Here is a 144,179-nt window from a genome sequence, read left to right as displayed (position 1 = left end):
GTGGTGATCATGGATGAAATTCAGATGTACATGCTTGGAGAGATTGGTGTGAGGACACAAGGGGTGCTTTCAAAATCACAAACACAGGTGAAATGTCTGTGAACGTTCGTTTTCTGTTTGACTTGAGTTTACCACGGGCAGTTTGAGGAGGTTGTTCTCCGTGAACATGCAGGGAGCTGGAAAGAAGAGTTATGTTTACACAAAATCGTTCAAATTTCTCTGTTCAAACAAAACACATTTTGTCGCTGTTCAACAAAAACGCACCTCGGGGCTTTCAAAAGATAACCACCTAGACATGATGCTATTTTTTTAAACTGTGGTTGAGGGAAGTGAATGTGTGTTTGTATCTGTGTGTGTGTGTGTTTGTGTGTGTCATCAGTGTGCATGTGTGAGGGTGCTTTTGTTAATATTCAACAGAGAGGGGACCATACGAGGTGTGTGACTCCTAGCATAGCTAACAGCACTGTGAGTGAGGCTCACGTGAAGTGGACAGTGGTGTGTCTATAATGAGAAGTGACATTTTGACTCTCTGATGCTCATCTTCCCACGTTTGACTCACGCTCTGGCTGCCAGTGAAAGTGGGTCACTTCCATGACAGTATTTGTCAAAATGCTCCTCATACCCTATGCCAGGAACCTCTCTGCCTTGTGACACATCTATACGATTCTATCTATGTTTCTCTATTTTTTCCCCCTGCAAGTTCTAAGTCTTGCTTCATTTCAATAGCTATACTGTACTGTGAAAGCACAGTGTCTCTCTGCCTCTCTATCTGGATGGAACACATTCAGTGTTTTCAGAAAGTTTTCAGTGTTCTGCTATGACTAATAATCAATGGTGCGTCAGTATGCCTAATCAGCTACTGTAGATGATCCACTGGGAGGTTTCACACATAGCCTACTGTAGGTGTTATTTTTATACTGTAACGTAGGCACACATGCAAACTGACGATTAGGACAGAAACAGCTCACTAATGCAAATACAATCTATTTGGGTTCTGTTGCACTGCAGGGGGTCTCAGGCATTATCCCAGATGTGTTTCTCTCTCTCTCTCTCTCTCTCTCTCTCTCTCTCTCTCTCTCTCTCTCACACACACACACACTCACACACACACACAAAAAACACATTGAAGAAATAACTCTCATTATTATTCTCTTGACATAAGAAAATATACGAATAATAGAGAGCACTCACAGCTGTCCCTGTGGGGTTAGGGGGCATAGGGCTCGCAGGTAATCCAGTTTTGAATTTCATAAGGATGGCTAGGGAGGTCTAAGCTATTACAGTAACATAAAAAAACGCACACTAATATCCCACATGAGAACTAAACCCCAATAAATGCCTGGACTGAGTTGAGCTGAGCTGTGTGTGTGTGTGTGTGCGTGCATGCGTGCGCGCGTGTGTGTGTGTGTGTGTGTGTGTGTGTGTGTGTCTGTGTGTGTGTCTGTGTACGTGTGTGTACATCCATTTCAAATACATATCTATGGTATAGATCACAGACCATCATTAGTGAATCTCAGGGGCTAAGTTGATATTCATGTATGGATGCACAGCGTACACGTTTCTCTTTAGCAAATAAGCCTAAAACAGAAAACACAGCAGTAAAAAAACTGTTATAACTTGAGACATACACAAGAAAGCTCATACATCTCTACCAGGAGGCAGAGATGGTACAGTTTGCCCTGTAATAAAACGTGGCATAGCGGTTAATTGATGCCAGCTGTGGTGCCACACCAATAATCACTAGTGATATTTCTGCAGGGGAGACGCTAAACAGTGATGCAGGAAAGGGAGTCTGTGATGGTAAAAAGGGACTGTTACAATTTCATGGCAGTCCCCGAAAAAGATGTACAATACACTACTAGAAGTACTATAGAAATCGTATAGCATTACTATAGTTCTTTTTCGTAAGGTGTAAACCTCCATGAGAACCAAGTGAGAGCAAATGAAGGCAAATCTTCTCTACAGATCAACTCTCCTTAATGACAGCCTGCCAAAAATAGCTCTACTGATTGAACCAAATAATGCATAAGGTTTACAGTGTAAATCAATGATCAAAAGCACCAAATGTTTCCAGAGAGAAAATGAGGACAAGCCTGAAAACAACAATCGTTGTGGACCCCTCATATTTTTCATACCTCAATGTCTCTGTCATGCTCAGTCTTAAGCTTGCTTTCTCTGTCGATGTTATTCAACATTTTGTTATTTTATTATTTACTCAAACACACAGACATACATTTAACACACAAACACACACACACACATGCATGCATGCACGCGCACACACACACACACACACACACTCACATGCAGTTCCTTTTGCTCTCTTATCTGCAAATGTGTACGTAGGGAACCTGAAGACTGGATCAGAGACTTGGCTCTATTAGTGATATCCGGCGGTCACATAAGTTATTTAAATGTAGCACGTTCAACAGTAACATGACTCTTGCATTTGTGGTCATGAGGCTCCCATAGTTTTTCACTTTTTTCAAGTGCACAACATGCTTCCATTTTTTAAACACAAGGTGACAAGGCCACTAACCAGAAGGTAAGAATGTGTTATACATATAAAGTCACTTAGCAGTGGTGCACAAGGCGCTCCTCTGTCCTGCATGGAGATATATCTGTGGCAAGTCAAACGAGAATGTAATCACTTAGAAGCATTCCACATCCCAAACAAACTAACACATGGACTATTTTCTTACTCTCTAAAATAGACACTGCTTTTTCAAAACATTGTTTTGGGCTTTAAGAAGATTTTCCATGGACTGGAATAGAGGTGTGTGTTTGCATGTATTTGGCACCTGTCAGGTGAAAGGAAACTCGTGCCATGGACCTCTACAGCTTTGCAGTTTGCCTTGCACCACTGGAATATAAATACAATAATTTCATGGGTATCTGTAAATCAAAATAATACACCATAGGGTCATGGAAATGTTCTATCAGCAAACATGAACCTTGCCCAACACTGACCATTTTAAAAACCTTTCAATCTCAGTTGGTATCCTACCTCACTGGAGTCTCTCTCTCTCTCTCTGTCTCTCTCTCTCTCTCTCTCTCTCTCTCTCTCTCTCTCTTTGAGTGACATACTCATCTAGAGCATTTATGCAGCGGAGAGGTGCGGGATCCCCTGGAGGAAGATCAGCCTCTCACGTCCTTCAGTCCCTCCACAAGGTCAGACCACTCTTCCTCTTTCTCTGTCAGGCTCCTCTAATATGCTCAGACATCAGCCACAGCCATTCCTACCTTTTTATGTGTTTTTATCTCAGTTTTCCCCTCTTTCATCTCTCTCTCCCTCTCTCTGCTGATGACAAGTCACGCAATGCTGACATGACAGGGAAAGTGTGGCCACTCAGCTGACCCAGGCTCTGAGACGTTGGCATAGATAAACAGCTGATAAATAGAACATGACAGTGTGACAGCAGGAAGTTCTTTCTGCACAGTGGCTGTTAACCAGTTAATTCAACGGATGAAGTCACCCAGGCAATTTAGGAAATACAGCTGTGGTTAAGACATCCACCCTATCTTCCACCACAGACATTAACTTCCCACAGCAGAGTCCCACAGCAACCCCCAAATCAATACATCTGTATGTCTTCTTGTAGTGATTAATAGGGGAGACCACTAGCCTGTCTTAGCCTGCCAATCCTCTAATGATTTCCTATAACTAGTATTTTGCACTTCAACACCAGAGAGCAATAGTCACTACACATTAGCCCAAAGACCTACAGTAGAGGGTCTCCAGCTGAACAAGCTCATCTCTTGGCAACAGAAGGGTGGCAGAGGTGAGGATGTTCTTAACAGGACATGGGTAGGAGCTGCATACGTCTTTGGATGTGTCACCACAGATTCTAACTCCATTTACAGATTCCATTTCCAATAACCCTTTTTTCAGTTTACTAGGTAGAGGCATTGGAAGAGAGGAGATTTGATCACAGGTACATTTACATCTACATGTTATCACACAAGCAGATAGTTGTCAGTGTCCAATGCAGTAAAAAGGTTTTGTATGAAAAAACAAAATGAGACATTGATGATTACTCAAAGCCTGTCAAGATATGTTGCCCATTGTCCCCTGAACTTCCATTTCAAAACACTCTGTGGAGTTTCTCTGGGAATACTGAAGGGAGGGGTGAGCTACCTCTCTGCTGTCTTTTATTTAATATAATGTGCGTTTTGGACATAAACAATTTAACATAAACATAAACAAACACAAGATCATGTTTACTGTAATCATATACAGTACCCTACCTTTAAAGGCACATCACAATTCTATAGCACACAAAGCATTGTGTCTCATGTGATTTATGAACATGAGTTGTTTAATAAAGCCTTTTAGTAAATATGTTATTACTGATAAAAAGTGTTTCCAACATTTTTCCTGAGTTGCCTTCTCCACCTCCAAAGCAGCCATGGGTAAACTTATTCTAACTCAGACCTAATCAAAAGATACATAGATAGATACTTTATTGATCCCCAAGTGGAAATTCAAGGTCTCAGTAGCATACAGACATGCACTTACAGCAGAAAAAGTAATATAAGTATATAAATATGTATATAACAAAAAAACTCCACTGAACAATAGAGACAGTAGAAGATAAAAAAAAAACTAAAATACTAAATAAACTAAATCAAAAATCCACGTAGTGTGCTTAAGGATGATCAAGCATGAGGCGCTTGCAGTGACAGGGCAGGGACTGAGCCTGTAATTCTGTATGCATGGTAAGGTGCTCTATGAGAGTGTCATGGTGATGGTGCAAATAAGTAAGTCCAACAGTGCAACAGTGTAGAGTCTAGAGACCAGCATAAAATAAATATGGACATATAAGAGAATAATGTAGACAAATGTAGACGTAGACTAATGTAGAAAAAACTATATCAGTGCAAGAATAGGTTGAAGTAATAGGATTACAGCCATTGGTCAAGTATTAAGTACGAAGTATTAAGTACAGCCACAATCCAGGCTGTGGGAGGGAGGGGTTATGCATATGTGCTAATATAGCATGTAAACAGTGTAGCAGTAAAACAGTATAGGCTAGTGGACAGGCAGTACACAAACATGGAAAAGGTGGAGAGGCTGACAGACTATGCAGAGAAGTCTATGTCTCCTCTTCCCTTTAGTGAAGCATTAACAGTTCAATGGCCCTGGGGACAAATGACTTCCTCAGTCTGTCAGTTGTGCATGACAGTGAGTGAAGTCTCCAGCTGATCAAGCTCTTCTGCTTTGTAATAGTGCTGTGGAGTGGATGACATTCATTGTCCAACAGTTTGTTTAGGGTTCTTTTATCTGTTTTTGAAGTGATGCACTCCAGTTCGGCTCCCACGACAGAGCCAGCTTTCCTTACCAGCCTATCTAGTCGCCCAGCATCCTTCTTCTTTGTGCTTTCTCCCCAGCATACCACAGCATAGAACAGGACGCTGGCAACAACAGACTGGTAAAACATTGCACCATTGCACAATGAATTTATCAGGGTCCTCTGTCTCTCAATGCACAGGATGGCTCTAAAACCGCTGCTGCCTGGGAGCATGGACTGGCTAAAGAACTCAAAGAGGATTTGAGAGATGGTTGGGAGAGAGCCATCAACAGAACACAGACTTCATCATGTGCTCCCCTCGGCCTTATTTAGTTTAGAACAGTGCAGAGATAGCATTTGTCAAAGCTATCATATATACCCTGAAGTTGAAGACACGTGTGTGAAGTGTGGAGACACACCCTGCCATCTGTCTCAAATGTGTGTACTGTGCCCCAAGCTTATGCTTTATTGAAACTCCACCTTCAATATCCTCTCAGATTTTCTGGAAGAAATTTGAAACCAAGCCCTCAGACAGCCATTACTGGTGTTTGGAGTGGTGATATTATACTGAATTGTTTTGGTCTAGCTGCCCTTATTTAGAGACTCATTAGTCTAAATGATATTCTTTGTCCTATACTTCTGTCTCCAAATATGCAGTCGAGTCCAAATGATATATAGTCCAAGCATATATGGCCTATCGACTGTGACAGAACAAAAACATCTGTGACATGTGTATTCACCTTTTGTGTTTACCCAAGTAATCAACTATAAGCCAGCTAGGCAACTTGGAATCAACTTGGTTGGCATCATAAGTTGTGCATGGAGAATACATTTGCCCCACCAGCACTGCAATGATATCATATCTAATTCTATTCATATGTAAAACCTGTGACCGCATATACACCCTGAGAGTCTGATTATGATAGAATTAGGAGGATGATGGTACTTATGGTATATCAGTTGGAAAACATCTCAGTCTGCTGGGAAGGGGATTAAACGGGATGGGATGCACCTTTGTTTTAGAACAGTTGTCCTTTAGTTACCGTATGGTTTCTCTGGAAAGTGCAGTGAATGGATATGGCATGGAAATGACCTTTCCTGCATACACAACTATGCAAAGTTTTACAATCCAACCAATAAATACAATTCAACTAATAAAAACCTCTGAACAGTTTTATTTTTACATAGTATTTAGACTAAATATTAAACCAGGGGAGTTGTGGGGTATTGGATGGCTCTGATATGGAATTGTAGGGAGCAAACTGACTGTATCTGTCCGGAAACTCAAGTGACACCAACACTGCGGTCCGTTCCAAACAGAGGGCATCCTTGCTGCCATGATAAAAAAGCTTATGGAAAGCTAACCATTACGGGGGTAGTTAGAAGGTTTCTTAGAAGGCATGAAAAAAGAGTTTTGTTGGTTTGGAAAAGTTGCCTCACTCCCCTGTTAGATATTTTAAAAAGCAGCAGTTTCTCCCATTTCAAACAGAGTCACAAGGAGAGACATTTACAACAGTGTGTGAACCTCACAAGCCTCACATCATGGAAGCAGGCAGTGCTACTCAAATGGTGAAAGGACGATCTGAAGAGGCTATCTGGTAGTTGGAATATCCTGACTAGCACTAAATGGCCTCACAGAGGAGGCACTCACTAGGCCAGACCGTTCTCTTTCCTCTTCTCCTCCCTGGTGTGTACAACATTGTACAACAAATAACATTGACTTGACTTGACTTGACATGTTTCACTTCTGCTGTTATTGTGAGCACTGTATGTAAGCAGATGTACTGTAACTGTACACTAAAACAGATCCATTACACTTGTAGAGGGAAGCCCCATAATTAGTTTATATATACTTTTCATACAGAATGTGTCATGTGTCCCCTTAGGCACTCGTTTTTAAGTGACTACTGCATAGCCATGATGCATGCTATGAAATAACACAAGTTCTTGGAAAAGTCAGTGTATGCTTTCAAAGCAAACTCTCTCTGACATATGCGTGTACACACACACACACACACAAAATAAAACAAAATAAAATCACTGCCTCAAAGTACACCAGGGACTTGCTGAGGGGGAAAATGGTGGCATGTTGCCTGCGAATGAGATGTGAAAGGCCCAGGAAAAGCAGAGCCTGCATTTTGCTTAAAGGTGTAAACAAACTAGACTGCAGCTGGCCTTTCAAACCGAGCTTTTAAGAACTCGGCAGAAAAGGAAAAACTTTAATGGCACACGACAGGGCATAAAACACAAAGCTCCACAGGCGTCTCTCAGTTCACTGTGCTGTGGCGGGCTCCAAACTTGGCCTGGCTTTGAGGAAATGTCTTTTCTTTTGTCCATATGTAGCTGTGTACTGTACAGTATCAGTCAAAAGTTTGGACACACCTACTCATTCATGAGTTTTTGATTCTTTTGATTACGTTCACATTGTAGAACAAAACAGAAGGTGAAAACGATGAAATAGTTGAAGAATCTAGTACATGAAACATACTTTGTTTTCTTGTGTCACAAAAACTAAATGTTTCATGTATTAGATTCTGCAAAGTAGTCATGGTTTAACTTCATGACTGCTTTACACACTATAAGGCATCATCATAACCAGCTTCATGAAATCGTCACCTGGACTTGGTTTTGATTAAGTGCTCAGTATGGGCCTCATTCAGGCCTGTTGGAAAACCATTCCTGGAGTATATAGTATGCTGGTTGAGAGAATGCCAAGAGAGCAAAAAGCTGTCATCACAGCAAAAGTTGGCTGCTTTGAAGAGCCTAACATAAAACAATTGGCTTTATTCACAGTTTTTCTTTTGTGTATCGCCTCTGTGTTATTTCATAGTTTTCAGTTTTCAGTATTCTACAATGTAAAATAAATAAATAAATAAATAAAAACAAACCCATAGATGAGTTAGTGTACAGTAGCTGTGTCTCCCTCTCCTAAAACCCCTAATCATCTCCAAGAAGTTGAGGGAGTGAGAACCACTTTATGAATCTTCTGTTTTCTGGCTCATGTGTTCTCCCTTGCTTTTCATATCAGGAATTGGATATTAAAAAATAATTAAAAAGTAACTTTATCTGCTCCCACCCTATTGAATCAATACATTAAAAATGCATTATGGCATGAATAATTAACATTTGAATTGCACTTGGACTGATTAGGTGCAGCTGGGAAGATTATAACAGAGTGCTGGGAGAGGGGAAAGAAGAGAATTACAGTTAAATTGGTTTCTCACTGCACCCTCGTGCCGGCTGGGGTGATTCACTGTGAGTGCATCTCAAACGATATTAGCACCACTCTGCCTTGGCGAGTCCATGGCTGTGGAGCTGGAGACGAATGCACGCACCTTCGGATCATGAACAAAGATTAGCATACATCGGAGCATGACAGATTTCAATCCATAACATCCCTCGCTTGGTAATTGCGGGTGGAAATGGCAATTGCCAAATTGATGACAGGGATGTGTGGATGGATGCCAGGCTTCGGAGCTCAGTGTCAATTTTGCACACCTCCTTCCTGCATAACATAAACCCCCTCCCCTCGTCCCCAGTCACTGGAATCGTGGTAGTCAAGCCAGATAAAGTAATTTTTGTCAATGGTGCTACTAAAAGGGAGTGTGAGCAACCGCTGAGCTAAGACCTGTGTGTCGGTGGCGGCGGGGTTTGTTTGTTTCAGATGAGAAGTCTCCTGCCTCCCTGCCTGCTGAGCCAGGGGTAGTACTGTTTGGTAATGATTAAAATGACACAAGTGCTTGTTTCTTACCCTGGGAGTTTTTACACTTTAATTGCCATACTTTAGTCATTGCATTCCTTTACTCGCCTCACTCATCACCCCCTCCCACACAGACACACACATAAAAGACACATGCACACACACACACACACACACACACACACACACACACACACACACACACACACACACACACACACACACACACACAGAACACATGTAACTGAACATTTTTTTAAATAAATACATGCTCCCTCCATCTAAGTCATTTATTTACTCCCAGCCTCCAGCTTGATTCATGATGGGAGCACCCCGATATGATATCACATTCGTTCTCAGGCCTGGCTTTTACTGACAATTATTCAGGCAGTGACTCACACTGACACCCTGGCATTCATCCCCATCATATAAGCCATCTCCTCTCCTCCCCTCTCCTCCCCTCCCTTCTCCTCCTTTCTACTCTCCTCTGCTCTCCTCCTCTCACGCGGCCCCCAGACCCCATCTCTCTCCACAGCCACCACGGCACCTTGCCAGCACCTTGGCTCCTCTCCTCCCCGCTTATTGACCCATCTGTTTAGTAGCCCCTGCCTCTCCAGCGAGGAAACACACACACACACACACATACACACACACACACACACACACACATACACACACACACACACACACACACATACTGTACACGCACATATGAAAACCGGCCGATTGGACAGTCACATAAAGACTTCCTCTCAGTGCTCCCAGAGACTGCGTGTGTGTGGGTGGATCGTGCGAGGCGAGGCTGGGTGTGTGTGGGTGGATCGTGCGAGGTGAGGCTGGGTGTGTGTGGGTGGATCGTGCGAGGTGAGGCTGGGTGTGTGTGGGTGGATCGTGCGAGGCGAGGCTGGGTGTGTGTGTGTGGGTGGATCGTGCGAGGTGAGGCTGGGTGTGTGTGGGTGGATCGTGCGAGGTGAGGCTGGGTGTGTGTGGGTGGATCGTGCGAGGCGAGGCTGGGTGTGTGGATGGCGACTGCGGGACCCCCCACTCTCCACGCGGCCACTTATCCGCCCACTAATCTCTCCAGCGTGCGCGGCAGAAGGGCTTATGCTGCCCTGACAGTGCAGTTTGAGCCTCCAGCAGGCGGCCCGGACTCAGAGGCCGCGTAAGCTAAGCGGATCGAGAGCAAAACACAAGAGAGGGGAGCAGAGCGGAGGCGTAGGCGGAGGCGGAGGCAGGGGAAGGGAGGACATCGGAAGGGAGCCCATCTTGGCATTGCTGCCTCTTATTTATGGATGCAGTCACAATGCTAAGCCAGCGGCATCCTTCCCCCCTGGCCTTGTGCCCGAGACAAGCCACACAGCAGGAGGTCACTAAGGCACGTGAGGTGTCTGTGGTCGAGGCAGATGATCTAAGGCCAAAGGAAACGAGAAGAGGCCCTTTAAAGGCGTTCATATTGTGAGATTACAGATTTAAGCCTTTTTTGAATGATGCTAGGTCATGTTTCCTGCAAAATTACTAATTTTTTGATATTTGAGGTTGAAAGAGTGTCCCTTTTAAAAAATATATATCTGTCACAACTCAGCTGAGGTCACAAGATGTTGACCCCCTTACAACTGAAATTCCAACATAAATGGAATCTTCGCAGAATTCGTGCAGCAAGAATATGCTGCCTTCCATTATAACCAATGGTATTGACTGCTCCAGACATCAGAGAAATATATTAAATGGCTGGGTTTGCCCAAAGCACCACGGACTTGCAATGGTGGATTCAGGAATCGATCCTGGGATTGCTGGGTGGGGACGCTACCACCATCATGCCCACGGGCAGAGAAGTGTGCTCTCCACTCTGCTTCAGCTGCGCTCTCAATGTATCCAGAACCTTAGACTATCAGGCTAATTCTTTAATACCAGCCCTACTTACGGCCTCTGGAGAATCCTCCTACAACACTACCTTGAATAGAATGATCATGAATATGAGCCCTTAACGAGACCCCTTGCACCTCCCTTGTGTTTACTGGATTTCTACGTGTCTGCTCTCCGTCCCTCTCCTCTTTTCTCTCCATCCTCTCCTCCTCGTTTCCATGTACTGTTCTCTCTCTTCTAGAGTCAGCCACAGGCTGCGGGCCCCGTGCAGAGGTGGATTCCACTCCTGGTCTTGCGCTCTGCAGAGGAGGGAAGGGTATAGGTGATGTCACGTACCTGGACCTCTTTATGACCTACAGGAATATGTAGGCATTAGCACACTGAGGGTGTCCTCACAAGAATATAGTGTGTAACAAGTGTAACACACACACGTATACATGCATACACACACCCATACACACACACACACTCACATCCATGCACACAGACACACACAGACACACACACACACACACACAGACACTCACATCCATACACACACAGGCACACGCACACAGACACACACACACACACACACACACAAACACATAAGAGGTGCTAAATGATGCACGCTATTTTAACTCTGCATTCATCTGCTCCCCCTGGGGTGAGTGATGCAACAGCACAGCATTGTTTGCCTGGCTCACTGTTCATTCAATGGGGCAAACACACACACACACACACACACACAGAGACACACAGACATACACACAGAGACACACAGACATACACAGACATACACACACTCTCACTTTTCCACAGAATTTGTGAAATATCCATGTAGCACTCTGCCTCTGTCTCCTGATTTCTATCTCTTTAAAGTGGAAAGCCCCTCTCTCTCCCAGGCTGAGGGGATAGATGTCCGCTCTGATCTCTAGATGTCAACAATTTCATCTGGACAGAGCTTTGACAGACAGGTATTTGCTTTCTTTGTCCCTTGATTTGCTAAAAGAGATCAGTGTCTCGTTGAAGTGGCGCTTTGACATGGGATATTGTAGGATGCCGCAAAATACCATTGGCATATCTTTGGCAATATTGGAATCAGGACAGAAACGTCATGTCTCTCCATGGTGTCACCACAGGATTCAGAGAAAGGCTTATCTCAAAACAATAAGATTGTGGAGCCTGCAATCGTACCAAATGCCCCAATCCACTGTCAACTGATTTACAGTGATTCAGTCCTGAGCCATAATCTTACAGTAACATCCCCTGTTGTCGTACATTTAAACATAATGCCTGCACGGCACATCATAACCACAGAGGGCCAAATGAACTCAGATGTCACTGTGTTGTCTTGTCAGCATGCCGTATCATCCAGCCAAGCATTTTGCAAAGGACACTGCATGATTCCACTGAAAGTTTAAGTGCTTCTAAAGAAACACATGCACATTAGTTCAGCCAGCTGTCCCATTTCATTGAGAGTCTGTGCATAAAAGACATAATCTGGGCCTCATTTCCCGAAACCAGATATGAGAATCCCGGCTTCAAAAGTAAGAGTCCTACCGTATATTGGTTCCACCTGTGCACCTAAAACTGTCAAAAAGTCAGTAAGTATCAGCTGGTTTAATGAATGGTTGGAACAAATATGTGGTAGGACTTTTACTTTCTGAAGCTGGGTTTACCATCCGGAAGCCTTCTTAAAGGTGTACTATGCAGTTTTACGTCGATTTTGTCAGTTTGTTCATTTTCGTTCTCTACCGTGCTAGCTGCTTCTTATATTATATTATTTTTACCTGTTGATGTGTGTGACATCGTGCCGTAAAGCAATTTGTGATTCTCGCGACATGGATTCGGGTCTACGACTCCGAAGTTTCATTGTTAGTTCTGCAAGCAGCAGGCCCCTCCTGCTTTGCTGGCAGCATAATTCGCTCTGCTATGAGTTTGTTTACCATCAAAATTACTTTGAAGCTGTTATATGAAGGTAAAGATCTTGCAAGATCGTACTGTATAACAGCTTCGAAGGAACGTAATTTGTAGTAAACCTTCTCATGTAGAGTCATGGGTGCAAATCCTTAACACCATTACTAATCCACATAAAGTGTGAAATTGTGTGCTTAAATCCTGTATATTCTAACTATTCAAAACAAACACACTGTTTTCCAAAGGTTTAGATAGTTTACTGTTACTACTGCTGTTTTCCAAAGGTTTATAGAGTTCACTATTTTCCTGCTGTTTTCGATAAAGTCAACACGACGCAAAATTGTTGTGAGCATGTGAAGCGAATGTTGCCATGGTGCCACGGACACGAGGAGGGACTGAGAGACGCCTAAATTCGAGTGATGCTGTAGCTTTTTAACCTGAACTCATGTTGGCAATGCTATTTATAGACAAATGCCCCCGTGGCATCCTCCCTGTCTGAGTGGGTTTCGACATTCTCCCGCCAAAGGCTACAGTAAGTCCTGACCAGCCGGAAAATGGTCAGATGAGATAAACCGAGACCTTCGCTATCTTCCGTTCTGCTGTTCATGCTAAACGTAGTTGAAAATTGGCCGTGCTGATGACACTGCCAGGTTTATGACCCGTGTAGAATGTTCCAGACTTGGTAGATTAAGATGACATTTTCCAAAGGCTCTATTTCACCTCCTCCTCCTCTCCTCTGTGGTTGGCTTGCTCTAAGATTTTTTTTCTTAATAATTTGCATATTGTAACATTTGCACTCTGGCTTATTGACACACTTTAAAACATATTTAATTAGGAATTCATATTATGATACTGCTTGCCATTCTTGACTTTCTTAGCTACATTTGTACACATGATTTTAGCCATTGCCTCATAATGAGTGTATTATACATGCATATGGCATATGGACATGGAAAAACGAATGGATGGCAATATGACAACAAAACACACTCCCATGATCCCAGACCCATGATTTTCATTAAAATAGATTAGATGCTTTTGCATTTTTTGCCTCTTGCTATGTTCATGTCCTGAAGAAACCTGCACTGTTTTGCCATCACAGTGCATTGGTAGGGATGCAGGTAGGGATATGCCAAAAGATCTATATAGCATAAATGCATGTTATGTGTGAAGTACAGGGAATACAGAATTTTGCTGTTTTGGCATCCAAATGATTTCAAATATGGCACAGTATATGATATTAATGATAGTAATCACAAATCCCTCTAGTAGGAAAGCTGGTTTGAGTCTGATCTCTCCTCTGGGTGTTCGGGGCCCCTCTCATTACACTCATTTTGCACATTTAGTTCAGGCACACTCTGCCTTCAGAGTGTGAGGTGCATGTTAATGACTACAAACACTCTATGCTCAAAACAAGCTATGTTAATGAGCAAAAAGTTGAGAACACTATGAAGTAAACTCTGGTCAGGTATCTGATGATGACACCATTATTTTCTGAGACTTCAGAATAGTCAACAATGAACTCTGAACTTCAGTGGCTTACATCCACATCCACTTAAATTGAAGCCTCAAAAAATCATTTTTAATTCATTTGTAGGGCCATCCCGGTAACGCCACATGCATCAATACCTTTGCTTCCGGAATGTGTCATGATGAAGATGTTGTTTTCATGCCATAAGTTACATCATTCACTTGCATGGCTGCCTTCCTGAGCCAGGAAAATAAAGCACATGCATCTATTAAGCTTGCGCCCCTCCTTTCCCGAGTCACCCTCTCTCCCCTTGGGATGAAACTGGAAATGTCAGCTCAGCATCCAGCTCCTCTTCTCTCCACTCCTCTCCTCTCCGTTCCTCTCCTCTCTTCTCATCTCCTCTTCTTTCCTCTCCTCTCTCCACTCCTCCTCTCCTCTCCACTCTTCTCTACTTTTCTCTTCTCCTCTCCTTTCTTCTTTCCAATCCTCTCCTCCTCTCCTCTCTTCTACACTTCTCCTCTCTTCTCCACTCCTCCACAAAATCTCTCTCTCTCACTCTCTCTCTCTCTCTCACACACACACACACACACACACACACACACACACACACACACACACACACACACATAGAAACAATGGCTCAGAGAGCCAAACAATCATTCTCCAAACCAAATATGCATAATAAGTTAAGAACATGCATTTCTAATGCACATGCCATACACACGCACATAAACAAATAGAGATTACGCCATGGCGACCACCAAAGTAAACATTGGTTCACCTAAAAGAATAGAGGGATACGAAACAGTGCACAGCAGGCCGCTCACATGCCCAGGCACATTCATAACAAGCACACTGTAATCCGCAGATGCACACGCAAATCCCAACACAAACAGGGACCTGTGCAGGAACATATTAATATTTATATGAACCGCACTATCCAAAAGAAGTGCTGGGCTGCGTTGGACTTTTGTGTCGTGTTGATTCTTCTCTCTACTTCCCTTCACCGCCCTCTTGCTCTCTCTCTCTCTCTCACTGTGGTCACGAATGTTGAAGGTGGCATGAGATATGTAAATCTGTCCCTACAGAGAAATAAGGTTGAATTATGTCAGGACTATTACAATATCATTTAAATACTTCCTGTCATTCACATGAGCAGAAGTAATGTCAATGGCATCCCCCTCCCACACACAAACACACACACTTTTTCCTACATCTCAATTGGATGTGATTACTCCAAGCTTGGCCCTAACATTTTACCAACTTAACCCCAGCATAATGTGCATTCGTTAACATTTACGGATCTTCTTGTCACCCTGTGGTGGGACAATGTCCTCGTAAATTGTGGAGAACATTTCATGGCTGTTTGCATAAACAGCGTCCCTCCGGCACTCCACACTTGTACACAGTGGAGTCAGTTTAAACGGACGGTCATCGCCCGGTCCATCAGCGCCACAACACTGTCAGACTACATGTGTCTCATTAACAGCTGAAGCCTGCTCTGTTTGTGTCAGGACGTCCACTCCAGTCCGCGTGAAACACACCCTGTCTGTGCTCCTTCTGTCACGCTACATCTTTATAACCTCATGGAAAAGACTTATAATTCTGGCCCTCATTGTAAAGAGTGTACGACGTTATGAACGAAATACAGTCGAAATGCAGTTACTTATTTCTGGAGCCGTTAGACACCTTGTAAACAGTCAATGACACTTAAGATGTACACACAGTATTTACAGTGTTGCAGATGGCCGACCGTTTTCTAACGGTAAATAAGAAACAATCCATATGGCTAATTAAACTTTCCCCAGGAGTCTTTTATATGGGCAGCTGTTTCACACAAATGAACAATGAAGAAGCTAATCTATGTTACAACTCACGCCTCTGTGATCATGGCCTCATTTATTTTGTTACATACATGAACACATGTAGACATCTAGACATAGTATGTCCATGAAAGCATAACAGGAAGTAGAGTGTGTCATCTGGCGCTTCATCCTTATAGTTGCCTGCAGCATGCACTGCTTTGTTCTATTTTTCAGCTGTGGACCATGCTAAAAAAAAAACATGACTACTGTATTGTAAAATGTAAATGTAAATCAGGTTTCTTGGCCAAGTTGCATATACAAGGAATTTGGTTTCTGCATTTATCCCATCCGTGAATTAGTGAACACAAAGAGCACACAGTGAACACACGTGAGAAGGAGCACACACTAACCTGGAGCAGTGAGCTGCCTTGCTACAGCGGCGGTCGGGGAGCAGTGAGGTGTTTAGGTGCCTTTCTCAAGGGCACTTCAGTCATTTCTACTGCTTTGGGGTCGAACCGACAGCGGCAACCCTCCGGTTACAAGCCCAAAGCCCTAACCAGTAGGCCACGACTGCCCCACAGACTTTGACATTTAGGGCCTTATTTTAAATGGCAGGCAGATAGGGTTGCCACATTTGATTTGTGAAAATCTGGGACCCCCCCCCCCAAAAAAAATAAATAAATAAATAAATAATAAATTTGATGTACGATAAACACAATCAAGAACAAAACCATTTGAAACTAGCAGAAATTATAATCGGATTTTAATTTTCACCAAAAACCGGGACAATTCGTGTCCCGGGAAATATTGTTTATTATCCAGGACAGTCACTCAAAAAAGAGAACAATCCCGGGAAATCCAATGCATTAGTGAGGGGAATCGTGTAATTTTAGGAACGGTTCATATAGATTTTTGCAACTACTGATTTTTTACTTGTTAGGACCCCATTGAATACAAAACAACCTGTTTCCAATTTTTTTCTTCATTTTCAGTGCCAAAATTCAAGATGGCGGACAATATATGCAGAAAAATGAAGCAGTCAAATAAAACAGATGTCTATAGCACTAGTTAAATATTTAAATATACCTTAAATACAAATAAAGTCAGAAATATGACTTCTGCCTGAAATATGACATCTGCCTGGGGTCAGTTACAGGACAGTAAGGTCTATATACAGAGAATAGAACATGGTATTTAGAGCCACCTGAGGTATATGTTACAAAGTGGTTGGATGGTTACATAACCAGTATGATAATGCATGAATCCTATTTAGTGTTAAGTTTAAATAGTCCAGTGTAGGGGATGAATTGTCCATAGGGATTAGGAGTTGTCATCGGGCAAGTAGTGGGTTGCTAGGCTGCGGGGGCAGGAATCCGAGCATGGGGACAGCAATAGGCGATGGTAGGTTCCCAAGTTTTTCCACTCCCTGGTTGAGTTTAAGTCTTTGATTGGTGTAGAATCTTGTATTTTGTATCCCTTATCATGTGCTTTTCCAATTGTATGGTCTTTCATGGAGTTTGTGATGGTATAGTTAAATAATATGTATATGTATAATGTATAAGTATATTGAGGCAGCCGTGGCCTACTGGTTAGCGCTTCGGACTTGGAACCGTAGGGTTGCTGGTTCGAACCCCGACCAGTAGGAACGGCTGAACGGCTCCCCGAGCGCCGCTATTGTAGCAGGCAGCTCACTGCGTGCTCACTGTGTGCTTAGTGTGTGCTTCACCTCACTGTGTGCTCACTGTGTGCTGAGTGTGTTTCACAGATTGGGATAAATGCAGAGACCAAATTTCCCTCGTGGGATCAAAAGAGTACATATACTTATGTCATTGTAGCCTCGTGCCTTACAGTACATTCAACATTTTCAAAGAAGCATTCTGACAGATCTTGGCAACAGTTTATGTCACTTTTCCTGACAACCATCGGTAACACTTTATAATAACTACACACAATTCATCATTTATTAAGCCTTTGTTACTTATTAGTTAATGGTTTGTTCATCATCAGTAATTTCTAATTTATCATCAGTAAAGCATTTGTTCACACAGTTATGAATAGTTTGTTCATAGTAAATAAGTCTATATCTTAAATATGTTTATACATTATTGTTAATACTTAATAAATGATGCAATAATATGTTTTTGATTAAGTAATATTTCCATTATTTAACAGTTGTTACATACACATGCACTAATGACTAGTTAGGGTGAGGATACATATTTTATAAACCACTTCCTAATACTATAATTAATAATTATCTCAGGAGATACAAATGGTTAGTTAATGATGAATTTACATAAATGAACACATTTACAAATGAGTTATAAAGTTTACACTTGCATTTATTCATTTAGCCGACACTTTCACCCAAAGCGACTTACACATGTCAGTGAAATTAAAGTGCAAGGCCACATTGGTGGACACTGGGGTTTGAACCCCCAACTTTATGGGTAACTGCATGTTAACCCGGCTCCACTACACTACCTCTGCCCAGTCAATTAAAAAATATAATATAGATATGCGTGTTTACTATGAACAAACCATTTTTAACTGTGTGTAAACATGATTTAGAGATGAGAATTAATGTAGGAATAATGCTTTATAATAATAGTTTACAGATGTTTAATAACAGTGTTTAGTAAAAGAAAACAGAAACTATCTGGGGCAAGGTAGTGTAGTGGATAAGGAGCTAGATTAGCATGCAGTAGCCTGAAAAGTTGGGGGTTCGATTCCCGCCTTTCACAGTTATGTCAATGGCCTTCAATTTAATTGACATGTGTACGTCGCTTGTCTGCTAAATGAATGAATGTGAATGTAATCTTTACAACTCATTTGAAAATGTGTTGCAAGGCATAGAAAGTCCTCACTTTAGATAAGCTCACAAAATCTCCTTAACTAACCACTTGTAACCCCTGAGTTAATCATGAATTATAGTATTAGGAAGTGGTTTATAAAATGTATCCTCACCCTAACTAATCATTAGTGCATGTTTATAGTGCATAATTTATTAAGTATTAATAATAATTCATACACATATTTTAGATATAGGCTTATTTACTATGAACAAACCATTTATAACTGTGTGTACAAATACTTTATTTATGAGAATTAACATAGGAACAATGATTTACAAATGATGAACAAAGCATTTTGTAATAGTTTGCAACTGGTTTATAATAATAAAACGATTTCATTATAAGTGGTTGTTTCGTTACTTATTAAGTATAAATCATGTACTTACAAACATATTTTTTGGATAGGCTTATTTACTATGAACAAACCATTTATAATTGTGTGAACAAATGCTTAACTGATGATAAACTAGATGTACCGCATAGCGGTACAAAATATGACCGCCGCTCAGTCCTGTACATTCGTTCCGCGAAAATAAATCACACTTCAATTTGTCTCCATATTTTACTCCATCCCCCACTCTTGAAACTTTTGTGTATGCTTGTTTGGCATGCCTGAGTGTGTGTGTGCTGCTGCACAGAAAGTACCCTACTGGTGCTGAAAAGGTGAATAGATTGTAGAATAGCCAAAGAAGATGTAGAATTGTTATAAAACCTTTAAAATCTCTAAACAATCACAAGTAGGGCAGTTCATCACAGTTCATCCATTGCAACTGGATTGATGAAAGGTCACTTACACCTGTGGGCTACATTGTATTTGGGAAAAGCAAAAGGTATCAGCATAATGTTATTTATTTATTTATTTTTTATGTATTTTTAAACAAAAACATCTCTGTCAGTTCCATGCCGTTTTCAACAGCTATCAAAAACAAAGGTCATTTTTGGATGGATGGATTTTTTGTGAATGTTTCTTCTTCTTACATAAGATTTTAGTCATCTTTAGTTCATGTAATACTTTATTGTCAATGCACAAATTAAGTAACAGTAGTCTGAAACGTTATTGTTAATGCACAAATTAAGTAACAGTAGCCTAGTCTGAAACGAAATGCTGTTTTACATCTAACCAGTGGTGCAAATAACTGACATGTCCAAATGGGCCTTGATGAAATGGGTCGCTAGACTGTTCATACACATTTTAACGGGCCAAAGTTGAAGAGCTTTTGTCCGTTATTGTTAGTGCAAATATAGGCTGATTCATGTTCCCTTGCATTGTTTAACTGAGGTCCATAGCTAGTCTGGCTTTCATCAGACCAAGCTCAATCTTTTAAGAAATCAAAAAATAAATAGCGGGCAGATCAGGCTGGGTTCACCCAGCCTAGTCCATAGGCACCCGATATTGTTTAATTTTCCGATTGAGATATACACGCTCTGGCTATTCTAAATGCAAAAATGCATCAGGGAGTTATGACAAAACGGTAACTAACAAACTAGATCCTAATAGAAAGCTGTTAGCTTCCCTAAGCTACAGGTAGGATTATAAGGTAGGCCTATTTACAACATAAATTGTCAATAGGCTATGCTGGCGACACAAATAAAATCTCCTTTGGAAACCAATGGCTTACGCCTTACAGTATCAAGCGGACTTAAACTGTCATATCGTGGCGAAAAGTTGTAATAACATTCACGCAGCTCCATGAGTCAAGGAAAGCGCGAATGAAGTAGCCACTTCTAAATGGGACCCACTACACAGTAGCTTAAGGTGTTTTGCTAAAGCAGCCATAATGAAATGAAGGTGTCATTGTTTGGATACTTCACACACACGTGCTTTTTAATTTCACAGACTACAACTACCAAGCTGTAATCAAAGCACATCGATTCCCCTCTCACACCCTGCACGCACTTAAAACAAAATAAACAGGTGTCTCAGTCTCACGCATGTATAGGCAAAACTGTATCAGACCAGTGTAACCTTGGTAAATCTTCCATTGCACAGAATGATTTTGTAGCACGTGCAATAAATGACAGTCGAAAGATACAAACAGTGCTGCTATACATTTGCTTGGTATAACCGCATTTATAGTTTTCTACAAATGCAATAAATCAAATGCCTCCATCACTCAACCAACGCTAACGGTAACATTACCTAGGTCCTTATTGATATTACAAGATTAAGGTACCTGCAGTAAAAACCAAGCATGTCCGATAAACATCCTCAGATTTATTTCGGCTTCAAGAAGAAATGGGAATTACACTTCATGTGAACATCGTCCTATCCTTATTAGATGTTCGCTGCGGTAAATTACAGTCCTTGTATGAAGCGTCCATTGTTTTTTCCAACCCACTTTTAACTTCCAACAAAATTACGTCTCACTGCAACGATGCGCCATCTAGTGGACAAACGACTACTTCTCGCCAATACTGAAAATGCAGCCATGATGATGAGGATGAATATTTATTTTTGCTTTCTTTTAATCCTACTGATTTTCATTTTTTACCGGGGGGGCAAATCACAAATGAGTGATTATGAGCCAGGTTGATGTGGGCCCTTGAGACCAACATACCATAAAAGATTCACAGAGAACTGTGTCTGCCCTACCCTCCTTTCGGGAGGTCCAGTCCAGCGGGGGGGCTGCAGATGAAAACGAAAAATGACGGTTCCATGCTATCCATGTGGGGGTACATGCCCACCAAGTTTTGTGTACCCCGGTCTTTCAGTGTCCCGGGAATCCTTGTTGGTGTACGTCACTAAATGTACACATAAATTATTTTATTGTAAGGCCCCCCATGAACGAAAGTACACAAAACTTGGCATGCATTCAGAGGGTGTCATAATGATCCTACACTTTTAATTTTGTGCAGTTTTGACCTTGTCAGCCAGAGATATTGAGATGAAAACACCTAATTTTTTGCTTTTTAATTTTTAACTAGGTGGCGCTATACATGAAATAAGTGGTAATGGGATGGGTTGACATGCCCCCTTAAGACCAACATACAAAAAAAAGGTGGACCTCCTAGGCCCTACGGTTCTCGAGATATTCACAGAAAACTGTCTCCGGCCACCTACAGGCCAGTTGGTGTATAGTAACATAAATTAATTTATTGTGTGGCCCCCCATGAACGGAATTCCACAAAACTTGGCGTGCATACAGAGGGTGTCATAATGATCCTACACTTCCAATTTCGTGCAGTTTTGCCTATGTTAGGTCACAGATACCTTCAATTACACCACCTCATTTTTACTTTTTTGTGTTTAACTAGGTGGCGCTATACATGAAATGAGTGGTTATGGAATGGGTTGACATGGCCCCTTGAGATCAACTAACAAAAAAAAATGGTCCTCCTAAACCCTACGGTTTTCGAGATATTCACAGAAAACTGTGTCTGCCCTACCCTCCTTTCGGGGGGTCCAATTCAGCGGGGGGGCTACAGATCAAAACGAAAAATGATGGTATCCATGCTATCCATGTGGGGTTACATGTCCACCAAGTTTCGTGTACCCCGGTCTTTCAGTGTCCCGGGAATCATTGACGGAAATTTGGGCATGCGAAAAAGAAAAAAAAAAAAAAAAAAAAAAAGAATCTGACTAAACCTATATGAAGCGGCGGTCATAATTATGTATGAACAAGAAATTACTAATGATGAACAAACCATTAACTAATAAGTAACAAAGGCTTAATAAATGATGAATTGTGTGTAGTTATTATAAAGTGTTACCCAACCATCTCCTCCACAACAGCCATGCACCAAATTTCCCTTACGGAATCAAAACAGTATATATACTTATACTTATACTTACTTATGCCATCTATTAAGATGCTATCCAATGTGTGTGTTAATAGCACTGAACTACTTTCTGTAGATTGTTCAGAGGATGCTGTTTCTGAAACCAGTCACAATTCATGGATGAAGGCAGACTTACAGTAGCTGTAGAGGGTAGCATTAGGCTTGCATATAATCAACAAATGCATATGTTCCCACAATTCCCTGCAAGTCCTGTTAACAGAATTATTGAAGAATAAAGAGCTCATTGTGGACTTCAGGAAGTCTAAAGCTAGCAGACACACACTCATTCTCATCAATGGGAATGAAGTGGAGTGTATCACCAGCTTCAGATTTCTGGGTTTCCACATCTCTGAGGACCTCTCTTGGACCCTCAACACCTCTACCCTGATCAAGAAGGCTTACCAGCGTCTCTTCTATCTGAGGAGGCTAAAGAAGGTCTTTCGGCCTCCTCAGATCCTGGTAAACTTCTACCCCTGCACCATCAAGCGTATCCTTACCAACTGTGTCACAGTTTGGTATGGCAACTGCTCTGCTCACGACCGAAAAGCACTGCAGAGGGTGGTGAAAACTGCCCAACGCATCACAGGTTCCTCACTCCCCTCCATTGAGGCCATCCAGGGCAAGCAATGCTTGCTTAAGGCGCACAGCAGGTTCAGAGGAAGCCTCTTTCCTGCAGCTGAACTCTATCTCTGCATCCCGGTGACAACGGTCCTGTCATACGATTCAATATGGTGAACAAATCTAAAAGCAGTTAGTCTTGCCATAAAACAAACGTAGTCCTCTTTTGTATTTTCCACCACACTCCATAGACCTACAGTATACATATACAAACATATCCACACAGTAAAGTCAGTAAGCGTTGCAAGTAGAGGTGTGTGGTAAATGGCATGGCCACAGAGAGATAGGAGGCTGTGTTGTTCTGAGTCAGTAACTGGTGCTTCATATTAATAGAACTGCTCCAGCAAACCAGTTTGGTTTTCCCAGGCCAGAACCTGAAACTTTATGATACATTAGTATATCTAATCCATTTGCATACAAGATTGCACAAGCACATTCATTGTGTTATAAGAGCTAATTGGAGTGAGGGGATATTACCCAATATGTCACCAAAGTGTCCTGAGGAAGCCTTTGGAGATGTACAGTATGTAATAACTGGTCTGGTGGTACATTTTATTTGAATTTCCTCACATTGCTCTAAGGGGACTGTTTCATTTTGAATCATCAGTCCAGGAATGTACCTACTTACCAACCATTTACCTTCAGCTTTCCACCTGTTCTTGCTTTAGTCTGTATGCGCATCAAGTTGTGAGATAGTGAGAAAGAGTTTCCTGGAGGGCTACTGATGCTGATTTTCTTTTTTGCTTGTTTGTTTATTTATTATGTTTTGTTTTCAGGCCAGGGACAGAGCTGGCTCCTTAGTAGCGAGAACAACATCCAACAAATGCATACAAGTAAACTCTACATTGTCGCTTCTATAGAAATGGCCCATCTGTGAGAAAAAGTGGGCTACGTAGAGAACATTAGCAGCTGGCCTGTTCCCTCTGCCTGTGCATCAGCCCTGATGGACGTGCCTATGCCAGATCAGGTCCACGGTGGGGCCAGTCCTTCTCTGTGGCAGCTGCTCTCTGGTCTGCTCTCTGAGTCTAATCCCACTTGATGTGAGGCTTCCCAGGGCTGCTGATTGTTATGCCGAGGTGTGTGTACGGGGATTCTGTCAGCTTGTATAATTTTCAAACACATTTGCCTGAATCCTCTATTAGCATCTCTGTCACCTATGCAGAGCTGCTTACCGGGTTAGCAACTCTGTCATGTACAGCTTCCTCTACCTCTCTCTGTCTTTCACTCTCAATCACTCTTTCCCTGTATCTGCTCAAACTCAACTATCTAAATGTAGGGGGTAAATTGTGTCTGTTGTGTAATTCATAATCATAAAGCACCTTTATATTCCATATTTAGTGAGGGAGGGTGAGGTTGTGCTGTCTGAATGGTAGTAGGGTGGCATGATGGCGTGCATGAGGAGAGCCTGTCATGAATCATATAAACAGGGGGTCATCTCGCAATGATCTGATTCAAGGTCATTCTGACCCCATGCTGCCATCTTAAGGGGAAAGTCCGTAGGAGTCGATTGCCAAGTGTGCTCTGGAAATTCACAATTTCGAAGACGTTTAAAAAAAAAAAAAAAACATAGTCCAGTCCATACGACTTCATTTCAATTTTAACAGAAATAATGATGAAATTCATTCTGGACTCTCTATCCGACCACATAAAGACCTCGGGATACTTCGGTTTGGCTTTAGGGACCCTCTACTCACTACCACGTAAGTGCAATGTTGTTTGGAACTGTAGAAGAGGTATAAAAATAGCGTTTTGTAGCGTCGAAATAATATGCCCTTCTCACTTCCACACTAACGAGCTTTGACTAAAAACGGTAACATCGAACTTTCTCAAAACACATCCGAATGACATGATTTGGATGTCAACTCAACGTATGTACTCCCAATCATCCGTAAATCGATCTAAAGTGCATTTTACTCCAGATAATTCCTTTAAGAGAGTCACTTAAGAGAATGATTAGTAGCATGAACCCAGGATTGTGGTTAACTGCATATTAACAGACAATGGTGACCCACAAGGACTCACAATTATTACTTTATGTTAGCATACACATTTCTGCAAAAGTTTAGTGAGTTTGTACGGCATGCCTCCCTCGCAATACTTTTGATTTTTTGCGAGAGAACGCAAATGCTATTGCGAGGGAATGCAAAACTATTGCGTTGCAAACGCAAAAGGGCCTCTGAAAATAAATTCCCTGATCTAAAAAGATAATTCTCACCATGTTCCTTCGGGGGCTCTGTAAATATGTGTACTTGCAGTAAGATTTTTATATTCTTCAGTATGTTTGTTTCTTGGGCCCCCACTGTATGTATTTGTGCTTCACAAACAGCCAAGACAGGTTTCTTGTATGTGAAAACATGCTTGGCAATAAAACCTTTTCTGACCCTGATGCTGACACACAACAGGATTGGAAATCCAGTTGTTTCCTATCGTGCCTACAGTCGCTTTTTAAAATGACAGTTCTACCTGAAGCAGAAGGCATCCATGCCCATAACATTTGTCATGTGTGTGTGTGTGTGTGTGTGTGTGTGCATGAGTGAGAGAGTGTATGTGTGCATTTGTGGGAATGGGATAGCCGGAGGTGAATTCCCATAATTAGACAGCACAGCCTTAATTTAACTTTGGGGGCGGGGTGTGTGTGTGTGTGTGTTTTTGGAGGTGGGGGCGTTGAATACAGACCCAAAAAAACGCCTGTCACATGAGTTCTCCTCTATGCTCTTCCTTATCTCATCTTCTCTCTGCCCATTTGCTCTCTCTGCTCCTGTCTTCCTCTCATCCTCCTCATCTCTCTCCTTCCTTCCCTCCCCTCCTCTCCCTTCCCTCTTCTCTGGCCCATGGTGGAGGCCGCTACCTGCCGAGCAGCCATGTTCCCTCCTGTCGGAACACATTCCACTGACCTCCCGGCATATGGATACTTTTTTGTGCCACATTGGGCCCTAGGAGGGAGAGTCCTCTTGTCTGTGTCACTACAAATTTGCAAGCAAACTTCAGACACTTATTAGGTAAGACTGTCACTGAGCACCAGCGTAAGTTAATAACTGGGCCTAAGAGACAGCTCTGAACAGGGCCTATGACCTGCTACAGAAGTGTAAACTGTGAAAATAACTAGATAAAGTATGACCGCCGCTCAGTCCTATACATCCTCTCTGAGAAAATAAATCACGCTTGTCTCCATCTCCTACTCCATCCCCTACTCTTACAACTTGTATGTGCGTGTCTGTTTGTGTGTGTGTGGGTACGTGTGTGCCTGTGTATGCGTTCATGCGTGTGAGTGTGTGTGTGTGAGTGTGTCCGTGCTTGTGTGTTAGTGTGTGTGCGTCTGTGTGTGTCTGTGCGTGTGTACAGTATGTGTATGTGTGTGTGTGCACGCGTGTGTGGATGTAAGTGTGTGTTCATGCGTGTGTGGGTAGTGTATGTCAGTTTGTCTACATCTCCTAGAGCCTGACCGATATGGGATTTTGAAGGATGATCCCGATTTCGATATTTGAGTTTTTCAAAAACTGATAACCGATATATCGGCCTATAGTCATTTTTAACAAACACAATGTAAAAATGTTCCAACAAACAATTCCGTCATCCTCGATGCCATGGTTCAGCTATTTATTTAAAAACAGTGGGGGGGAGGTGGGGCTACATACCAAGTTCATGTGCCCCGGTGTTATTATGTTAAAAGTATAATTATATTTATTGTCAAACCCTAATTTCTAAAAAAAAAAAAAATGCATGCCTAGCTTTGTGTGATGGTGGGAGATTTATAAGCAAATTTACTGTAAATTGTAAATGCAATAATATGTATTGCGTTGTATTTCCACTATGTGCTCTATATCAGTTTACCTGGTCAAAATGTAACCAATATTTCTCTAGAATTATTACCCCCTACATAATTACTCTAACATATGTTGTGGCTAAATAGGCAAGAGCCTGGTTTCCCTCAGCAGAACGAGGCTAATTTCCTCAGAGCAGGGAATTTATTGGGCTTACAGCCCCAGTGCCAGATGAAAGGGCACACATAGCCAGCCATACAGTCTAAATGTCATGTTTGGTAAGTGACTAATCAAAGAGAGTGTGATGAAAAATATGCTCTCTAAACTCCAGAGACCTCTGCAAAGACTTCTCTTCCTTTCAGTTTCTCTTCTCTTTTTCTTCCTCTCTTTCCCACTCTATCACTATGCTCTCTGTCTTATCATTAACTCTCTCTCTCTCTCTCTCTCTCTCTCTCTCTCTCTCTCTCTCTCTCTCTCTCTCTCTCTCTCTCTCTCTTGTGTGTGTGTGTGTGTATGTGTGTGTGATGTATTTTCAGTAGGATATTTTCCCCGGTCCTGTTGGTGCATGACAGAAGCTATCAGATACATCCTGAGCACTCTTCCCTAATTAAACACACTGCAGCTCATGCAGAATGCCCAAGCAACACAAGCCGACCTGCACGGTAACACGCTCTCCACTAGGATGCAGAACGCTAACATGATGTATAAATAACCATCCCTCCTGCATAACACCCTGGCTTAATCCTGAGACAGCTTTAGAGACGGCCGCTGGCTTTGAAGTAGTAGTCAGATTCTGAGAGCGAGAGAGAGCGGGAGAAGCGAGATGGGGGCAAATAAGAAGAGATATAACATGTTTGCCTGTATATGAGATGAAATCACAGTGGACATTTAAAAAGACACAAATTAGTAGTAAGGCCAAGAACAAACATCCAAGAGAAAGTCAATGTCAGTTGTGGCTTCAGGTGGGGGCTGTTTTACTGTTTATGCTCTCACCAGCTCTGCCTGATTGCTAAGTGGTGCACACACACACACACACACACACACACACACACACAAAAGGATGTTTCCCTCCAAAAGACAATTATCTTTCAAAATGAAAAACTGGATTCATATTTTGTGATGTTTTATGCATGACAAACCTAAGGCCACTAGAGCAAAAATGTATTATAGAGAGCTTGAATTGTACTTTCTGCCTGACAGCAATATTGTTTATCATAGATACATATTTATGAAGGCATAAACAGTTGGTAAGTATTGATGGACATTGCTTTTTTTATGGGGAATGTTCCAAATATGGACCAACTATGAGAATAAGAACACATAAGAATGGATGAACATAATCATTGCTTAAAATGGTTTCCTTTGCAGCGAGAAGTTGGAATGTACACAAAAATCATGCTAAAAAGTTGAATCTCACAATTTTTTTCTCAGGATCTAGACCTCCGGGCTTAAAAGTTATATATAATGAAGATTTCTGGAGTCCTTAATGAAGTCATGAGCTTTTCTACATTTCAGCAGCAGTTTAAATAATTGCACATTTTCCAGCAGTTCTCAGATAGTGGCCTGTTCTGGGACCACATCCTTGGAGAGAGAAGACACAAGTCCAAATTAAAGGGAGGGAGGTATGAATGATGTAGCCCCATGGGTCCTCTCCCAACACCAGCACCTCATCGTGGGCTGAAAAGAAAAGCTGTCATGTAGGACCCCTTTCCACTTCTAACGCCCAATGAGCAATGCCAACTGGGCTACCAGCCAGCCCTCAAGACTGTACTCGGTCATCAATTGATACCAACCCCCCCCCAAGTGAGCAGGCTATTCAGATGCACCTCATGGATTTCCCAATGAATTCCATTTCCTAAGGCTACCTGCCACCAGGGTCCTAATTACCCACTGCATATTTCATGAGAAAACAACAGCTCAGATAATTACACGTTGACAATTAACTATACTGATTAAAGGTCAAGTTGTTATATGGACTCTACTGCTATTATTGGCATGATTTGATGTCCAATGCAACAGCACAAGTAGAATCAGGACATGGTAGGACTTTTCCTTTTTGAAACCAGGTTTCCCATCTCTGCATGAATATTCTTCTCTGTGTAAATGGGAAAAGGCATGAGTCCAGTAAACAGTTAGAATGACTTCACTTGAGGTGACCAAAGGAGACAGTTATATTACTTCCTGTACAAACAGTTGAGATATACAGTCTTTTTACATTTACTGAGTGAAACAGGAATTGGTGTATATCCATAAGGACCCTGTCCATGTTGCCTAACACTTGTAGTAACAGGCTTCTATTACAGGGACTAAGTACCCAGGTAAAGAGGACCGAAACGCCCCACTATTCGGCCCTTTCAGCTGTTGTGTCTCTTGTATGTTTAAGACCTATAGAGCCTTTTCAGTGGCCCAAAAATGGTCTACAACTTTGATGTTAGCATCTGCCCTATTATGATAGCATTGTAGCCACCTAGCCATTCTCGCCACTAGTATGACATCTTCCTGCACCAATTGTCCCCCTACTCAAAGACATCTAACAACAGGGGCCAGGTTGTTGAGAGACAAAGCACACACCAGGGCCTTAATTAATCCTCCTCTTTTGCTCCTGCTGACGGAAAAGCAATGTTATCTTGATTTGGACTAAGGGTGTGTTGAGGACCCTGAAAAGCGGATCGAAGACAATTAAAACAACAACATAAAAAATACATTCTGCTTCTCTATTCAGCATTGATTAACTAGAAACCCCCAGGAGTCCATATTCACTCACCAGGAATTTAAAGAAGATGAGCCCCAGTCTCTAATATCCGTCTAAAGAACCTTGTATTCCACAAGCATATCAAAGCCTTGGTGATATCTTCATTTTGCTTTATCCAATACATTTGAATGTTACATGTTTTTATAATTTAAGGAAATCGATAAGGCTGAGGAGGATTTACAGAAAATAATAAAATAAAATACTATTAGGATTCATTCATGTCTCCTTAGTGGGACTTGGTGTGAATGTGTGGCTAGTTATTGGCCGAAGATTTGCATATATCAGACCACTGGCTTGGCACTTGTGGTGGGCTTTTTTGGTCTGCTGTTGGACCGCCATTGCCTTTAAGTGTTTGAACCACAAGTGGCAAAATGGTGTAGCATTTGTCAACAACGCGAAAGTGGACCTCCGGAAAACTGATGAGCAAAAGCCCAAGGGGCCAATAATGGTCCACCAACCTCTCTCTCCCTGGGTTTAATGGTGATAGTCATAATAATGATGACAATTCCTCTAGTGTTTTCCCTTTCCTTTTACTGCTCAGCCTTACACACACACACACATACAAACATATACACACACACACACAGAAACACACACACACACATGCACACACACGCACACACACACACGTACACAAACACACAGAAACACATACACATATATTCCCAATGAACATACTCTGGCCTTGTCCTGTAAATTCTCAGAACACCATAGCCTTCTCGCATCCACTTGAAGCTGATGGCCTATGCAATGTGTGCTTGGATGTTGCAGAGCTGAACAGTGAGCTGTTACACAGAGAACAATCCGCCCAAACGCTTCTATGCTAATGACATCAGCTCTTCATTCACACTGCAGCAATGAGATCCACACAAGTAGTCAGGCTGAAGCACTAGCAAATCATTCATTTGTCATGCACTGGCCTTTTGTTTAATTCATGACCAGGCCAGTCAGATAACAGAATGATAAAACCATTTTAGAGAAATGTTGCATGGAAATCGGCATGGCTAGAGCACAAGTTAATTTCTTTGGGGATCAAGTTTAGTTTGGGGGCAAATTATACAGTTGTACATGTCTGTGTGTGTGTGTGTGTGTGTGTGTGTGTGTGTATGCACGCATGAACACTTCCCATTCAGCAGGGAATCTGATGCTAAAGCAGTTGAGTGCTGATTAATTCTTTAGTTTCCCAGAAAGTGTGGAGCGGGGACCTGTGTCTCTTACTCACCTACATGTATGTGCTTGCTGTGATGGAAGGAATCCCATAACAATTCAATAATATTAAATGTGTGTGTGAGCATATGTGCAAATGTGTGCTAGTTTGGATCTGCCAGGGGCCTGGACTCACAGAATGCATAGTACTCTCTCTCTTTCTCTCTCTCTCTGTATTTCTCTTTCACTCAAGGTCATGTTTTGCTCAGCTTGACACTCAGTGTAACCCCTCTGGCTTTCCGTACCCAAACACATTTGCTGCCTGCTGGCTACGGTCTCTTGTGTTTCCTCCTCCGCCCTGACGGCCTGGCGGAGGCTAAATGGACACAGCAGGACTGGTGGAGGAGGTGAGGAGGGCTCCAGGGCCTATAGGAAGGCCACTGGTAGTCCACTGTTTTACTTTTCAAACATGCATTTTTCAACGCCCCTGTGGTGCATTTCTGTATCTATCATTCTCTAGCCATCATAATATTTTCTATGATGCCAATATTTGTTTTTGCTTTATTGTACCCTCTTTGTGTGAGTCGAGTCACCGAGCAGTCACAGTGGTGTTGCTGCTCTCATCTTTCTTGGCTGGAAACCTGGTTACAAATACAGCCTTTATGTCATGTTTCACTTTCACTGTCTCAGCCTCCATGTCCTGATCCCAAATGAGCTGCTGTGATGTGAAATGGCTTCGGATTGATTGTCGCCGTAGCGACAATGAGGCTCTTCATATCCCTGGCTGCCTTACATTGAGATACATTGTGCGCACATGAAAGTTTACCGTGAGCACATGAAAGTTTTGTGTGCGCACGCAAAACCTTTTCACATGAAACTTTCATGTGCGCACATGAAACTTTCACGTGAGCACATGAAACTAAACTTTAGATTTTTTTTTTGCTCAAGTCCCCTTAGGGGCTCCGTAGTTATGGAACCGCGGACCTAAAGAAAAAGAAACTAAATGTTTCCCTGATCAATACATAGGTACTTCTTAAATCATACAATATAGATGTCTATATTATAGGCTGTCAGTGCTCATTCAATGTGTAGGCATAGCGATTGGATAGCCTAATAAATCGTGATTATTAGCGATTGGATAGCCTAATAACTTGCGACTTGTTGTAGGCCTAACAGTAGCTTATATCGTAGCAAATAGCCTATGGCGATGACATATTTAAAATACATTTTTAAATACATTTCACTCGTCTCGCTGCTACAACACCGAGTCACGCCACATGCAGAAGTTTTCTGATGATACTGCAATTGTGGGGTGTATCAGGAACGAGCAGGAGGAGGAGTACAGGAGCCTGGTGGAGGACTTCTGGTGGATCACCTTCAACTCAACACTTCAAAGACCAAGGAGATGGTGGTGGATTTCCGCAGGTCTAAGCCCACTCTGCTACCAGTCTCCATTGATGGGGTAAATGTGGAGGTGGTAAGCACCTACAAGTATCTGGGTCTCCACCTATACAATAAACTGGACTGGTCAGCCAACACTGACGCACTCTACAAGAAAGGGCAGAGCAGGCTGTACTTCCTGAGGAGGCTGCCTTCAATGTGTGCAGCAAGCTCCTCAGGATGTTCTACCAGTATGTTGTTGCCAGCGTCCTCTTCTATGCAGTAGTATGCTGGGGAGGAAGCACAAAAAAGAAGAATGCGGGGCGACTTGACAGACTGGTAAGGAAAGCTGGCTCTGTAGTGGGAGCTGAACTGGAGTGCATCACTTCAATATCTGACAAAAGGACCCTGAACAAACTGATCAACATCTTGGACAATGAGTGTCATCCACTCCACAGCACTATTGTAAAGCAGAAGAGCCTGATCAGCTGGAGACTTCGCTCACTGCCTTGCACAAGAGAGGACATGTTTGTGCATGCCCATAGGCAGCCACTCTGAAGCAGTAAAGACGATTCAAAATGAGTCAGAAAAGTTGAGACAGGACCAATCGTCAAAATTTCGGTGTCCACCACACCACTAGTTCATCCAAAACAAACCTGAAAAGGGACTCAAAGTGCTAAATACCATAATTATCCTTTAACGCTTGGCAATGGAAAGTGGCCAGACTCTCTGTACAAATGAAAAGTACATACGAGAGTCTGGATATTTCCAGGCTAGTATTTAACAGCCAGAATTTCGAAATTTTCCCGTGGTAGACACCCCTGAACCCCCGGTAATATGATCAGCAGCACCACCTCTCATAAAATACTATTAACGTCCCTGCTACCGGTCCGCCAGAAATATGACAACTGTTGTCCGGTCCATGTAATGAAAAAGGTTGGGAACCCCACAGAACGATACTAAAGATCACCTCGTTGATAGACATACAGTAGACTAGGCTAAATCAGGGCCTACTTTTTTTATCAAGCTGGGGCCAGAGATGATGGCCTTTGGCAAACAGTTTAGGCCTACTCAGAATGAGTAAAACCAAATTTGGCAAAATCTCACACTTTTTTCCCTTTCCACTTTGCGCAGTAATTTCATTCATTCCAATTGGACAAAAGAAAGACACATGCAGTTTTCTTGTTTAATTAGTTCTTGTGTAATTCTTTAGTTTCCCAGAAAGTGTGGAGCGGGGACCTGTGTCACTTACTTACATGTACTGTATATGCTCGCTGTGATGAAAGGAATTGTGCAGAGTCTTATGGAGTCAATGCGTATTATGGTCTAATTAGTAGTTAGCTGATGAAACTATCTCTCTCTCCCTCTATGTCTATCTCTCTCTCTCTCTCTCTCTCTTTCTCTCTCTCTGTGTGGGTGTGTGTGTGACATCAGATGAGAAAAAAGCTGTCAAAAAAAGACAAGTATGCTAAAAAAATATATATATATATTTTCCAAACCCGTCCATGTCTATGCAAAATAGTGGTGGACTAATAAAATGCAGTGCACACATGAAAAAAGTATGCTTCTGAAAGCAATTTAAAGGTGCTCTAAGCAATGCTGGGCAACGTTACTTCTGTTGACTTTCAAACAAAACAGAGAGCTAGCTCGCTACTTCCTCCCCCTCCCTCCCGTGCTGCTCCCGTGCAATTGAAACTCTCCTAAACGCGCATCTCGTCTGTGATTTGCTGGAACAGTTTGTTATGTTTTATGGGCTAGGTTTGCCGCGAACGCAGTTATGTGTATATTTGTCAAACTAGGCTTTCAGCTCAGATTTTGTGCGCGTTCTTGGTGTTCTGATGATGTTGGCCAATCGTGAAACGTGGAGACGCACAAGACCGCCTATAATAAAAACGATTACTTCCGCATTAAAACCACATCATTTTCAGTGTCCCGCCGGCGGGGCGGTTACCCCCCTCCCCCACCAACATTCTAAATCAATTGTATGCACCATATTGCTATGTAGCATAGTAATGTTATACACCATTTCAAAGCTTTAAATCTTGGGAATCCAAAAATGTTTCATGTACAATCTGTATAGTGCTTTACATTCTCAGATTAATCTTATTATATCTCAATTAAATTTGATCCAAAATGCCCCCCCCCCCCCCTCCCCCTCCGCTTTTGGTGCTACCCTGACCTCTGGCTGCAGTGTAGCTGCAGCACAATAAGTAAATGCAACATATTGGGTACTGAAATATTCACAAGAATCCATAGAAATTGAATCTTCATGTTGTGTTATCCAATATTAGTTGTACAGATGTATAGTCTATCTTATACACACTCATTGAACCAACAAAGTAAATGCAAAAATAGAGACTTTTTTGTAATCATTCCATATTTAGTGTAGTCATTCCATATCAGAACCCCTAAGTATAATCCAAATACAAGCATGAAACTTCAATGTGTTACCTTTCATTTGAGACCAGGATTATGCTTCCACACAAAGCAAAGGGGTTCATGTGCAGTAAGCATTTGATTGTCAGTATGCATTTTGGATAACAAAAAGTCCTATGGGAAGTTTCCATAGGCATTTTACAAAACGCATGAGCATACCTTGGCAAATAATAGTCTAAAGCACTCATATTTGGTAACACTTTATTTTAATGTGTCGCTGTTACAGTGTACCTACCTAATTAGGTACAGTGGTACAACCTGTGTAACAACATGTACTATCAGGTACTATCATTGTACTTGCATTATGTATTTGTGGGTACCTACATATAGTTGTTACACTGTAATACTGAGTGCTTTTACAAAACTTTGCCAATTTGCCTACATTTTCATCAGAGGCAAAGAGCTGACCTGAGACCTGCTGGATGGGGTAAATCTGGTCATGATAGATTTGATATACAAAGCATTCTTAGCTCCAGTCAAGGCCTCATTGTCTTCAGTACATGTAACAGCTGTGCTGCTACAACCTTGTTACTCTTTGATACAGTGGAATAAACCTATTAAGTGTACCAGTTAATTACTTACATGTACATATGACATGTATGTTATGTCTTCGATGTCTTGGAACAGGTCTACTAATTCACTACATAGTACATATATTAACTGTGTTGGTACACACTTATTGCTCTTTGATACAGTGGCATAAACCCATTAAAATGAAGTGTACCAGTTAAGTACTTACAATTACATATTACATGTATGTTGTGTCATTGGTGTCTTGGAACATGTCTGCCATTACCCTACATACTGTAGTACATGTATCAACTGTGTTGGTACACATTTATTACTCTTTTGATACAGTGGAATAAACCCATTAAAATAAAGTGTACCAGTTAAGTACTTACATCTACATATATACATCCTGTAATTGATGTGTTAAAACGTGTCTGCTGTTACACCACACAGTACATGTGAATTAGTAGACCTGTTCCAAGACAAGACCTGTTCCAGTTTATTCCACTGTACATGTACACTGAAGACAATGAGGCCTTGACTGGAGCTAAGCATGCTTTGTATATCAAATCTATCATGACCCGATTTACCCCATCCAGCAGGTCTAAGGTCAGCTCTTTGCCTCTGATGAAAATTTAGGCAAATTGGCAAAGTTTTGTAAAAGCATTCAGTATTACAATGTAACAACTATATGTAGGTACTCACAAATACATTATGCAAGTACAATGATAGTACCTGATAGTACATGTTGTTACACAGGTTGTACCACTGTACCTAATTAGGTAAGTACACTGTAACAGCGACACATTAAAATAAAGTGTTACCAAGAAAAAACTATATTCTAGCCTCTGTAACTCTTTGTGAGTACATCACACATTTATTTTGACTGTTTCCTACGAAAACTAGAGGTTCTCAGCTTTCTATAGAGGTCCAACAAACAACAATGCTCTTGTAAATAAGCACAGTGCAATTTCAGGCAAAAACTTGAAATTATTTTTGAGATTTAAAGAGTTTTAAAGGATGACGGCGTAATCTAGGGTGTTCATTGTTAGTGACTAGCTTTCAACACCAAATAAATCGGTGGTAATGACATGTTTTATGGTGTGAACGCATTAATGGAATATTTGCACGTGCAAGGAAAAGTTTGGGAACCCCTGGGTTAACTTATCATGGCACACTGATCTGAAAGACGTGTTTATGCAGGCTCATTTTGCTCCCCAGCCCACTGTCACTGTCACCGTCACTTCCCTGCTTGTGTATGTGTTTGCCAATTTGATGAGATGGAATGGTAATAAATCAAGAGCATGTAATAATTGATTAATGACCCGTTTGACATTTCATACTTCTTCAATGTCATTTCATAATGTCAAATCGGAGCTTCTCTTTGGAACAATAAACAAGCCATGTCTATTGAAGTCAAAATAGTATCGAACTAATTGAATATTGTAGGCCTATACAATGAATAGTAATACGATTTGGTTTGGGTATGCTGCCTTCAGCTCAAGCTTTCATTGGTTCCTCTAGTGGTGTCATACCCACTTTTATTTTCCTTTTGGCTTGAAAGGCTGTGAAAAAATTTCACACCTGTCAAAACAACCAAGTCTCAACAGGTACGATCTAAATTGACACCTGCTATCAGGCGAGGTGTGAAATAACAACCTTAACTTCGCACTTTCAGTGAGGAATCTGCTGAGAAATAGTGAGCCAGTATCACATTACAGCTGTGCCTTTTTTTTGCTTTTGATTAACTGTATTCATCTGTATTGACGTCTGTACCAGTAGACCACATAAAAGGACACATTTAAGTGTTTTTAATGACTTACAAAATGGCTTACAAGAGTGCGGTCTTATTCTATACAATGGCTTGTGGTTAAAACACAGCTGTCTGGAACCCCCACAACCACCAGAGTTCTACACTGACTGTGTGAGCAGAAAGGGTTAAAGCGGAGCTAGCAATCAAGGATCTTTGGTGTGAGGTCCACAAATCAGCAACTGGAAGATAGTGGTATGGACTAGACTCAAGTGCTGATGGCCAAAAGACGTCTACATGTACTGTATAGTCAGATTTAGATATGACCGTGGAGGCTGTGGGACACATTAAACAGTGTGAGAATGTGAATTGTATCTTCCACAGCCAAGAAGTTTGCTGTATTTCTCCTTGAAATATGTCTCCTTGGGTTATGAAAAGAGCTAGGAGATGAATCTGTTAATAATCTCTACAAGCATACCTTCCCATTCAAAGACATCTCCTGTTCCAGACGTGCAGTGGAGGTAATTACAGGAACAGTTCACAGGTCATCCAGTTCAGGACCACACATGCTCCTACTGCTTCTAATTTATTTCCTCCCTTCCCTTAGGTTAGGCGAGTGCACCCTTCTGTTGAGACATCTGAGAACACTGGAGATTGCACCTCATTCTAATTCATAGCTGACTGCTCATAAGCCATTCACTGTGTGAAGGCAGTCATCCTTCCCCCCAACCAGTCAATCACGAGAGACAGCCATAATTCATGGGACTAAAGGGGACATACAATTATTTCCTGGCTCTTTGTCTGAAACATGAAAAGGGTCATAAATCGACAAGACACTAGTGTTTCTCTTTGTTGAATTTCATTTAATTCTTGTCGTTAATAATGGCAATGATAAATCTTAGTTCTATTGAGTCCCGATAGAATCAATTGCTAATCTAAGGTGGCCAATAGTGAAGGAGAGAAATGAGGGTGTTGGTTTTTTGGTGGCTTGCTAGTGCCTCTCTGTGGCTCCCAGAGGAACTGCAACTTACAAACTAGCACCATGCACTGAACACACTACACTGCAAGGCCAACAGCTATTAAGAATGTGGCAGTTTGGCTAAATGGACTGTCTCTGTGAGTTAGAAAGGGTTTTGATATTCCATCAGGTGTTTGCTTTAGATATATGTTTTTTTTTATTCTGATGTGTATAGCCTTTTGTTTTTGCATTTTCTGAAATATACTGTACGTACTGTACACTATATTTGGCCTTCACTTTCGGTTGGTATCTTTGGTGTTTCACGTGGACATTTTCATGACATCAACTCAGAGACCATAGCAAAGTTGCACAGCCATCGTTTCTTCACACAAACTTTTTAATCGCAGACATCAATCACAGTTCCACATCAGATCACTTCTTCTCCCACTGGTGCTCTGGAATCTACCTCCCCCCCCCTTGTTTTCCCCCTAGCAGGTCCTGCTACCTGCTGCTACCTGTTAATGTTGGCCAGGAGCGCAGTCAATCAGTGCTGTCTACTGGGCCCAGCTGGTATCCTCAGGCTTCATCTGTCCATGCTCACACATCAGTCCAGCTGTCAGGATGGCCTGTGTCCAGCATAGCACACACACACACACACACAAAGCCATTCCACTCAAGATGACACACCTCTGCTTCATGCCAACTGTGGGCCCTGAGAAGTTTGAGTGAACCAGCAAGTAAGATTATAAGATTTTTCCAGTGAACCATCAGAAAGATTAATTCGATTATTTAATCCAAATCTCAATATCAATATCTCAAATCAAAATATTGCAATATTTACTTTCACAATATCTGTCAGAAAAAAACACAATGGTTTTCCCAAATCATTCATCATTTCCAGTGAACCATCAAGACAGTGTAAGAAAGCCTGAATGAGTTCTTTCTGTCCAACAGCAGATAAATTGGCCCATAATGTTTTAATAAATGTTTTGGGGTTTTTCGCATTTCACTCCTACTGCAGGCATGATAGGGCTTGGAAATACCATGGCAGGGGCGGAGCTTGAGGGGGTGCGGGGGGTGCGGCACGCCCCCGGCCCAGGACCCGCAGGGGCCCGGTGCGAGGGCGCCCCTCCCCCACCTCCGGGTAAGGTGGGACGGGCCTCTCCCACGGCACAAGGACGGAGGAGCTAAGATCATGCAAACGGTTTCTTTTCAATCATTTTCATCAGAGTGGGACGTATAAGGCTTATAGGTTGCCCCAGTCAGGACGAGTTATGACTCACGGTTGCTGAAAAGTTTTGAAATTTACTTTGATGATTTAGTAGGTGTAAAATATTGAATAAAATGTTCTGCTGTATGACTGGCTTTATCTTAAATCTTTTGCAAATTTACAAAATTGGATCAACAATATTGTCTCCTACAGGCGTCAATGAGAGAACACTTACACTTACATGATTTTGGTTTTGATTTTCTAATTGGAGTAGCCTGAAGTCTTTGTGACAACACGTCATGATACATTTGATAATGTTTGATCGTTGTTTTGGTATGAAGCATCTTTTACGTAGCCTAATGAATGCGCTCTAGAAAGTGAAAGTAGCCTAACCTAGGCCTATATGCGCTCTGTGTCTGAGCTGTCTGTGAATGTCCGCAATTGATTACGTTACTCAAATGGAGAACACATAAATCCCATGGTATTTTTTGCCCTAAAATGCATGAAACATGCAAGTTCAAAATCCCGCCGGTAGCCACTTTACATCTCCGTTTCATATTTGCCTAGGCTACTAGCCTACAATAAATGAATTCAACGAACTCAACTGACAACAGGCCTAGGCTATATCTACTGATTCGGTCATTGAGATTACAGAATACAGACTACAGAATACAGTACAACAAACTTTCTGAAGTTTATTTTTGTATTCTGGGGTACAGTAGCCTAATTGCCTAATGTCTTGACAATAGTTTTTCTTACCGGCTTGCTGTTTAAACTGACTGCGCCGCTCTGAACTTTCCTGCCAGGTTTATGACGTAAACCGCTACATCTCGGCTCTGGCATTGCCTAAACTCATCGTGTGGGAAATCAGATTATCTGTCAGTATTGGGCTTTGAAAGTAAGGGATATTTGCTCAGCAATAGTAGGCTACATTTCGTAACATTTATAGAGAAACCGAGGGGAAGTTAAATTAGCAATTAGAATCGTTGGAAATTGAAAACACATAAACAAATTTGGGGCTTTTGAAAAGAGATTCGGGGCTTGAGCCCCCGAAGCCACCCCCTCGCTCCGCCAATGCAACCCAGCAGTAACTTCTGCATTCAGTGAGATTTGCACCGCCCTAATTTTATTTTTGACTCTTCCCGTCACCGTTGCAACCTCTGAGCGCTCATTCTCCAAGTTAAAGATCATTAAAAACCACTTGAGGAGCACAGTGGGACAGGAGAGACTGAGTGGGCTTGCCATGTTAGTCCATAGAGAATGAGAGAGCAAAGAAAATGGACATAGGCCTACACAGAGCATCGTGGACGAATTTGCGGAGCGCAAGGCTCGTCGTAGGCCTATGCCCTTCAAATAGTGCTGCGTAATATTATTGTTTTATGATTAGATGTCATGTAGCCTATGTTTTTGTTGTTGTTCTCTTGGTTACACTTCATGTACGTTCGATGGACTTCACAATTACATAGTTGCTCTCCGTGGCGTATGTTGTGAAATTATGTTATGATTAGTTTAATAAAGGGCCCGTTCATGTGCCCCGCCCCCGGCCCGGATCTGACTTGTTCCGCCACTGTACCATGGCATTTGAATGTGAGATCTTATCAGTTTCCTCTTCTTGTATTAAGGTTGTGCTACTATGTTGTTTCAGCAGAGTGAAATTGAGGCCTACGACAGCACACGGTGTATTGTGTGGGTTATGCAGACAAGAGACATTAAATTGTTGGAACTGAAGGTCACCAGAGTCAGCATTTAGAAATCAGCTTCAGTAACCTATCAAACACAAACACATCTAGACTAGTCCATGTTACATCTTGAATACCAGGAATCTTTAGGTCAACGACATGTGCCTGGGCTTGCAATACTCCCCTACCTGTTGTCCATCTTTGTATGGCTAAACTTATTTAGCCGAACTAACCTCCTCCACCTAATCCAGAACATGTTCACTGATTTTAATCAAATAGTGCTTCTAGCAGATGGAAGGTTTACAACACAGAGGGATCCAAGGAGCAGAACAGGGGCACCCTTGAATTAGGAGGAACTAGGGACCCAGGATCCCTTAATGGCTATTTTAATCAAAACACAAATATTCTAATTCAATACATGCATTGTGAAATTCATTGAATTGTCTCTCTGCCGTAGCCTGATGAGCTAGACCCACATTAAAATGTAGGGTCTGGGCACTCACCGTTCGCAGTGCTCAGTCCGAAGGGGGGGGGATAATCGGTTGTCTTTCAAATTCTCTCTGCACGCAATAGGACAGCGCTATGAGTCCCATGCGTTTCCCACCAGCAGAGCTAGTTGGCTAGTTCAAACTTTTGCCAACTTAATAAAAGCTTAACTCGTGTCACACTGTTCGCCAACAGCAACATTATCTTATTTGTTTTCAAGTAGCAGAGAATTCAAGCCAAACCGTTGCAACTCTGCCATCAATCATTATGTTAAGCCCGCCTAACGACTTTATACACGATTTGATTGGCCTGATAGAAGTTTAATTTTTCGAGCTCACAAGCCAACAGAGCCCTGGCAGCAAATGTAACTTGCTGCCGCTAGGGTGCGTCTAGATTTCTAGGCTATCTCTGCCGTTCAAACACTGATTCTGCAAATAGGAAACACACAAAGTGTCTTGGACTGGCTGGGCTATATACATTTAGCCAATCAACACATTGCTTTGAGAGCACATGAGAAGACAGTGTCATTTTAATGTGTTGAGCTCAAATATCAATAAGCTTTTGCTAGAATTGTGAACACAGTCATTATCTGTAGGCAGCAAAGCATTACTGCAAGAAATCCCATTGTCCATATCTCAGAGTAGCCAAATGTCATATTAGATTAACCAGAACTGTGTCATTGCTTGACAGTCAAATTGATCAGGATTAACAGAATGAGACAGACACCAAATTAATTATTAACAAGTACACAAGTGTATTTATTTACGCAAGCAATTTTTGTTCCTACTGTTCAAAAAAAGCCACTGTCAAGCTGTTGGCACACTTATGTACAAAACAGAGTCATTTTACAGCCTGCTACAAAGCATTCTTAGTGATAGTACAAAAGACTAATACGAGGAGGAAGCTGAAAGCATTGTCTGGTTATCAATACTGAATGCGCAACGTCATAACAAGTATCAGTTTAAGACATGGTTTGAAAATCATTACAACCTATAGAAGGACACAAATCAAACACTACAACCTAATATATTTAGCTTTTAATACTGTTATCGAAGGAGCCATTATACTGCACATATAAGAAAACAGTTGACCCAGCAAGACAGTCAAAGTGTAGAAATTAAAACCGAAAGAAAGAAGGAAAGTACGTTTGAATAAAACTATTACCATTATATGCATAACCATGCCACAATTAACAACTAGATACAGTCTTTCACCTAATACATTTTTCAGGTTGTAAACCAAATGTTGCATACCTACTGTAGGACTAGTGTTTAGTTTTGAATTCAAATGCACTTACACCAAGAAAGAGCTCACAATGGTCAATTAGTGCACAAGAAACTAGCTTTTTTTCTTGTCTTTTTTTCATTTATTATGTCACTGACAAAAATATCATGAGATGCTGCCCTACAAACCTAGAGCAGTAAACTGGGAAAGGCAAGACTGAGCCAAAACATTATGTTTAGTCCTCTATGGTCCATGAATAATACCTACTGTTTTCTTTTCTCCTTTCTTCTTAGTTGTACTTTTACTTGTTTTATTTGTTCACATTTAATTACATATCCTCAATAATTTAACCAATGTTAGACTTAGTGTTCAGTGATATTCAGATGTTTTCCCAAAAGCACCAGAGGGACCAGATGGTACTGTAGATTTGTCGGCTTGCCACTAGGTTTAGTTTCTTTTTGTTAGCTTATAACTCTGAAATGGACATACTCACAAGATTACCACTCAACTTTGACCACTGGGATGTGTGTGTATGTGTTAAGCTCCTATGAAATGACCTGAAGTGTTTTGACATACAGTATATGTATATATTTATATAGATATGTATATACAGTGCAGAGCAGTGACTAGTTTATGTCTGGTTATTTTTAATGTTAAAAAAGTTCAGCTAAAACGTAGAAATAAAAATACCATAATAAAAATGTTATTTGCATGTGAGTATGGCTTGCAATGGATGAGAAAACGATTATCTACAGAGTCTATCCAAGGCAAATCCTAGAAGGCCAATCTATCAGACTTTCCAGTACATCATAGTTCCCCCATTTTTTTCATCTGACCTCTTCAGCATCGCCAACACGCTCACCTTCCTGATGACTTACCAGTAAAGCGATCATCAACTTCACAGTCTATCAAACACTGTTATTGACAAAGCATCAATAAAAGCACCACAGCTCCAGTTAACACTTAACAGCTAGCGTATAGTTCTGACAGTTAGGCCAAGCTACAGTAGAGCAGTATGAAAAAAGTCACTTTACGGTACTTTTTTAAAATCCCTGGCACTCCCAACCAATAAAGAATTTGCTGGAAAAGAATCTGTACATTGTTTATACTGTTGGTGCTTACCTTTCGGAAGCGTATGCAATTCTACCTGTAAATCATACAAGTTTGGTCACATTTTGGTCTAGTAAGTCACAAAGAAACGAAAAAGAGGGGAAACTGTGTGAATGTAGGAGTGGAGCCCTGTTTGAAATGTGTTTGAGGACCCTCAAAAATCAGTCCCAAAAAAAAAGTCCAAAAAAGTGGTGTCACATTAACTTCTCAGCTTTAACCAAGGTTGAAATAAAGTGAAAACTGTATGGACTTCAGATTGGCGTGAAATTAAGCCATGACCTAATGAAAGTGACCAACTCACATTGTGTGCTTTCAGGAAAAATGTGCCGTCTCTGGTATGGAGAGAACAAAAAATGAATGGGAGGTAGAGAAAAAGAGAAAATCTGAAGGAAAGACTTGGTGTAAGACATAGAAGAAATAGGAAACAAAAAGCAAATCTCAAATCCCCGATATAAGTGAAGGGCAGTCAGACAGGTAGCCATGGAGGAAGTACTTGGACGACCTCCGAGACCAGACAGACAGGTGGCCACGGAGGAAGCACTGGACGACCTCCGAGACCAACATTCTCTGTCACACCCGTAAGCACAAAAGTAAGTGAAAGACATTCACCCGACCCACCCACACCACCCCTATTCACCCAGGCAAACAATAACAGAGACTATAGCAAGTGCAGATGTCTATGTATGTGTGTCTTTCTGTGTCCATGTGTGTGCAGGAAAGGGGGCGCATGCGTGTGTGTGTGCACGTGTGTCTGTGTTTTTGTGTGCATGTCTTTTGTACGTGTCAGTATGGAGATGTGCTTTATGTGTAGGCGTTCAGCCGTTCTTTAGAGCGAGTCGAATGGATGTCGTGCAGTTCCTGCTCCTCCTTGGACTTGATGTCCTCGTATTTCTGCATCCGGCAAGCGTCCTTCACATAAGCCCAGTTAGCGGACAGCACCATTAGGTAGTGGACCTGGGGGAGCACAGTGGTTAGAATGGTTAGAGGATTATCAGGGAGAGAGAGAGAAAGAGAGAGAAAGAAAGAGAGAGAGAGAGATTGCACGGCATCCTGCGCACACATAAATGGAATTATTAGGGTATAAACCATTAACCGTTATTAGTTTCCAGTAATCATTAAAAACACCAAAGCACCATTATCCAGTCATCCAAATTGTATAAACATTGTAGATTAATTATCAGCTTTTATTAGTTGTGTCTTCTGTAGTTTTGCTTTTGACCGTTACGTAGGAAGGGGCAGTTACAGACAGGCCAGGCCACAGCATGTGTTCTTGGCTGGGGGCCAGGCAACTACTGTATGTAGTGTGGTTATTAAAGGGTAGTAAAGCGAGTTATTGTACACCCCCGTGGATGGACATAGTCTCTTGATGGCCAGTGCGTCAGAGGAGGCTATCTTGGCTCACAGCGCTCAGTACTCAGTGACGGTCCTCTCAGAATCGGGTGCAGTACTTCCCCAAGCTCTGGGAGGCCAGGGTGACATAATTGCGGACGAGGGCCGCGATGCAAGCCGCCTATCCACCACAAACAACAGAGATGGACAGTAAGGAGAGAGAAAGAGACAGGGGTATGATTCAATTTTCACTGCTGTCTGTAAGCATTATATTCAGAATAGGCTAAGCAAAAGGCCTTCAATGGGTTTGCCAACCACAGCTCAAATATAATAATGTGACCAAAACCCTCTGAATGACTGTCTCTGACTATTGCACCCTTGTCTGATACAAATCCAAAGAACCAATAGATATTGACTCTGGAGAGTTGATACAGTATTCTCACCCTGTCTAGCTGCTGTAAGAGGCAGCATACTTACAAGAGCTGCAATACCAGTACTCAGCACTGGGTGGCACTGCTATTCAAAAACTAAGTTAATCTGCAGAGCTGAGCACTGCACCCATAACATGTAATGATGTAATTAAATAATTAAGCGTACATCTAGCACAGCTGTTGCGCCATCTTTCAACTTTCATTATATTTTAATGCACCATTCATTTCAGGTTATCTCTGGGTGCTATTTTGATCCGATCTTCAGTCATCTTTTGCAGTTGTAGTGTTCCTTTAACTGTATGGGATATATCCAGACCTATAATCTACAAGTGTGCTAGTAATAAAACTGCTTGATATGTGTTTGTGTGAGTATATGTGGTTTTAGCAACTAAGCTGCTCCTGCTCCACACAGAGAGCGATGAATGGCTATATGTGTGTTTCACACCCTTATGCACATACGCAAAGCAGCCAGAAGGTGGCAGTACAAAACATTCAGCCACTGACTGCGGGTCTGCTGAAAGCCCCTGACCACTCCTGCCACATCAATCACTGCAAGGGAAAACATTTTCTTTTCTCTCCTTTAACGACGCCCTAAAGGGCTAAGTAGGGTTTGTTGAGAAGGCAATTAGACCTCTAATGATAATTGCCTGATTTAGATGGAAAATGACTTTGAGCTAAATTGTTTTGAGCTATGCCAAAGCTGTTGCTTCTAACAAACAATATTCATTATTGAATGACGGATAGCTTCGAGGCTATCTGAAATTAATGTATGCTTTTCCACATTTATATTCCTGTAACCTAAAAGTTTATACGTCTGCACATGTTCTTTTTTTGGACCTATAGCTATAGCCGTAGCCTATATGATCCCTCGCCATCTACGTGCCCTGCATTCAACACACTCCTGTCTTCTCTCCCAGTTTCCATGGCAACTGTGCCCCATGCATTTCCAATGCCGAACATCGCTCCCTCCCAAACTCCCCCCCTTCCCTGCTTCATTTTTCACCCCCCACCCCACCTCTCCACCTCTCCATCTCTCTCCCTCTCGCTCTCCATCTACCTCTGCATCCTCTGCTTTTGTTCATTAATGAAGCCTCATGTAGCTACAGTGTCCTTCCATTACACAGCAAGCACACAGAGCAGGGCCACTCCTCCCAAGTACACACTACACTCTTACCGATAAGAGACACGATGCATTCATTCCCTTAAGACATCTAAAGACATGACTTAAAACAATTAATCCAAAACTATTAGCCTTTATTATGAATGCTTGTTTGAGAATGTGCTTGATTGATAATTATATCCTAGGGCTATTGATATCTGTGCTTCAAAGCAGAGCTTGATATGGATATGGAACACTGCTGGTAGTATTGTGTCCTGGGTCCCCCACACTGCTCATATCATACGAAGCAGTGGTGAGACTGACGTGTGGTATATACTGTAGGATATTCAAAGCTGCTGGTGCAGCAGGGACTAAGACTGTGACATGCAACATAACCCTGATATCAACAGATCTGATAAGGTCTCTTGTCCCTTTTGTTTTCAGGGAGAAAAGACCCTCCCCAGTGGTCTGGTCAGCTCGCTAGATTAGATGACATTACATTACATTATATTTTTAGCAGACACTTTTTGACCAAAGAGACTTCATATGTCAATTATATACAAAGGATTACATTGTCCCCAGAGCAACTTGGGGTTAAGTGCTTTGCTCAAGGGCACAACGGTGGAAGCCAGGAACTGAACCGACAACTTTTAGGCTACTGCACGCTAGCCTAGCTCCTTAACCACTACACTACCACTGCCCCAAATAGGAAGCAGGAAGGATAAGATGGCTGCCCTCACCATTGCAATGACTGCAGCACCGGCCCCAGCGAGAGCGCAAATGAACAGGTGGAATGTCATGTCCAGCTGCAAGGCAAAAACAAACACAAAGGAGTCAACAACTGACCTTTACACAAGAACTGCCTCAGTGAATGCTAATAGAATGGCACAGATTTTTTCCTCAGAGCCTGCAAGTAATCCACTTTTTATAATCGTGTAACTTACTCTAAAGAGTCATTTGTCAGATTAGATGTCCAATAAAGGTAGGTGTATGCTGTATTCTTTTGTGTTTTACAGCATCATGGTACATATTATAGTCAGGCTGCAAGGCATGCATTTGAAGTCACAGGGGCATAGGGGAGTGCTTCTCAGCTGGAGTATCATGGTGCTCTCCCTTACTGCCCTGTACCTGCAGGTGCTCACTCCGACTGGAGTAACCTCAAGCAGCCAGTCACAGCTGAGGGAGTTTTATGACACTCACACATCAGGAGGAGAGAAAAGATGAAAGAGGTGTGTGTGTGTGTGTGAGAGAGAGAGAGAGAGAGTGTGAGAGAGAGAGAGGAAGACAGAGAGATAAATGTGGAGGTATATGTACTATAAGTTGACTAACTACTATGTATGAAAGAGGTCCATCTCAGCCAGGCCCACTCACCTCAGTCGACTCACACATTAACTTGAACTTGTCTGAGTTGGTGCACACTTTCCTCTCATCAGCAAGAGTCACAATGCCTACAAACCAGAGAGACTTGTCAGTTCACTTAGCCTGCGAAAGAAGACCAGGTTCTACTGAGCATCTGCAGAAGCATGGCTTAATAATTCAGAACAGGCTCAACAATCTATCTGAATATTGTTTTCAATATCCGAGAACGCACAATAGTGTTTTAAGCCCCCAACGTCTTCTTCCAGGTAGCGCTGCATGGAAGGCACTACAGGGTTAGGCAAGGGCTAGAGTAAGGGTTAAAGTTAGGGTTAGGGTTAGGTGCCTTGAAGTTGGCGGTTGCAGCCTTGCCTTGAAGTCGACGTGGGGGCTTAAAACACCGCCGAGCCTCGAGAATACAGAAACCCACGGTGTGGGTGCTCTATCCAAGAGTGAAAAAACACAAACAAATAAATAAAATAATATTTCATTTATGAACTGAATGCAACCCCCAATGCGCTCCAGTGCCAAAGTGGGGGTGATTATAACTGGCGTAGCACTAGGCTGCTGTGGCAGGATGCATACCAAACTGGCGCAGGTCCAGGCACAGGTTGGCTCCCTCGTTGATGGTGCTGTTCTGACAGATGGTCCAGATGTTGAAGTACATGAAGACGGGGAGCGAGGTGAAGGCCGTCACCCCCAGCCAGGCCAGCATGAAGATGTAGGTCAGCATGATGAACTGAGAAACAAAAGATCCATTACTGATAGGGAGTAACAGACCGCTCACTGCAGACAGCCGACAACAAAACTGCTCTTGTCATTTCCGATTTATTTATCCCTTATTAGCACCTAAATTAGCACCTTTACTGACTGTTGGTCAGTCATCTCCTAATGAGTTCCTGCTTACCCAGGCACTGACGCAACGTCCGCAGGTGGTGATTTTGAAGTCTCCATACAGGTCGCGGATGGCTCCGGTCGTAAAGAAGCCCTCCACCATCAGCAAAATTCCATACACGAAGAAAGCAGCAGCCACGCCATAGATCACATACTTGAAGATGTCAATCCTGAAGGAGGGGGTGGAGAGAGTGAATGCCCGGAGGTGAAGCCATTTCAGTAAGCAGCTGTAGCGGAACTTAGCTGACACTAATGACATTTCACGGCACCAAATTCTAGAGGAAGTCTTTAATTGAGAAGGGATGTATTTGGGCCTGTCATATTGGTGCTTATTTCTGTTTTTAATGAAGCAGATTAGCAAAAGCCTTTAAATTGGGTTGTCACTATGCTCCTCTCTGAAATACCCCAGACTGTATTATTCAACAATGCAGCCATAGGCTTTTAGAAAAAGAAGAAATGTTGCTACAGCTAAGGTGAAGATGTACAAAATACAACAAACTTTGCTATTCCTGTCGACAGTCTTGGATGTCTTAAAAAAAAAAAAAAAAGTCAAATCCAAGTCAAATATGTGTTTATTCTCTTTATTGTCAGAGCTTACTGTACATAAGTATTATAGCTGGATTGTGTGAATTGTATTAATTTTAGTCTGTAATGGTTGTTCCGGTTTAGGAGGTCTGGGATACAGACCAGGGCCCAGCTCCTGTATCACGCCCCAGTCTCCGGATATCAGCGGCTCTCTGCCACTGTGGACAGGCAGAGTTCCGGTGAGCAGGTGTGTGGCGGGCGACCTGGAGTGATTTCAGACGGCTTAATTCCCTGGGTGGGATTCTCGCCAACACGTCACACACCATCCCCGGAAAATCAATCTTAGCCTGTGTGTGTGTGTGTGTGTGTGTGTGTGTGTGTGTGTGTGTGTGTGTGTGTGTGTGCTGCTGCGTCAGGAGAAAATGTCCTTACTCATATTCTTAGGCAGCACCTGTCACAGTAGCCTTACTCCATACCAGGCCAGTAGCCTTACTCCATACCAGGCAGGCAAGAAGTCAACAGAAATAAGCTTTTATGCTAAACCCAAATTCAAATCATTTAGCCATAGCTTAATTATATACCGGTACTGTAAAATAATACCTTATTGCAAAATACTACCATGTACCATCTTAAAAACGATGCATCCATTTTTTGTTCTGACACACTCCATTTGGCAATCAGTTTTATTTTTGATAATATTGCTGCATGAACAACTTCAATTTGCACTTTCACAAATGAGTCTCACTAATGTGGCAGAGGTGGTTGTGTCAGGTTGAATAATTCATCATATGTCAGCTTTGGTTAACATGGTTTAGTTCTTGCACTCCACACTGCTTCACAAAGCATCTGAGTCTTTCAAAGTCCTTTCTTTAGTCCAGGGAGGACCAATAAAATCAGCTGTTCACTCTACCACCTTATAAAAAATGATGCGTTCAAGTTTATAGTTTTAGAAATAATCCACTTTGGGGATATTGAGATTTTGTAGCAGGGCACTAACCTGGAGAATGTAAGGTCCTCCAGTTTAACACAAGAGGGTTCATCGATCTTACACACTGTGATATGTGTCACCTCTTGCCAGAGAAAGTGTCTTTCTAAAAAGGGCAGAGTAATTATCCACTGCATTTGGCAAAGAGGTCAGCCAACCGAGTGTCTCTGTAGCCTGAGATGGGTCAGACACATCATCGCTGCTATCGTCTAAAGCACATCAGTCAGTGTTTCTGCTGGATTCATTTTCCCTTATGTCAATGCAGTCACCTCTCTGAAACCTGACCGCCTCTGTGGTTGTAGAACCACAGCAGCTGTTTGCAACACTGCAGACCAAACTGTGATTGTATGGTATGTAAATACCACATGAAAATCAATATGTTGTGATCTTAAAAGTTAACATTCCACATTTGGTCTTATATTTTGTTATACTATGCAACTAATTCATTTTTCCTTACAGTTACCATGAGTATATGTTTATGGTTATTATCATTATTCTGTTAAGTCTAATAATAATGTCATTTTTTAGTCTATTTGATTGTATTAAAAACTGTTAAATCTAACATACATGTAATTGTAATGTTTATTGATGTCATTGTAAGTTGCTTTGGACAAAAGCGTCTGCTCAATACCATATTATAAACATAAACATAAACAAACATCAAATATACAGTAACTGATATAATTAAGAGATGAACTTACATGGTGAACACGTCCAGAGACTCCACGGGGCCTTTGACCATCTCAAAGTAGTTCTCCAGGATGGTGACGGTCCCTGAGAGGGCCTCATGGCCACAGCCACAGAACAGGGCCACGCCGGCATACAGCAGGATGGTGGCGATGAGTGACGCGTACGGGATGCCCCCCAGGCATTTGATGCAGCACTCCAGGCACCCTGTGCACAGAGAGGACACAGCAAGCACAGCTACATTTAGACTCACTAAGGAAGGAGGGGTTGTTTACACAATAAGGTTGAGCATATACACACTCAAGCATTGGCCTTAGTTGAAGTTTCTGACAACAGATCGGGTCTAGTAAGTGGTTTCGTACAAGCCGATAATAAATAAACAAATATAATTAAGTACTTTTTTTCTTTGCACTGTATGCACTCTCATGTGGAGGAAGTTTGGGGGGCATATCCCTGCTTGACCCCACTTGCAATCCATCTATGCTGCTGTCAGTAAGCAGGAAGTTTACTGTCAGTCCAACCAATCATAAAGGCTCAGCTGACAGATTTATGTCCGTAATACGTAGCGTGCAAACAGTATTGATCTGACATTGTAGGCTGCAAATGGAGGCCACAGAAACACTCGGACCAGGGAAGCCAAGATTTATGGACTGTCGTAAACAGAGCGGAGAAGCGCAAAACAAAGCGCCCAGGACCCAGCCAGAGCATGCCACATTTGGAACAGATTACCGGGGTAAAGGATGTGTCCTATCAATTCTTCACTGATGATAACTGATAACAGTGTCTGCGTCCAGCGGAAGCCGGAAGGAACTGATGTTATTTGGATGTGCTGAGCAAAAAAAAAAAAAAAAAACACAATCACTTTTACCCCCATATGACAGTGACTTGGGCAGCAAGTTTATCTCAAAAAAGGCGGGTTCTTACATTCGTCAAAACTGACAACCAACACACACACCAAGTAACAGAACTAAACCAAATAAAACAAAATAACATTTCTACTTTTGGACCATCATAAGTCTCCCTTGGTTATATCCCTGCCTTGGTCTGCCAGACGCTGAGATTTCCTGTAGCTCCTCCTGTCTTAGCTATTACTTGATATTAAAATCTCAGGGCAGTGTCAGCTTGTTTGTGCTGAGACACCGCTATGGACCTGCTGTTAGTTTAAGCTAGTGTGGAGCATGTCACTTTCACTGGAGGCCCAGCTGTTGCTGAATAAATACACACCTACGCTTCACCTTGACAATGCCTGAAACTCTCTCTAAGCCCACTGCCTCAACGCTCCAGAGACTTCCAACGCCTTTGGGAATGGCTATGTCTGTGAAGTGGAGAGGGAGAGAATAGAAGTCAGCTATACCAACTCAGTCTCCCCACCCCACTCTGTCTTCAGCAAGATAGCCCAGAAAATCATGTGAATGAACATATTAGAAATAGATGCACTGTCTTGTGTGTATGATCTGGCATGTTGGTGATACTAGATGCTACCTCACACCAGCATTGCAATCCTTTGGTGTTGATGTCAGTATAGCACTGTACAAGTCTCTGTCTCTATCACAATCTACATCACACACACACCACCACACTCTCACACACACACACACACACACACACACACACACACACACACACACACACACACACACACACACACACACACACACACACACAGACATATGCAGACACACACACAGGCACACACACACACACACACACACACACACACACACACACACACACACACACACACACACACACACACACACACACACACACACACACACACACACCACAGCCATCTGGTTATGATCCCAGTGGTTTTCAGCTGCATTGATTATGCTGAATGGGAGCAGGTATGGCTTCCCAGTGGCATGTTTAAGAGGCAGTGGGCCTCCAGAGCCGTGGGGCCTGTGTCAGATTAATGAAGAGGCTGGCCGTCTGTGCGCTTTGATCCCAGTGGGCCAGGAATCTCAGATCAATGGCCTGCTGGGACAGTCTGTCAGCAGAAAAGCCGGCTTCCGCCGCTCAGATCGTCTGGATCCAAGAACATGAAGTCATTAGCCAGCCGTCGCTCTCTTTTAACAGGTGCTAGATCATATCAGCTGACCAGTCTACAGGGTGCACCAGCCACAATAGGCGCAGCGCTCAAAGAACAGGATGGCGAAAGAAGATCTGAATGTTAAGTGTCCTGTCTCGTGTGCAAATTTACATAGTTTAAGATCTGGAATTAAATAGCTGTCAGCAACGACAGCGGTACCAGAAAGAAACTAGGCACTTGCTCTCCTAGTAAGGCTGCACCTCTGAGGCAGAGCATGAGCTGAACGCTGCACTGATCATTTCAGCGCAATCTGTCTGGCCAGGCTAGAATGCTAATGTTACTGCACCACTCCACGTACATGTCCTCATTCCACAACACTGCTGGAAAGAGTCCGAGAGGTTTTCATTCAATTGGATGCCCCCAGGACTGAACTCACGAAAGCCATTGTCAGCCATTTGCAGGCAATAAAACAGGCAACTGAATTACCTAATCAATGAAGGGAGGGAAAAAAGATGGAAACTCACTATGCACTCTCTCAAAATGGATTCAGGCAGCCAGGCACTGAGGACAGAGCAGTCTGGACTCCAACACTAATGTGGTGTGTTTATTTACTATTACACACACAGCGCAGCGCGGTGGAGAGGAGATGACTGAATGCCTTACTGATGATGATTACATTTTTCCATTAGAATAAACACGCCATCAAGCACCAACCAGAGAAGATGGTGGCCGACTCACTGATGGATTGGTGCTACTCCTCTATGAATGATAAAAAATATGTTTTTGATATGATAACAAATATTGTGTTTTTTTTTTTTCAACTGGATTTCCAACACATTGCCTTCCCCCATCGTAGACCTATCGGGGTGCCCTCCCATACCGTGATTCTATGATTCTTGATTCTTTCTCATACTGTATATGCCCACCCCGTACCCCTCTCCCAGTGAGCTCTGCAGATAACCCCTGCTGATCCTCGCAGACATCCCCCCTCCCTATCATACGACACCCCCCCCAACTCCGAACCCCCCGGACTGGACAATTGACTAAGCCAGATGTCCCAGCAGGAGGCAGCTACATCCCATGTTCTCTGTCTGGGGACTGCGGGACAAAAGGTACACACACACACACACACACACACACACACACACACACACACACACACACACACACACACACACAGCCCATCCCATCCCATACATATTGGGTTAGTCAGAGCCAACTGTCTGTGTCTCACAGACGGGACCCTGTCCAGGCTGGTTAGAGCCCCCCGAGCCCTACAGACCCCTGGACTGCCCGTTAAAACAATGTCAGAGGCAGCTCTCTCTGTGGTCATGGCCGAATGATGGCACAAAGACAGGCCCTCTGATGGGCAATCAGCGTTTAGCAAGGCCTTATGATCTCCACTGACATATGCCATGGTCAGAGCATGTTCAGATGAATACTTACAGACATGGACACACACTCACACTCACACACTCACACACACACACACACACACACACACACACACACACACACACACACACACACACACACACACACACACACACACACACACACACACACAGTATGCGCTGGACATCCAGGCTTGCAAGGCTGTGCTAGCTGCTTGAGCATTATTTCCCCATGAGGGTGGCTGCAGCACCTCTCACTATCTCTCTCTCAGTCCCTTTTTCTCTCTCTCTCAGTTCCTTTCTCTCTCTCTCTCTCTCTCAGTTCCTTTCTCTCTCTCTCTCTCTCTCTCTCTCTCTCTCTCTCTCTCTGTATCTCTCTCTGTTTATCAGCACAGCCCCATATCTGAGGCTCAGCCCACAGGTCAAGGCTGCATGCACCTGAGCAAAACCTCATTAAAATGGTAATTCTCTAACTTCTGCCCCTTAGGAGGAAAGTGAAAGGAGGGAAGTGAAGAAGAAGACATGTTAGGCACTCCTGCCAGGGAACTTTAACTAATAACACTGGAGTTGTTTGCACACATTACAGTAAAAAATAGCGCCTCGGCACAGTCCTGTGCCAAAATATCTGATAATTCTGATCTCGCCTGGTGCCATAATCAACATTATCTCAATATGCTAAATATATACATACTACTCACAGTGACATTTCAATGGTCATATCATGTAAATAGACAGTCATGTAAATGCACAGTCATTTACAGTAAATCCAGATCCATGATGTTCTAAGGAGGGTGTACATCCGAATGGAGCGCAAGCATGGTTTCAGCCTAGATCAATCCTCCCCCAGCTAACCTACTGTACCAACCAACCTACCTCTATAGCAAGCATGGTTTCAGCCTAGATTAATCCTCCCCCAGCTAACCTACTGTACCAACCAACCTACCTCTATAGCAAGTGTAGCTTTCCTTCTGAGTGCAATGGTCTACAATGTACTTGTAGCTGGCCGTCCAGTGATGATGTAGACTCTACACTGGACATCCAACCAATGACCAACAGGAAACGTTGGGAACTAATTTTAAAGGTAGTCATGGAACTTTGTTCCACTTTTGAATCTTTGGAAAATATTCTGTGAATTAAACATATTGTTTATCTTTTTAAAGATCCACAGCACACCCCTCATAATTGTATGGCAGAGACCTTGTTCTCTCGATGCATTTATCAACAAGTACAGGCCAATTGAATCCACAATGTTCTGGAAGTTTCTCTGTGTTGATGGCCCAGTTGATTTGTTACTACACACTCCTGTATGGTTAAGCCCTTCATTGTGATTCATCCAACTGTGAAATTAGCCTTTAGCTTGTCTACTGATTTAATTATCTATTGGTACAGCACAGTGAGGGACTCATGTGTTCACTATGGCTGTTGGCATGAAAAATTGCCATATGTGAAAATACTAGCAACACAAACATAATACCCATAGCCACTAATTTCCTTTGGCAATGAGTTTATTAACTCTGCATGACTTTATATTATGAACAGTAATGGATGTATCCATGTCCACTGAACTGAGTGCTGCCTGCATCAGTGTGAACAGCAAATTAACTCACTCTACCCTGCCCCAGCCTCTCTCACACTGGGAGAAGAAAAACTCAATTTCTACCCAGTAAATGAAATTTGGAACTCAACAAACATCTCCAAACCAAGTTGAAGGCTTGCTTAGGGAGAGTTTGTTCAAATGTATTATTTTCTTGTCTTGTCTACAGTATGTGTGGTTGATTTCACACCCATCCCACCTCCTCTTTTTTTACGCGGTGTCCAGCCTGCATTCTCGAGTCTGCGGATCCTCCTCTGGACAGTGCTGGACGGCTGGCTGGCGGCGCCATTCCCATTCCTCAGTGCTGTGAGTCAGAGGCAGTCTGCCTGACACGCACGGTTAGCCGCAGCCCTCGCCAGAGCTGACTGGAATACTAAACAGCAGCACCATCACCAGTAATGGGCCTGTGTGACGGGCCACCACAGATACGACACCTCTGGAGCCGGCCGCTGGTGCACGGGATGCCTTACTTTAAGGGCAGAGACTCCAGGGTGGCAGTCCCCCTCTCACCTCATCTCACAGCAGGCCCTCACTCATCTGACTGACCAGAGCACAGACTACTCCACCACTAGTGGTTATTTCCACTGGCTCGCCTGGACGAGAGGATTGTAAACATATGATCATATGAGATAAATGATTAAAATAATATGTCATCATTCAAGGAGCAATGTTATCTTGGCTAAATGCCCCATTCCTGTATGTTTTTGGTTTTCATTTGTTTATGTATTTCTTTATTCGGTTCTGTTGCATCTTGTGCAAACTGATCCTACATCCACTTGTCATCTCATGGAGTTATTGGTACCGCTGTAGTAATTGCTGTCTGCTGTGTGTGCATGTGAGTGATAGCATGGTGATGTGTCGACTGTGTTTGTACACCTTGTCATTAATCCTGACAGGCGTTCCTCAGCAAACAGTTTGGGTGTCTCCAATGGCGGCTTGTGCCTGATGGATCACAAAAGGCTCCGAATACGGCTCCATAAATGCCATGGAGCTAACAGGTACACAGGACAGAAATTACGCTCCGCCTTGAACCCTGTGAGTTATGGAGACTGGGACATCTACAATTAGTGTTCCGTTTGCTCAAGCCATAATTCTGATTCACAGCCCAGGATAGTGCCACTTTTTGTTTAATGCCAGACACACACACACACACACACACATAGACAGAGGGAGAGAGAGAGTGAGAGAGGGGGGTGGGAGAGAGAGGAAAATACCCACACACATAAAATACTCTCCCTTGCGCAAGCACATTTTTGGCGTGTCTGTTGAGGAGTAGACCTGCTGATAGGCAGAGAAGCTGTGCTATCACTTCATCACAGTCTCTGACAGCCCTACACAATGAAACCTAAAGGAGCCAGCAAGGGTAGGAGCCCTTGCATTGACAACTGCATACTGTCTTTCTTAAGCCATCATTACTCAATCTTCAGTCGAATAGCCAAGAGGCTACTTCAACCCTGTCAATATGAAGTGCCTTGCTAGCAGAGACACAAGAGGAAATGATTGAAATTAAATGTTGCTACATGATCAGAACATGCAAGGGTGAAACATATTTCCCTCTCCCATTGGCTACCTTTTTTAAGCATTTAAATCCCATAATGCACCAGTACTGCCCTGAAAACCCCCGCAATGCTATCACCACAGGGGGCTGCCAGTGTAAGATCCCAAATGTATTTCCCCTTGACATCTCTTGAGCAGCATGGCTTAATGTTTTGCATCATTATTTCTGAACATGCAGAGTTTCCATGGTTGCAAATGCATCACTGTTCAGAAGCATTCCTGTTTTTTTTTTTATTCCGTTTTTGTATTCAAATGCCTGTGGGTTGCATCTGACAACATGATAATGTAACTGGACGGGGTGACCTTTTTAAAGGTAAACTAAAGATAAACCTGATTTTTTTGGCTATTTAGTTGTGCCATGTAATTAGAACACAAAGACAAATCCCCACAAGCCAAGTAGTCATGCACTAACAAGGCTGTGAAGGTAAAATCAAATGACTTTGTTGCCTTCTCTTCAAGCATCTTGTTAAGGACACGACAGGCACAACACAGCAATCATCTGAATTAGGTTCCCCCCACCATTACACAACAGAGGTGCAATGGAACAATGAGATACAATATGAAATTAGCCTGTTTATTCTGACTGTTCTCAAATGATCACAGCAGGGGCAAGGAACAATAGGGCAGGCAGAAAAGTCCATTTTGGTATATTTTTGATTTTGCACCAAAAATGGATGAGGTCTACAGTAAGAGTACTGCCCTGACCAAATGAGACTGCACAACCACACCTGCTGTGTGGGTCGAACAGTCTGCCTGCTGGCTCTCTTTCAACTGTACGTCTACATTGTGGCTAGCAGTCAAATTTAGGCGAAAATAAAAAAAGCTTCAAAAAAGCCTATTCAGCATATAGCCAGATGGGAAGTTCCCAGTGAACCCATCTCATTCAGACACTGAATAGATATAAAACACTATTTAGTTATTAAAATGGTGAAAATGTTTTTACACTTCATAGGAGGTTGCTGTCTTTGTTGCTTTACCACGCCTTTAACAGTTTCACAGCCAGTCATTCTGGCAACGTCTGCATGTAATTTAACCAGTCATTTAGATCGAAGATCCTTCCGCCTTAACTGTGTTGCTTGTGTTTATATAACCCAGTGATGCCAGCAGCCAATTACATGTCCCCTTCGCTCTACCATGACCCGTATGCTTTAACAGGTTCGGGTCCCTGTAACTGGCTTAGGGATCAGCCACGGCCTGGCACCCTGCAACGTCCAGTGCTGGCCAAGCCAAGCTGTTAAGGCAATCTGAGGGAGGAAACTGCCAGCCCTCTTCGTGAGGGAGCACCCGGCCAGTTTTGGGCAGGTTGGCTCAGGACCGTACAAGAGCTGCTTGACTGAGTCTCCCGCGGAAAAAAAGGAAGCAGGGTGTATCACTTGGGATGACGGGGAGGGGAGGGGAGGGGAAGGGAAGGAGAGATCCTTAACCGAAAGCTTAAAATAGCGTCAGTCTTTGTCCGATGTACCTCAGCTGAGTGAGCTATATGAAAGTGTGGCACTACAGCAGGTGCAGTATCTTAATGAAGATACTAATCTACCCTTGGTTAGAACCACAGAACACATTTCATACAACAGGTACTTAGTTAGCATACTGCATAACAATACTAGTTAAATAGTATAAACATGTGGGACACAAATGGTGGTGTTGAACTGAATAACACACTTTGGTAGGTCAGGATGCTGCAGTTACTCAAGTTCTGCTTTTAGTAGAGGATGAGAGGAGGCGCTGAAACCATGGTTACCCTCCAGTGTGCCCGCTGAGGCTTGACAGCTATTGAGCTGCTAACATGGTAGACTCATTAGAATGTGTGAATGAGAGAAACACATTGTGTTGATTGCTTTGCATGCTTCTATAAGCTGATGCCGACCTGGACTAATTGTGGCAGACCAAACAGGTCTCCACAGCAGAGGTCATCAAATCTCTGGCATGAGACCAAGAGTCTGAGAAGAACTAAACTTCACCTAGTCAAGCTTAAAAGCCTTATTGGTGCACTTCAGTGAAGTACTACAGTAGTGATATCTTATAGTTTGTGTGCAGCACACTCTTGTACTGACTCACTTAAAAGACTAGGTGACATTTTACTGCTTAAGCTTAACATTTTATGACCCACTCACTCACTCATAAACTGCAGCACTCGCAGGTTTAGAGGAGAATAAGGGTGCTTATTTAATTGTACTATCACTACATTACAACTGTATGGGAGAGTATAGTTGTAACTGTACTGTATGGTGATTGCCAAGTATAAGGTGTGAGAAATAGAACACTGAGCTCGTCCAACTGACCAAATGCAAATGTTAGGACCAAAGATGAGAGTGAGACAGAAGCATCAGCATTCTGCTGAAATATCTCCTCCTCTTTCCGTCCCCCCCCACCCCGCCCTCTCTCTCCATCCCTTTCTCTCGATGTCTCTAGAGGTATGCTAGGAGAAAAGGCAGAAGTGTCCGCTGTCAGGCATCACAAACATCAGCTGTGTTGAGTTGAGTGATGGATGGTGCACCGGTATGGCTTTCTCTGCTGCCCCCACAGGTGTGATCAGAAACCCCCCTCGCTGCGCTGGGAGAACTGGCTCAGTGTGATGCCCATGTGTTCTTTAATCCATTCAGAGTCTAAAGAGCATCAGGCACATTGGATCAGTGGCCTGAAAGCCAAGGGCCCCTGTTTCTGAGAGTCCATCTAATGTATGTCAGTAGAGCCGCTTTCGACAGAAGAGGAAACTGTACCAGCTGCTTGACCCTAGTACCTCCAACTCTCTGACCCAACAACCATAGGTATCCCATGTCTTGCCTTGTATGACTCTAATGTCTTTTTCCTGTAGATGATTTCTTTTTCTCTTCCAAGCTCCGCTGCTCCCACCATGGTAGTGGAGAAGACAGCTAGGCCATCATTTTGATTGTTCAGCACTAGTCTTTATCCACTCACTGTCTTCCTGTCTTCTCACCTGCTGAGCTGTTTGCTTCACAGTAGATCAAGTGACGTATTTTCTGGGCAATCTCACTGCATGGATTTCTCAACCAACACCACTCAGCCCCCCCCCCCCCCCCACCCCCCCTTCTCTGGAGCTGCTGGGCCTCATCACCGAGGGGGCGGTCTTTAGGAAGGGTTGCGTTGGTCTAGCGTTTACACGTCCTGATGGAGCCGGTGTTGTTAAAGCAGGACAAACGGGCTGAGGGGGAGGAGAGGAGTGAGTGCGTATACAGGAGGGCCTCATCCATAATTTAGAGCCCAGCGCTACGCCGCTCGGAGAGGTGCCTGCCATCACCATCAATTATTCAACCGCAGCTCCTCTGCAGCCGCTTCCCTCTATCCCTCCCTCCCTCTGTCTCTCTCCCTCCCTCTCTCTCTCTCATGCGCTCTCTCTCTCCCTCCCTCTCTCTCTCTCATGCGCTCTCTCTCTCTCTCTCTCTCTCTTTCTCTATCTGAACAGCGCACCCCCATCTCTCTCTGTCACTTTCTCTTTATCCATTCATCTTTCTCACTCTGCTAATCTTCATCTCATTCTCCTCCTCTCCTCTCCTTTCACTGCCGTCTTCTCTTTCCTCACCCTCCATCTCTCCTCTCCTCCCTCCCCCTTCCTTCACTCCTGTTCATCTCTGTCTGTCTGCCTCCATCACTTGCATGCTGTACCATTGCACTGAAAGGATTTTGGCCAATGGGTATGTGTGCTTATGTGTTTCTGTGTGTGTGTGTGTGTGTGTGTGTGTGTGTGTGTGTGTGTGTGTGTGTGTGTGTTTGTTTTTCTGTGTATGTGTTTCTGTGTGTGTGTGTGTGTGTGTTTGTGTGTGTGTGTGTGTGTGTGTGTGTGTCGTGTGTGTGTGTCGAGGTACTGATATGTTATACCCCTGTGTTGTATGCTTTGCGCATGTGGGTTGCATTATAGCATATGGCATTATATATACATTATTGCACCAAATATACCCATACATACATACAAGACATTTTTTTTCTAAATATACACATATTCCTTCAACATTCTTTGTATTGCTCCACAACCGCTGTTTCTGCAGCAAGCTAATAAAACGGCCCATTAAAGCCATTGTGTGAACCAACAGCACCACAGGCCGTGCAGTGCTGATATGCCATGACCCTGTTTCGCTGGGCTCAGATGGAAGGCAGCAGCCGCCCGTCATGTGAGCGCACAGCACGCGGCAGAAGGCGTCTCCCCGGTGACAAAGGGACCACCTCTCGACCCACCCCTCCTCATCCCCTCCCCCCCCCCCCCCTCTCTCTCTCTCCCTCTCACTCACCCCACCCCACTGTTAAGGTCCTCCCTCCATCGCACCCTCCCTCCCTCCAGTCCCATCTCACACTCACTCTCTCCATCTGTCCACAGCCACTGAAGGGGTATGGGGGGGCTGTATTCCCTGGGGGTCAGAGGTCATAATTATCTAATGGTTACCTCGGAGGACAAGAAAAGAGCAGGCATGCCACCTCAATACAGGAGCTGGTGGAAAATTGAAGCCTTCTTTTTTCACACACACACACACACACACACACACACACACACAAAGCTCAGACAGTACATGAACATACATTCAGCTGAAAGAGCACAGGTACCACAGAGACAATGGCCAGTCATCCATACCAGAATGATAGCAGGTATTACAGTATTTGGTTGCTTTACACAATGTGTTGAAAATTCAGTTTTGATTGAATGGCACTCAACTTGAATAGTGCAGGTGCACTTATGGTAAGTGGTGAAATTGGGATGAGTGTGGCCAGGACTTCAATAATGTTCATAATGTTACTGACTCTCTTCACTGCAGAGAGGCGGAGAGAATGCAGTCTGGGTATCCCAGGAGCTTTGGAATACTCAACTTTTAACACAAAACATTTAGCATTTTCAACCCCCCTGACACACACACACACACACACACACACACACACACACACACACACACACACACACACACACACACACAAACACACAAACACACACACATACACAAACAGACATGCACACACACACAAACCACACACGCACACACACACACACACACACACACACACACACACACACACACACACACACACAGGTATCTCTAAGGCTTCCATCTCTTTACTGATTCATCTGTGCATGTTTAATCGACCAGTGCCGTTACCATGTCGACAGAACAGTGCAAATTCTGCCTGCCTGAGAGTGATGACCCACTTACTGTACGTCAGTGAATTCAGTGGGACAATGGAGGAGGTTTGGAGACCCACTACAGCAAACTCAGTTGGACAATGGAGGAGGTTTGGAGACCCACTACAGCAAACTCAGTTGGACAATGGAGGAGGTTTGGAGACCCACTACAGCAAACTCAGTTGGACAATGGAGGAGACCTACAGGGAGTGGGGCAGGGAGGAGCTGGCAGGGGTTATATGTCAAATGCTTATTCCATTTTAACTCTTTAAGTATGTACTCCATGCCCATATGCAGGTCCAATAGACTCAGAAACTCTTTTATCCCGACTTCCATTTTCCCATTTTAAACAATCTGCCAGAACTGTTTTAACTATATTTATTTTTATTTCTGTGTTAGATCCTGTGGGTATTTATGTTTTTATGTATTGTTGTGTGTCTTGTCCTTATGTTTGTCTGCTGGCTGTGCAATTGCCCCTCGGAGACAAAAAGTTACCTTGACCCTTGACCCTTGACTTGACACAAACAAAATCCATCTGTTGTGCTTGTGCACCTGATAGATAGATAGATAAGGCACATCAGGTCATCAGTATGGCCATGTCCTGTGTGTGGCTGGTTGGCATCGCCTTTGTCCAGTTCCGGAGGCCTCTGGCCTCAGATGCCCTGACCATTTGGCCCGAGCTCACAGGCTAGCGTGCTCCATTGGGCAAACTTAACGAAGACTCGATGGTCTCTGTGGTTCACGCAACAGTTTGGCTGGCCAGGGAAGACAGCGAGACAGTCGCGTCTATTCTCCATTGTGTCACCGAGGTCCAATGGCTCATCAATGGCTCATCCGCGCACATGAAAACAAGTTGGCCACAGCCAGGTTACATAAGGTCACTGTTGCGGATCCAGTAGTGGGCTTGCCCAGGCCTTTGAATGAGGGGCACTGTCTGCGGTGGTCACTTTTGTCTGTGCGCTGCGGAGGGGCTTCTATCCACCCTGTCTGAGGCTGGTCAGACTTCAGCTGAGCAGAGAACTCGGGGTCAATGTGGTCACAAATAGACCTTCATGGAAAAGTTTCAGGAGTCAGGAGTCAACTGTCTTTTCACAGGACCAACAACAACACCCATAGGGTCTGCATGGCTTGGTAGCAGGCGTCTGCAATAAATGAGTCATTCCTTTTGAGAGAAAGACGTCAGGGCTCAAAATAAAACAAAATAAAAATCAAAAAGAGTCAGCATACGTAACTTCTTCTATGGACCATGACAAGTCCAGTGGACTTAATCCTGTCCTGTTAAAGCCTGTCAAATATAATGGTCTATATTCACTCACGTATCTATATTCACTGATAATGCTAATGCTTAATGCTTATGCTGTGTGTGTGTGTGTGTGTGTGTGTGTGTGTGTGTGTGTGTGTGTGTGTGTGTGTATGTATGCCCATCTGTGTGTGTATTAATTTTCGATTCCAGCAATGTTCTACTGAACACCAAAAGCACAGGCAATGATCTCTCTCTCTCTCTCTCTCTCTCTCTCTCTCTCTCTCTCTCTCTCTCTCTCTCTGTGACTGAGAGGTGGTACCTACAGTGTAGCCCTCAGAGGAAAATAGGTTCTTCTTTCTCCACCCTCCTGTGGCATTAGCACTGACAGTGGCACAATGCAGATACTGATAGGCATACAAGAAACACACAAGAAAACACCAGTCTCCTCCTACATGTTTTTTGTGACTAAATGCTTTTGTGTTAGCTGGTGTTCCATATTGATAAGCATGGGGAATTCTGCTGTAAACAACTGTCTGCCTCTACAAAAAATAAATGTATTAGCAAGAGTAAATGAGTCACATCTGACAGATGCAGGGCAGAGATATGCAAACAGGTCCGCCTTCATTACCGTGGAATCATGTGTGTGATTTTTGCCATGCAAATTAACATGGCTGTATCAGCTCTACAACCAAAAATGGCTGGTAACCATTGCAGCTACACTTTTATTTATTTATTTATTTTGGATTAAAAAGGGCTAAAAGTTCACCAATTATTCCATTTCCCTGTTCACCAACAGGAACCTTTTTAAGCCTTAGTGTTAAACAGCTGACCTGATGCCAGTGATTTGCTTCCCCAAAGGTTTGGCTCACTGCCCTACACCTTGCAAACTTTGTCAAACCAAAACAGGCCTTTTCAGATTGAGCTAAAATATTAATAATTTATGTATTAGTAGTAAACAGCCGTGGGGCAGCCGTGGCCTACTGGTTAGCGCTTCGGATTTGTAACTGGAGGGTTGCCGGTTCGAACCCCGACCAGTAGGCACGGCTGAAGTGCCCTTGAGCAAGGCACCTAACCCCTCACTGCTCCCCGAGCGCCGCTGTTGCAGGCAGCTCACTTCGCCGGGATTAGGGTGTGCTTCACATGTGTGTTCACTGTGTGCTGAGTGTCTTTAGCTAATTCACAGATTGGGATAAATGCATAGACCAAATGTCCCTCACAGGATCAAAAGAGTATATACACTTATACTTAAACATTATAAACTATGACTTAATTGTTAGTTAATAACAACTAACGACTAAACAATTAAGTCAACTATTGTAAAGTGTTACTGCAGGAGAGCGTAAATCAAGGAGATGCAACTGACACTAGATCAGAGACTAAAAAGCTGACAAACATTGCTGTAGTTCTTTTGGATTTTTGATTACAAAATATCACTGGCTTGTGTCCAAAAAGCCTTTGCATACTTAGGTTAAAACTGATTGATGATCACCCCATGTTTATTATGGTTTTATGGGTCATGCATAATGAGTTATTGAGGTATAATTTGTGGCTGAGGCTAACTGCTGGTCAGGGTATTGGCTTATGGACTTTGAGACCCAGGTGGTGTTGTCTCATTATGTCCACTTAAGTGGTCATAATGCAAAGAACCAATATATCTCCACTCTTTAAAGTTTAATGATGACCATATGGAGAAACAATCACTCAGAGTAGCCCTCATAAGAAGCCTTGTGGAGAGCTTTTAAGATCATTACCAGGGTGTCTTCACAGAGAAAACCAGCACTGAGACCACCAGCTTGCCACTGTGCTACTAGGGTTGAATGTAGGTACTATAGTACTTAGTAACCTACTAAGTGTGTGTGTGTGTGGTCTGGTTTGGTGTATAGTTGTACACTCATTGGAAAACATAGGGTGTTCCTCTGGACAACAGATAAAGCAGCCTCTCCTCTCCCCAGTCTCGCTTGCTCTGCTGGGACAGCAATCGGCAGCGTGTTGCATCCTCGCCAGTCAACGCCTGGTGAATGCCCTGTGATTCTTGCTGTCGGTGGCAGCACAGCAACCATCCCCTAAAACAATTTTCCAAGCTGCCAATCAGAGACACAAGTCTTCTTTGAATTGCTCTTTGCTTGTCATCTATTCCTCTTCCACTATTTATGCCTTTGAGCATGTCTGATTACCCCCACCAGCTTGGCTGAATGGATGAGCAACCTTGCCAACAACCATGGACATCAGTCGACACACACACTCCTCTCTTCTTTCTCAATAACAAAGGACAGAAAGCGCAACGAGTGAAAAACATTACACACACTTTATGCCGCATACTCCAAGTCAACTGTTTCCCCCCAAACTGTGCTGCTTGTGAATGAGACCAAAGGTGGGTGATATTTGTTTGATGCTCTTTCACGGCTACGTGTCTGTCTGCGGTGTGTGATGTCACAGGGCACCAGGCAACACAAGAGCAATGCTGTGCCTGTAATGGGCTGTACCGCCTTGTTGTAAGGGTGGTTTATTGTGTCTCACAGCATCTTAGCCAGTGGCGTCTGCGGATCCCGCAAAGCAATCACCAGGTGCCAATCATGTCTACATCACAGAGCGCCTGTCAGATCCCAATCTTGTCGGTCGACACTCTCACCTGGAGGAGCCTGAGTTCTTATGTTAAAGCAGTTTGTTATAAGCCCGGTGTGTTTAGAGCATTAAAGTATGTACATAAAGCTGTTCAGCTGATATAAGCTTGTTTTGTAAAGATGCCATAGATGTGGCTAATGAAGGTCAAGCGATGAGATGGCCTCCATTTTACTGGACTGTTGATAAAGTGTATTGTTTTGGTTTATTTTGAAAGAATAAGACAGGAGTTCAGAACAGTCGTTGAAAATCAGGTTGATGTGTGTACAAAGGTGAAGTGTTCTGGTAACACAGAGAGTCCCTGTTTGAATGTTAAGGTCTCAATGTAAATGCATTGATATAACTTAAGGACCTACTGCAAAATACCTTGGGGCACTTTAGAACATTAAAAGTGCACTTTAGGGCACAATTAACTAAAGACTATCAACCTGGTCTGGATAGATTACGCTGCATTACAGCAAATCCTACAACTGGATATAATTTGTTTAAGACCAAAAAACATGGTTACTGTAGAATACAGATGATCAGGCCACAGAAGATCCCTCCAAGTGTCAACTTCTCGAAAATAAAAACATATTTCTAGTGCTATGATAAAGCTGTTTGTTAGCACTTGCTAGTTTAATCAACCTTTTGTTCTCCTCACAATATCTAGCACTATTATGCATGATTCAGCATCAAGTGGGATTACATGAGATCATCTCCAGTGCCACAGTCTGAAATATGAGTATTGTATTAAAATGGATAATTACAGCACTATGCAATCTGGAAGTTCTCAGTTACATGAATGCACTACTAACTGTCTTGCCGATTAAATAAACAATGGCATTCTGATTGCATTGAAAATGCTTTTGTATTTTGTTTTTATTCTCTACTTTAGATGAATGTATTGCAAATGTCACAATGAACTCTACACAGGCAAGAATCCCTTCAACCCCAAGCTCTATTAAATGCACTGTCTCCCTAACCTCCTAGTCGACTCATGATTTAACTCAACCGAAAGCAAGTCAGGAAATTTACCACCACTGACTCACCAAACAATGAAGCATACATTCTTCTGATTCAGTAGAGGACTTGTCACATAACCTTGAGAGCTATGGATTTTTTGAGGTCCATTTCAGAGATCCTTCTAAAAAAAACATCAGTTTGAGCGAGTACCTGCCCTTCTGGTGGCGGCACCTGTGACGTGCAGCACTGTGTTTCTATATCAGTCACAACACACCTGGACTGGTTCTTCGGGTAATTAATTCTGTTTTCGATAGAGGATACCAATCTGTTTGCTTTCAACAAAAAGCATAAAAAAGTGTCCATTATTTGTAGCACTATGGCAAAAGACAGTGTAAATGTCTGTCACAGCAGTATGCCTGAAACCATAGGCTTTGTACAAGTACCCTATCAAACAGTGAATTTTGGTATTTTGGACTTCTTCAGATCAATCCAAGAAAAGCCTATTCTTTAGGTGTGAATTATTAATGCGATCCGGGGCTTCCCAGGCCCCAAAGTGGCGCTCAATGTGCAGAGGCCTTTTATGATGGCCCGGAGGCCTCACAGGGAGGTACACACGCGCCCAGAGGTCAAACGCTTCTCCTCAGAGTGCAGTCACAACACCACACACGTGGCCCGTAACACCAAGACCCCCCTTCAGGCTCACACAGAGAACCTCACGTCACAAAGGACGTCTACTGATGTTTCTATGTACAAAGGCACTGGGTCACAATGCCCTGCTGATTGGCATCTCTACAGCGCTCCAAACAGAGCTCTCACAGCTTTAACAGCACTTTAGGAGCACTGTTACAGCTGGCACATTGGTCGGCTGCAGGATATCAGTGATTTCCTGGTAAATCAGAGAAACACCAGTCACAATCTCTGTTGTATTAGTGATAGTGCCTGAAAGTCACAGAAATGGTAAATGCAGCTTCATTGGGGCTCAGGCTTACTGCTTGTCATAACTGCATGTGAGCGCCTGACTGTCGTGTAACACTTACTGCTCCCTGTCCACATGAAATCCTTTAAATACACTGTTCTACTGCATCATGTTTTGTTCTTCCATATAGCAGAACAACACGAGCACAACGACAAAAGTTCTGCTCAAAACACTGTGCCGCATCGCGCCGCTGCACCGCACAGCACTGTGTGGCGTTGCTGCATCCAGTAGCATATTCTAATTGAAGAATGAATCAAACTCATTTGGCTGGCATCGTGTGGCTTGCAGTGAGAACACGGTGTGTCCTGTGAGGGGACAGCCCTCCTCTGCTCTTCCCTCCATCTGCTAATGGACCAGCAGCAGCATTAGTGCATGCGAGAGAGGAGCCTGTGTGGCCACTGTTCCCACCTTTTCTCCAGACGCTGTGGTGGTGCTGGTGCCTGTGCTCGCTTTATTGTACCATGTCTTAGCTGCGGCTAATTAATTAACTCTCATTACTCTGCCGCTGCGTGAACTGTGTGGTTGTTTAACCGCATTTCATACACATTAGAATGAATAATCACAGAAATTACATTAAATAAGCTACTGCAATCTCAAGAGGGACTGCCTTGAGAGCGGAAGCCAGGCAGAGAGAGACTGGTGTTCTCTGCTCTGTTGCAGCTGCATTTGTGGATGGGGAAGAAAGAAAGCCATATCTGGCTTCTCACACATCTGTGACAGCTACTGTTGCATGGCTGTATCCTGTTGTTCTGTTTCCTGATAACACCACCACATTATAGCTGAGCATCCCCAGCAGTTTGCCTTGAATACTTTTATGATACATTGTGGTCATGTTGTCCTTCAAAGAATGGGTCGACCAGGTCTGGTCTACAAGCTGAAGCATTGACTTCAGACTCTCAGCCCCAGAACACAGCACAGCATGGCTGTATCCTGAGCTTTGTCACATTGTATCACTCAATGAATGATGCTGGTGAGTCTCAGAGAAAAAGGTTAGAAGTCTATGAAAGCCCAGGCATTCCGATTTCTGTCAGGCAATAAAAAGCTATTATCTCTCTGTTATCTCTCTACTAATGGACCTGCTGAATTTGCCTCTGGTGTGATGAGGATTTCTATGAACCTTGTGGAAAACAACTTTAACTTTAACAAACAACAACCAGCATGTACAGTTGAACACAGATACACAGATGTCCTGCCTTGACTGTAGCCATTCACATGTAAAATAGGTAATTATACATTGTTTGCATGGCCAACGTCTACAGACTAAATACAGAGTGCAGAATGATTGACAGCAGCTTAACAAACTCATGAACTGCTTCAGTAAGTCTGTATACATCTTTTGCATGACAATAATGCTGTAGCCTATGACATTAACTAGACAGGACATGTTTTTTTCTTTTCTTCAACCATGAGCCAGCCTCATGTATCTATCAATGTTGCTGTGTAACGCTAAGGACATCCACTAACAGTATTACATCACAGGCGTTTCCCTCGAGCTCTGTATCAAATTGTCCATTGTTGTGTTTGCAATAGGACTGTCATCTCAACTGGTGTTGGCAAGAAAAAAATTGACCCTTGTGGAGTCCAAAAATTCCCAAATGAAGAAGGCTGACCCTCGGACACAAAGCACGGCTGCGCCTCTGGTCGGCACACTAATTAAACTTTCTTGCATAATTACAGCTTGAACCAGAGAGAAAGACACTCAGTCAGTGTCCCGAATGAAAGCAACTGTTTCACCACCTGCCAAGAACCTCCAGCTAAGGTTAAAACGGCTGAAGGGGCTAACGGTTAGCGCTGCTACCGATTCGGCAACACATTAGTGCTGCATTAGAGTTCCGTCCCATCGCTCTACCTCCCCCTGGCCCATAGTTCAAATTATGGGGGGTTTGGGGAGGGGGTCGTTGTGCTTATTTCCCTGAGATGCAGAGAACTAAAGCTCCTCACTGGCTAACCCGCCCTGATCTGACAGCTAACCTCGGCAGGCTAATGTGATTATGGCTCATGATGAGATCTTTCTGTGCTTTATGGCGCTGTCCTCCACCAGGTGAGCCAACACATGGCTGTTTATGGGGGCACTGCAGGTCTCTCTGGCTCACTGGTCAGTGATTGACGGCAGTTAATGGAAGCGTTTATGGCTGCCTTGCATCTCTCTATCCATCACAGATAGAGAATGGGAAAAGAGAGAGAAAGAAAGAGAGAGAGACTATCATGAGAGAGAGAGAGAGAGAGAGAGAGAGAGACTATCATGAAAACACCTGAGGTTGTACCTTCAAGTGATATACATAAGTGATATACTATATATATATATATATATATATATAGATATATATATATATATAATGTAGATACACTACACCCATGTAACAACATTACGTCATTAAGAGCATCCCATTAGCGAATTCTAAATAATTAATGACTGAGTGAAAAGTAGGCCAATTCCAAAGTAAATCTGAGCCATGGCTAAAAAATGCTGCCGCTGGCATGAGATTTCGTTCGGACGGTAACAGATCAATCCGGCATTAGTGCATTTGAGAGTGCGGTGAACAACCAGCCCTGATTGATGGACCAAGAGAGCGCCGGGAACCCACACAAGTATTTAATTTCACTACTCACCGTATCCAGTCCAGAAAGCTAATCGATACGGCATCCATATTAAAACCACTTGATAGACAAGGCAGAAGCCAACTGACAACTCGGCTGGAATATAATTAGTCTTTACAATCTTTTGGTTTTCTAATTGGATACATGGTGCTAAAGCTCAAGAGGAATTCTAATGCACTGACTGCCACCATGATCACCACCATCACCATCACCACCATCATCATCGCCATCATCACCATCATCACCATCATCATCACCACCACCATCACTATCATCACCATCATCACCACCATCACTATCATCGCCATCACCACCACCACCATCACTACCATCACCATCATCATCACCATCTCCACCATCACCATCACTATCACCATCATAACCATCACTACCATCACCATCATCATCATCTGGGCTGCCATCACTTTAGACTTTGTATCTGTTTTTATGCTCACTCATTTTATACTCACTTTTTAGTCATTTTCTTTCAATGTTGCTCATTGAAACACACACACACACACACACACACACACACACACACACACACACACACACACACACACACACACACAGGCAGAGGTGACACCTCCAATATGAGTAACTCATCTGTCAGCTGATTCACTTAAGGGCAGCGAACAGCGACATTAATCTGTCCCTCTCTGCCATCTGCTAAAGATGAATGATTCATTTATTCCTGGACACAGAGCACACTGATAGTACCACAATTTCTCTGCTGCTCAAGGTGTGTGTGTGTGTGTGTGTGTGTGTGTGTGTGTGTGTGTGTGTGTGTGTGTGTGTGTGTGTGTGTGTGTGTTACAGTGGTAAACTGGAAGGGATTAAGAATGAGGTATCCATCATCCATCACCTGTACTTCCATATCTTGGATTAAGGACTCTCACACAAATCCCAATACACAGATACAATACACAATACCACACACACACACACACACACACACACACACACACACACACACATACACACACACACACACACACACACACACACACACACACACACACACAGTTCTGCTTTTAAATCACATGAATGGCAACCCCTCAACAAAACAAACGCCTTTTAAAGGGACACACATAAATACCCCACCCCCTCTTGCCACATCTCTTGTCACAATAGCAACATCTGTGGAGGGAAAGCAACCCCCCCCACACACACACACACACACACTGTGTGTCTCCCGTACTGTGTCTCCTCCAGCCCCACCTGCTCCTCCAGCCCCACCACCCCACCTCTAAGGAGACCTGCACACAAGTCTACCTCCAGCCCCACCTCTAAGGAGACCTGCACACAAGTCTACCTCCAGCCCCACCACCCCACCTCTAAGGAGACCTGCACACAAGTCTACCTGCATTTGATGTCAATCAATGTAGCAGTCTAAGCCTGCGGCTGCACAATGGGAAAGGAGACCAACAGAGAAGGGGAGGGGCACTCAGATGTTTACAGTATTTATCATCCCCTCACAGTAAACATTCAGGTAGACTCAATGTCCCCACCCTTGTAAAAAAAAAAGAATCTCAATGCCTAGTCCTTGCAAGGCAAATAAATAAATCAGTGTCTCTCTGAGGACAGAACTCGTTTCAGAAGGCTTTACCAAATGATTCCCCGTCGCCATTTACCAGCTGTTGGGAACTGCAACACCTTCCAAATGGGTGCAAGCTGTCACTGTGCTGGCTGGGTCTGCTCCCTACTGGAACAACAATAACAGGTTCACACACCATGTAAACACCTCACAACACCACGCCTGCACCTCTGGTAGCCCAGTCAGTGCTTCGCAATACAGAAAGAAACAAGACCTTTGCAGCATGTTTTTTTTTTATACAAACAGCCATGGCAGGTTTGTTTTGAAACAAGATCCTGTGGAATATGGTGTGCTACTGTGATTTTGCACCCTGGTAAAGCAGGGGGTGACAGAGAGAGAGGGAGAAAAGGAGAGAGATAGAGAGAGAGAAGGATAGAGACAAAAACGGAGGCATTGGCTGAAAATGCTGTATGTTTACCACTGCCCTACTATTTCCTCTGTCCCCCTGAATAATAAGTGGGTCAGTTCTAATGAGTGAGCTGAATGGTTACTTAAAGGAGATATGGAGCTCTGGGACCACCAATAAAACACAAACCAGCCTCGCCATGGCAGTCCCAACACTGGCTTCTTGAATTAAGTCTTAAAATCCTCCACATCCCATTGCTCTCTGTCTTTTCCTTTGTCTTTTTTAAGGATGGGCACGTGTATGTGAATTTATCTGGCAGGAGGGAGAGATGTTAAAAAAGAGCCTCAACATTCGCTCTACGCTTTTCGCTTTTCATTGGCTGCACATATCTCACTGGAATGCGCTTTGGCTTTGAAGCAACTCTGAGCAACATCAGGATATTGATAATTCATGACATTTAGCTCTTCCCCGCTTTTGTTATTTTGGAAATAAAAAGAGAGATGGAGGTCTACCAGAGACAGGCAAGTATCTTGGAGGCTTAAAAAAAAACACGCACAGTATCCCTCTCCTACTCTGCAATAACACACCCACCCTGCTAGCCCTTTTCCTCTCCTGATTTGCACACACACACACACACACACACACACACACACACACACACACACAGTTCTGCTTTTAAATCACATGAATGGCAACCCCTCAACAAAACAAACGCCTGTTAAAGGGACAAAGGGCTGGAGAGTCATGCTGATCAGATTTGCGCTGGAGATAGCGTTGTAATGGCAGTGCTGTAACCATAACTGGGCAGATGGGAAGAGACAACTAGAGAGAGAGAGAGAGAGAGAGAGAGAGAGAGGAGAGGGAGAGATAAAGAGAGAGAGAGATAAAGAAATAGAGAGATAATCAGAGATGGAGAAAGAGAGAGAGCAAATTTGTACCAATCCTCCTGTCTCCAGTGACCCATCAAGACAAGCGTGGAAAGCACAGCACCGATGAATGGCAAAGATTATCCCCAAACACAGTCCGCTCTCCCCATGCCCCCCCGGACCTGTGCGTCCTGCCCCAACAACAACACAAGCGCTCTATTTAAAACAGCATGTCATCAACTATTCAACATGCACTCTCCCATAGACTAACAGCTCATAAACAAACAATGAAAATAAATAAATAAATAAAATAAACGGAAAAAAAATCCACTAAATTAAATTTACTCTTTAAATAGGATACATATGATCACTTGTTTTTTTCTGTTAAAAAAACGAACAGGTCTCTGGTTGTGGCACAGAACACAGCAGCGATGCAAGTGAACATGGACCAAAGGACACAATGGATCAAAGTGGAGCGGCGCTCTCTAATAAAAACAGTGCAATTCTCTTTCACAGTACCTTTCTGTGACTGCCCTTCTTCCATGTTCTCCTCCATTGTGTCTTGACTTGCTTGCTGCTGTGCTCTTACTCACTTTAACAAAGCCCTCGGTTAAGATGGTTAAACCTCCGTGTGTCAGAGCGAGAGGAGAGGGTGTGTGAGTGCGCGCGTGTGTGTCAGCGTGTGTAGCTGGCTGAGTGTGCATGCGCTGATTTCTGTTTCCTGAAAGCTGGAGCGCTGTGGACCGGTGACTTGAGGGAAGTCCTCCTTGCTCTGTTTTGCTCACTATCTATCTCTCTCTCTCTCTCTCTCTCTCTGCGTCTCTGTCGCTCAGCTCTGTCTCACGGACACAGAACCCCCCCCCCCTCTCTCTCCCTCTCTCTCAGTCCTGTCAGCCCAGGCTCTGTGCGTTCCCACTGATCTATATGAAACCGCTCGTCCGTGAAGATTAGCAAGCTCCTCTCAATTGTTGGCCATCGCAGGAGAAAGCACAACCGGCAACAATACAGGGACGCGTGTGAGCCCTAGAACAATCCCAATTACACACACACACACACACACACACACACAGTCCCCTCAGTCTTACACTGTTTCTATGCCCCGAGGGAGTCAGGGCAATTAGTGCTCTGTTCACAATGATGGCTGTCAGGGAAGACAGATTGTGAGGGCAGAGGGAGAGGGTGTGATTGTTGTGCTGGAGGACTCAGAGCAGGGCAGGTGTTGGGACATGGAGAGAGATACAAACACTCTGCTAAAGAGAGCCTACTGCCCTCTGAACAGATGGAAGGGGTGGACCACTGGACCCCCTTACCCAACAGTCACCCCCCTGGATCATTGATTGGAACATTTACTTTTAAAAAAAACGGCCTGATGGTGTTGATAAAAAATAAAGTGTTGAAAATAAAGTCCTCTGCAATGAAATGCCTTGTATGTGAAAAAAAACTTCTTCCCGAAGCACTTTAAATTTATTTCCTTAGCATATTAGGTCATATCATAGATTATTATGGCAATTATTTGAACAGTGAAAATAATAATAAAAGAGTTTTTGAACTTTAATGTCACTAATGCTGATTATTCAATGATTCATTAGAATTTAAATATTTAAAATACTTTCACAGCAAAAAATATATATGCGATTAAATTAGATTAATTAATCACAGAGTATGTTTTACTCTTTTAATCGATTGACAGCCCTAGTTATTACTGAGTTGTTATTACACAGGATCACACAATCACAATCGCTTTACAGTCCAGTGATATAAACAGACTTAAAGAAGACATCCGGCGATTTTTCATATAGATCTCCATTTCTCAAAGTCACCTAGTACTGTCAAAAAATGAAAACAATTGTTTTTACCTAGTTCGAGTTGCTGCAGCCAACAGCTAAAGCAGTCAGGCAGCTACAGCATTACTCTGGGGGCATGAACATGGGGGCTCACGAACATGCCCCCAGAGTGTAACACTGTAGCTGAATTTCTCCTTTAAGCGGGGTAAACACTCTTTTTTGTTTTCAGACACCTACAATGTGGTACCTCACACACTACATGTCCTTAATGAGGTATGTGGAATTCTGCAGGATTCAAGTCATCTTGAACACAGCCACGTGCCATTGGCCTGCATTGTATCTAATACACCAGCACACAGGGTACAGCGTAGTATTACAAGAGAGCCAGCCCAGCGCTAGCTGGTTTGCACACAGAGCATTCGTGTTTTTGACATTACACTATTTTCTGTTGCTAATTGTAGGTCATGATTTCTGTACAGCACTTTCTACAGGCTCATGCTGCCAGACAGCCGTCAAAATGTTCTGACATGTCAGATTACCAATCCAGTCTGTCAGAAACACTGATTCTTATATATCTACGAATTGACTGTGGCGAGTCTGCTCACACTACCGATTAGACAGAAATTTCGCCCTATTTTAAAGGAACATTTAAACCTGACTGAACCGGGGCTAAAATCAGCCCAAAATCATGGCTGTAGAATTCTATTGGGGTATCAGAGTTAAAGATGTTGCACAAGAATTAAACTTGATAATACGTGCCAAGGTACTATTTATGAAACCCACAAAAATGACTTATGGAAGTTGCTTTCTGATTAATTACTAATGGCACCTGCTGATACACAAATGTGATGTGATTTAGAGAGGTGAAATCAAATGTCATGCTCCAAGATCAGTGGGCACTGGTCCTTGGTGCTCTGGATGCAGTGGCTATCGATCCACACTGCTGCACCCTGGCAAGCCCTCTCTCCCCAGAACACAGATGCTATAGCTCAAGCAGTAATATTAAATGATGCTCTTTCTTTTTTTTTAGTACTTAATATACGTCCAGTCAAAGATCCATCTGCCAGGGTTTCAGTTACACAGAAAATAATGGCTGTGGCTTTTCCTTTCTTGAAACTCACTGGTTCGAGAAATATGGAGTCCTTGGGGGGGGGGGGGGGGGGGGTAAAGTCTGATGTAAGCAAATACTCATGTAGTCTTGTATTTATTAAGGTGAAAACAAAAGTAATAACGCTACCATGACAACCTGCTACTTCACTGCTGATTGGTCGAGGGGTCAGGGTGTGTTGGTGCTGCCCTGCTAATGTTGCCAAGTCTAAATACCCATAATCCATTTTTCCAACACTTTACAACCAGTAAGCATTCAATCACATACTCAGCCCAGCATTTATATATTGTTTGCTAATGTTTGTTGTAGTTTGGTTAAATGGTATGTCACAGGATCTCCTTAAGGGAAAATATCATGTTAAAATATTAAAATGAAGATTTTAACATGTTATATTTACTGGTAATAATTACTGGTTTGTTGACCAATTGCTAATTATGGTATGCTGCATTTATAATCTAGTAGTAAATTAAAGAAACAATACCAACATGTAGTGTAAACTATGCACATGAATACATGAATATGGGCACACACACACAGGCTGGCATGTCATTATAAACTAATTATCAGTTCATTCTGCATTATTAAATAGTCTTCCTAGATAATTTATCTGCTGACACGATTCTGATTTTAAATGAGGGCAGACTGAAGTACACATATGCAGCGTTACTAAAAAGGCCTGCACACTGGACACTCGGACGCTGATTAAAATATAGGCTTTTAACTGAAATTGATTGATGGTAGTCAGAAGGAGATTACCCTGCTTGCCTTGTTATCACAAAATTACTTTCAACACTGCAGCCAACGCTGAGAATCAAACAGATGGTGTGCACAGACATGTGTTTGTTTGTTTATTTGTGTGTGTGTGTGTGTGTGTTCAAGAGACAGAACAGAGAGAGAGAGAGAAAGAGAGGGAGAGAGAGAGAGAGCATAACAATATTGAAGACATTGAGGAAATGTGCTTATTTTTTACTATCTTGAGTGAAACTCTTAATCTCTACACAACAGCTACTGGTGTTCTTTTATAAGTGGTAAATAATGGCTTATTTGATTGTATCTCTGTGCTTTGATCACACTGCAATAATACTGTATAAATACATTACTAATCACTTGTACAATCAGTGCACCATCAACAGATAGCAGCCTGTTACATCTGACTTCTCGTGTGATATGAGATGCATTGCTTTGGAAATGTGAGCACAAAAGTCCCCTCTGTCAAACCCCATGTCCTCTCAGAACTCACACACAGGCAGCTCCGACAGGGTCGCGTGTGCATCCGAGAACCACGCCTCCCCGCCGTGCACAACGCCATGGGGCGAAGGAGAACCACAAACCCCCCATGGACGACTCCTGCTCGGGATGAGCAGCCGATGACAGGGTGCGTGGCGCTCAGAGGGGCAGTGAAGTGACAGAACTGGGCCTGTACATGTATTATAGAGAGGGCAGAGTACAACACACTCAACGCCTGAAGCCTCCCTCTATAGACCACCCGCCCAGGGAGGGCAGAGCTTCTTCTTCAGTCACTCAACTCGCTCGCTATATTCACACACACACACACACATACACACACACACACACACACACACACACACACACACACACACACACACACACACACACACACACATAGCCAAATGCATTTGGGTTATGCAGAACATGTCTGACATGGCTGACATTTTTAAAACAGATATAGAAGGAAAACGATGGGAGATGGTATCGAGCAAGGGCTGCTGGTGAGGAGCATGGCTTTGGGATGTGTTGTACAGTATGGATGAAGGGTTTGTGAGGAGCATGGCTTTGGGATGTGTTGTACAGTATGGATGAAGGGTTTGTGAGGAGCATGGCTTTGGGATGTGGTGTATGGCAGTGTTGTGCAAAATTCCAAAATTGAATTGAAACTGGCTCTTAAATTCCAATTCAATTCTTGAATTTCACTTGCATTTCAATAGAGGTAACAAACAGGAAGCAGAATTGCAATTCGAATTTTGCACAACCCTGGTTTATGAATGAAGGGTTTATGAGGAGCATGGCTTTGGGATGTGGTGTACAGTATGGATGAAGGGTTTATGAGGACCATGCCTTTGCGATGTGTTGTATGGATGAAGGGTTTATGAGCAGCATGGCTTTGGGATGCGGTGTATGGATGAAGGATTTGTGAGGAGCATGGATTTAGGTTTGTGGAAACTGGACTGGTTTCGTTCAGAGTCTGATTCAGGCTCATTACTGCCTTTTCCTAGACAGAGTTGAATGGCCATGCACTCCCATGATGATCCAGATGCACTAATACTGTATGCACTGACAAAGACTTCCTATGGTCAGTTTGACTGTACAATGCTATTACAAAATACCACAAACACTATTTGACACGCAATCACCATAATCACTGAAACTCGCCTCCGCAAAATATGTTGATATTTTTTTAATTCTGTATTACCTCTTTCTTTACCAGGCTAAAATTGGGATAAACAGATGAACTGACCTCCATCCAGCCTGTACATGAATAATACAGAGAACAGAATCGCACCATATGCATTGAGAAGTTCAGTAAATGTACAGCTATGATTTCCTCTCTGCACCATACAGAATGGCCTACTTTCAGGGTCTAGCATATGAGTGTATAGCTTCTAGATATTAATTAGTCTGGCTAGTGCTCAGCCCCTTCCAATAGTGCATGAAACAGCTTTATTTTTCATCACCGGAGTCATTGTCTTTACACACCTAAACCCTCCTAAATCCTACATCTTCCATTCTGAACAGATCAATTTTCAACCCTCTCACCGCAACACAGACACACAGTCATACACACACACACACACACACACACACACACACACACACACGCACACACATGCACACAGACTGAGCAAAACAATTACGGGCTAATCAGGATGAGTTGATGCGATGAGGCTCCATGAGAGCAGCCGTGAGTGAGGTGATGCTGGCGGTTATTTCAGCTCTGCTCTGGATGCGAGAGCAAGCTCCAGCTGAACACCATATCCACTATCGGCCACTCCGCACTATGCTGAGCCTCACCGCGCCATGCCGCGCCACGCTCCCTCGCCACTGCACACAACAGTAATGATTAACATAAATCACAGCGTAACTCAATACAGTCGCCCCGCACCCCCTGCTACCCCACGGCCATTTTGCACCAGATGACTGTTGGAGCTGAAACATGTTGGCTTTTTGGAACTCATCCTCAATGTTTTGGTTCATGGTACTGTATATCAGGCTTTTTCAAGCAACAAGTTTCATGTGTATGTGCAAATGTGTTGTAAATGTGATTGCACAATGTGTTACTGCTGATTAAGGCTGACCAAAAGGGAGGTTTAAACAAGGATACAAAGAGGTTTATTTGTCACATATAGAAATACTAACGTAAAGCATGTAGTGAAATGTTGTTTGGTCTTCAGCAAACAGAAGTCAGATGACCAGGCTGAGTCTCAATGTGACACGAGATGACAAACATCAGACAGAGCACATATATTTTTTTTCTTTTAAAAAAAATAAAATAAGGATGCATATGACTGTAAAAAAAAGATTGACAATGCACTTAACAGCTAGGACTGTACCATTAGAAATTTGCCAGAATCATATTAGCGAGATGGATTATTTGTGACGACCACCGACAGCATTGGTCAGTGACACGTGACTTAGTTTTCCTCACTTTAACGCTGTGCATCTCCGGGGGGGAAAGCCAGAGCACCACTCTTAAAGTTAAAGTTACAGAAATGCACTTAAGCTGTGCAGGGCTATGTCATTAGATCCATGCTAACCCAATAAAGGACACTTATGAAGAATCAGTATTATTTGCATTGCGTACTTATTCACCATACATCCCTCTCATTGATGATAAGGACGTTAGAGTAAGAGGTAATATGGACTGCATGAGTGTGTGCTGTTTGTTTGACCAACACACCAAAGAGTGCCCATTTATTTTGGCAGTGGACTTTTTTTGTCATAACTTGGCTGACAGAGATCTGTTCATTCAGTGCCCGGTGGATGTCACTGCAGATAAATGATGTCAGCTGCCCTCGCAGGAAATGGAAACGCAAAGGCCGTTTCCCATGGCGACAGAACTCTAGCATAACAGCATCCATGCTGACAGTTCTAAAAGAAAAAATGAGCCTTGAATCTGATTTATGCTTCTATATCTGGAATGCAGCCTCTGTTTTTCAATGAGCCTCTGAACACACACACACACACACACACACAGACAGAAAGACAGACAGACAGACAGACAAACAAACAAACAAACACACACACAGGCACTGACACACACACCAATACACACACACAGACACACACACAGACACACGCACACAGACACACACACACACACACACACACACACACACATGTACAGTATACATACATCACGTAAACATCCATACATACAAATACAGACACACACACACAAACACACACACACACACACACACACACACACACACATATGTACATACATACACACATACTGTAGACATACACATACAGTAAATCCATGCATACGGTACACACATACACACACAGAGACCTACATTCATTATATGTAGCAGGACCCATTTTTTAAAGGGGTAGTTGGTAATTTTTTGCCAAGGCAACAATGCGCAATCGTGGAAAATGCTGTAAAATCCAATTTTTCTTGAAAAACTTATTTTTATTTCATTACAAATATTTTAGAAATGAACTAAATTAAGCTTGCATTAGTTATGCTCTAATACATATAGTTATAAACCTAACATAATGCAAATTCAACTGTATTTTGGACAATAAAGTGATAATATGGTAATACTGTCATAGTGTAGCCCACCTTGGAAAATAAATAGCCTTCCTGTAGGGACATAAAGTAATTGTTTTGATCAAAACCAATGTTTATATGAAATAATGTCATCATTTAGATGACTTTATTTCATTTAGATGACTTTCATTTTCCAAATGCATAGGGTTATATTGCAGTCAGAGGACATTTTAAACTGTAGTAAGACCACATAGTCACAGAGCCCTGCCCCTCAGAAAGTGTACCAATCCATGCCATACACACAGAGAGACATAGGTATCCTTCACATATCCCCCTGACAGCCTTTCCCTACCCTGTAAAGCCATGCCTCATCCATATTTGGGGTCACACACACAAGGGTCAACCTAACGTAGGGGTCTCTGGTGTGGGTCATACTACAGGCTCACACTGGGCAAGCCTTGGATGGCTCCACAGCAAGCCAGCCCTCTTCTTACACCATTTATAGTGAGAGGAGAGAAGGGTCACCCCTTTTGCCCAACTTTGGGCCTCTGAGGTGCTAAAGCTGTAGCTAAAGAGACAGGGTGGGTGACTGACTGCAGCCTCTATCCGCTACACATATCAATGTTTTTCTCCTCATTGCTGGATTATAGCTAATCTTGACAGTTCTTTGGTGGAAGAGCCAACAAGGTGCTTTTATCTTTCCCAAAATCCCAAACAAAAATGGTGAAAAAAGCATGGCTAGTTGACTGTGTAGTGAACAATAACACAAAATACATCTTTACCGCTCCAGTCACTATACTGTCTGAACCTCATTCCATATAATTAGCAAATTGGTAAACATTTACAATATCCTAAAATACTCCAAAATGTCTGAAATTACAAATAAAAGTGTAAATAATGTTTTTTTTTACTTCAAAATATTGTCAAAAGTTGTATATATTCCAAGAGTATCCAAGTGCAATGCAATCCTATTGTAATCCCATGATACCATTCATTTGAATGGACACAAAAAGGTCTGTATTTGCATACTGTTGCCATATGGCAACAATTATATTTTGCCAATTTACAAAAAACTCATTATATATAAACTTGTTTTATTGATACATTGTTCATGTTTACATAGTCCAGATAGTGTTTTCATTCTTTTTTTCCCAAAGAAATTATGCATAAATTCTGAATTCTGACCATCCACAGGTAGCGGACAGGTGGTGGTGGTCACAGAGGTACCTCTCTGTAGAAATAGGAAGTACTAACAATATCCACATCATGTGACCTAACAATTATTTTTTTATACCAAAACTAAAATCCTATTTTTCACATATGAATAGTAAAATATAGGTTTTGTGTTACTGCCAATTAGAAACACTAAGATAAATGAATTGTTGCCATATGGCAACAACATGCAATAGAGGGTTTTTAATAACCCTCCACTTTGGACACTGTGGGTGCTGAATCTGTGCTTGAGCTACCTGAAGGAAGTGGATGATGTCTTTTCCCGTTTCAGTTGTGGACACTAATCTCAACCTTGGCTCACCACAGAGAGGTGAAAAGGCTCCCATACGCTGGGCCATAACTGTCTGGTACTGCCGATTAGTGGCATCGGTAGTGAGAGAGGCGCACAAATCACTGTTGCCACATTAAGAAAGATTAGCATTCATGCTGTCCCATGTCTCTGTGCCCCGCTGGCTCCCCTCCTTCCCTTTGTGACTGCACAGAGGATGGAAAGCATTATCGGTTATGATGTTGTCACTAATTCCCAGTTTATCAGTTAATTCTTGTTTCATCTGTGCAGTGAACTCTGGTGTACAAGGCAGCTGTCAAGGATACAAGAGAAAAGTCCTATTAGGCACTGAAGAGGCTTGTCATAGAACTGTAACTCATATGACTATTTTTTTGTTTTGTTTCTGTCAGAAGATTCATTTTAGCCAGACAAGTAACAACAGCCTCTGGATATGTATAATGGTTCCTCTTTGTTTGGAATGTCGTGGGAGTGTAATGAGAGATAATTGTGCAGAAGACAAGCCCCACTGCAGCAGGGATCAAGATAAAAGTGTAGACACAGCCAAGGGCACATTCTCACTTCAGTCAATGCTTCAACAGTGGATGACTCACGTCCGTGCCAATAACAACCCTTGAGCCCCCACTAGTAGCGCATGGACATAAAAAAACAAGCCCTCAGTCCAGCTCCAAACAAGCACAAAGCCACCCATTTAAAAAAGCAATGTGCGTAAACTGTGGTGGGAAAACAACTAGAGTGGCATAATGGAATAGCTGGTGGCAGCATTGAGGACATGTTGGGTAATTAGCAGACTCATCGGTACTGTCCTCAAAGCAGAGCTAGACGGTTGTCATGGCATGGTCTGGGTGCCAGTGTGGACTCAGAGGTGAACACTTCCTCTCCCTCACATCTAAGGTGATGAACTCAGTCGTGTGTGTGTGTCACTGGTAGGCAGCACTCTTATTAGAAAGTGACAAACTAGTCAAGGCTTTGTTGTGTTATTTGTGTACGCACCAACTGGTCTAAGAACATTTAAGCATACTTCAAACGGCAGGTTGCTCTGATAAACCCGCATTAAAGGCCTCTTCATGTCTGGTTCCACACTCCTGTGTGACGTGTGTGTGAGGGTCAGCTCAGCTGCAGATGCAAAAGGAAGGCAAAGGAGCCTGGGACACAGACAGAAGCATCTAGTGTTCATCTCCACTGTCTCCTCCTTTTTCTTCTGTCCTCATCTTGGTTGTGCTATTTTTCCCAGTCTGTCAGCAAGCATTGCCGAGCCCAAGGATTCCCTTGATGTTTAAAATAGCTCTCAGAAAACAGGATTAAATATTCATTCACTCTTCCTCATTCCCCTCCACATTTCCAGTGTCCCTTCCTCTATTCACTCTCCCAATGTTTGGGGGATCCTAGATAACTTAGGGAAATGCTACGCCTGTGGATCTCATCTCCTCTATTAGAGGGCCAGAGTGCTGGTGCACTCTTAAAACGAATGTGTTGTCCCTATCTGGACACAGAGATGTGTTAAAAAAAACAACACAAGTTGTGTTGTTTTTAACACATTTGTTTTAATAAGAGTGTGGTTAACATATATACACACTCACTAAAATATACACACTCAAGACTCAGGCAAGCACACATGCACATAATTAATTTCCAGCTGTATATATAATATCCAGTAATTTATTATATATATATATATATATATATATATATATATACACATATATATATATATATATATATATATATATATATATATATATATATATATATATATAATGTATCACCCGATGCTTTGACCATGCACACAATATACACAACGTATAGCATATCACCCCAGCATATATAGTAACAAGGTAATATATGATAATGTAATAACTCCAGACTGGATGAGGTCTGCTTTTATATTCATCCCATAAATCTATAAGTCCTTCCTATCCCCTGCAGGTTAATGAAAACCCATAGAACACAAGCCCCCCAAGACCCCCAAGATAAGGTCAACCCTTTAACCTCAGTCCTGGCTGGATTAAACCACACAGCACTCTATCTGGATCCTCCTTCTGCATGTTTCTCTGCTTACATCTTAAATCATTGGTCTGTACTATTAAGTGTCACACATGGCCTAAGTGTGTGTGTGTGTGTGTGTGTGTGTGTGTGTGCGTGTGTGTGTGTGTGTGTGTGTTTGTGTGTGTGTGTGTGTGTATGTGAGTGTATGTGTGTGTCTATATGTGTGTATGTGTGTGTGTGTGTGTGCGTGTGTGTGTGTGTGTGTGTTTGTGTGTGTGTGTGTGTGTATGTGAGTGTATGTGTGTGTGTGTGTGTCTATATGTGTGTATGTGAGTGTATGTGTGTGTGTGTGTGTGTGTGTGTGTGTGTGTGTGTGTGTGTGTGTGTGTGTGTGTGCGTATTAAGTCTGGTGAACTACTTCAATGCAGCTCTCCTGCAGACTAACATTTGTGTTTGTGTGCAGCGCAGGCTGCGATGACGGCATGCTCAGAGACACAGCTGTGGTATTATTTTAGGAGCGGCTGGCTCACAGGAACAGGCTCCAGCACTGGCTTTCTGGATCTGCGGAGGCACGTGACCACACCTTCATCACCCTCCCACCGTCCTCCTCCTCCTCTCATCCCTCTCTGCTCTCCCTTCAAATGAGCTCCAGAGGGGATGCGCTTCACTGCAAACGCATCATTACATGAAAGCGATGAGCCCTGCGATGGAAACTGCTGCACTGCTTCAGGTCAGGTGTGTTCACACCATTTCAGAGTTTAGGGCTGCTGCGCTGTGCTGTGCTGTATTGTGCATCACATTAGAAGATGTGAGAGGGACCGCAGAGATAAAGTAAACAAATAATCTGTTCCCAAAGCTCTCTCTCTCTCTCTCTCTCTCTCTCTCTCTCTCTTTGTGTCAGGCAGCACTGACTCAGATTTGTATGTGGGCACTCAAGAGATGCTAACATGATCAGAATGCACACAAATAGTTAAGCAAGGAACTGTCATGGCAACAAACTATTAAGAAAATAATAAAAGATGCATACAACGTCATGAACAAAGACTCTATAATAACCAAGAGAGAAAGAAACAGAGAGAGAAGAGAGAGAGAGAGAGAAACAGGTGAAGGCAGAAAGAAAAAACAAGAAAATTGTGTGACAAAAGGTACGTATATGAAAGAACACATTGTCTGTTGTGACTTTTAAAACCTTGCTGATATCGATGTGCTCACGCCCCCGTAGAGGTTTATGCACATATGAAACTGTAATGACCTCTAAATTTGGACCACGCAATAAAAAATGAACACAATCACATTGCTATTTATGACAAATGTATTATTCTACCCATGCTTACACAGGTGACCTTGAGAGCTATTATACAGAACAAAGCTATGAGTATGTACATGTATATCATAGACAGAAAGAGAGAATGAGAAAGAGAGAGAAAGAGAGCAAGCGAGAGAGAAAGGGATAGAGAAAGGTGGCTGATTATCTGAAGGCAGGAAAATCCTCAGTGCCCTGCCACCCTCAGGGAGAAAAATCTACTGTGGTCACTATGAGAGAGAGAGAGAGAGAGAGAGAGAGAGAGAGGGGGGTGGTAAGGAGTTGCTCAGGAGTTGAGGAGTTAGCTCTGGCTCACTACTTGCTCCCACTTCAGTATTAGCTTGTATCCATGGCAACAAACTCCCATAGACTGTAGTGGTTAAGGTGCTAGTAATGGTGCTAGTGTTCGTGTGTGTGTGTGTGTGTGTGTGTGTGTGTGTGTGTGTGTGTGTGTGTGTGTGTGTGTGTGTGTTCATGCGTGAGTGCATGCGTGTGTCTGTGTGTGGATGTTGTGATAACTCGGCCCAAGCAACATATTTTTTTCTTCCCACCCCTAAGCCCTAAAGCCCTCATTCATGATAGTCATGCAATTATTACCATAACACACCTGTATTCCTACATGCTACATTGTGGATCTGCACTGATTATTGTCTGTTACTACTAAACACAAGGCTGAATTCCGGCTCAATACACTCTCCAATACTACTGTAATACTACCCACATTAGCAGAGAAGACACCCTTGGTGAGATGAGTGGATGTGAGGGCTCCCGGGGATGGGACAGGAGGCTAGGAGAGGAGGTCAGCCGTCTGATGGGATCAGACTATCCACTCTAAGCTCTGTCCTCACCTCAGACGGGAACTGTTGCCACAGAGCTGATGCAAGAAACAGAAAGTGTGTTCTGATGGTTAAACCTCATTGAATCAACCATGATGTGCATAAACCCATGGCGGCAGGACACCAATGTTGTGCATTCCATGCTTGACCAGTCCCGAGCACAACCACACAGATGGACAAGGGGACATACTGCATACAAACACACACATGGAAACACAAGGTATTTAGGATATCAGTTACTAAACTAACAGCAATTTAAAATATCATTGTATATTGTCAACCATAATGCTTTTTTTTCTACCAGCCTATGTATTATTCATGATTCAGATTGAAAGCAGATATCAGATTTGGACAATCTTCTTTGTTTGGTTTATCCTTTCAGGATATGCTAACCTCCCACCCTACATCCTTACTTTCAACTTCAAACCTTTGGGGAATTATCTTCTGTGAAGGTCAAGTCAGCACTTAGACAGGCATTCTTCTCTTTCCTACCAGACCATGGTCTTTGTGTAATATTAAAAAATTAAATGTGAGGAACATGAATCTAATAGGGTAATGCATCATTATTAGACACACACACACACACATACACACACACACACACACACACACATACAGAGAGAGAGAGAGAGAGAGCGTCCAGTCTTCAATCAAAAACACCAACACAGACCTCAACCTGCAACCACCCCAGCTGTCCAAATGTGTTATTTCTACACTTACCATTGTACTGTAAGATGTGTGGGTCACAGGTTGCCTTACACACAGACAGAGAATTCCACAGGGGATTTAGGCCCTCACACGGAGCCTAAGAAGCAGCACTGGTCCTCTGGCAGAGTCAAACAGCCTTCTTTAATTGGGCCCGACAAAGATCGCAAGCAACAGCAATCCGGCGGCATAGCGAAGCATTGTTCAGTCTTGTGAAAGAACGCTCAGGTCAGAGAGAGTGCTTTGGACTTTGCTACTGCAGTGCTATGCAATGAAATGGCCCATTGTGTTCCTGGTCTCTCACACAAGCAGCCATGCAAACTGTGGCTATTCTTTAACAGAAAGAGAGGGCTTGTTAAGGAAATCATTCTGAGAGAAGAAGTTTGTTAAATGCCCAGTATGCAAAGATGATGGTTCAAGGGATGGGAACAAGTGAGCTGAGCTAATATCTGTTCTCTAAGAATCTCTAAATGAGTATCCAAAAGAAAACTTTTAAAAAAAAAGTTAAAAGCCCGATAAGCACAAGCAAAAAAATAGTGTGACAGCCCGCCCAAACAGAGGTCTCTTAGGGCAGTTCTCGGTTGGTTGACCAACAAATAGCCATTCAATTCACAATACCAAGAATACAGTAGACATCCACTTGTGCCCTATATGTGCTTCATCCATGCTTTTAGCAAACAATAAAACTCCATGACTCCATCTCTACTCTGAATGAGTAAGCCCTGAGCAAAAAGATGAGTGCTGCTCTTACAAGACTCTGATTGGATATAGTCAAGACATTGGCAAAGTCTGAAATGTACTGTATACAGCTCGATCAGCTTCCATAAGCCAGAATGTTTTCTTTTATTCAACAATCCTCTGTCAACAATGATAAATTCCCTAAATTGGAATAATTATAAATATAAATATGATTCAAAAATGTTTAATGGTAGTCTATCGCTTCAAGTGGGATTTAACAAAGAATATGTGAATGTATGATAATTCATAAACTCTAACTACCTGACCTGGTCTACAGTATGAGCTTGGGAACCTCTGGATGGAGACAGTTGTGTCTGTGGGCCATGACTGAAACGGTGAGATAGACACTAAAATTCTCTCCCCATTTGGATCCAGTATTTTGAATGCCCTTGTGAGTGTAGTGAAGTTTAAACAAAACACGGATAACAGACTTCCACAACCTCAGCTCATCGCCACTCCCACTCCCTGGCTGCTCATTTTAGACCAAAAGAGGCAGGAAAGTACAGTATTAACATGGAACAATAAGAATATTAATGTAGAAATTATTGTATTGTAAATTATTAGATGTAAAAAGGAGAAACACAGACTACTGAGGGTGGCTCCAGTCTAACGGTAATGCAGTACAAATATGTATATTCTTTTTAGAAGGCTGTTTATTATTGCTTTGGAAATCTAACACTGCAGAGGCCCACAGGAAGATGAAAGAGGGAAAACACTCAGGCTGCCAACACAGTCTTTTCCCGCGCTCGCCATTGTCTGTTTTTTGACATTTCTACTGTCATTCTATACGGGAAAAAGCACAGTAACGCCAACGTCTACTCCCTCTCATGGCTCCCTCTGGATAACACTGGGTGGAAACAATGGGTCTGCTTGGCTTCTGGTCCCACATAGGCAGTGATTGCTATTCCATACACCTTATCTGCCAAGAGCGTTCATATTTCAAACTTTACCCATGGCTTTTTCGCCGATTGCTGGCAGGCAACCTGAGTGCAGCGCTGTGCCCGGTGACAGAAGATCCATGCCCTGTTTGTGAGAGCCTCCAGCAGGCAGGCAGGCAGGCAGGGCAGGCTAGTGAGTGAGGGAGGGAGAAGTCAAAAAATGCTCTCTGAGCCAGTCTGTCACATTTGACTCAGACCTCGTTCATGTCACCTTTGCAGTCAGTCACAGGGAGCCATTTTTTTTCACTCTGCATCATCCACAGATTATTGTGCCAGTATGGGTGCTGATGAACAGCTGCATCATGCGAATGCCCAACGTTAGATTAATTACCAGATGGACCGGGAAAGAAGTTAAGTTGGCATTGCATTTCCATCTGTCTCTAGCTCTCTTGGTTGTGCTTGTTCAGCATGGCGCATAAAGCGAGGCAGATGCATGGGCCTGTGCGCCTAACCGTCCGTTGAGTCAGAGCTGAGGCACGGCCAAACTTGCAGCAAGTGCAGTGCATGACCAGGGTGCACAGAAAGTGGCGACATTTCAAACAAAAACAGTGCAACGCTTGTTGCCATTATCAAAGACCCCCACACAAGAGCGGAATGTTTGGGGGAGGCTGAATAAAGTGGTACATAATGTTGCTATTTAGCCCTCATGTGACTGTTAGAATACATCAAAAGCTCAGGGAAAACAGAACGAGAGTGAAACTTGAATGAATGGCCATTTCAATAGTATCTGTTCCCTGATCAGAAGAAAGCTCCCATTTTTACAACAGAAAAAAAAAAAGAAATTGTAATCAGTTACGACACAATAGGCTACCCAGCTCATGATCCAACACAGGGAATGAGTCGCCCCTGTTACAATGTCTGTGAATACGTTTATTATATTCACCACAGTCGTAGTGTGTGAAGGAAGTGAATCTGAAATTCAGAGGAATAGAGGGAATATCTCTGCACTGCTTATGCATACAGTCTATGCTTGGCTGCCGATGCTGCTAGGGGGCTCATTGTTTTTACTGAGGCAGATCTCTAGTCAGCACCTGGTCACATAAGCCAGAAACTTCAAAAGGCCCAAGAGTATAGGGAACAATGCAAACTCTGAGAGAATGCTTTCCTGTAGCTCAGAGGCAGATGAGGTGGTTTCCTGCCATTCATCCAGTGTTTCCATGGCAGCCAACGCTCTTTTCCTCCAACCTGTTTATTCTAGCTACCCAGACCCAAAGAGAACTAAAGAAAATGTGTGCACTGTGATTATTGGCCAAGGGACAGGTCGAAGTGGCACATCTTCTCACCTTACAGACGTGTGCCACAAAAGAGATATGAGCTTTAATGCTCCATTTGGGAGCTTTTCATCAGGCCTCTAGCTTGAGCTGTTATTTAAGTGTCTTGAATATAATAGGCTGACTTTAAAAAAAATATGCTGGGAGGTTTAAGGGTGGTCGAAAAACCACCACTCCTTGAGAAAGACTGTTTCATGAGTCGAGAAACAAGTAAATGCAACATTTGGTGTTATTCACTATTGGTTAACAATTATTTAAAAGTGAAAATAAAACACTTCGCAAAAACAAGCAGATGAGTAACCAACTAGAACAAGTTTTTAGAACATTTAATTGAACAGAGGGACAAGGTGGTCTGCTGAAAGTGTTGAGTCCTGTACACCCATAGTGCACCACCAGCACAATCCATATAGCCAGTTCTATTTTCTACATAAACGCAGAATAAAACCATGAATAGCCATGAAACAGGTTGCAAACTGTAGCATGACAATGGACATCCTTCAGTCAGTTACTGCATGTGTATTTGGAGACACCATTAAAGACTCTTTTTCAGAACAACTACATTTTCTCTCTCTTTCTCTCCATCTCTTTTACAATCTGTCAAGAAAGCTATAGTAACTTAAGTTAAATCCTGCATACCAAGCTGTCATTCTTTTCACCTGACATATCATAATCAAAAGGGTCCATGATGTTTTACTGAAATACTCAGCATCACCATCCCATGGTAAAACTGCTTGTCCAAAGTTCAGCAATAGCAGTCTCTTTTACTTCCCATGACAAAAGTTTATAACCACTTTCTCATCTCAGTGGTATCACTGCAGAAACGCAAAGTAGTCTATTTATCTGGACCAGGACCGCGGAGCAACATGTGTAAAGCGCGATTCTGATTTTTAAGTTCCAGAGGTTTGTGCACTATGCCATGATGATGATGATAAATCGTTTCGCAGTAAAAAAAGAATAAACAACAAGAAGTGTCACCTACCCATCTGAAATTCCTCGGCGGTGCAGTTTAGTTCTCGGTTGTAGAGTGAAGTCTACACTTTAAACATCCACAGGGAAGCAAAGTGGGTCGCGACCGGCATTCGGTGGGATAAGGTGACGTCACTGAGACAGGAGTGCGAGTCGGGGTGTAGGCTAGAATACTTCAGGTTGGAGAAGTACGAGGCTGGGCAGAAAGAATGAATGGGGATTCTGCACTGCTGAATTAAATTGGCTTTAAGTCATCATAACAAATCCAGTTGCAGTTGCCTTCTTTAAATTTGCTTAGTGTTTTTGGCTGCCTATAGACCTACTTCAAGTCGTGAAAGTAGCCAAGCAAGTATTTAAATGTGCGTGCAGCGTGCTCATGCATGGAAGACATTCAGTGATTTCACCTGCGCGCTAGTCTGATAATTTGGAGTGCCAAACTGATAAAATTGATGGAGGTCTCTTAAAATTAGCCGGATAGCAGATAGGCCCTAACTCATGCATTTAGATATATGTTGACACACTTTAGGCTATTAACGACGTGGGTGGGCCATATTCCTCGAGACTTAATGACAGGTTCAAAGGGCAGTCACACGGCAAAAAAAAAAAAATCTTAATCCATCCATCATGTTTCTCAGTCTAGGTGGCTCTCGAATGCATAGAGGGCAGAGCTCCCCATGGCAACCAAGAGACACCGTTGTTGCATTAACAGGTAGACTAGACTACTCGTCCACCTCGTGCATGTCACAAGCAGCACACTTGCTGTTTCTGTGTGTTTACAGTAGCATTAATTAACTTTGTCAATACACCAATTTTGTCTTTTTATTTTTCGTACTCACTGAAATTATAATTGACTAGAATTAAATAGTTGACTGTGACCTGCTAATTTACCCTACGATTTTCTGTAATGTGCTCTTGATGCTATGTGATAGAAAAACGGATGCATCCACTTTGATGTGTGCAGTCCATGCTACCTAGGATACTCGTTTTCTAACTGCTTTTCTGTTGCTGAACACACCCTTTTTATCCCTGTACTCGGAATCTGACGGAATCATTGAAAGGATTAGGCGCGCCGCCCTGTGGTAAATGTCGGAAGTAACCACTAACCATACTTGCACTTAGCATGGACTGCATAGGTTACTGAAATGGCTACTGATATTTCTTGCAATAGAATGCAACAGCTCGAAACTGCCGACTCTGCCACTATATTTCATATGACATTGTTCGAGAGGATGGTTACTAAAAGCGTTACTATAGTGTAACTAAAAATCCGATGTGTGATCTCGTAATCGGGGGGTAGCACATAACATAAACAGAAACGTCCATGGAATGGAATGTTCATGGAAAATCCACTCCCCATATCCCCAAAAGACTATAGCCTAATCTGAAATGCAGGATTGATATGTAAGTAGGCTATTGTCAATGTTTTGAAATGAAGGCACTTAAGTTCACTTGCCTCGCCAGTAGCAAAGCAATTGAGCGATTGAGTAACACTACAAACTAGCCTACAAACACACGTATCCATGGTGCCAAGCACCACCTAGCTTTTCAGTCGGTAGGGATTTGGTCAATGATTGGCATAGGTAGCCTTTAAATACACGGGTGGGTACCTGCGATTGACATGGTCGAGAGCCAATCATTTAGCTAAATGCAGTTATATGTTCTTGAATTAACCAATCATATAAGTAATCCGGAAGGAGCTACTACAAACTACATGAGCCAAGTGTTTCTGACCAGCAATACACCTGATTTCAGCACCACATCGCTGTCCACCAACAGATTCAACGGTAAGCGTTTCCATGTTTTTTACGCACCAGTATTTGTCATTTCCGTTCATTAAAAGCGTATATCGAAATGTCTACATGTTGCTTAGCCTAATCGAATGTAAGAACAATGTACTGTGATTTACGTCTCACACTACCGATTAGCCTAAAGGCTTCTAGGCTGGGTATTCAACATGTAGGCTACTCATGAGATACATGTAAACAATAAGACTGAACAGTAAGAACATTTATCCTGTGATATCCTGCATGGTGACACACATGTTAGACGTCACACGGCACATCAAAGTCAAAGTCTGCTTTATTGTCAATTTCTTCACATGTCAAGACATACAAAGAGATCGAAATTACGTTTCCCACTATCCCACGGTGGAGACAAGACCTATTTTACCAATTAGGTCCACAGACAAACATAACATTCAAGTAAACAATATAAAAAATAAATAAGAAGGCGCATACAATGAAGAAATAAGAGCAGCAAAATTTGGGTTGAAATTGTGCAATTGTGCATACAGTAGACAGAGTCAATATAATAGTGCAAAAGTCAGGCCAATAAATGACTGAGGTAGTTCTGTTTGAAGTATGCAAGTGGCATAGTGGTGCAAGTTATGTAAGAGCAGCAGAAGTGTGTTCAAAAGTGTTTTCAGGACAACAGGACAACAACAACAAGTTGCAAATTGTGCAAGTGTACAAGTGGAGTAGTGCAAGGCAGCCATTGTGGGTTCAAAGTCCAGGATGTTATGTAGCTGAGGGTGGAGGGGGGAGAGAGTTCAGCATCCTAACAGCCTGGTGTATGAAGCTGTTGGTGAGTCTAGAGGTGCGGGAGCGCAGGCTTCTGTACCTCTTCCCAGAGGGCAGTAGATCAAACAAATTGTGAGCGGGGTGACTTGCATCACTCACAATTGTGGTCGCCTTGCAGGTGAGGTGGGAGGTGTAAATGTCCTTCAGGGAGGGGAGTGAAGCACCAATAATCCTTCCAGCTGTGTTCACTATGCGCTGCAGGGCTTTCCTGTTGTATTCAGTGCAGCTTCCGCCCCACATGATGAAGCCTACAACTTCTGACACAATGTGTAATAGCTGTTGTATTAGGAAGCACATGCAGCCTATGTTATATAGCCTGCTAGATCAGCTCGTTTAATTGTTTGTTTGTTTTTTCATGTGAGGCATCATGAACAGCATGTATGACCAGTCACATGATCAATGCATTTGGCAGCAGTCCTTGAAATTCTGTTACAGACTGGAATGGTTTCTATTACATGTCTGAGAGCATCACATAGGCTACAGATAGCGTGACTTCAGGAGGTATAGTGCCCTGGAGACAGTTCATTCTAGAGTCACCACCAGCCTAACGTCCATTAACATTTCCACTGTTACCATGCGTAGCCTTTGTAATTAGAGCCGATGAGATCCCTGGAGACAGGGAGTACAGTGTTAGATGTTGTCAGTGCCACAAGAGGCAAAGCCTCTTCCCTCAACAGACCAAAAACTGTGAACAGTTTGAGTTTTATGGGAAACCATGACATATTATAATGAAGGTGATATTCATAGTCATTTCTCTACAGACACAATAAACAGTCTGACTTCCTATTAAGAGTTGCAACAGGTAGCTCTTACAACCAGGGTGAGAAATCAGCTGTTCTTGAAGGATATTACATGTAATCAATACATAATACCATAAACATGAATCATGCAACAGTAAAGTTTCAGTTGCATATCAGGCCAGACATGTGCCAGTCATACGTTTTGTTGTGTGGTGGCTATGGTGATAAAGTGTTCAAACTAATTTTGAGGAATACTTTTGGGAAACACAGCCCTGTTCAGTCTGGGGTACCTCTAGATGTTCTGAGATTATAAATGTCTAAACTCATGTAAATTGTTTCATATTTCACAGTAGGGTGAGAGGTAGTGGCCTAGAGGTACACTGGGACATATGCAGTTGAATACAATTGAAACTGTTAGAGCTTACATATATTTATATGATATACTATATACTTACATATACTATATTTATTTGTTTAGCTGTATTTGTACAGTATTATTGTGTCACACAATATTCATCCGACCAAGCACATTTATAAGCTTTTATTTACTGTTATTTTATTTCAAATACAGTAATCAACCAGGGCTGATTAAATGGACCATACAGCACTATGAATTAGAGGGGCTTGATTGTGAAAATGTGTGAGGTGTGAAATGTGAAGCTTTGTACGTGCCATAGTGGTACTGTGGCTACCAGTAAGAAATAATGTGATTATGCTACATTGTTCCATTGCTCCAATTGCTTTCAACTCTGACCCTCTAATGATGCCACATGGTACTGTACAGTATGTGTATGTTAAGTCTTAGACATACCCGGCTACCCCACATGTCCAGTCCTTCTAGTAATTGACACCTTCTGTACCTCATGCCTCTGAAGTCTGAGCTCTAAACCAATAGAAGGAGAGAGATTTAGAGAATCCCTCGGAATCTCTTTCACTTTCAATCACGCTGATCCAAGCTGATCTGGAGGACTGAGCTCGAGTGTGTGTAGATGTGCCACTGCACTCAGGCCCTCTGACAATGTAAACAGAAACACATGTGTCCGTGGGATATCAGGCTGCAAATAGGCATGCGTGAGTAAATTAAGACTGTAGGTCTTAAAGTGATTATAGTCAGGAGCCAAAATAGTAATGGAGTGCCACATCTGAGTGATTCAATTTAACCCTTAATGAATGAGTAGAGAACGAGGCTACTTTTGTTTTACATCTCCCGGTTTCTGAAGCCCCGCTGGGCATTCATGCAGTGTCCCGGCAATATCCTATGTGATTCTTATTTGAATAAGAATTGATAAACACTTTATTTCCCCCATGCTATTCTTGCACTGTAATTTCTTCTCTCTATTTTCCTTTTCTTAGGATTGCTTTACTTTGCTTCTTTTTCTGGAAACCATTAATTCAAGTAGCTCCAATGAGTGAGCATTGTGCTTGCTTTCCAGGGTGTGCCTCTTCACTGAATGATTACATTTGAAGGGCATGCATCTAAATAATCATTAGGAGAGTGTCTGATTGGCCTTGATTACTAAGTACATTAATCCAGTTAACCACTCAAGCCTGATGGCCATATTGCACGCTTACAGTAAATAATTCCTGGGCAGAAAGCAATGTCTTAGCCCAATAGTCCAAAAGCCCTGCAGTGTAAATAGGTCATCATGCCAACAGTGCACCAGTGGCTTGAATGCTTTGTTATGTCTTTTACGTTATTATTTATTTTCATTAACATTAGGGCATTTCATTCAAAATAGCGCATTTGAACTGGCCTGACAGCCTTTAGATTTGATGCTGTTGGGAAAGAAACTAGTGTCTGTACTGCAGACAGACAGAGACAGCAAGGACAGTTTGAAAAACAGTGTTTTGAACTGAACTATACAAGTTCTCTGTGGACTGAAAAAATAAGGAATATGGAGCCCAATTGACTATACTATTGGCAGCTACTTTAAAGGAACACAACAACATTTTGGGGAAAATAAGCTTATCCACCATCGCCCCCAAAGTTAGATAAGATAATACATACCCTTCTTGTCTAAGTCTGACGCACCCACGGTTAGTCTAGCTTAGCATACTTCATTGAGGTGGTCAGAACCAAATAGCCTATAGCTCCCAAAAGTGACAAAAGAACTCCAACATTTTTTTATTTACATGTAGTGACTTGTATAGCACAAATACCCATGTAAAATGAGAAACAGCAATTTTCTAAGCCTACATGTATACTGTACATACTTCGAACTATGTTCTCATTCAGGTGAAGCACTGCTACTTGGGCGGAGTGATTTGCTCGCAGCACCTGAAACGCTCTGGTTTTACTCCTGCAAAAAAAACCTCCACTAACATTCCATGCCATTGTTATTGCAGTCTGTGGCCATAATCGGCTGCAAAGGGCTGACATTCAGGCATGGCCAATTATTGATTGATGTAGTATAGTACCAGTTGATGTAGTATAGTATTGATGGATGTAGTATTAATTGATACCTAAGGTCTCCTTTGCCTTGTAGGTTGAATGTTGTTCCTTGTTGGTGTTGTTTGTTGCTTTGGATAAAAGTGTCTGCTAAATGAATAAATGTGAATGTCTAATGTATGGCCAATGCCTGTATATGGGCATGGAACACATGTACTGTACAGTTTCTATAGCTGTTGAAATTGCTCTAGTGTGATTTGTATCAAACGTAGTATGAAACATTACCTTTGTGTTCTGAACAAAATCACTGGCATTATGACTGTGTAGGAGCATTATGTCTGTGTACTGTAGGAGCATGGGTAGACTTGTGTTTGGGTTAATCCTGGCTTGTAAATACTTACCAAGGCAAGTTAATAAAATACAGAATATGTTAATACCAAATATAGGACAGAATAAATGTGAATTTCCAAGACAGCATGGTCTGAGGCTAGCTTAACTAGTTTGTGTCTAGAAAATACCTTTTTCTCCTTGATGATCCAGTCTCTAATCTATAAATCTATTTTATCTTTATTTATCTTTATTATAACTCTTTTAATCTTAAGAAATTGTATTGGCTTGGCTACATGTGATGTCAAGTTAAACTGTTCAGATGCTTCAATAAGAATAGAACAGGAATACCCTGGGGGGCAGATTGTAATTTTTCTTTTTTCAGTTTTGTACTACTTCACCACTTAGTTAGACCCTTGAAACCTTGAGCCACCTTGGGAAGGTCAAATTAAGACTTATTCAGTTTTAAAGGCAATTTACATTTGCTTTACATTTTGTAAATAAAAAAGGACAGATTATGGACAAAAGAGAGAAAGTTGGCCTTCTTAAAATATTCTAATTTCTAGTTCCCTTAATGTGAGCATGAAGTAACAATTGATTTGGGTGTAGGACGATGTACTAGAGGATATTCAAAATTGCATACACAGTGTGTAGAATAGAAGTATGCATGCACAGCTCATGTGATTTCATTGTTCATTGTATTCATTTGTTTCTTGAGAAAACATCCCACTTCCTCCTCCTCCTCCTCCTCCTCTTCCTCCTCCTCCTCCAGCTCATCCTCTCCTTCATGATCCTTTCTTTCTGTTCTTCGTCCTCCTCCTCCTCCTCCTCCTCTTCCTCCTCCTCCTCCAGCTCATCCTCTCCTTCATGATCCTTTCTTTCTGTTCTTCGTCCTCCTCCTCCTCCTTTCCTTTTATGCTCTCTCTCTCTTTCTCTCTCTCAGCTACTCCTCATGCAGACCACTTCATTTCAATCACCTCTCTTCTTCCCCGTCTTCATCGCCTTGGAAACAGCCATGACAGCCATCTCTCTTTCACAATCTCTCACTCACTCTCCCACTCACACATACGTACCCAATCACACATACACAGACAGACAGACAGACAGACAGACACACACACACACACACACACACACACACACACACACACACACACAGCACTCTGTCTGCTTGTCCCTCTGTGTTGATTCCTGTCACATCCTCTGCACCTCTCTTTCTCTCCATCTGCCTCCTCCTCTCGCCCGCCGTGTGAGGGGCCAGGTCAGCAGAGTTCTGTCCACCTTGACATCACTCACACACACACACACACACACACACACACACACACACACACACCAACCACATAATCACACACCCTACTCTGTCTGATCCGGAGTCAGATCAGGGAGGGGACAGTGGATGAGCATCTTGTTTTACTTACAGTACAGATCTATATGTCAATATGATATTTAAAAGGGATGGATACAAATAGACTGTTGTTGATGTGTTCAGACTTAGAGAGTATGTGTGTGTTTGTGATGTCAGGGTTTGAGCTGAGCAAATTTGAGTTTTGGCTGACTTTCTTGGTCAGAAAGAGGATTGTGCGTGTGTTTGTGTCTGTAGTGTGGATGTAGGTGTTAGTGTGTGTGTGTGTGGATAGAGAGAGAGAGAGAGAGAGGGAGAGAGAGAGAAGAAGAACAGGAATGATGCATGAATCATGACACAGAAAGAAGTGAAACACCTTAATGGAGCTTGTGTCAGAAGTAGGTGTACACATGTCTCTGTGTGTGACTGAGTGTTTGCTGGGTAGGTGGTGTGGGGGAGCTAAAGGCACATGATTTAAATAAAAGGATCTGCAGTTGCCTGGCTACGGGCAGGGGATCTGCTGTTGCCCCTGTCTGCTACCTCTTCCCTCGCGGGCAGGCTACACCAGTCAATGAGCAGAGACCGACACACTCAATGCTTAAGACATGCTTGCACGCAGGAGATTTAACACAGGCAGCATACTCGCTATCGAGAATTGACTACAGCCACTTTAGCAGCGGGATCTCTCTCTCTCTCTCTCTCTCTCTCTCTCTCTGCCAAGCTATCTATCTTTCCCTTTCTCTCCCTGTCTTGATCGTGCTCTCTCTCTCTCTCTATCTCTCTCTCACTTTCTCTCTGTTTGTCTCTGTGTGTTCTACACGCACACACACAATCATACAGTACTGTAGAGGAGGAAGTAATCTGTCGCCATCAACATGGAGACCCTTGAATGGTTCTGTAAGAGTGATGCTGACGTGAAGGTAGGCTGATCCCAGTGGCCGTGAGCTTGGCTGCGCTAGCTGGTAGTGCCTCTGTCTCACATCTCCTTTACCCAGAAACTGGAATTGTGAAAGCTGGAGGTGGATATGTTGCAGTGTGGTTGGTCATCCTCTGTGGTTATTGGTATCTGTTGATCTTACCTTTGGGTCGGGGCATTATGGTCAGTGTAGGTAGGCTACTCGTCCCTGGAGTAAGGTCTGCTAGTTGTGTCAGGATGATTGTGACTGTGCGGAGAGTAAGACTGCAGAGAATGTCTTGCATGTTCTAGAATCTTAATATCTTGTTACAATCACTATTAAAGTGTGTATAATTGTGTATTCACCTACAGACCTACCTTTATGCTCTTCCATCAAAAATATTTGTAAGTGCATTGGAAACTTTGTCAAATTGTATACAAAAATTACATGTCATAGTTAGTTGTGAGATTCAGTAGAATATGTCAAGGTTTCCAGGGTAATATGATGCATACTCCTACTGTCAACATGCTGAAAATCAGACTCTGTGACAGTTTGCAACAGAACACAGAAGTAGCAGACGTAATGGAGACAATTTAGGATATCCCACTATCCGATGAAGCTGAATTGTCTAATAATGTGTATAAATGAATACAATCAACATTACAAGTATGTCTTTTTGTTGTTGTTGATGAAATCCTTGTTTTTATTATTATTTATTAATGTAATTTTCCTTACAGAGTCTAGGTTTGTATAGCCTAGGTTATTGTTATTATTCTGTCCAAACTATTTTGTTTATCTCTATTAGTATTTTTTGTAGGCCATATGACTACTTTAAACTGTTCATTTTCAAGGACAATGTTTCATATTTTTCACAGATTTGGACAGAAGTGTCTGCTAAAAACCATGGTCATAACCATAACCACAGTTGCATCTCTGCCCCTGTCCCCAGATAAAGATGTCCCAGGTGAAACAGGTGGGTCTGCTGGCAGCTGGCTGCCAGCCCTGGAACAAAGACGTGTGTGCTGCCAGCGGCGACAGATTTGCCTACTGTGCCACCCTCGCCATCTACATCTATCAGGCGAGTGTTTCAAAATCACACTGCTGCCATCTTAATGGGTCTCTTCACTTTTCATTGTAAACAATGTTTTTCAGAACATTCTGCAGAATGTATTGGACAAATTATTAGTGGTAATCTTAGCTTATTGCTAAGATGATTTTCACTAAATGATCTAATATTTTATACTTATGCACAGCATGTTTGCAGCAGCAAAATATAAAGTTTCCCTCTCTCCTCTGCAGTTGGATCACCGATATAATGAATTCAAACTCCGAGCCATCATGTCCGAGCACAAGAAGACCATCACAGCCATCTCCTGGTGCCCACACAACGCAGAGGTGTTTGCGAGTGCCAGTGCAGATAACCTTCTCATCATCTGGAACGTGGCGGAACAGAAGGCTGTGGCCAGGCTAGATAACACCAAAGGTACTGCTGCCGCTGGCCATTACAGCGGGACAGGACAGATGGGTCCTGTGTGTGTGTGGCGTGGCGTGTCATGGTGTGGGTGGATGAGTGAGGGGATGGGTTTATGTTGATGTGCTCCGTTGTGTCTGTTATGAATGGAATGTGGGATGCAGCCATAAATTAGATTTACTCTCCGTGGGTGTGTTTGTGTGTGTATGTGTGTGTGTTTGCCCGTTTGTGTGTGTATTAGTGTGTGTGGATGGGTGGGTGTGTATGTGTTTGTGTGTTCTACATTTATTTTATGTATAAGAAGGATTGATTGTTATAGTGTGTGTGTGTGTGTGTGTGTGTGTGTGTGTGTGTGTGTGTGTGTGTGTGTGTGTGCGTGTGTGTGTGTGTGTGTGTTGCTGGGGGGGGGGTGGTTGTATAGGTATGTACATTGAAGACATACTTATCCTTTAGGTATCCCCTCATCTCTGAGCTGGTGCTGGAATGCAAATGACAGCATGGCGTTTGTGTCTCACCGGGGCCCCCTGTATGTCTGGGCCATCTCGGGGCCCGACTCTGGGGTCACTGTCCACAAGGACGCCCACAGCTTCCTCTCTGATATCTGCCTCTTCCGCTGGCATCCTGTCAAGAAAGGCAAGGTGGTGTTTGGTCACACGGACGGGAGCCTGTCCATATTTCAGCCAGGTAAGGAGGGAGAGGAGTCATCTGGCCACTGCCCCCACATTTGGCCACATCTGCCTGGTGTGTAAGGTGGAGTGACACAGTGCGGGTTGCCATAGAGATTCACTAATGTTACCATAGAGATTCACTAATGTTCACTAATTGGAAAACACAGGTGTGGCAGGATCTTCAGTACCAAATTAAACCAATAGCAAACCAAGTTTTTTTGTTCAGTGATTGTGAGACACTGGTGGTGAGGGTCACAGAAAGCAGAAGTACCGGTAGTCCAGTGCTCAAATTGACATCTCTCAGGAGGCTATTAAGACTGTATTAGCACCATATTAGCAGTAGGTAGTTATATACTCTAATCGACATAATCTTGGAAGCAACTGAAAAGCTAATAAAAGTCTGACATCGTAAAATTAAGGTTTTACTAAATCGTTTTCAAGAGATGTGTTCTTACTTGATGGCTGGGGGAAAAAATGAATATTTTTATTTCAAAATGGAAAAAAGGGTTTGTGGCCAGACTTACCATTAGAGGCCTTTGTAGTCACCATCTCCCCAGTGCAGTGAGTGGCATTGTAATAGAATAGTAAGCATGTCAAAGCATGTCAAAACCCAACCTCGTTTTCTCAAAATGTTTAATGAGAACAAATTAGTCTTTTCAAATTCCATACAGCATGCACTGCAAATGAGCTAGTGTGCTTCCTGGAAGGTCCAATGGAATAGCTAGCTCATCTAAAGCCAACGCTAATGCTGGTGCATCAAAGATCTTTACTGGAATTAACCCTGAGTCACCTTTTCACCAACCAGGCTCTAAGAACCAGAAGCATGTGCTGCGGCCAGAGGCCCTGGAGGGCACGGACGAGGAGGACCCCGTCACGGCTCTGGAGTGGGACCCGCTCTCCACAGACTACCTGTTGGTTGCCAACCTGCATAACGGCATCCGGCTGGTGGACTCCGAGTCCCTGTGCTGCATCACCACCTTCAGCTTCCCCAGCGCGGCCGCATCCGTGCAGTGCCTGGCCTGGGTCCCCAGCGCCCCTGGCATGTTCATCACCGGAGGTGACCCTGACTTTTGTGCTGTCTAACGATTCTGACTGGCTTTTAATGTGAATAGTTTGTTAAACTAGCCTCTTCCAAGTGTGCTTTTCGCTAGAGGTGCCTTTGGGATTTTTAGCTGCCTTTAGGAACCATTGTTTTTTTTTTTCTTTCTAGTGTCATTAATTCTTATAACCTATTTCTGTTCTGCTTGGGCAGACTCCCAAGTTGGTGTCTTGAGGATATGGAATGTTTCACGGTCAACACCTCTAGATAATTTCAAATTAAAGAAGACTGGATTCCACGCACTGCATGTGCTCCACTCCCCACCAGCTAAGAAATGTAAGTGTGTCCGACATGCTCATGAACGCGTATTAATAGAAAAACATGAATTCAGACTGCAAGCTACACCTGAAGTTACCGTAAATTAAAATCCCTCTGTCTCTCTCTCTCTCTCTCTCTCTCTGTATATTTTCCTACTTCTAGCCTTCAACACAATATCTCCAACAAAGAACCACTACACATCGTCCACCAGCGAGGCAGTGCCGCCCCCGACCCTTTCCCAGAACCAAGCCTTCTCCCTGCCCCCCGGCCACGCGGTGTGCTGCTTCATGGATGGAGGCGTGGGGCTTTATGACATGGGGTCCAAGAAGTGGGATTTCTTGAGGGATCTGGTATGCCATCAGTAACATGTTTGTAGGACTGTCCTGACTACAGGACAGGCTTAAAAGCATGCAGGTCACAACAAGGGAAATGTACAAATGTAAATCTATGTGCAATTCTAAATTGCATTTATATATTTTATGTTACATTTTATACTACCTGCATGTGCCATGTCTATATGTCATTTTTAAAGCTGCCACTGAGTGAATTTTGTTGAGTCATACTGCCTTATTTGCCAGGGCCATGTGGAAACCATATTTGACTGCAAGTTCAAGCCAGACGACCCAAACCTTCTAGCGACCGCTTCATTCGATGGAACGATCAAAGTGTGGGACATCAACACACTCACTGCTGTTTACACGTCTCCAGGCAACGAGGGTGTGGTCTACTCCCTGTCCTGGGCACCTGGTAAAGCTTTGGGGGGTAAAATTGACGAATTTGTAATAAACCATTCATTCTACAGTATAGCCATAATTTTGAAAGGGACTGTACCAAAAATGTAATGTTTCTTTTTCTACCATTTGTGTGAAGGGGATCTTAATTGTATTGCTGGAGCAACTTCCAGAAATGGAGCCTTCATCTGGGATGTAAAAAAAGGGAAAATGATTACAAGATTTAACGAGGTGAGTTGAGTTGCCCTTGGGCAAGGCACCTTACCCCTCACTGCTCCCTGAGCGCCGCTGTAGCAGGCAGCTCACTGCATCGGGATTAGTGTGTGCTTGTCACCACTGCGTGCTGAGTGTGTTTCACTAATTCACTGATTAGGATAAATGCAGAGACCAAATTTCCCTCATGGGATCAAAAGAGTATATATACTTATACTAGACTTCTATTCAGTTGTATTCTGAGTACTGATGAGAGTGCTTTGTGATAAGGCTTTTCCATCCTGGGACTGGTAGAAATACTAGAAAGATCTCAAGAGAATGCATTTACAGTACAGCATACATACATATATACCGTACATACTTCATTTGAGTATTTGATTGGGTTTATATGCCTGTTTTACAGCATGGGAAGAATGGCATATTTTGTATTGCTTGGAGCCACAAGGACTCAAAAAGAATAGCTACTTGTAGTGGGGATGGGTTTTGGTAAGTATGTGTTTGCTACAACGATTTCGTAATCAAATAATTTCTGGTTTCCTTGTTTAACAAGTCTGTGCCTCATATCTGTCCCAGTATAATACGCACCATTGATGGAAAACTCTTGCACAAATATAAGCATCCTGCTGCAGTGTTTGGCTGTGACTGGAGTCAGAATAATAAGTAAGTTCTCATTTCTACTCCTTTTGTCTTACACAATGCCCTATGGCAAGTCCTACTCTAATGCTTAGATTTGCAAAAGGGGCAGGCAGCCAAAATATCCAATAGTGTGTACTCCGGCGTTAACCTGGAGGCTATGTTTGAATATTTCATGTTTTGAAAACAAGAGGATCTCCTGTCAAAAGCCTCTTTGTTCTTGTTGACTTTCTCTGAACCAGTCATTGGCTGTGCTTGGATCTCATGTTTCTCTTCCTCTCCCTGTTGTTGTCTTCTCTCTTTCTCCTTCTGTCTCTCTCTCTCTCTCTCTCTCCTTCTGTCTCTCTCTCTCTCTCTCTCTCTCCTTCTGTCTTTCTCTCTCTCTCTCTCTCTCCCTGCCCCTGCCTCTGTCCACTGTCACGGCATCTCAGAGATATGATAGCCACAGGCTGTGAAGATAAGAACGTGCGCGTCTATTATCTGGCCACCAGCTCCGACCAGCCTCTCAAGGTGTTCACAGGGCACACGGCCAAGGTGTTCCACGTGCGCTGGTCCCCACTGAGGGAGGGCATCCTCTGCAGCGGCTCCGATGACGGGTAATAAATAATTTACTAGAGCCCCGCTCACACAGTCACGACAGTCTCACGCTAGCCCTCTGTGGGCAGCGGGACGTTTCTTCATAGGCATACTGTAAATGGTCATGCCGATTCTATGAATCAAACCAGTCTGAGGTGTTCTTGGCATTCTGTACTATATTTTATCTAATTCATAGATAGAGATAGATAGATAGATAGATACTTTATTGATCCCCAAGGGAAATTCAAAGGTCTCAGTAGCATACAGACATCACACACAACATGCACTTACAGCAGAAATTCATGCTGATGTCTTTAAAGCAACACAATGGAATAATTAGTATCTATATATTTTTCAATGCCATTTAGTGCTAAGTTTGTACCCTGTGCGTCTAATCCTGATTTGAAGCCGTTATTGTAAAGTAAAAGTACATTTTTGGGGCTTTTTGCCTATATTAAGATAGGACAGTGAAAAGTGACAGAAAGTGAGTGGAGCTGAGTGTGGTAGGGATGCTGCAGCCACTTGTGCCACCCCAAATTGTGTTGCTGTTAATGTGTGCAAGTATAAAGTGAAGTGAAGCTAGCAGCCTCTATATTCTTTTCTCTGTGTGGTCTCCTCCATGCAGGTCGGTCCGTATTTGGGACTACACGCAGGACGCCTGCATCAATGTGCTGAGTGGCCACACGGCGCCTGTGCGCGGCCTCATGTGGAACACAGAGGTGCCGTATCTGCTCACCTCCGGCAGCTGGGACTACTCCATCCGCGTGTGGGACACCCGGGATGGCACCTGCCTTGACACCGTCTACGACCACGGGGCAGACGTCTATGGTGCTACACCTATAAGTCCCATTCATAAGCCTTAAGAGAAGTCAAATGCTATTTTGGGGGCGGTTGGTGGGTTATAATGACGACCAATTTGTTCAGATATATCAGAAAACATGGATGCTGTTAAGATATTAGCATTGTATAATTTCCTTGTGGCCAGACATTTTATGGATCCTGCTTCAACAAAGAGAAATGGATACATGTATCTTTATCTAAGGCATACAAGCCTAGCCAGTTTCAATTGTGTAATGATAGCAAAGAACACTTTTTCGAGCTTCCTCTCGTGTGACTCTATTACTGTGTTTAAATTACTCCATGCTCTGAGGTTCTGTTATATAAGCGGCCAGTCTAATGGTCTCTTTTTATTTCCAATCTCCAGGCCTTACCTGTCACCCAAGCCGGCCCTTCACCATGGCCTCGTGCTCGCGAGATTCCACAGTCAGACTGTGGTCTCTCACGCCTCTCATTGCTCCTCTCCTGGTAAACATTCTTACTGACCACAGCTGGGATGACATCATTGGGAACACAGGTTAACATGCATGCTATGTTCTGATTATGGATGTTACTGTGAATTTCTGTCTTGAATGATGCATAGCTGATTTGTCATGTGCCAGAATATTAAAGCATAAGTGTGATGAGGCATCATGGGAGTTGGAGTCCTTGTTTATTCTGTGCTGTGCTCATGATTGAACAGATCGTGCCATGGTGCCTGGGGCTGCTCCGCTTCTGTGTGGGAAAGTGTCCAGGGACATCAAGCAGGAACTGGACAAACTCACTGGTGACCTGAGCACAAAGAAACTGAGGTGGTTCTCTGAGTGTTTTTCTGTAAGTGAATCTTGATGTATACTTGATTTGTCTGAAATTGTATATATAAGTATAAGTAAATTGTATTTTGTACCTATAAAATCACTGTTATATTGTGAATATATATATACTAATAATAATTCCTAAAGACCAATATTCTAATGCCCATTTCATTGTTTATGGTGTATATGTTACTGTCCTGTATATTAGTATATTAGTGTAGTATACTAATGAAACTTGTGTATGTGTCTGTAAAGCCTCCAGGCGGCAGCCATAACCTCTGGAACCTTGTGGCGGTAATAAACGGGCAGGACGATAGCTTACTGCCCCAAAGCTACGGCCAGGACCTCATGCACATGAAGCACCTGATTCGCTTCAAAACCGTGAGTTCCACAACTGTTTACTCGAATGATCAGTGAAGCCGTACTGCCTCTCAATCTCATTTAAAACTTACCTCTGTGACATCCATTTTGGATTAAATCCAAAGTAAATGTATCTCTTGTATTTTATTTAGAATAAAACACTGTCTTCTTGAAATAAGTCCTGCATAACTAAAAATAAATTATTTCTACATCATTAGTACATCATGTCCACTTTTTTTGTTGCTTTTTTCCCCCCTGTGTTTTCCCCCCCAGTCTGAGGCCCAAGAGCTGACGATTGTCAAGATGAGTAAGTTTGGAGGGGGCATTGGGGCCCCCAGCAAAGAGGAGAGGCTGAAGGGAGCTGCAGAGATCCACCTGAGGCTGGGCCAGATCCAGAGATACTGTGAACTCATGGTGGAACTGGGAGAGGTGCGGCAGCACACCACACCAACTAGCGTCCTCTAACAAACTGCACAATATACACTGCGCAGGTGTATCTCAAAAAAGTAGAATATCATGGAAAGGTCTGACTGAGCCCAGACTGAGAGATTTTCCTCAGGAAACCGTTGCTGGTATTTTGACTTAATTAGCTGATTAGGGCTCATCTCAGCTTCTGGATTTTTCCATGAGCTGTAAACTGTAATCATCAAGATTAGACCGAAAAAGGCTTCACTGTATGTGTAATGAATCTAGATTATATGAAAGTTTCAGTTTTTTAAATAAATTACGGGAAAACAATGAACTTTTCTATGACATTCAAATTTTTTGAGATGCACCTGCATATGCATATGTTAGACTTTTTGTACAACAATTTCAACAAGATTTAAGATGAGGCTGCTTATCTTACCGTGCGTGCAATACCCTACTCTGTTCCAACACAGTTTCCTGGGCCTAGTGATGATATATTCTAGTTTTGTCATATTAATAGACTCTTGAGTGCAGTGGGATTTATTTGCCGCTGTTCTTATGTAAAAAAAACAAATACTTTAGTGTGCACATACATGCACTTCTGTGACTAAATTCCATTCTTTCCTTGTTCACTCCATGGCTCAGTGGGACAAGGCACTATCAGTAGCCCCTGGGGTGTCCCTGAAGTACTGGAAGAAACTCATGCAAAGGTACGCAGTGCTCCATCATCAAATGTCACACCACTGTGCTGCTACTGCACTTAGATTACAGGCAGGCGTTTCCAAGATAAAGCTCTAGCCTACGCAACCATTCTGTGTGCGTTGTCGTGAAATGAACTCTTGTACTCAATGTGCTGTAGGAGAGCAGACCAACTGATGCAAGAAGGTAATGATGACGTCATCCCCTACTGTGTTGCCACGGGCGATGTGAAGAAGCTGGTGAATTTCTTCATGTGCCGAGGCCAGCTAAAGGAAGCCTTACTCGTAGCACAGGTACTGGGGATCGGAGCAGGGAACAGATTGTTTGAATACGGCCGACTTCGGTTTGCATAATGTATTCAGAGGTTTGCCTGCTGTATAACTCAACAGGGTGCTTGTGAGGGAAATATCCATGTGCCTCAGACCTCTTCAGCAAACAACAACGCGAGCACAGACAATGATGACATGGAAGCGTATAATGGGTTTGTACATAGTGCTTCTGAGACTGATTGCACTTAATCACCCCATGCAGCAATTATGTGTATCCTTACCATATCTTTTCCCCTTTGTTTCCTTCCCTTTCATGTCCTCTCTCTCTCTCTCTCTCTCTCACACACACACACACACACACACACACTAGGCTCCTGCATAGTGTGTGTAAAGAGTTGGCAGAGTGGTATTTCCAGGATGGACGTGCAGTCTTGGCGGCCTGCTGTCATCTGGCAGTGGACAACACAGAGGTAGAGTGAAGTGGACATCCTGTGGATCCTATAGACAGCAAATACTATAGAAGAAATATTATAAATGATATAAAGAAATACTAAATATAAATACTAAAGAAGTGCTTATAATGGGTTGAACAGACTAAAAACTGCAAAGGTTTCCACCAAGCAGGTGTGATGGGTATTTTCTCATCCCCAGTTGGCGATGGCCACCCTTATCCGCGGTAATGAGCTGGAGCTGGCGGTGTATGCGGGCAAGGTGCTGGGGGAGCTGGCGGCTCCGGCCACACATTACGTACTGGAACTCTTGGCCAGGAAGTACATGACCACAGCGACCTGGTAAGACCTGCTCATACACTCACTCTACACACTCACTCTGTATGCTAACACACTCACTGCATGCTCACACACTTGTTCTGCACGCTCACACACACATTCTGCACGCTCACACACTCGCACGACATGTGTTAACAGCCTAATGGATGGCTTAGACATGTGCTCTGTGGCTTAGATAGAGTAGATCTTATTCAGCCACATTATTCATTCATCAGTTCATTAATTGATTCTCAATATCACAAGAAATGTGCACATTCTTAAAACTTACAAAAATTCAGATCACACAATGTAACTTACAGTAACTCTCATTAATTTTATTCAAATCAAATGCATTGCACTGTTTGTCAAGGGATTAAAAACTGTTGATAACAGAAACTTTCAAGCCCAAGATAAGAATATTTATTTCATTAATTTCAAGGTATTTGCTTTCAGTTGTAATATACTGTATATTGCACTTTTTTATTATTTATGTGGCAAAACAACATCATAAAATACAGCAGACTTGTTTTGAGTAAAAGCCAAACAAATGTTAGACTACTGCAGACCACGGCTTTTAGTAGCCCCCTGTGTTCATTTGGTGTATTGCATGAGTGACATTGTGCTCAAAGAAGCATTTTGAACACAGTAATAATCTTACTTGGTGTTGGCTCATTCTCTGGTCATTTGTCTGTGTACTACTATCCACTGCACATTTTTCTTTAATAATGTACTGTTTTTATGATCAGAAATGTTCATAATAATGTACTGTTTTTATGATCAGAAATGTTCATGTCTGTCATTTGGACATTGCAGCAACAAGTTAGGCTAATTGTAAAAGAGAATGTTGTTCATTAAATGGGCATGTTTATTTTGATCCCCCTCCTCATCCTTCCGTACATGTTTGACCTCACTGTCCATTTCCATCTCTTCATAGCTTTCCATCTGTGGCTAACAGGTAGTTGTGATTACTCAAACACCATGCACTTCTCATATGTATTTTTATTATTATTTATTGACTCTCTAAATACATTTACTGATGATATATAACATATAACATACTGTATAGTTTATAGTTTACTAAAACCTCCAGTCCCCATAGCTTTGTCAACCCTTTCTGCATGAGCATGTGCTGTGGTTTTCTGTGTACGTGTGGGTGTGAGTGTGTCCTGAAATGCACACTGTCAGTGAAGCAAGCTCATCCCCTTTTTTCCACCAAGGGACTTGGCGTGCCAGCTCCTCCAGATGATTCCAGACAATGAGATCCTGCTCGCCAAACTCTGTGCCTTCTACCCAGGCAGTACTGCTGAGATAGATGAGTTGCATGAGAGAGTGAGTCGGGGGGGGGGAAAAACTTGCATCAAATATTGATGATTATTTTTATTACTTATTGTCATGTTGTATTTAGGGTTTAATGAAGAGATGATCAAATGCCAATTTGGAGGTATTAATGGCATTTTAAATTGTGTCTAGTGTGGTCTTCCCAGTCTAGAGGAATGTAAGGACTTGGCAGAATCTGCTGAGGGTGAAGGGGACGTCTTCAATGCTGTCAAATATCATTTGCTGAGCCCAGAGCCAGACAAGGCCTTACCCATAGGAATGACTTTTGTGAAAGGTAGGTCTTTTTTCCAAGTGTGGAAGATTGTCAATGTGTCAAATGTGCATTTGTACATTTACAAGAACAATAACCCACACAGTTAACTGTAAATCCTATAAACCTTAACTATAACCGAACTATAACCTATCTACAGTATAAATTGTGCTAGATTGGGGAAGACTCTAAATCCCATAATCGTTTTTTTTTTCATGTACCCACAGAACAGTTGACTGGTTCGGAATGGACAGTGGACTCCATCTATCCTGTTCTTGATCTACTGGGATATATCCGGACAGATCGACTTGTCCTGTCCAAGTGTAGTGAGTAAGTGCAAGAACAAAACACAAGTGAAAGAACCTTTTTCCATGCAAACAAAAGAACTGGGAGTTAGCAAAGGTTTCTGCATGGTCTTTGTATCATGGTATCTCTCTGGGCTTTGCTAAAAAGTATATTTGTTTTTAAAAAGACTAACATTTGTTATAGTTTAACTGACTCTAATTATTTGTTGTTTATTTGTTAATGCAACAGTGTTACTAAGTAGACTGACCTGTATGGCTGTGTATGGCTAAATGCTCAGCTCTGTTAAAGACAGCAGACACAGGGTAATCAATGACCAAATTAAATGTTGTTTGTGTTTGCAGACATCGCAATGAGCTGCTCATTCTCTGTGGCTACATTGGTGCACTACTGGCCATCTCAAGACAATATATCAGTATTGTCCCTGCACTTTATGAGTATACTAGGTAAGACGGTCAGGAGTAATGGCCCTAACACTAACTACCGTAATAATGATAATATACTCTGTACAAATACTCTCTCCTTGCTACTGCTCATTTTTTTGAGAACAGCGAGTATATGTTTTTTTGGTTTTCATTTTTTTATCGCCCTTGCTAACCGCCCTTCATTCTCTCTTTCTCTCTCTCTCTCTCTCTCAGTCAGTTGTTGAAGAGGAGAGAAGTAGCTGTTCCCTTACAGATCGAACAGCTCTCAGTGGAGCTAGAGGCTTGGAGGGCCTGCATGCAAAGTGTAGTCAAGTGGGTATAGAACACACACAAAAAATGGAAGGGAAAGCAAGAACTGCCTAATGTCGCTTACAGCAGTTTCAGCTTGATTTACACAGAGACCAGCATGAGCACATGGCCCAGCATGAGCTATATGAGTATGAGTCTTTCATTCTAAAAATGAGAGACAGAGAGGTAGAATCAGAAAACATGTTTGAGAAACACTGCAGAGTAATTTCTCTTAGCATTGTGATTAATTACTACCAAAACTGTACATATATCACGTGCATCCAACACCCACCTGTTGCCACAACACTTTAACTCAAAGAACCTTCCACAACCCCAGTGAACCCTCTGTCCAGGATGACGTAAGGCGGGGGCTAGGACTGCCTATAAATAACATGTTTCTTATCATTTGTGCACCAACATGGACAGGAGGTATTGCTCTACACATACATACAAAAACATTTTACTAGCTACTGTAAATGCAGCAGGACACAAATCTGATCATGCTATGTCCAGGAGAACTCAATGTGTGGTGGTCCATTGAAACAGTCCTTAAATAAGTGGTGCATAATCTTCACTAGATATCATTCTACACATTTCTTAAGTGAGTGTTTTAAAATGATTCATCATATTGTGTGCCACTGTTTTGTTTTTGTTGTTTTTGTGTATGTAACTAACACACTCATGTTATCCTCATCTACTTGCTCTCCCACACCCCACGCCACCCCCAGGGGCTCGGTGGAGCCATCGTACAGTCCTCCATCTGAGGCTCAGAGAGAGGCGTACGCCCAGTTGCTCAGCAGGATCACAGAGCAGCCTCACATGGGTCTGCAGGGCCCAGACTACGTGACCGGATCCAACCTGCCCAGCCACTCGGAAGTCCAGATATCCTGCTTCACTGGAGTCAGGATACAGGTCAGTCCAAACCTTTTATATTTCTTGTGAAATATTCATCTATTACGTAACACAATAAAGTGGTGATACTATGTAAAATTACTAGAATGGACTAGATAACTGACTAAGTGTGCCTTGAAAAGCACTATATAAATGCAATGTGTTGTTGTTGTTTTAAGATGACACGAGAATAAGTAAGAACATACTTATATACAATCTTAATGACAACAGATTCCCTACTGGGAATGGATGACAGTGCTATCAATTGGGCTATCTATCTATAAATGACAGGAAAGTCTGTCTGTTTATGTGTGTGTCACATATCGTTGAACCATTCATCCGATTGATTTCGAACTTGGCAGGTGTCTTGCTAAGGGCACAAGTAAGTGCAGTGCCAAGTTCAATGTTGTTTGAATAAGATATGCATTATAAGATATGCATTGGATATTGTTAAATATATCACACATATATTTAAACACACATTAGCTTTTGCCGCTCTACTGTAGCCACTCCCCTGTCTGTGTGTGTGTGTTATTCACATATCTGTTAAACCATCCATCAGATTGAGAATGAAGTTCAAAACAATGTAAAAATGATGTGCAATACAGTAAACTGACACTTCGAATAGCCCAGGCTACTTGGATTGTCCTTAAACTTTAAATAAACAAACAACAATTACGACTGCAACGATAATGTGTATGTATACCGTTACCGTTACGTGTGTATGTATATGTACTGTATGTATGTAATGTATGTATGTATGTATGCACGGATGTGTGGCAAGTGGGAGGTTGCTCTATATTGCACCATGTCGACTAGGCCATCTGAGGCCCTGCCCCTCAAAATATTCAATCAATTGGACTATATGTTACGTGAAGCCCAACCAGGCAACACAGGTTCGTGGTCACAGAAAACCAGAGGCGTGGTTTCAAAAATAAACTGTCTTTATTTACATTCATTAAAAAATGTACAGGGAGTTGGTTCTCTCCAGACAGTCAGAACCTCTGCCACTAGGCACCGACATACATGGCCTACAAGGCCTGGACACACATGTATAGGCTAAACACACGCAGTCACACACACACAGACCAGAATGTGCTCAGTAGACTAATGGCTGATGAAGGATGGAAAGAGCCAGGAACAGGGCTAGAGCTTACCCAGGGCTGGAGAGTTTATCAGAGGAGAGGGTCTAAAGACACACCACACGTGAACATCAATACCACGTCAATACCAAATACTCACATGCACCACAGCAGGAAAAGTGAAGGGACGCCACCACCTTGAGATAGCCCGCCACCCAATTGGCCTGCAGCTCCTGTCCAGCAAGAGAGAGAAAGATCAATGAAGGAGCCACTAATCCGAATACACACAATACCCAGTATATGCACTCACAAATAGCCTACTAGTGGGCAAGGGACAACTTATCTTATACAGCAAGGCCTAACGCTCTTCTCGCACGTTGGCATGACACAGGCTACTAGCTATCCTCTGGTTACTGCCCATTCACAATTGGAAACACACACATTCAGTTCACAACCACACAATGCCGGACCGCCAGGGCCTTCAAGGCCTTCTCTGAAGGCCTAACTATTTTCAAACGAATGAAAAATAATAGTGTCTTTAATAACATTTTACTTTACCATTTAATATTCGCTTCTTCTTCTCCTTCCCGATCGTTCTTGACTAGGCTATATTTGATTGACAGATTGTGTGAACAAATAGTGAGGGCGTGCGATACATTTTTATCCCTTCCCTTCTTAAGGCCCGCATGAGGCCCTCACAAGGAATCACTGCGTTTTCGGTATCTAAGCAACCATTAGATATCATAGTGTAACGATTTGATAGCGACACACACAGTTGTCCAATCAAAAGGTTTATAAGCTGAGAACGAGAGCAAGGACACGGACACAGGACACAATACACACGGGGCAAGTCAAGTACACACACACGCTACACATACAGGGGTGGACGCAGCCTCCCACACAAAGAGGATCACACACGAGGGAGAACTAAAAGGGAAACATGTCACAATAAAGACGCTAACTTTAGACTTATAACTTAGAAGAAATACAGACATAAACCCCCAAATGTTCACCCCCGTATCCCAGCATGCCCTGCGTGGGAGAACGCTAACAATGTCTTGTGCGCCGACGTTACATAGCTCCCCAAGCCATTGCCGTCCTCGGCAATGACCACGAGGTAGCCACATGCTAACGTCGGCGCGCGTCGCCCGCCACTCAGTTCAGTGCGACAGTACCGCCAACTCACGTGGTGTGCACGCCGCAGGAGCTCACTCAACGGGGAGCCACGCTGCTAACAGTCCAGTGCGGGCGTGCTAGCAGCCACGTGGCCGTCCCCGCTCGTCACCAGCTCATACCAGCTCCCTCTCAGCAGCCGCTTGTGCGCCGACGTTACAATATGTTTGGATTCGGGTTGATTGAAGGCTACATCTGACTGATTAGCCAATCAAATCGACCTGTTATGCACGGAAACTCATGAACAAAGCTATGTAGCCTACAATACCATTTATTGTTAAGGTAAAGCATTACATAGAGGCAACTAACGTTAATCATTTCAGAGGTTTTCGATGGATTGACTGTAGGTCGGAAAAGTGGAAAGACGAAGGCTTCAACTTTTTTGTTTTGTTTTACCATGATTGTGTTTGAAGATGTCTGGTAGTTTCACCATTAACACGACTTGATATCACTTGTTAGGATGATATTAATAATAATACATAAATACATTTTTTACTTTGATTACTTTGAAGGTGAAGGAAGTGTGAGAAGAATTTCTATGTGAACCATCTATCATACGAGTTACAAGATCAGTATGATGGCTAACGTCACGAAGTTAAGTGCGAGTCTGCGCAGTACGATGGCAAGCCAACTGAAAAAACTTTCAATTTGCGTCAGTGCCCTCCCATTGAAAACGACGGAGTATGTTCGTCCATTTCTTTTACTGTCTATGGATATAAATCAGTAGAGTAAATGCTCCCGTTAAGAACCAAACCAGATTTTGTTCAAATCTACACACCTATGGCTACTGAAAAATGTAAGGTTCATTTAGCAAATGTTATTTTGAAGTGTTAAAAAACATTGTTGTTTTAAAATTTCTGAACAAAATCTGATAATTGGGGGTAGGCCTACATCATACGGGAAAAGTTACTACGAACGCAATGTCACAATAACCTACCAGGAATGTCACTGCATGCATCGATAGCGGCAGGAGGCCAAAACTATGGCAAGCCATTTTAACATTTAAACGTTAAGTTTGACTATCCGGAATTAACAATGTAGATATCAACGTCTTTCTGACTAGTCGCAATTACATTTTGGATAGTTGGAATTGTCATTCAATATATCTGTAACGTAATTGTGACTATTCGAAACGACAGATATAGATATCTGTAATTCAGTTTTGACTAGTCAAAACTCAATTACAGATATCTGCCATCACGTCATGAAAAACGACATTCAACTCGTCAGACAATTCAGTTTTGACTAGACAGAATAAAAGTTGAAGATATCTCAAACGTCATTATGACTAGTGCAAATTATTGTGCAAAGAAGAAGTGGGCTTATTTCCTTATTTATATGAATGGAAGAAGAAGAAGCAGTCATGGCTGTAATGTCTTGTCGACATCTAAAATAACTAAAACTCAGGAACTTCTGAACCTTGTGGTTTATTAGACTCTCAAGTTATCAACTGGCTTGATCTCAGTTTCGTACATAAATGTGAGTAGGCCTACTAAATGCACCAGTGTCATACAGGAAACTCCATTCATAACAACGGTGTTGGCTGTAATCGAAAAAGCAACATTGAATCATCAATTATCGCTGCCAGCTCCTGTCTTGCACGGGCTGCAGCATTAAAACGACGATTAAAAACTCCTTCGCCCTCTGGCTGCTCCGACATGGTGCTAATCAGTGCTAATTACAGCAGTTAACAGGTGCTATGTGATTTGATGATTTGAACAGCCTAAAGTGAGATGCAGGCCTAATTTGCATAGCAATAGGCTACAGATATCTCTAATGTAATTTCGCCTAGTCAAAACGGTAATTCAAGATATCTATAATTACATTTTGACTAGGTAGAATGAAAGTTATAGATCTCCAATTTCAGATATATCTAATCAAAACTCATTCAAGATATCTATGACTTGATAATAGATATCTACAATTAAATTATGACTATCCCTAACTCCAGTTTGAGATATCTACAACTTCATTTTGACTAGTCATAATTCCAGTTACAGATATCTACAACATAATTTTGCCTAGTCAAAACTTAATTCAAGATATCTGAAAAGGAACATGTACAGTAGATATCTTTAATTGAGGTGAATTAAAGATATCTTCAACTGGAGTTATGACTAGTCAGAATCAAATTGTAGATCTCTAACTGGAATTACAGATATCTACAATTCAATTGCAGATATCCATAATTCACATAGTGGATATCTGCAACTGAATTGTAGATATCAGTAATGATAAATCCCATAGAAATGAATGACAAACGTGGCGTCATTTGTCCTAGGAAGAATGTCTTTGTGGATATCTGAAATGACAATTATGGATAGGAAGAATGTAGTTGCTGATATCTGAAATGTTAATTTTGACTAGGCAAAACTGAAATACAGATAGGCCTATCTACAACACATATCCAGTCTAGCTGTTAAATGTTAAAATGGCTTGCCATACAAAACAGCACAAGGGATCCCGCGGTGAAGGCAGGAGTCAGGTGGACGAACAACGTTATGCAGCTATGACGTCGGCGTTTCAAATTAAAAGTTGAAGTTGATATACTGTAGCCACTCCTATACGCTGATTGGCTCGCCTCTGAATGCCAAGAGCCACTTGCAATGGCACTACCCGGCTAGAACCTTGTCCTGTTACATTTGTATATGTACAGTACTGTAGATGTCTGTCTGTCTGTCCATCCATCCATCTGGAATGATGCATTGTTCTTGTGGGGTCATAAAACCAAACCTGACCTCCACACATAAACAAGCCACTGGTATGAATTATTATGTAGTAAATTGGGCTTCTAGTCACAACATGTACAATCTATTTCAACCTAGGGCCCAGTGTTCTTCCTGGAGGACGGGAAGTCTGCCATATCTCTGAATGATGCACTGATGTGGGCCAAGGTCAACCCTTTCTCCCCACTGGGGACCGGCGTACGCATTAACCCCTTCTGATCAGTGACGGAGAGGCCAAGAGTCGGCTCGGCAAGGCAACATGTGTGGAAGTATAGAAGCTGCATTTCGGGACTGCAGGGGTTGTCGCCAGTCACAATCTAAGGATGGTTTGTCAGTGGACCACAGGGTTATGGAATGACACAAATGTTCTTACAGTTAAAATGTTACACCAAGAGGTGTATTACAAATGCACACACAAGTCTGACAGTGTTCTAGCTTTAACATATATAATTCCACAACTAAAAACTGTAAGAACATATGCAGGTGGCTCTATGTGCAGGTTTCTTCTGAATGATTGAGTAACTACTAGGGATGCACGATATATCGGCGGCCGATATATTATTGGGTGATAAGTGAAAAAATGAAAATATTATTATCGGTCCGATAACAGAATTCTGGCAGATAATTTGCACCGATATTTTTTAAAGTCCTAATTTACGTAAGGTCCGTCTGGCTACACTGAGCTACTTGAGCTTGGTTGGCTATACTTTTTCCTCAATATAATGTCAGCGGTGTGAATGTATTTCACCACTCTAACAAAATCTGTGGATATGCGTTCATTTGGGAATCTGTGCATCTCAAAATCCTCTCGTGAATGATGCGGAGCTCAGCCCTATCTAGAGTCGTCTTGTGCTGATGTGTTTGCACTTTACCGCGCTGGTCGGGGAAACAAATAAACAAACTCGTTAGTGGGACGAGTACATAAGTAGGCCTAGTTCTAAGTTGTGTTTTAGTATTATATTTGCATTACTTTAGCTTGGGTTTTGTATTATTACCTAGAAATATGCTAACCATTCCTGCTTCAGTTCCAGACAGGTCATCATAATAAGTTATTAAAACCTTCGGGGCTAACCCCTTTCATTTCTGCTGCAGCAGGTTGTGCGCAACAGAGTAGACGGACATAAGATACAGTCTGAGGAGTTGCAGCTTTATTCAGTTGAAACTAAACATAAGTTTCCCTCACAAACTCTGATTTGGTCACTACACTGTAGCTTATTCCCAGCTGAGCCGTTTATGAGCGTTTAGTCCTAAATTAAAACGATTCATACTCTCTAGCCACTCACTCGCAATTCACTGACGTCAGGTTCACTTAAAGGAGCCACACATACTGTAGGGCTAGGCTACTGTTATGTTGTTGACTGCCGCACTATTGAGGACTATTATGAGTTCTGTCCATCCTTTGGTGGTAGGTAAAATTACTGCAATAAAATTATGCTTATTAAATGCTTTCCCCAAATCACTTTTCACAATTTTTTTTCAAGAGTAATATTATCGGTTATCGTATCGGTATCAGCCACAACAAACCAATAAATATCGGTTATCGTTATCGGCCATAAAATTCCATATCGGTGCATCTCTAGTAACTACCTTTTTGTAACGGTTAAATTGTGACAGTTCTAAGTACAGTAGTTAACATGTTTCTCTTTTGCTGCAATACTATTCAGTCATTTCATTTCAGTTGTGTCCAGGATTGATGGAGAATAGAGACAGATCATAGAGCTGGCTCATGGCAGTAAGTGTGTTCTTAATCCTGAATGTAGTTTGCACTGTCCTGCATAGGATTGTAGTTATTTAACTGGAATTAATTGAGGTGAATACCAATTCAATTTTAAATGAGATGAGAAATGCAAGTACCAATCACAATTGCATTGGAGCCTGGCATGGGTGTCTTGCAGAGGTACAAAAGTCCAGCTTCAGAAAGTAAATGCCCTACCAGTATCACCTCCAACCATTCACTTAAATCAGCCGATTCTAATTAGCACAACTCTTCAGCCAGATAGATCAACTAATTTGTGAGATCACCTGTGACAAGTACACAGGAATTTCTGAAGCCAGACTTTTCCACCTCTGATGTCTTGTTATTATGTATGTAATGTGATTCTGGAAATGTATTTTTATAGAACCTGTTTCGGCAGTTGAGATATAAACTGACTCACATCTCAAATAGTATATTATGATGTACCACAGCTACTGTTGTCTTGTGCTACATTTAGGGATGCACGATATATCGGCGGCCGATATATTATTGGCCGATAAGTGAAAAAATGAAAATATTATTATCGGTCCGATAACAGAATTCTGGCCGATAATTTGCGCCGATATTTTTTAAAGTCCTAATTTAGGCCTACGTAAGGTCCGTCTGGCTACACTGAGCTACTTGAGCTTGGTTGGCTATACTTTTTCCTCAATATAATGTCAGCGGTGTGAATGTATTTCACCACTCTAACAAAATCTGTGGATATTCGTTCATTTGGGAATCTGTGCATTTCAAAATCGTCTCGTGAATGATCCGCCATTTAACCTTACCAGAGCGGAGCTCAGCCCTATCTAGAGCCGTCTTGTGCTGGTGTGTTTGCACTTTACCGCGCTGATCGGGGAAACAAATAACCAAACTCGTTAGTGGGACAAGTACATAAGTAGGCCTAGTTCTAAGTTGTGTTTTAGTATTATATTTGCATTACGTTAGCTTGGGTTTTGTATTACTACCTAGAAATATGCTAACCATTCCTGCTTCAGTTCCAGACAGGTCATCATAATAAGTTATTAAAACCTTCGGGGCTAACCCCTTTCATTTCTGCTGCAGCAGGTTGTGCGCAACAGAGTAGACGGACATAAGATACAGTCTGAGGAGTTGCAGCTTTATTCAGTTGAAACTAAACATAAGTTTCCCTCACAAACTCTGATTTGGTCACTATACTGTAGCTTATTCCCAGCTGAGCCGTTTATGAGCGTTTAGTCCTAAATTAAAACGATTCATACTCTCTAGCCACTCACTCGCAATTCACTGACGTCAGGTTCACTTAAAGGAGCCACACATACTGTAGGGCTAGGCTACTGTTATGTTGTTGACTGCCGCACTATTGAGGACTATTATGAGTTCTGTCCATCATTTGGTGGTAGGTAAAATTACTGCAATAAAATTATGCTTATTAAAATGCTTTCCCCAAATCACTTTCACAATTTTTTTTCAAGAGTAATATTATCGGTTATCGTATCGGTATCGGCCACAACAAACCAATAAATATCGGTTATCGTTATCGGCCCTAAAATTCCATATCGGTGCATCTCTAGCTACATTACCATTTCAGGAATGACTACCATTCGAGACAAGTACAGATTTGGCTAAGGAAGAAGTTGTTTTTTGTATTATGAGGAATGCTCAACTTAAAGGTGCTCTAAGCCAGTGGTTTTCAAAGTGGGGGCCGCGAGGGGGTGCCACGGGGGCCTCAGCAAGTTGGAAGGAAAAATAAAAGCAACAAATAAATATATTTGAAAAATGTAAAATATACCTTTTACTATGAGGGTTGTTATACAATGCCATTATAATAATGTGAGGCATATCTGAACATTATATTTCCCATGATAATGACTGGGAATAATAGTAGAGTGATAGCTCTCATATAACAGAAAGCCCCAAATACATTTTTTACACACTGTATGCTCCATAGCGAAGTGCTTGTGGCTAAAGTAGTAGTATTATCGATGGGTTTAATAACACTTCAAGGGGGTCCTTGGCCAGAACCTAGTGGTATTTGGGGGGCCTTGTCGTGGAAAAGTTTGGGAACCCCTGCTCTAAGCGATGCTGGGTAACGTCACTTCTGTTGACTTTCAAACAAAACAGAGAGCTAGCTCGCTACTTCTTCCCCCTTCCTCCCATGCTGCTCCTGTGCAATTGAAACTCACTTAAACGCACATGTCGTCTGTGATTTGCTGGAACAGTTTGTTGTTTTTATGGGCTAGGTTTGCCCAGGTTGTTTTTGTTGCCGTTTTTGGAGCCTGGGCTGTCCACAGAGATCACGTTTTTTTACAGTGTATTCAGAACACAGACAGCTAGCGGTTGGTTAGGTGATGTTTAAAGTGACATAAAATGTTTTAGCCTAAAAAACGCGTGTCATCGCTTAGAGCACCTTTAAGTTTTGAAAAGTTGTCATGGTCATTTGTTTGTGGGCTGCATTCCCCTGGAGTCATTTGTTATTTGATGTACCACTGTTCAAACTTACTATACTTACTATCTGCTGAGTCTTAATTCTGACTCCCTTATTGCAACAGTTATGTTAGTTTAGGCAATATGACTACCACTGTTTAAACATGGGAATAATGTTTTGAGAGAGATACCTGGACCCGTGCCTTAAGATAGAGAACAAAAAATATCATTGCTATCTATATGGTGTGGTCATAACATAAATATTAGTCCAACTGGATATAATTGCTATCCACCTCAGCTTTACAATGAAGATTAAAGAATGCAGACATGACACTTAAGCTTATGTTGTCTCAGAACACTGAAATGACATGCAATGTATGTGTTCTCTTGGGCGGGTTAAATTATTTTCATACATTTGCACTGTGATATGTATTCATTTGTATATTTTTCACCTTTTGTTTCCTCTGCGTCAAGATGTAGAGAGTGTACATTTCATTAAAAATCACCACACATTCAGTGTTCTCCAGTCTTCTGTACATTAGTCTCAGTTTTGTCAAGCATTACATGTCTTTGTATGGACTGGTTCAACACTGCCACACAAGCAGCTGGTAAAACACACTAGCCCCATTTATATTGACACTTTTAATCTGATTACAAATGGAGTAATGGCTCACTCGGAATTAAAAATGACTGTAAACATCTCAACCAATCGGATTCAGTCCGATCCGACCAAATTTCCAATCGGTTCGAGAGAGGTGGTGTACTCCGTTCTGATTATCCGATCGATTGAAAAATCCACCCATGTAAACAGGTACTCTAATAATTGGAGTAGGCTACATTTAGTTAGTAAGACTACATTAAGGAGAATTGCAATAATAAGCAATAATATAGCTGCAAGCAGCAATGAGGGGGCCAAGCAGATAGGCCGGAGTAACCATGGCAACGAAATGCTGTTAGCTCAATGCTGCAATCAGACGTATGGCCATAAGCTGTCAAAGCAAGTTTCACGTCTAGCACGTCAAAAGTTACAAGGCAAAATGCATTTTTGGTAATTGCAGTGACCCTAGAGGCGGCTTCACCACAAATTTCGATTGGATGTGACGGGCGAACGCTTCTATCAATTGTTACAGAAATAAATGAAGTGACAAGGCATGATCTGAAGATGGTCTGTGCCAATTTTGGTGAAGATCAGATGAAATTTGTGACCTGTGCGAAATTGTTGGTGTTTTTGATCAAATCAAATATGGCGGCCGAATAAATTATATTGATGTGACAAGTTGCCCTCAGTTGACCTAAGGACCTTTCACAGTATTACCAGACACCACTAGTACAATTCAATTCTAAGCACAGCAGCAGCTACAGGCCAAAAAGCATGTTTGTGAATTACAGCGCCCCCTAGAGGTCAAAGGTCACCAAATTTATTGAGGGTCCTCCTGATGGGGTCATGAGTCAATGTACCAAGTTTGGTTTTGATACATGCAAGGGTTGCTGAGATATGAGCTCACTTCCTTTTTGGCGGCTTCGCCGCAAATTTTGATTGGCTTTTACGGGCGAACGGTAATACTTCCGAAGACAAAAAGTGATAACTTTTGTGAGGCTTGGTCTGAAGATGATCTGTGTCAAATTTGGTGGGAATCTGAGAAAGTATGTGACCCCTGATACATTTTAAGTGTTTTTGATGAAATCCAAAATGGCGGAAAATCCATCATGGCGGTAAATGACGTCATAGGGTGTGTTGAACTCGGCTTGGTCCAAGGATTCCAACAATACCTGACTTTTGAAAATCGGACCAACAGGTCAAAAGTTACGTGCATGAACGCACGTCCAACTTTGGCCTGTTGGTGGCGCTAGAGGGTTCGAGTTGCCGACATGAAACTTGATGACAGAATCACGGGACTGTCCCCAATCAGTGTGCCAAATTTCCCAACTTTTTACCATACGGTTCTATGTGCTGCCATAGACTCCCATTGCATATAATAATAATAATAGGAAAATGTAGAAACACAATGAGGTCCTCGCAGCTTTGCTGCTTGGCCCCCAAAAATTCAATCAATATTGAACCTAATGAAAATAAACAATGCTGAACAGATATGAAAGACCCAAAACTCACAGGAACGGAGAGCACCGGGCAACTCCACCAACAAGAAACCACTGAGGAAAAGAGTCTTGAATTTGACCCAGCAGCAGACGCTCAGAGGCCGTGTGGAAAAGGAAACTTTTCCCCTATGTTGTTTTACACTGTTAAAAGACTGTGCAACCAAACATACACCCACCTACACTCAGTTTCTGTTTTATTGCTGTGTATGTTTTTGTGTATTGTGTACAGTATGTATGTGTCTTTGTAATAGTAAATGTTTTAACAGTATAGGGATATTGGTACAGACCATCAGTCACCCCTCTAAGTTGGTCCCAAGACCCAAGGTCTTGATTGGGTAATTGGCTGGCCTATTTGAGGCTGGCTCATTTCAGGTAAGGAGAGATATCTTGAAGGGAAGTCCTGTGTGAGAGTCTTGAGAGTGCCAACTTGCTGAGAGGTTGTATACGGTGAATTGTGCTATAGCGCTATTGAATTTAGAAACCTGTAGGTTGAATTTTTGTCTTTTTGTTTGCTATTTGTTTGCACTATTTTTGCACTGTAAATAAATCTGCACTCTCCACCAAAATCCATGTTTGCTTGCTTGCCGTGTCTTCACCCCATCATCACTTCACCTCTGTGAGTCCTAGACGCTCATCCTGTGTGTGGATATGGATTATTATTATCACAGGGCAGTTGGGGATGGACAGCTTGATCATATAATTGAGATTAGGGATCGACCAATATGGATTTTTTTAGTACCGATACCGATTTTTTTTTCCATCAGCCTTAGCCGATGACCGATACAGGCTGCCGATTTTCTTGAGCCAATATTTGGAGCCGATACTGCTTTTTCTCCCTCAATTTACATCATACAAATGACACATAATTACACAAATGATGATAACAAATGTTAAGTCTCAATTTAAAAAAGGAACATTTATTGAACTTATGGATGGGTGCACTGCATATGGTTAACTGTGCAAGGGTAAAAGGGTACAACACAGCCTTGATGATGCATTGCTTGCTGACATATTATAAGATATAGCCTAATTCAGGTCATCACAAAATGTCCTTTGTCAACACATTTAAATAATTTAAGAAAACAATAAGCCTGAAAAGTAGCTATTGAAATAAAGTGCTTGATTTGTAATTTAAGACTGCATGGTTTCAAATTTTCTTTTAAAAAAAGCGGCCAGATTTGTCAACCACAGAACATAAATCAGCAGAGGAAAATAATGTGGTATCAGATGTTTCTGTTCTAAACGGCATCAACGGTATAAAAACATATCTCAAAAGGTTTAAAAGCTCTCCTTCAGGTAGCGCAGCACTCTCATATCGCTGTGATGCGTGTGTCCCACGGAGTGAGACCATAGACAGTAAAACAGACCAGATGCACACACACTTGTTTGGTAGCTGACGAAAGCTCAACCACCATTGAACCGGATTGCTAATAATAACGTTAGAAAACGGCTCTAAACACAAGTAAGGCATACACGGTACACTTACAGGTGTATGTCTGGTTTGCTACATGATGAACGTTAACACGAATTAATATTCAACTACGCATTACACGTCTCTCATTGATGGCAACGCCGCCCAGCTCGAAGGGAGAGGGAGGGAGAGTCACACCACACGCGTCCAAAACTCAGCCAGGTGGTCGCTGAATAAAACTCCCGCAAATATCGGATCAACGTCGGCATTACTTAGGCTAATCATATGATTGACCAATGTTCGTAACAGCTACCCGCTACTGCATGCATACGGACAGCGTACAACCTAGCTATTTGCAGCTCCCTATACAATGGCAAGCAGTTTTATAGACGAGGCATTCAGACACACACACACACCACACGCGTCCAAAACTCAGCCAGGTGATCGCTGAATAAAACTCCCACAAATACCACGGAACAACGTTGGCATTACTTCATCATATGACCAGTGTTCGTAACAGCTACCGCTAGCCTACCGCATGCATATGGATAGCCTATAACTTAGCTATTTGCAGCTCCCTAAATACAAGGGCAGTTTTATATACGAGGCATTCAGCATTTAATAAAGTAGGCCTATCTATCTATCATTCGCGTTTTCCATTTGGACCCACAAACGTGCTTCCACTTTCAAAGTGTATGGCAATATTTCAGCTAAGTCAAACAGTTAAAAGATGCTTTGAAAGTTTAAATTTACTGTTGTCTTGAAGAGCAGGCTTTCAGCACTCTGCTAGTGGGGGAGGGGCAGTCTGCACGTGAATTGCAGCGTCTCCAGCAACACAGAGCAGCCTGTGGACGCCTGTATAAATAATGCGGGGGAAACACTATTGGCGAACGCAGCCACTTATCGGCCGATGCTGATACACAAAAAAACCGCAAATATCGGCCGATATATCGGTCGATCCCTAAGGAGCAAATCCAGCCCAGATAGCAAAATTTGACCGGCCCACCTCTGGCCCACTACCTTGCCTCAGGGTTTTGTGAGTGTTGGCCCAGGTCTGGCTGGGCCTCCGGCCCAACAATGGCCCAATTACTGATAACTGACACAAAAAATTTCCTCTGGCCCAGATGTGGCCCACACACTGCAAAATGACTCTCATTGTTTCTGTTGGCCCAGGTCTGGCCCACACACTGTAAAATGACTCTTATTGGAACTGTTGGCCCAGGTGTGGCCCACACACTGTGAAATGACTCTTATTGTTTCTGTTGGCCCAGGTGTGGCCCACACACTGTGAAATGACTGTCATGCATTCTGTTGGCCCAGGTCTGGCCCACACACTATATAACTGAGTGTTGGCTGAGTGTCGGCTGGGCCTCTGGGCCTGTACTGGCCCACACACTATAAAACTGATCTGACTGAGTGTTGGCTGAGTGTCGGCTGGGCCTCTGGGCCTGTACTGGCCCACGCACTATAAAACTGATCTGACTGAGTGTTGGCTGAATGTCGGCTGGGTCCCTGGGCCACATGTGGCCCATTAACTACCAAAAGTACTTGAAAATAAACACAAATCCAGAACTAGTAATTAAAAGCACAAGCTACTTTTATTAACAAGTTTGACAAACACAACCTTGCAAATAAAACAAACATTTAAAAATTATACAAGCTTTTACATATATACACTTTAGAAATTAAACAAGTTAAAATATACAATCTACTTTTATCTACAACAATCGACTTCTTTCATATACAAAAACACAAACAATTAAACATTTTAAAACTGTATAATGATTCAAAGAAATAAATGATTCTAAATTAACATTAAACATTTACAGAAATATTCTACCTCTCTCCCTCACTCACTCACTCTAAAAGAGTAATTCCATTGTCAGTAGTTGTGGGTTGTGAGTTAAGTGTTAAGTGCTTTAAATTCTGTATTTTTGTACCATGTACCATGACCTACCCAGCTACATACATGCACACACACTCACTCTCAAAGTATTTTTCAATAGCAGCAACCTTTGCCACCTGCCTTCTCTTTCTGTTGCCGCTTCATTGTTGCCTCCACCAGTTTCAGCAGCACTACCAGCCGGGGGTGTCTCCAAACTGCATTTAGGTATAAACGAATATTATAAGATCATTATGAGGTCTAAAGCAAGATTTCAACATGTCATCTGTCAGAAGTTCTGTTTGTCCACTCAAATATACTTACAGAAAGCCACCTCAGCTCTCTGTGGGGGTTGATCAAAGAGTTCTTTCCATCCATCCTTCAATTTGAGATGCATGGACAGCATGTCATTTCAAAAGAAAATAAAAAAAATCATTAAACTATGTATCCTTTACTGTCTGACAAAATATTACTAAAGCCCAGTCTTGCCACTCTGCAGCTGTCTTGGTAACACCTCCCTGGTAGTTATTTTGGGCAACATTGACATTGTGTGATTGTTAAATGCTGATATATTACCAATGACAATCACCAAGAGCAAGACATATTTGTCAACACATACAGACCTGAAGCACTTGTGGACTTCCTTCACAAGAGCCTTGTGGGTGCTCCAGTTGGTTGGCCATGTTTTCAACAGCGCATGTTTCCTGCCCACTCCTGTTCTTTGCTGACATAATGGATGAGGCAAACCAAAAGCATCTAAAAATGACACATCACAAAACACAGGCCTAGATGAAAGCTGATTCCTATGATTTGGCTCATCTAAACAAAAACGTATTACTTATTCTATTAAATCAATGTACAACTTACCAAGAGCTCTTCAGGTCTCCTGTTTTTCCAACACAAGAAATGGTTCACACATGTATACACGGGTAGCCTTCTTCATCCAAAGGAGTGCAGGCAGGTCTCTGGTCAGTGTGGCCTGGATTCTGAGGTGTACATTTAAAAAAAGTCACAGTAACGTTAGGTTAATGGAAGTATATGTGCTCAAAATGATTACATGATCATAAAACAACCCCTCAGTACAAAATACAGAACGACCTTAAAATACAGATTTTGATGAGCTTTATATGACCAGGACAGGACCCACCCTGCTACCATCTCTCTCTCTCTCTCACACACACACTCTCTTAAGGCATACAGTCTCAGTCCTGCCTGCCTAGTGCCTGAAGTTGGATAGATAACGATGAAATGCCCAATTACCAATCGCTATATTCTAAGTCATGCAATACTGGTTAACTGTTAAGCTATTTCTAAAATGATTAGATCACACTTTTCTTTGAAAACCACATAATTATGCAAGTATAGCTAACGTTACAGCACTGAACGTTTTTGACCACCAACACTGACGTTAAAGGTAGCAGCTAATTAGGCCAACAAAGTAGGCTAAGAAATCATAACGTATGTTACCGCTAGCTTCGTCATCGTCAAGGGGGTTAGATTGAAACACCCATTCTTGTTATGATACTTGTTAAACTTTGTCTGCAATAATAAGCCTACGTACATTCATAATGATTTACATGCAATAACAGGTAAAGTTGCATGTTACTTACCACAGGCAGTGTCCAAAACGAGACAGTTTCGCGCCGTCCTGCTGGTTTCAAACTGAACAGTTGCTCTGCTCGTGGCTCGTCCACATGTAATGGGCCGACAGTCACTTCACAGAATTGGGCCATGTACGTTTAGCGTCCGGCTGTCGCTAAATGTTTCATTTTTGCCGCCAACAGCCTCGATACTGATCAGTGTTCGTTCCTGAAGTATCGGGCCACACACTGTATGAAATCCGTCTGCCGAGATTGATTCGAAAACTGGCAGTAGCCCATCAAACCCCAATCGGGCCAAATAAGACACTCAGTAATCAGCCCAACTACTGCGTGTCAGTGTCGGCCCATTCAAGGGGACAGTCAGTGCCTCAGCCGACCTGAAACTCCGCCGACAGTGGCAGCACTCAGCCAGGATCGGGCCGACTGTGTTTACTGTGCTTCAGCCGACTCGGACCTCAGCCGACACTGCCAGCACTCAGCCAGAATCGGGCCGACTATGCTTGCTATCTGGGAGTGTTCCTCAGGCCAATGTGAGATTAGGTTGTAAAGTTAGGTTGTAAAGTAGTAATAGATGTACAGCATAGCGGTACAAAATATGACCGCCGCTCAGTTCTGTACATCCATTCTGCGAAAATAAATCATATTAATGAATTTGTCTCCATCTTCTACTCCATCCCCCACTCTTGAAACTTTTGTGTATGCTTGTTTGGAATGTGTGTTTGCGGGCCGCACATAAAGTAGCCTACTGGCGCTGCAAAGGTGAATAGATTTGTAGCACTTGCCAAAAAATTTGTAGCATTGTTATAAAACCTTTAAAATATCTAAACAATCACAAGTAGGGCAGTTCATCACAGTCCATCCATTGCAACTGGACTGATGAAAGGTACACCTGTAGGCTACATTGTATTTGGGAAAAGCAGAAGGTAGCAGCATAATGTATTTATTTATTTATTATTAAATAAAACAATCCCTGTCAGTTCCATGCAGTTTTCAACAGCTATCAAGAAGAGAGGTCATGTCATGGATTTTTGTGAATGTTTCTTCTTCTAAATATGCATAAGTTTAGTCATCTAGTTCATATGATATTCAGCTTTATTGTCAATGCACAAATTAAATACCAGTAGTCTAAAACTGCCGTTTTACCCAGTGGTGCAAATAACTGACATGTCCAAAAGGGCCTTCATGAAATGCGTTGCTAGACTGTTCATACAGATTTTAACGGGCCAAGTTGAAGAGCTACTGTCCATTATTGTTTGTGCAAATAATATGCTGATTCATGTTCCCTTGCATTTTGCAACTATGAGGTCCATGGTTAGTCCAAGCTCAATCTTTCAAGAAATCGAAAAGGAATCGCCGGCAGATCAGGCTGAGTTCACCCAGCCTAGTCCATGGTAGGCGCCCAATAAAAATATTGTTTAATTTTGCGATTGAGATATCCACGCACTGGTGCCCCCCCTACGACGTGTTCGCCCCCGGTTTCAGAGCTATTCTAAATGCAAAAATGCATAGAGGGAGTTATGACAAAACCGTGACTGTTAACAAACTATAAGCTATATAAGGTAGGCCCTATGCTAGGCCTATTACACAACATAAATTGTCACTAGGCTATGCTGGCGACCCAAATAAAATCTCCTTTGGGAACCAATGGCTTACAGTATCAAGCAGACTTAAGCTGCCACCTCTTGCCGAAAAGTTAATAGTTTTGCATATCCGTAGTAATACATTTCATGCAGCTGTGTGAATCACGGAAAGACACTTCTAAATTTTATTTAATCTAAGCGTTATCATTGTTTGGATACTTCACACACACATGTTTTTTTAATCGCATAGACCAGGGGTTCCCAAACTTTTCCACGACAAGGCCCCCCAAATACCACTAGGTTCTGGCCAAGGAACCCCTTGATGTTTTATTAATTAAACCCATCGACAATACTACGGCAAATGTAAAAACATTAAGCTAATCTAATAATTATTTTAGCCACAGCCACATCGCGATGGAGCATACAGTGTGTAAAATTTTTATTTGGGGCTTTCTGCTATATGAGAGCCATCACTCTACTATTATTCCCAGTCATTATCATGGGAAATATGTTCAGATGTTCATATCCAAGAGCCATGCTCTTCCTTAATTGAATCACCTTTGAAAATAGAGGATTGAAGTAGCCTACTGTATATGGGTGTTTGGGAATGAACATTGACTCAGATGCTTTTTGAGACTTTGAGATAAATGTCCCAGCCTGGTGTTTGTGCATCATAGACAGGTTATCTTTCAGGTAGCCTATATTTTCCATTAGAAAACCATCATGTTAGCGAACGTGTTGCGGCTAACTCACTTAGCTCCTGTTAGTAGCTACTAACAGGAGCTAAGTGAGTTAGCCACAACACGTTCGCTACGTGATGGTTTTCTAGTCATAAGCAAATGAGATGACAGTCGAAAGATGCAATTAGTGCTGTTATCAATTTTCTTGGTAGCCTATAACCGCATTTATGGTTTTCTACAAATACATCAATAATCAAATTGGCCTCCATCACTCAACCAATGCTAACGGTAACATTATTTTAGTAACAATAAAGCATTGAGCGTGACAGTCACTCATTTCAGTCTTTTGTCACGCTCTCCCGCCACACATTGTATTTCTCACGCAGAAAAACTATACTTAATATGCTGCCGCAGCGCCCAAAATGTCTCTGGCCGCGCCACTCTCATGGAACCGGCAGGAATCAAGCGTCTTCCCTAGCCTGCCACTTTATCAGCCAATCAAAAATAACGAGAGGGGCTACACAATAGCCAATCAGAAATCGCGTATCCTGGAATTGTTGAACGTGAATTATTGAACGTGTATGGCAAGTGTGGGTGTTACTCTCTGGAAATTCACAATTTCGTCGCCGTTTTGTTTTTACATTTTTTTTTTTAAAACATAGTCCAGTATTTCTTTTGAAATTGAAATGAAGTTGTATGGACTGGACTATGTTTTTTTTTTTTTTTTTTTTTTTTTTTTTTTAAACGGCGATGAAATTGTGAATTTCCAGAGCGTCTTACTCCACACTTGGCAATCGACTCCTACGGACTTTCCCCTAAAGATGGCAGCAAAGATGGCAACATTTCCGGAAAGGTACTGGCTTGATGAAATTCATTCCGGACTCTCTATCCGACCACATAAAGACCTCGGGATACTTCGGTTTGGCTTTAGGGACCCTCTACTCACTACCACGTAAGTGTAATGATGTTTGGAACTGTAGAAGAGGTATAAAAATAGCGTTTTGTAGGCGAAATAAAATGCCCTTCTCACTTCCACGCTAACGAGTTTTGACTAAAAACGGTAAAATCGAACTTTCTCAAAACACATCCAAATGACATGATTTTGATGTCATCTCAACGTATGTACTCCCAATCATCCGTAAATTGATCTAAAGTGCATTTTACTCCGGATAATTCCTTTAATGTTACAACAAATCCACATCTCGTTTGACACAAACAATGACAACGTGACTGCTGCTAGAGAATGTTTCCCAGATAATTAGCATCAGTTGTTCATGACTGTCTGTAACTGCCAACAGTTTCACAGCCTGCATTGACGACACTTGCTCAGAACAAGTAGCCTATGCCTAGTCATAGCCTACTTTCGTTCACACGGTGACTGACATAGTCACATTCTAAACATCTCTCTCTCCAAATAGGCTTAATAATTTTATTAGCACTAAACAAATTAAAGTGTATTTGTTATAGGTCACTTTTATTACTCACTTTTAAAATCATGTCATATTATATAATTATATCTTGGCCATGGATGCATCGATCATTGCATCTGTATTAAAAAATGTCGGGTAAAAAGCAATTAAGCATCCTCTCATTCACCCTGAGAGGAAAGCCCCCTAAAAGGTCCAGGTTTGTGGATGCTCAGAGGTGGTGAAAAGGCCCATTATTGAATTGTCAGTGTCATGTGTCAAATCTTTTCTTTTACAAATCTGAGCAATTATAAATTAGACTTTTGCCCCATTTTGACTTAGGAGGGCATTTATCCTACATACTGTAGCCAATAATCAAATGCCTGCTCTCTTTTGGAAAGCTGAGACACTGTTGGAAAACAATTAGAAAAACAATTAGAATAATTGTGTGATGTACTGACACAAAGTTACAAAGGCTAGATTATTCTTTTTTTATTCTACCGGATAACAAGCATCTTTGATTGATCACATTTCAGCCCTCTAGGTCTTGACTTGATATGACTTGAGTCCTAGCATTAGGTCTTGCATTCTGTGTGCAAAAGTAGATCAATATAGAATGACAACATGAGTACTTTAGACCATTTTTTGCCAAGATATGCTCATGCATTTTGTAAAATGCCCTATGAAAACTCCCCATAGGACTTTGGGTTATCCAAAATGCATACTGGCAATCAAATGCTTACTGCATATGAACCCCTTATAAGCATAATCTTGGCCTCAAATGAAAGGTAATACTCTGAAGTTTCATGCTTGCATTTGGATTGTAGGCTACTTCAGGTTCTGATATGACTACACTAAATATATAATAATAATATATAAATAATTACATTTACAATTTCTGCACAACTTATATTGGATCAACTGTTAACCGACCTGGGGCTGGTGTATGCTAGCTGGTGATGCTAGTTGCGCGTGTAAATCCTCACACCCCTAACCTTAAGAACGGCTCTAACCGCTGAGTTGGAAGCTTGGGCTTTTAGCTCAGTGGTTATTGCGCTCGACTCCCATGCCGGTGTGTTGAGGTGGCGGGTTCGAGGGCTGTGAGCGGCGGACGAATTGACCTCTGTTACACTGGAACATCTGAAGGCATATTAATAACAGCAGCTAAAACTTGTAGTATTACTAATGAAACACCCCCATTCTCACAACCCGTCTGACCAGCCACCCCTTTAACCCTCGGACGGGGGGGTGTCACTCTTGTCTGTCCTCAACACTTGAGAGCCCTGTTTTACCTACTCTAGGCTATTGATATAATTTAAGATTAACGTAGCCTACCTGCAGTAAAAACCAAGAATGTCCGATAAACATTCTCAGATTTATTTCGGCTTCAAGAAGAAATGGGAATTACATGTCATGCAGAAATCACCCTACCCTTATTAGACGTTCTCTGCGGTAAACTACAGTCTTGTCCTTGTAGGAAGTGTGGTAATTTTCCAACATAAAGTGCAAAAGACCTGAGTCTTTCACTCTGCAGTGAAAAAGAACATGATGTCCTGTTCCCTTGAAGTTCATGCACCCACCCGCACGTGGGTTTCGCTCACCAAGTCATCTCTTTGCTCGCACGCACCCCAAAACAGTGATTGCACGCAATACAGATCTTATTCCCCGTTTCAGCAAGTTCCTTCCCTGATCTCACGCTCTTCGAAGCCTCGATAAGCATGCAATCCAGGTATCATTCACACTCCATTAACAAGTGACCGACGCCAGGCAATAGGGAAAGTGATGCTAAGTGCACTAAAATGAAAGAACCCAAGACATAGACACCATGAGAAGCCCATCTAATGATGGGACTGAGACAGCTATATGGTGATAAGAGACTATAGGCCATTAATCAAAGCCTGAGACAATCGCACCGAAGTGTGACCGTCCAAGGTGTCAAAACCAGTTATGTCAGCGGAAAACCATACATTAAAATGACATATGAGAACAGCAAGCTTAAAGCCACGCATTAGCTCGAAGCATGAGAACACCTTATTTTTTTATTGAAAAGTGTCAAAATGAAATCCACTATTATGATCGATCGGAATAACTGTGCACTTAGCTGATTGGCTCAGTCAGGTGTCAATCATCAGACACGGGGAGGAACCTTGATTTCTGATTGGGTGAGTGACGTACGAAAACTAGGAGGGCCTGGGATCTCACACCTAGTATAAAAGGCGAGACACAATCGTTCAGACTTCAGATCATGTGCACCTTCTCATGGGAACAGGTTATCTGCAGATACCTTGATTCACTTTACTGCTTGGTGGTCCTTGGTCAGACTTTGTCCATTGTCAGTACTTGTGAATTAAACTTGGTCAACGGCAGCTCTCTTCAGTCTCCAGTGTCTTCTTGGATCACATTCACCAGAGTGCTAGTGATAGTGATACAGAGTGCTAATTGAAGGGTGATTTGTTTCTCGTGGGCTCATTTTCCATGACAGAAGCTAGTCTTTCCAACCCACTTTAGATTAACTTCCAACAAAATTACGTCTCACTGCAACGATGCGCCATCTGGTGGACAAATGACTATGTGACGCCAATACTGGAAATGCAGCCAAATTATTATGATGAATATTTGGTTTTCCTTTAATCCTACTGAATTTGTAACTAGATGTACCGCAGAGCGGTACAAAATATGACCGCCGCCCAGTCCAGCACATTTTTTCCACAAAATAAATCACGCTGAAAGGCCTATATGATTCTAACTGTCTCACTAAATTGCATTATCCACACTCAATTCTCACTGGTATCTGCTAGACAACAAGTACCAAAACATGATTAGTTCATAGATTTCACATGTAAAATTCATTTTATACAACCCCACCCCCATCTAGCCTGTTCATAATTCTGAGAAATTCTTGAATTGTGTGCATGTGTGCGTGTACACGTTTATGTTTATGTGTGTGGGTGTGTGTGTGGGTGTGCGTGCTTGTGTGTTTGCCTGCGTATAGTGTGTTTGTGCATGTGCATGCATGCGTACATATGTCTACTGTGTGAGTATGTGTCATACGTATGATTACTGTGAATGTATGTGTGTGCGTGTGTATCTGTTTATGCACATGTGTGCACATGGAATGGGTTAACATGACCCCTGGAGGCAAACATACAAAAAAAAATGGTCCTCCTAAACCTTACGGTTCTCGAGATATTCACAGAAAACTGTGTCTGCCCTACCCTCCTTTCGGGGGGTGCAGTCCAGCGGGGGGGCTACAGATCAAAACGAAAAACGATGGTTCCATGCTATCCATATGGGGTTACATGCCCACCAAGTTTCGTCTACCCCGGTCTTTCAGTGTCCCGGGAATCCTTGACGGAAATTTGAACATGCGAAAAAGAAAAAAAAGAAAAAATCTGACTAAACCGCTGCGCGGCGGTCATAATTATGTATCGGCCGTTGTAATTGCCGATACTGATGGTATGTGCTTGCATATGTGTGTGTGTGTGCGTGTGTATACAGTATATATGTATGTGTGCACCACCATCTACAGGCCAATGAGTGTAGTCACTAAATGTACACATAACTTAATTTTTTAGACCCCCCCCCCCCCATGGATGAAATTCTACGAAACTTGGCATACCCCCAGAGAATGACAGGTTAATCATACACATAAAATATGGTGCAGTTCTGAACATCTTAACTGAAGAGAGGGGCGATTAAAGCAGAATGATTTACATTTTTTACCGGGGGGGTGCAAATCACAAATGAGTGATTATGGGCTAGGTTGATGTGGGCCCTTGAGACCAACATACCATAAAAAATTCTTCATCCTCGGTACCACGGTTCAGGTAGTTATTTACGATTTATTTCCGTAAAAGTCTAGTGGAGCTACATACACACCAAATTCCATGTGCCCCGGTGGTTCGGTGTCCCGGGTATCGTTGACCAAAAATTCAGGAAGTAGATGTCGGAAATTTTTTTTAAAAAACTTTGACAATCCCTATATGACCGCTTCGCTAGCGGCAGTCATAATAACTGTACAATAGTAGATTTGCAAAGTAACTGTAAGTTATCTGTAGTAATAATTACGCAGTACACAGTAACGTGTCATTCATTCTCCATGTATTCTTCTTCTCATGTCAGAATACGTACATATGAATAACGCGTAATGCGTTCTCGCCACCTACTGGCGAATGTACAGTATAGAACAGAACATTCCCCCTTTACGTAAGAATGATACCACCAATGTAAATGTAGTGAACATGCATTTTGCTATAACAGAAGTAATAAGAAATGTCTTACTTTAGCACTCAAAACATAAGTAGAAAAATAAGCTCAATAACAGTAGAAAGGTATCAGTAGACATGAGTAGAATTAAGCAATATAGCACGAGTGAGAGTGGGGTTGGTCATGGATATTCCCATGGGTGTTGTTCGGCCGTAGCCACGAGGCCGGAGGCCGGAGGCCGAGTGGCGCAGGCAACAACAGCCGTGGGAATATCCATGACCAATCCCACGATCACGAGTGCTATATTGCTTTTATACAACAAATCGTTCTTACGCATCAAAAAATAGTTCCCTTTTTAATAGACAGCGTCTTGGTTGCTAGGTAACCAACATTCCAGACCCCTCGTTACGGGTCTTTGTGGTTTACACAAAGATTGTTAAGGCGGAGCAAGATATTTCATCAGGAGCCACTTCCGGGAACCCGGATCGCACGGGGGGGGGGGGTCAAAATCCCCCTTTATGCAGAGCAGAGGCAGCGACTGCTCCATTGAAGTCTATGGGCACAGCTCAGAATTTTACCACATATGCCAAGGTCTTGGTTCTATAGAGTTAGGAATGTGAATTTCGGGCACGTTTTCATGATCCTCAAACCCTTCTGAACATTTCAGGTACATTTTTAGCATTTTTGAGCATTCCAGTCTGGAGAAAATCGACTTTATCAGGTGTGCGCCGGTTATTTATACCGCTGCTGTTGGCCGGTTGCAACGTACGCTCATCAATACGTCATCGACACGCCTCTTTATGCAGACAGGATTCGATCCCCATTTCGCGCCCATAGACATGAACTACGAGGTAGTATCTTGCTCCGCCTTAACAATCTTTGGTTTACATGTCTTCTTGAAAGAAATGTTGAAAGTCGGGCTGAAATCACATTCATATCTAGTTTTGCTGCATGCATGTTACAAGGACACTGGGCCATGTCATGTAAGGGACATGGTACTGCAAAAAAACGGAAACATAGTCTACATTGCAGAACCACTCAACTTTATTAATGTATAGTGAATAAATGTTACACTACTGTGCACAGCCTGACGTGACGATGCTAGCACGTTAGCAGCGGTTAGCTAATTATGCTAACGTTAGTTATCTACAAGTCTCCTCCAAGTGACAATCATATTATACACAATGCTGGCAATGCTGAGAACAATTACTGTAGCATCCTCGTTTATCTTACTTACATTGAGTTGACTGTGTGGCTTAATCCACAGATGTGGTGAAGCACTGTTTTGTTATGGTTTGCTAAGTAGTAACCCATTGATGGAAATAGTGGAGAGCTGGGTGTCAAATCTTCGCATTGTTTCGCGGAGTGATTTATTATTAGCTGTGCTGAGTCTGAGTTGAAATGTCCAGGGATATTCCAACTCATGGAACGTCTCTCGACCAATCAGAAACAAATAAATAGTTCCATAGAACCCAATTGTTGTATAATTATTCATATTCAATTGCAAAGTAGAGTCAAAGATTGTTAAGGCGGAGCAAGATACTTCGTCGTAGTTCATGTCTATGGGCGCGAAATGGGGATCGAATCCTGTCTGCATAAAGACGCGTGTCGATGACGTATTGATGAGCGTATGTTGCAACCGGCCAACAGCAGCGGCATAAATAACCGGCGCACACCTGATATAAAGTCGATTTTCTCCAGACTGGAATGCTCAAAAATGCTAAAAATGTACCTGAAATGTTCAGAAGGGTTTGAGGATCATGAAAACGTGCCCGAAATTCACATTCCTAACTCTATAGAACCAAGACCTTGGCATATGTGGTAAAATTCTGAGCTGTGCCCATAGACTTCAATGGAGCAGTCGCTGCCTCTGCTCTGCATAAAGGGGGATTTTGACCCCCCCTCGTGCGATCCGGGTTCCCGGAAGTGGCTCCTGATGAAATATCTTGCTCCGCCTTAACAATCTTTGATAGAGTCCCGAAGCCATGACGTAGCGTTGCCAAGGCAGCAATTTCACTGGATCTAAACAAATCAATCTACCATTAGAAATCACCATAGCGGTGGCTTTCTTAATCTATTTCAATAATTTTACAACATTTCTAAGACGTTAGTATATTTTTACACTGTAGGAATCACATACTACAACATATATTCATACCAACACGATCAAATTTGTGACTACAGAGTTTTATTTTAGCATAGGTTTCCTCCGTAAAAGAGACCTGCATGTAACTTCACAGCATGTGGTTAAAATCCTTAAATTCAAGGACGTGTTTTGCCTTTATTTTTTGGCAAAAAACGTTGCTCTTAACAGCCGCCAGTCTTTGAGAAGACGTGAAATATCCACTGGAATTTTCTTTCTTTCTATTACACCTGCCATGGAATCCGTGTTATGTGGCTAAGCTGCTGCCTAGCAGGTAAAACACGTTTAAATGGATATATTTATTTTTATTAGCTAGAAATGATGCCACATGCTATTTATGCCATTTCGAAAGTTTGTTTAGATCCAGTGATTCTACCGTCATGGAAACGCTACGTCACACTTCGGGACTCTATTGTCAGGATCTTCACCTGGACTTTAGTTTTTGTCTCCCCCTACCTGTCAATGTGATGACAGTTCTTTGTTTTGTTGATCTAGCCATGTGCTGTCATGTGCCCAGTGCCACGCCCATAACCTTATTTGGGCAACTTCCTGTCTTTGTTCTTTTCCCTCCATTTGGTCTGTTCATCTGTCCCTTATTGTGTCAATCAGTTTGGGTATTTAAACCCTGCCTTTTTTAGTTTAGTTTGTTTGTCGGATCGTCACAGTTTATGCTGTTTGTTGCCTGACTTATTTTGTGAGTAGAAAGACTAACATTTCTCCAGTTCTGGACCCTGCGTGTTTTGACCAAGTCTTCTGCCTGTCGTTTTGGATAGTTTGCCTGAACCTGTCTGCCTGTGAACTCTGCCTGTCTCTGACCAAGTCCTCTGCCTGCCCTGTCTGGATTGTTTGCCTGTACCTGACTGCCTGTCTGCCTATGAACTCTGCCTGTTCCTGGACTGTGTTTTTGCCTGCCGTCTGATTTATTGCTAAATAAATGTGATCTCTGCGAGTTGGACTGGATCTGCTCTTGATTCCCAATCTGTGTTCTGACCGTAATCATGAACATTTAACTGGCTACATTAACAATAACGTTTCAGACTACTGTTACTTAATTTGTGCATTGACAATAAAGTATTACATGAACTAAAGATGACTAAAATCTTATGTAGAAGAAGAAACATTCACAAAAAATCCATCCATCCAAAAATGACCTTTGTTTTTGATCGCTGTTAAAAACGGCATGGAACTGACAGAGATGTTTTTGTTTATAAATAAATAAATAACATTATGCTGATACCTTTTGCTTTTCCCAAATACAATGTAGCCTACAGGTGTAAGTGACCTTTCATCAATCCAGTTGCAATGGATGAACTGTGATGAACTACTGTGATTGTTTAGCAGAGGTGGAAAGTAACGAAATACATTTACTCACGTTACTGTATTGAGTAGTTTTTCTGTGTATTTTGTATTTTTTAAGTAGTTTATAAAATCGGTATTTTAAATTTTACTTGATTACATTTTGAGCGAAGTATTGTACTTCGCTACATCAAAAATCCCATCCGTTACTTGAGTAAACAAAAAAAGTTAAGACTAACGAAAACAGAAAGGGAGAGAAAAGTAATCCCGCCCTAAACCACTAGCCTAGTGATAATGATCAGCATGTAGCCTACAGCAGGACATGAATCAAGCTGGCGCCATGCAGTCTTTCTGAAAGTGATGGGAGATGGAGCTAGATCACAAAATGCATCAGATTACATGTGTAGCCTAACCTATGAAAGTGTATTTTCCGCTATTTCAATGGGTTGTCTCAGTTCGTTTTAGCACTAATGAGAGCGGAGATATTCAAGCAAACACCATGGGATTTCGTGTTTTGACGTTTGTGCTCACCTTTCTTTGGAAAGAAGTTTATTAGCAGTTGTTTCCCCTCGTTTTGATGTCTCTCTTTTTAATAACCTGACTTGGCTTTCTTGGAGAAAGACATTGCACCAGCAGCACAACAATTAGCGGTCCACTACTAGCGATGCTCAACTAAATAAACAAAAGATAGACTACCTTATGAATCGTGAAGGCGGACTAAACCATTTAGCTCTTTGGCAAGGGAGAGTGAGAGTGACCTTAGACAGTTTTCACTGTTTTGTATACAGAATCCAGTCAGTCAAACTTTAAATTTCGTCTGACATTCATTTTGACATTTAATTTTGAAGTTAAAATATTCAGGTAAAATAAATATATGGTGGACATATAGTCATATATATTTTCAGTAATTAACTTAAACTTCCAGTGAGTCTATTCGACATTTTCACCACACATTATATTAACACACATATAAAAAATCCAAAACATAAGAGTTATGTGTATTAAAGTGGAATGACACAGGAAAAAAGTATTGAACGTGCCTACTGAAATTTCTTCAATACTTTGTGGAAAAGCCTTTAGACAGCTTCAAGACATTTCCTGTATGACAAAAGGTATTAGTCACAGTATCAGGTGTGATTTTGGTCCATTGTTCTAAACAGATTCCAGGGGTCCCTCTTGTGAATCCTGATATTTAGTTACTTCCAGAACTGTTTAATTGAATTTAATTGAATTGGCTGCCTTCAAGTCTTTCTGGAGCTTTCTCCGAGTGGTCCTTGGCTCTTGGAATTGACTATCCTTCTGACTCCCTGGTCAGAAATATTGCGTGGCCGGTTGATGATGCAGTGATGTTTCTTCCACTTGCAGATAATGGCTCCCATGCTGCTTACTGAAGATTCTGAAGTTTTGAAATGCATCTGTAACCAGTTTCATTGATATGTTTTGCAACAATAAGGTTGCAAAGGTCTTGGGAGAGCTTTTTGCTTTTATCCATCATGAAATGTTTCTTGTGTGACACCTTGGTAATGAAAAACCTTTTTATAGCCCATCAATATGTAGGCTACTAACCAAGCTTATATTAATTTGCACAGATAGAAAGGATAACTACTCTAACTACTTACAGATTCCAGCTCGTTCCTTCCCTTTCCTTGCCTTAGTGCTTTTTCTTAGCTTGTTCAATACTTTTTCCCTGTGTTATTCCACTTCATTACACATGACTACTTATGGAGTTGTTTGGATTTTTTATGTGTGGATTACCTGAGTTATTAATGCCTGGTGAAAATGTTGTGCCCCCTGTATTCCACTTTTCAAGGGCCCTCTCCTCCATTGGGGCCCTATACTTCCCACTCTCCCCCCTAGTTCGACGCCCCTTTAATCTGCTGAACCTTCTGCTCATTTCCAAATATAAAAAAACTCTCTGCAACTCAACATTAGCCTGCCTGCCTCAGCTGCCTGTGAGGGGCTTTTCAGTTGTGCTGGATTACTGTTCATTGCAAAGCGACGCAAGGATGAGTGCAACTAACTTTGAAAATCAACTACTGCTCAAACTTAAAGGAGAACTCCGGTGATTTTTCACATAGATCTCCATTTCTCAACGTCACCGAGTACTGTCGGTATGAACAAAACTGAAACAATCGGTTTTACCTAGCTCGAGTTGCTGCAGCTACAGCGCTACACACTAGGAGCATGAACATGGCTGCCTTAGCTGCTGGCTGCAGCAACTCGAGCTAGGACCAAAGTCCTTTTCAGGCAAGTACCTCCACTCCACTCGGCGGCCATATTGCAAAACTTTTTGGGCACTTATCGTGCATCTATTTCGGCAGAAATGCGTGTGCGTAAGGCTTCACGACACCAATCTTGCTCCAGCAGCGAGATCACAACAGATGATTGGCACGATGGCACTCAATGTATTTTACAACACACCACATGATTGGCTCAATGTATTCACATGTCAACGTTTTGCTGCGGAAGGGTTGTGATATTTTGTATACAACTGACTAACCCCATGCATTACTATGGAGGATTTTTTGAGTGCTGTATCTCCTCATTAGAAAGTCTCTGGTAAAACTGGTTGTTCTGGTACCCCACCCCCCCCCCCCCCCTATAAAAAAAGTAACTAAGTAACTTTTACTTAAAGTACATTTTAAATGAACTACTTTTTACTTTTACTTAAGTACATTTTCAGATCGGTATTTTAACTTGTACTTGAGTAATATTTCATCAAGGTATTGGTACTTTTACTTGAGTACAATATTTTCGTACTTTTTCCACCTCTGTTGTTTAGAGATTTTAAAGGTTTTATAACAATGCTACATCTTCTTTGGCTATTCTACAATCTATTCACCTTTTCAGCACCAGTAGGCTACTTTCTGTGCAGCTGCACACACACACACTCAGGCATGCCAAACAAGCATACACAAAAGTTTCAAGAGTGGGGGATGGAGTAAAATATGGAGACAAATGGAGACATGGAGACATGACATCACACAAACTTGCAAACATCCACAATTGTTTGAATACAGCAGTCAAACCTACTGTGGGTCATTCAGATGCTAATTACAGTTGGTGGTCTTGGTGGGGCTGGGTACTGAAACTTGCCCCTCATTGCCTCACCCAGCCCCTTTGGGTACTGTAGACATTCTGTTCCTGCATCTAACAGTTATGATTTATGTAATATCCTGAATCAATACTTTGTTTAAAACATAAAATTATTTTTGCAGTCACTGTTTGTTGTTGTAAAGAAGTTAAAGGCAATCTTTGTGGGCCAACTTAACACATTTCGACGGAAAAGAAGGGACACCAACTAATGAGATAAAACATTATCAATCGTATGAAGGAAAATGTAGGCATTACAGCAACAAGCCAGAACAACAGAAAGAAACAGACAACATACTGTACTCAACATAAGGGCACAGAATACAGAGCCATCAAA

The 144,179-nt window shown here is 42.4% G+C and overlaps 2 protein-coding genes and 1 long non-coding RNA gene across 11 annotated transcripts; 1 reads left to right on the top strand and 2 right to left on the bottom strand.

The window, feature by feature from the left end:
* Nucleotides 1-42,080: 42,080 nt before the first annotated feature.
* Nucleotides 42,081-91,909, bottom strand: gpm6ab (glycoprotein M6Ab). 3 transcript variants are annotated; one of them, XM_042106208.1, is made up of 7 exons: nt 91,782-91,909; nt 51,005-51,197; nt 48,807-48,963; nt 48,485-48,638; nt 47,915-47,991; nt 47,284-47,349; nt 42,081-44,638 (listed from the first exon to the last, which is right to left on the bottom strand). In XM_042106208.1, the coding sequence occupies exons 1-7, from the start codon at nt 91,783-91,785 to the stop codon at nt 44,486-44,488; spliced, it is 804 nt and encodes a 267-aa protein (XP_041962142.1). In that variant the 5' UTR covers nt 91,786-91,909; the 3' UTR covers nt 42,081-44,485. The 3 variants fall into 3 exon arrangements, with proteins under 3 accessions (XP_041962142.1, XP_041962134.1, XP_041962151.1); XM_042106200.1 differs by lacking the exon at nt 91,782-91,909 and adding an exon at nt 74,396-74,691; XM_042106217.1 differs by lacking the exons at nt 42,081-44,638; nt 91,782-91,909 and adding exons at nt 44,650-45,194; nt 74,396-74,712.
* Nucleotides 91,910-93,468: 1,559 nt separating this feature from the next.
* Nucleotides 93,469-118,900, top strand: wdr17 (WD repeat domain 17). 6 transcript variants are annotated; one of them, XM_042056889.1, is made up of 30 exons: nt 93,469-93,552; nt 100,994-101,122; nt 101,344-101,527; nt 101,969-102,199; nt 102,989-103,240; nt 103,436-103,558; nt 103,703-103,890; nt 104,119-104,302; nt 104,411-104,502; nt 104,888-104,970; nt 105,058-105,144; nt 105,549-105,713; nt 106,319-106,521; nt 106,898-107,047; nt 107,213-107,343; nt 107,580-107,705; nt 107,958-108,113; nt 108,738-108,802; nt 108,952-109,084; nt 109,181-109,272; nt 109,431-109,530; nt 109,712-109,851; nt 110,762-110,782; nt 111,045-111,156; nt 111,298-111,439; nt 111,643-111,745; nt 112,063-112,164; nt 112,357-112,455; nt 113,160-113,343; nt 118,403-118,900. In XM_042056889.1, the coding sequence occupies exons 2-30, from the start codon at nt 101,000-101,002 to the stop codon at nt 118,520-118,522; spliced, it is 3,891 nt and encodes a 1,296-aa protein (XP_041912823.1). In that variant the 5' UTR covers nt 93,469-93,552; nt 100,994-100,999; the 3' UTR covers nt 118,523-118,900. The 6 variants fall into 6 exon arrangements, with proteins under 6 accessions (XP_041912823.1, XP_041912798.1, XP_041912789.1 ...); XM_042056864.1 differs by lacking the exon at nt 93,469-93,552 and adding an exon at nt 99,935-100,068 and having other exon boundaries at nt 104,119-104,287; XM_042056855.1 differs by lacking the exon at nt 93,469-93,552 and adding an exon at nt 99,935-100,068.
* Nucleotides 118,901-127,476: 8,576 nt separating this feature from the next.
* On the bottom strand, nt 127,477-129,792 carry LOC121677705. 2 transcript variants are annotated; one of them, XR_006021079.1, is made up of 5 exons: nt 129,448-129,792; nt 128,705-128,823; nt 128,461-128,593; nt 128,162-128,216; nt 127,477-128,055 (listed from the first exon to the last, which is right to left on the bottom strand). It is a non-coding gene; the product is annotated as an uncharacterized LOC121677705 (long non-coding RNA). The 2 variants fall into 2 exon arrangements; XR_006021081.1 differs by having other exon boundaries at nt 128,172-128,216.
* Nucleotides 129,793-144,179: the final 14,387 nt, after the last annotated feature.

The sequence above is a fragment of the Alosa sapidissima genome, chromosome 1 (assembly GCF_018492685.1).
Source record: "Alosa sapidissima isolate fAloSap1 chromosome 1, fAloSap1.pri, whole genome shotgun sequence".
Taxonomy (NCBI): domain Eukaryota; kingdom Metazoa; phylum Chordata; class Actinopteri; order Clupeiformes; family Clupeidae; genus Alosa; species Alosa sapidissima.
Note: the sequence above shows the minus strand (reverse complement) of the source record. Positions and strands in the feature narration are given on the sequence as shown.

What these genes read in the sequence shown, in the direction of transcription:
- gpm6ab (XM_042106200.1), bottom strand. Translation starts at nt 74,432, where the DNA reads ATGGAGGAGAACATGGAAGAAGGGCAGTCACAGAAAG. An exon ending in AGAAGGGCAGTCACAGAAAG is followed by an intron (nt 51,198 to 74,395) that starts GTACTGTGAAAG and finishes CTCTGTGCACAG; the next exon opens with GGTGCCTGGAGTGCTGCATC. An exon ending in TCTCTGGACGTGTTCACCAT is followed by an intron (nt 48,964 to 51,004) that starts GTAAGTTCATCT and finishes CCCCTCCTTCAG; the next exon opens with GATTGACATCTTCAAGTATG.
- wdr17 (XM_042056855.1), top strand. Translation starts at nt 100,024, where the DNA reads ATGGAGACCCTTGAATGGTTCTGTAAGAGTGATGCTGACGTGAAG. An exon ending in TGGCATGTTCATCACCGGAG is followed by an intron (nt 103,241 to 103,435) that starts GTGACCCTGACT and finishes CTGCTTGGGCAG; the next exon opens with ACTCCCAAGTTGGTGTCTTG. An exon ending in GTCCTGTCCAAGTGTAGTGA is followed by an intron (nt 111,746 to 112,062) that starts GTAAGTGCAAGA and finishes TTGTGTTTGCAG; the next exon opens with ACATCGCAATGAGCTGCTCA.